The 139,482-nt window shown below is 34.0% G+C and overlaps 15 protein-coding genes and 3 long non-coding RNA genes across 23 annotated transcripts; 12 read left to right on the forward strand and 6 right to left on the reverse strand.

The window, feature by feature from the left end:
• The first annotated feature begins 4,516 nt into the window (after positions 1 to 4,516).
• On the forward strand, positions 4,517 to 6,849 carry LOC117924094. The gene is made up of 3 exons (XM_034842653.1): positions 4,517 to 4,659; positions 4,825 to 4,968; positions 6,455 to 6,849. The coding sequence occupies exons 1-3, from the start codon at positions 4,542 to 4,544 to the stop codon at positions 6,571 to 6,573; spliced, it is 381 nt and encodes a 126-aa protein (XP_034698544.1). The 5' UTR covers positions 4,517 to 4,541; the 3' UTR covers positions 6,574 to 6,849.
• Positions 6,850 to 12,417: 5,568 nt separating this feature from the next.
• On the forward strand, positions 12,418 to 13,049 carry LOC117923172. Its single transcript, XR_004652601.1, has 2 exons — positions 12,418 to 12,584; positions 12,678 to 13,049. It is a non-coding gene; the product is annotated as an uncharacterized LOC117923172 (long non-coding RNA).
• A 1,587-nt stretch (positions 13,050 to 14,636) lies between these two features.
• On the forward strand, positions 14,637 to 15,490 carry LOC117924853. The gene is made up of 2 exons (XR_004652860.1): positions 14,637 to 15,062; positions 15,182 to 15,490. It is a non-coding gene; the product is annotated as an uncharacterized LOC117924853 (long non-coding RNA).
• A 2,597-nt stretch (positions 15,491 to 18,087) lies between these two features.
• Positions 18,088 to 19,303, forward strand: LOC117912029. Of its 2 annotated transcripts, none has more exons than XM_034826454.1 (3): positions 18,088 to 18,229; positions 18,424 to 18,564; positions 18,848 to 19,303. In XM_034826454.1, the coding sequence occupies exons 1-3, from the start codon at positions 18,127 to 18,129 to the stop codon at positions 18,958 to 18,960; spliced, it is 357 nt and encodes a 118-aa protein (XP_034682345.1). In that variant the 5' UTR covers positions 18,088 to 18,126; the 3' UTR covers positions 18,961 to 19,303. The 2 variants fall into 2 exon arrangements, with proteins under 2 accessions (XP_034682345.1, XP_034682352.1); XM_034826461.1 differs by having other exon boundaries at positions 18,427 to 18,564.
• A 5,606-nt stretch (positions 19,304 to 24,909) lies between these two features.
• LOC117912043 lies at positions 24,910 to 26,351 on the forward strand. Of its 2 annotated transcripts, none has more exons than XM_034826473.1 (3): positions 24,910 to 25,095; positions 25,269 to 25,402; positions 26,010 to 26,351. In XM_034826473.1, exons 1-3 carry the CDS (start codon positions 24,993 to 24,995, stop codon positions 26,082 to 26,084), a joined length of 312 nt encoding a protein of 103 aa, XP_034682364.1. In that variant the 5' UTR covers positions 24,910 to 24,992; the 3' UTR covers positions 26,085 to 26,351. The 2 variants fall into 2 exon arrangements, with proteins under 2 accessions (XP_034682364.1, XP_034682373.1); XM_034826482.1 differs by having other exon boundaries at positions 24,911 to 25,095; positions 25,272 to 25,402.
• Positions 26,352 to 28,823: 2,472 nt separating this feature from the next.
• Positions 28,824 to 29,882, forward strand: LOC117923510. Of its 2 annotated transcripts, none has more exons than XM_034841837.1 (3): positions 28,824 to 28,967; positions 29,081 to 29,227; positions 29,490 to 29,882. In XM_034841837.1, exons 1-3 carry the CDS (start codon positions 28,859 to 28,861, stop codon positions 29,630 to 29,632), a joined length of 399 nt encoding a protein of 132 aa, XP_034697728.1. In that variant the 5' UTR covers positions 28,824 to 28,858; the 3' UTR covers positions 29,633 to 29,882. The 2 variants fall into 2 exon arrangements, with proteins under 2 accessions (XP_034697728.1, XP_034697737.1); XM_034841846.1 differs by having other exon boundaries at positions 29,081 to 29,209.
• Positions 29,883 to 34,557: 4,675 nt separating this feature from the next.
• Positions 34,558 to 35,843, forward strand: LOC117923650. The gene is made up of 3 exons (XM_034842053.1): positions 34,558 to 34,767; positions 34,946 to 35,080; positions 35,522 to 35,843. Exons 1-3 carry the CDS (start codon positions 34,671 to 34,673, stop codon positions 35,599 to 35,601), a joined length of 312 nt encoding a protein of 103 aa, XP_034697944.1. The 5' UTR covers positions 34,558 to 34,670; the 3' UTR covers positions 35,602 to 35,843.
• A 1,561-nt stretch (positions 35,844 to 37,404) lies between these two features.
• On the forward strand, positions 37,405 to 38,497 carry LOC117923642. Its single transcript, XM_034842040.1, has 3 exons — positions 37,405 to 37,611; positions 37,791 to 37,910; positions 38,310 to 38,497. Exons 1-3 carry the CDS (start codon positions 37,506 to 37,508, stop codon positions 38,402 to 38,404), a joined length of 321 nt encoding a protein of 106 aa, XP_034697931.1. The 5' UTR covers positions 37,405 to 37,505; the 3' UTR covers positions 38,405 to 38,497.
• A 4,340-nt stretch (positions 38,498 to 42,837) lies between these two features.
• LOC117921655 lies at positions 42,838 to 43,497 on the reverse strand. Its single transcript, XR_004652403.1, has 2 exons — positions 43,281 to 43,497; positions 42,838 to 43,034 (listed from the first exon to the last, which is right to left on the reverse strand). It is a non-coding gene; the product is annotated as an uncharacterized LOC117921655 (long non-coding RNA).
• A 4,184-nt stretch (positions 43,498 to 47,681) lies between these two features.
• LOC117915829 (ABC transporter G family member 21) lies at positions 47,682 to 51,637 on the reverse strand. Its single transcript, XM_034831577.1, has 5 exons — positions 51,253 to 51,637; positions 50,337 to 51,135; positions 48,979 to 49,173; positions 48,679 to 48,857; positions 47,682 to 48,559 (listed from the first exon to the last, which is right to left on the reverse strand). The coding sequence occupies exons 1-5, from the start codon at positions 51,457 to 51,459 to the stop codon at positions 47,909 to 47,911; spliced, it is 2,031 nt and encodes a 676-aa protein (XP_034687468.1). The 5' UTR covers positions 51,460 to 51,637; the 3' UTR covers positions 47,682 to 47,908.
• A 12,092-nt stretch (positions 51,638 to 63,729) lies between these two features.
• LOC117914506 (phosphoenolpyruvate carboxylase 4) lies at positions 63,730 to 74,548 on the reverse strand. Its single transcript, XM_034829859.1, has 20 exons — positions 74,295 to 74,548; positions 73,648 to 73,811; positions 72,891 to 73,005; positions 72,457 to 72,534; positions 72,285 to 72,353; positions 72,116 to 72,194; positions 71,959 to 72,035; positions 71,765 to 71,860; positions 70,935 to 71,076; positions 70,014 to 70,145; positions 69,041 to 69,114; positions 68,628 to 68,909; positions 67,653 to 67,778; positions 67,465 to 67,566; positions 67,245 to 67,391; positions 66,480 to 66,578; positions 66,168 to 66,256; positions 65,587 to 65,713; positions 65,316 to 65,522; positions 63,730 to 64,796 (listed from the first exon to the last, which is right to left on the reverse strand). Exons 1-20 carry the CDS (start codon positions 74,448 to 74,450, stop codon positions 63,972 to 63,974), a joined length of 3,186 nt encoding a protein of 1,061 aa, XP_034685750.1. The 5' UTR covers positions 74,451 to 74,548; the 3' UTR covers positions 63,730 to 63,971.
• A 5,732-nt stretch (positions 74,549 to 80,280) lies between these two features.
• LOC117923272 (nudix hydrolase 1) lies at positions 80,281 to 81,095 on the forward strand. Its single transcript, XM_034841500.1, has 2 exons — positions 80,281 to 80,416; positions 80,489 to 81,095. Exons 1-2 carry the CDS (start codon positions 80,281 to 80,283, stop codon positions 80,779 to 80,781), a joined length of 429 nt encoding a protein of 142 aa, XP_034697391.1. The 3' UTR covers positions 80,782 to 81,095.
• A 1,295-nt stretch (positions 81,096 to 82,390) lies between these two features.
• Positions 82,391 to 90,983, forward strand: LOC117919145. The gene is made up of 9 exons (XM_034836244.1): positions 82,391 to 82,409; positions 83,099 to 83,506; positions 83,736 to 83,817; positions 85,458 to 85,533; positions 85,659 to 85,745; positions 86,626 to 86,762; positions 89,220 to 89,469; positions 89,608 to 89,671; positions 89,950 to 90,983. The coding sequence occupies exons 2-9, from the start codon at positions 83,200 to 83,202 to the stop codon at positions 90,681 to 90,683; spliced, it is 1,737 nt and encodes a 578-aa protein (XP_034692135.1). The 5' UTR covers positions 82,391 to 82,409; positions 83,099 to 83,199; the 3' UTR covers positions 90,684 to 90,983.
• Positions 90,984 to 91,299: 316 nt separating this feature from the next.
• LOC117919155 (protein MIZU-KUSSEI 1) lies at positions 91,300 to 93,223 on the forward strand. Its single transcript, XM_034836258.1, has one exon. The coding sequence runs from the start codon at positions 92,152 to 92,154 to the stop codon at positions 92,938 to 92,940; it is 789 nt and encodes a 262-aa protein (XP_034692149.1). The 5' UTR covers positions 91,300 to 92,151; the 3' UTR covers positions 92,941 to 93,223.
• An 11,649-nt stretch (positions 93,224 to 104,872) lies between these two features.
• Positions 104,873 to 107,877, reverse strand: LOC117911595 (piriformospora indica-insensitive protein 2-like). Its single transcript, XM_034826003.1, has 2 exons — positions 107,182 to 107,877; positions 104,873 to 106,349 (listed from the first exon to the last, which is right to left on the reverse strand). Exons 1-2 carry the CDS (start codon positions 107,401 to 107,403, stop codon positions 105,120 to 105,122), a joined length of 1,452 nt encoding a protein of 483 aa, XP_034681894.1. The 5' UTR covers positions 107,404 to 107,877; the 3' UTR covers positions 104,873 to 105,119.
• Positions 107,878 to 110,523: 2,646 nt separating this feature from the next.
• LOC117913128 (protein CROWDED NUCLEI 2-like) lies at positions 110,524 to 120,801 on the reverse strand. 3 transcript variants are annotated; one of them, XM_034828064.1, is made up of 8 exons: positions 120,240 to 120,798; positions 119,061 to 119,270; positions 117,902 to 118,155; positions 117,502 to 117,772; positions 117,330 to 117,413; positions 112,339 to 114,461; positions 111,139 to 111,364; positions 110,524 to 111,018 (listed from the first exon to the last, which is right to left on the reverse strand). In XM_034828064.1, the coding sequence occupies exons 1-8, from the start codon at positions 120,543 to 120,545 to the stop codon at positions 110,794 to 110,796; spliced, it is 3,699 nt and encodes a 1,232-aa protein (XP_034683955.1). In that variant the 5' UTR covers positions 120,546 to 120,798; the 3' UTR covers positions 110,524 to 110,793. The 3 variants fall into 3 exon arrangements, with proteins under 3 accessions (XP_034683955.1, XP_034683964.1, XP_034683971.1); XM_034828073.1 differs by lacking the exon at positions 110,524 to 111,018 and having other exon boundaries at positions 111,237 to 111,359; positions 120,240 to 120,799; XM_034828080.1 differs by lacking the exons at positions 110,524 to 111,018; positions 111,139 to 111,364 and having other exon boundaries at positions 114,376 to 114,461; positions 117,306 to 117,413; positions 120,240 to 120,801.
• Positions 120,802 to 123,786: 2,985 nt separating this feature from the next.
• On the forward strand, positions 123,787 to 132,385 carry LOC117915550 (protein decapping 5). The gene is made up of 8 exons (XM_034831130.1): positions 123,787 to 124,094; positions 125,597 to 125,697; positions 126,760 to 126,831; positions 126,922 to 127,983; positions 130,158 to 130,217; positions 131,472 to 131,672; positions 131,775 to 131,885; positions 131,969 to 132,385. Exons 1-8 carry the CDS (start codon positions 123,950 to 123,952, stop codon positions 132,113 to 132,115), a joined length of 1,899 nt encoding a protein of 632 aa, XP_034687021.1. The 5' UTR covers positions 123,787 to 123,949; the 3' UTR covers positions 132,116 to 132,385.
• Positions 132,386 to 132,917: 532 nt separating this feature from the next.
• On the reverse strand, positions 132,918 to 134,687 carry LOC117915557 (clavaminate synthase-like protein At3g21360). The gene is made up of 3 exons (XM_034831142.1): positions 134,178 to 134,687; positions 133,500 to 133,753; positions 132,918 to 133,412 (listed from the first exon to the last, which is right to left on the reverse strand). The coding sequence occupies exons 1-3, from the start codon at positions 134,544 to 134,546 to the stop codon at positions 133,067 to 133,069; spliced, it is 969 nt and encodes a 322-aa protein (XP_034687033.1). The 5' UTR covers positions 134,547 to 134,687; the 3' UTR covers positions 132,918 to 133,066.
• Between the last annotated feature and the right edge of the window lie 4,795 nt (positions 134,688 to 139,482).

Raw genomic sequence — 139,482 nt, forward strand, 5'->3', positions numbered from 1 at the left:
TAAAACAAAAAAAAAATGATGCCACAAGAAAATTAAAAAATAAATAAATAATTGAGTGCAAAGTTCCAAATATTCATTTTTACTTCATTAGTAAACCATCCCACGGTGAGAGCAACACACACCATGTTCCTTAGTCACACCACTATTAACTAAAATAGTAACCAAGTACAAACTGATGATCGATCCAACTTTTGAAACTAATCAATAAGCATTGCAGCATTTCATCTTATATTTTAATTTTTATCTCTTGATCTAGTCAAAATATTCATTTTTTTAATTTTATTTTGTGGATCTAATTATTTTTTGTATAATTTTTTCCAAGTTTTCTACAGTTTTGGAATTATTAAAAAAAAAAAAAAAAAACCCTAAGTGGATATCTCGGCCCAAACAGACATGGCCTAACAGGGCCTCGTGCCTATGCTGGATCAGGTGTTCGGGCTGCTAGGCACGATTTGACATAGCCCAGTTTTAAAATTAGCCAGGCGTAGCCCGACCCGTGGCTAGTTTGGACCTTTGACATCTGTGCCATGCCGGCCCAGCTTGATCCACTCTCCACCTGTAGTTGTAAATATATTTTGAATATTAAGATGGAAAAACGTATATTTGGATGCTTCCTTTTTTTTTTTTTTTTAATCTTTATTGTTTAATGAATTAATTTGATTTTAAATTAAATTATTGAATTAAAATTTATTATTTGATTTTATTTTTTAAGTAATAAATTTATTTGATAAAATTAACTTTAAATCATTAAATTGATATATCCATTCTTCTTAATTTTAACTAATAATCATTCTCATTGATTTTAACTTATATTTATTTTCATTAATTTATAAAATATCTATATGTAAAATATCATAGATACATAAGATAATTATAAAATATTTATTATAAAAAAAAATGAGTAATAAATATAAAATTATAGTTCTAAAATATATTATCTATGAGCAAATGAGTAAAAAGGAATTTAAAATTAAAATTAAAATAATTATTTTGATTTAATATTTAAAATAAATTCAAATTATAATATTAATATATTTTATCAAACATATTAATTCAATTACTTAAATTAAATTATTAATTATATTAAGTTATTAAATTGATTTATGAAACACCTCTTATTTAAAACGTTTTTCTTTATATATATATATACTGAAGCTCGAGGAATGACTTATTGATTTATTTATTTACAGAAATATTTACTTATTTTTAGATAATCATTGCTTGAAAAAAAGACAAGGGTCCCTATTTCCCTTTGAAAAATTTGGGTGTTGTTCTTGCTTCTTGGCATTTAAAAACATGATCATGGTTTATGATTCAGTTGTGTTATGGCAGAGAATGAGAGCGGAAATGGTAGAAGCAAAATGGGGGTAAGGGGCAGCCACTCCAACCCGGCCCACCCAGCCACTGGCCAGTCATCTCCCTCAAGAGGCAACCCCCACCACTACATCTCCTAGGGCTTTTCTTCCGCGTTGCCATCACTAATTTCTCCTAAGCCTGTTAAAATAGACCGTTTGGCACATGTTTGATGTGTTATAATTTATATATTAGGATATTTAATTAGAAGGGATCAAATAATTCTTAAATCCACAAACTACTCTCACTTTTAAAAACCAGCAAAAATGATTTTTAAGAATGAGAATTATTTTTCTTAGAGTGGAAATTACGATGGAAAATATATTTCAAACTCATTGTTTGATATTTTAAAAATAAAATATACATTTGACATTTAAAAATAAAAAAAAGATCTTTAATGTTGATCATCTTTAAACTTAGTTCACGCTGAATATTAATTTATTTATTATTCTATCTATACATTTGCTTTAAGATTTTAAATTTTTGACTCAAATTTTTTTATCACAAAATGATTAATTTATGAAGAAAAAGAAATTGGAGAAAAATGTAAGAAATAGAATATAAATTAGAGGAAGAGTTAGTTTCATGATTATATCACATCTCCCTAATAGAATTATTAAACTTTGAAGGGATATGGATAAAATCGGGTTAAGTTACTTAAACTCTAAATTTTATCTTATCTTATTATCAATAAAATAAGAGAAAACATGAATATGATTTCTATAAAAGAAATTAGTATGAGAAGATGAAGAAGAATTAAATAGACTAATAACTAGTTTGGAATGAAATAAAGATTAATTTAAAAATGTTTTAGTGTCTTGATGAGAAGGTTTTTGGATATAGGATATCGGTTGAAGAGTGTTTGTGATGAAAGTGAATATGTAGCACTATGATAAAAATTATTTTGATGGCATTCATGTTGATGTTGCAATTGAAGAGCATATTAATATTTGACCAAAACTTATAAAAAAAAAAAATTTTTTTTGTAACTTTCGAAAAATAACAAAAATCTTTGATATAATTAACTTATTAATATCTTAACCTTACTCAATAATCCATCAATCATCTATATTATTTGATCTTAAAATTTATAATCAGTAAATTCTCAATCCATCATGATTATATTAATTTAGTTCATTTAATTTATCAATTATATCTCAATTAAATCAATTTTTTTTTAAAAAAAATTAAATTCCCTAAATAATAATTTAAATTCTCATGTTTAATAAATTTGAATAGCTTTTACCTAAATTAAATATTATTAGTGATATGATACCTACCACCATCAAATGGTAAGGTCATTCTGTTATAATTATAATATTTGGGATGGTTCAAGGAAATATCAATCATTTCAATTGTTATAAAACTATTTATTATATCCTTTAGTGGATTTCACCTAACTCTTTTATGTGTGCTATAAGCATTTTAGAATTTTAGAGTTGATTTCAATATCTTAACCTTACCTAATCATCCATGAATAATCTATATTATTTGATCGTATATAATCATTAAATTCTCAATCCTTTGTAATTATATTAATTTAGTTCATTTACTTTGTCAATTATATCTCAATTAAATAATTTTTTTTAAATAAAATCCCTAAATAATAATTTAAATTCTTATGTTTAATAAATTTGAATCGCTTTTACCTAAATTGAATATTATCAATGATATGATACCTACAAACATCAAAAGGGTCATCTATTATAATTAGAAATATTTGGTTAAAAGAGATGAAATAATCCTAAATTATAAATCTAACTTTTCCCAAGATTGTTTTTTTGAAGTAATATATTTTTTTACATAAATGTCTTTTATCATTTCATGTATTTACATGTAGGTTTTTAAACAAATAGTTATTTTTACCAGAAAATAATAAGGGCATTCTGTTAAAATAAGATATAAAAAAATGACTGAGGGTTAAATTTCAAAAATTAGGTTTCCACCTGCCCTATTAATCAAATAACCCTTATAATTATAATATTTAGGATGGTAGAAGGAAATATCAATCATTTCAATTGTTATAAAACTATTTCTTATATCCTTTAGTAGATTTCCACCTAACTCTTTTACGAGTACTATAAACATATTAGAATTTTAGAGTTGATTTTATTTACACGCATAGTATAAATACATTAAATCATTAACATTAATTTCAAATTTTGTTAGATAGCGCTTTATAGATGTATTTTATATATAAAATTTATTATTTAGAAAATTGTTAAATGCATTTACCTAAAATTTTTCTAAAAAATAAATTTTATGAATTGAGTAAATTTTATAAAAGTGCTAATTAATAGAATTTGAGGATTAAACGTATTAATCAATGTTTTGAGAACCAGACTGATCATTGAACTAGAAAAATTATCGATTCATGATTCACTAATTGGACTGATAATCGAATCGTATTCAAATCGATGATATCACAACTATATAATTTATAAATTATTAAAATTTAAAATAATTATAAAAATAAAAATAATAATTTATATATCATTTAAATTTTATTTTTAAATCATAAACTTATTTTAAAATCATAAATTTATTTAAAATTATAATGTTTTCATTCATTTAAATTATAATCATAAGTTTTAATAAAAGAAGGGCGGCCAAAGGGGGGCGCGGAGAAGCCACCGGCCCACCAGCTCTGTGGGTGTGCTTTGGTTCTACTACTTGTAGTGTGGATCATGATCTCTCGTGTCTCCACACAAATGGGTCCTGCATCCAATATGCTATGTGCTGAGCTAGAGAAAAGGCAAGAAAAGGACATTGTTGTACGCAGTAATGTTGTTATAAACAAAATGTACATAGAATAATCGTTACATAAGAGAATTTAGAAACAAAATGTTGTTATACATGTATTCTCTGGTGAATGAAAGTATGCATCCAGTCAAAACTTGCTCTATAGCAAGTCTTTTTGCATCATTGGGCACGCTTGTTTGACTAGTTTTATTGATTGTGTGTGGAGAGTGGAGTACACCACTGACACCACTTGACGCGGTGAGATTAAAACACGCCAAAAATTTTGGTGCGCGGACCATAGCACTCAGTATCGCAACTGCCCAGAAAATTCATACATTGTGAGAAGGAAAACTCAGAATTTCATGTATATAGACACACAAAGGGAACCAATTAATCAAGCTTAAATGCAAACAACTCCCTCCACGCTCTTGCTCTGAAAAATAATAATGTCTGAGAAGACGTGTCTGCTTCTTTCCATCCTCTTGATCTCAGTCGTCTTTTTCTTCACATTACCAACTGCTGGAACTGGAAGAGTACTGCAGGCCGATGCACCTGCGCAAGAGGGTATGTACTATTTATACTCCAGTATCATGATTTGTAAGATTCAGAATCTCTTTACATGTGTGTATATGGGGAAACTACCCACCCAGAGGTTAGCCTGCTGGTCCTGAAATGGCTTAAAGCATTTTTTATATGATCATGAATTATGATTCAGTTGCGTTATGGCAGATAATTATGAGAGTACTCAGAGTGGGAATGGTCGAAGCAAAATAGGAGTAAGGGGCAGCAAGTCCAACCCAACAAAGTCAGCCACTGGCCAGTCATCTCCCTCTCAGGCATCCCCCACCCGCAGATCTCATAGGATTTTTCGGAGTAAGTTGCCATCACTAATTTCTCCCGAGCCAGTGAGCACATGTTTGATGTGTTTTTTATGAGTTATATATTCGGAAAAATGATCCTCATTTTTTAAACGGTAAAATAACCTTTTGTTTTTAGCAAAAATACCCTCCTCGTGTTTTTATTCCTATCTTAGATCAAAATATATTTTTTGAAAAAAAATCATGAAGGATATGTTTAAGGGAAGTTGTGTTTGGGGAGCCCCATTTGAAGGTTATATGGGAATGAAACCATAGAAAGTGGAATATGGGCTTTGTCCATTAATGATCAGAATATTTTTTTTTTATGCACTAAATACTGTTTCAAAAAGTTATTCCAAAATTGCCCTTTTGTTTAGCTTACCGAAACAGTATATAGTACAAAAAAAAAATAATAGTTTGGTCATTAAAGGACAAAGCCCATATTCCTGTTTCTTTGGGTTTAATTTGCATATTAGCTTCAAATGGGTCACTGTAAATATAAATTTTCCATATGTTTATCTATAATTTTAAAAGAATGGAGATTGAGTTGTTTTGGTTTTTTTTTTTTTTTTTTTGTTTTTCAAGATGAGAAGTATTTTAATCTTTTCAACTATATATTCGTTGGGTAGACATTGGAGTGGAAATTATTAGGATGAAAAAGGTATTTCAAACTCAGGGTTGATATTTTAAAATATAAAAATATATTTGGCATTAAAAAAAATATGAAACATATCAATGTTGAACATCTTCATGCTTTAGGGTTATTTGCTTTTTTAATGTCTTAAAAATAAATTGCTCTTAGTTTTAATAAAAATGTTAAAAAATTTTACTTTTTTCATTAAAATATCTTAATTGTCTTAAAAAAAAATGATAATTTAAGAATCAAGTCTTAAAACAACTTAAATAAAAAAATTATTTTGATACTTATGTATTAAAATAACAAAAACAAAAGCAAATGCTATCAGTCTCATTGTTATGTAGTAACATTTGTACATCAATTAATTACTAAACCAATAGCACCATAATTAGTGTTATGGTTGTGAAGAATTGTAAATAAAATATAAAAATTCTAAATTAAAAAAAAAAAAAAAAAAACAACAACAAAGAGATTTGAACTCCCATTGGATCTCTTATGCAGTGGCATAAATAAGCTCATTAATTAGGAGGGAAGATGAAGAGATTGCAAATGATAAAGAAAGCCTTCCCAGCAGTCTGTGTGTGTGTTTTTTTTCCTTTTTTAAACTCACATTTTTTCATGAAAAACACCACTAAATCTTTCGGGTTTAGTAGTTAATTTTTGTACAGATTTTATATTTGTATTAACTTTAATCTACATCCGGCTGTAGTTCATAATAAAGCAATACTGAAGATCGTTTATTTTCCTTAGAAAGGGATGGCATTTGGCACATTCCAAAATCTATGATTGTTTTATTATAAAAATAGTATTTGTTATTATTTTAAAATTTATCATCATCTGATAAGCTGGGTTTCTTATATTCAAGGAATGGATCCTTCGCCCTGTTCGCATATTCCCGGCCAGTCAGGTAGTTGTGATACTTCACCTGGTCATCTCGCATCAACTGGGGAGGAGCCACCTAGCAGACTGCCACAAACTCCATGAATTTGCTTCGATTGCAGTTATAATTTATAAATTTATATTATGGTCATCTCCCTTCTCTAATCTCTCATCTCTCCACCCAAGTGGGGTTCCTTGTCGAATGTGCCATATGCTGAGAGAAAGGGCTAGAAGAGGACACCATTGTCCGCTGTGATGTTGATAATAATCAACATATGTGACACAATTTGGAAACAAAATGTTGTGGTATGAATATCTTAGCGTTGTTTGTATCGTACGTTGTTTCCTAAAAAGAAAAAAGAAAAAAAAGAAATTGGAATACTTTTCTTAGAGTGTGCTTCATTTAGAATTTTGCTTCCATTACCTAGAATTTTGCTTCATTTATTAACTTGGAAAGGGGTCATTAAAGGATTCCGCTTTTATAATGAGTTACAGTCTGCCTTTTTAAAGTTACTTTTCTTCACTTCAGAATTAATTCTTTAAGAGGAAAATTACATTAACCCCATTCCATCATTCATCTTCACTCAAGCTTCGCCTTTTGGACATATAAATAAGCAATTTGGAACTTTCTCTTTTGCATTTTTGAATTCATTTCAAACTTTTATTTACTAATTTTTTAAGTCCAAGACAATTTGGTGTTGTAGCAAACTTTCAATTCTAATCCTTGATGTGTGTATACTTAATAAATTTGAACCATTGAATCATAATTGAATAAAAAGAGACTTAGGTTTAAAAAATAGCATCAAGGTAAAAAAAAAAAAATGTTTATTGTATAAGAAAATGCAATATATTTTGGTCATATATTTACTTTTAATTGAACTTTTTAGGCTTATTTTGAAGAGCATGACATATATTATAAGTTTAAGTTTTTAGGAAAGTTGATGGCACAATGAATCACATATTGTTTTTATAATGTATTTGAACATATTGCATGTTGGAATAGATTTCAAATTGTTATTTAATGTGATAAACCACAAAAATAATTTTAATTATATTTAAAACAAACCGTATGTACATTAAATATTAGAAAGTATGTTTTGAAAATAAGTTTGTAGCATAAAAGAAGAGTTTTCTTTAAATCCCATCTTCTCCCTTTGGATTTTTTAAAAAAATTAAAGAGGCATGTCAAATTATAAAATTGCTCCTTTTTTTTTCATCAATTTACACTAATTCAAAATCCTTACTCTAATCTCATTGTCTTATCTTTTGAAAGGTTACTTAGTTCCTGTTCTAATTTATTTCCTTTTTTTTTCACTTCAAATAAGAAAAGGAAAAAAAAAAAAAAAAGGCTATATTTGATTTCCAAAAAAATTGAAGGAAAATGTGAAAGAAAGAAAATAAAAAGGAAAAGTTGATGGAAAGAAAAAATAAATAAAATAAAAAATAAGTTTAAATTTAATAAATTGTTTTTATACCATTTTTTTCAAACTCATTTTATTTATTTATTTTTATTATACGAAGATTACATAATTTAAAAATATATAAATTTCACTAGTGAAGTGAAGTGAAGTGTACACCTCATGAATTTTGGAAACTTCTTTGTTAGTTCCCATACTCTTATTTTCAGTGCTGTGCCTAGAAACACAAATGATATAGGCTCTCACTATAAATGGGGGCCGAGGTCTTCTCATGAGCATTGGCAACTAAATAAGAAAACCCCAAGAGGCAAGAGATGGGTGCAGGTGGCAAGACTTTCCTCATCCTCTGCATTCTCTTTTTCATTTCTTCGAGAGGCCTTGGTGGTGTCTAATGCCCTAAAACCTTCACAAACACAACATGTTGTTCAGCGTATAATTGGTGAGACTGAGCCCTTTACATTTATTTTTTTATACACAAAAACAATCAATAATTTAGAAGAATTAGCATATAGTGTGTCACAATTTATCTGATAACCTTGGCTTCTTTTTGTTGATGAAGGGTCAAGAGAGCGTGGATACAAATGGCCAAGAGACTGTGGGGGTACATGCCCAAGTGATCCAGTTCATGCCCCCAGACCACGTTGCAGACCTGGTAAAGTCGGCTGTGGAAGGCTTCCAGCTCCGTGAATTTGGTAGATCTCTTATTCTTCTGGTGTTTTTGGCATCTATGAAAGTAATAAAGCAATAAATTGGGTCATCCTCTCTACATGTGAATTCCCACAAGTGGGCTCTTGGATGCATGTGTAGCATGTAGATGAACGAAAAGAAAAGGTGCAGTACAGTCTCGTTGTAATGGTGTTGTATATCTAACGTAATGGTATGCGAGAAGAGTTGTCGGGAATAGAAGGGCGAGCGTATATGGTGCAGTACGATCCTCTCTTATATATACATCAATCCTAGTAGTTCATGATGGCCGTGAAACCATCTTCTCCTTCCGGTAGACAACTTCATTCTCCAAAATTCTGAGTTTCAAGTACAAGTCATGCTTATGATTTTCAACAACCACTTCCTTTTCTATACTCAAAGATTTCTGATCGCTTCATCCATATATTACCTTTAGGAATCATTAATCTATGGAGTACAAACAAGTTTATTGTGATGAAATGGGTTTATAAAATGAACTATAAGTAGTATGGTTTGATGGATTGATGTAAAGCAAATTAGTCACCAAGCATCATAAATAGAAGCCAAGAGTATTAACTACTTGGAATTTTCCCATTAGACGAGATCCCTCCTCTCTCAGGTAATAATCCACTAGGAGATTAAAAAAACTTCAATAGTTGAAAAGAGTTCAAGAAAAGAATCTTCAATAGTTTAAAGCTAACCCAATAATAAACTTGACTTTTTTAAAAGTAATGTTAATGGGAATTTCTTGTAAATTATTTTATTTAAAATGAAAATTATAGTAATCTCATTCTGTCATTAACTTACTGTCATGATCAGTAACCATGACTTTCCTCATGAGCATTCTTAACTAATTAAGAGAACACCAAGAGATGGTTCGTTGCAAGGCTTTCCTCATCTTCTGCATTCTCTTACTCATTCATTTTGAGGCCTTGGTGGTGTCTGATACTCTAAAACCTTCACAAACACTACGTATTGTTCAGCATCTTTTTTAACCAGGACCTTTGCTATCTTTTTTTGGTTGGTTTGTTTGTTTTTAGTTTGAAGTGAGAGAAGATCGGACGACCAGGAACAAGAAAAAAATGAAATGGGAAAGGGAAAGTTTAGGGTTATTTTAATGGGTGCAGGAATAAAAAATATTATATAAAAAATGTAGAAAGACAGATGTCAATTATGATATTAAAATAAGGAGGTGTGACCGTGTGAAAAGAAAATGGTTGGGAATCTAGGGATGAGATGGAGTCCACGTTGTAAAAATGTCGCGCTAGCGAAGTGAAGTGTACTGTACACCTCATGAATTTTGTCAACTGCTTTGTTAGTTCCCTTACTTTTATTTGCAGCGCTGTGCCTTGAAACATATCTGATAGGATCTCACAATAAATGGGGGCCGAGGTCTTCTCATGAGCATCGGCAACTAATTAAGAAAACACCAAGAGATGGGTGCAGTTGGCAAGGCTTTCCTCATCGTCTGCATTCTCTTATTCGTTCCTTCTGAGGCCCTGGTGGTGTCCAATGCTCTGAAACCTTTCACAAACACAGCATAGAACTGGTAAGACCGAGCCTTTTTCCATATTTTATTTCTATAGATAAAAACAATCAATATTTTAGAAGGATTAATCAGCATATTGTTTTTCATAATTTATCTGATACTTTTCTTCTTTGTTGAGAATGGTCAAGAAACTGTGGGAGAACTTGCCCGAGTGGTCCAGTTCATGCCCCCATAGCACGTTGCAGCCCTGCAGATAAATATCATGGCTGCAGAAGGCCTCCAGCTCCGTGAATTTGGTCTCTTATTCTTATGGTGTTCTTGGCAGCCATGAAAGTAGTAAAGCAATAAATTGGGTCATCGTCTCTATATGTGAATTCTCACAAGTGGACTCTTGGATGCATATGTGAATCTGTATATAAGCGAAAATGAAAAGGTACAGTGTCTCGTTCTAATGGTGTTGTATATATATGTAACGTAATGGTGTCTGAGAAGAATTAATCAACATGTTGTTTCAGTGTGGATTAATTTGCCTCTGTAATTAATGATAATAAATTCATATATATCCTAGAAATTTTGAGGTATTATCAGCTCATACGTAGATTCAGCACCACACTACCACTCAGCCATGCATTTGGCATAGAATATCGAATTCCAAATGAAAGTACCAAGTGTCATCAGCTTCAGTACCTTTACTCTATTGTGGAAATTGCTACCTAATTTTACCATCTTTCATCATATTTCTGTTATCAAATTATTTTCTTTTTTATTTTAATTACATCTTTCATCAAATTCATTAATTCTTTTCACCAACTACCCAGTTGTTAACATCTACCGGATGGCTTCCAAGTTCTTGGATCACGTCCAATTTTTAATACCTCAAGGCTCAGAATTGAAAAAGAAAAAGAGTAGAGTTTTCATTACTTAGAATTTTGCTCCATTTATTCATTTGGAAAGGGTTTATTAATACCATGTTTGTCCAAATGGATGGAAAATGTTGGAAAAAGAAAATTGAAGAAAAATAAAAAAATAGATCTAAAACCAATAAATTATTTTTATATATTACTTCAAACTTTTTTTATTTATTTAGTTCTTCTACATAATGATTAAATAATTTAAAAACATACATCTTCCTTAATAATTTTAATTATATTTAACTTTATTTTGCATTTTCATAATAAAATCAAATATTAGAAAATTATAGTCATTTAACATCTTTTTCTTTCCCAACTATTTTCTAGAACCAAACATATCCTAAAAAGTTCTATTTTAATCTTATTTCCTCATTCATCTTGAGTCAAGCTTCACCTTCTAAACATAAATAAGTCATTTATAACTTTTCATTTTGTAGTTTTGAATTCATTTGAAACTTTTATATATCAATTTTTTAAGTAAACTACAATTTGATGTCATATAATTGGAATCCTTGATGCATATATAATTACTAAATTTGAACTATGGAACGATAATTGAGTAAAATGAGACTTAAGTTTTAAAAGTAGTGTCAAGGGAAAAAAAAAAAATTATTGTATGAAACATGTAATACATTTTACTTGGATAATTACTTTTAATTGAATGACATCTTTAGTAATTATAAGCCATATAAATAGTTTTTCTTTTTTTTTTCTTTTTTTTTTTAAAGTATTACATTAAATATTAAAAATTACTTTTTAAAATAAGTTTGTATCATAAAAGAAGATTTTTCTTTAAAACCCATCTTTTTCACTTTAAATACTATTATTTTTCTAGTTTTTTAAGATTAAAGGGATATGTTAAATTATAAAATTTCTCATTTGTTTCGCGAATTCATGCATACTTGAAAATCCTAACTCTAATCTTATCATCTTCTCTTTTGAAAGCTTCCCTTGTTCCATTTCTATTTATCTCATCTTTTCTTGCACTTTAATTTAGAAAAAAGAAAAAGAAAAAAACATAAATAAAAAAACAGGAGTAACCATGACCTTTCCTATCTTTTGTCTGTTCCTTTCTTTGCATTTTTTTAGTCTGAAGGGAGGAGAAGATGGGATGATGAAGAACAAGAAAAATATGAAGATAGGAAAGGGAAAGTTTAGGGTTTTTTCAATGGGTGTAGGGATAAAGAATATAAAAACAAAAAGTGGAAAGACAGATGTCAATTCTGATTTTAAAGTAACAAATATTAATATAATGAGGTGTGAGAAGAAAAAAAGGTTGGGAGTGTCGGGATGAAATGGAATCCACGTAGTAAAAATGACGCACTAGTCAAGTAAAGTGTACACCTCACGAATTTTGGAAACTGCCTTGTTACTTCCCTTACTTTAATTTGCAGTGCTGTGCTTTGAAACACAAATCATAGGATCTCAATATAAATGGGGGCCGAGGTCTTCCCATGAGTATTGGTAACCAATTAAGAAAACAGCAAGAGATGGGTGCAGGCGGCAAGGCTTTCCTCATCCTCTGCATTCTCTTATCCATTCCTTCTGAGGCCTTGGTGGTGTCTGATACTCTAAAACCTCCACAAACACTACATATTGTTCGGCATATAATTGGTAAGACTGAGCCCTTTTACATTTTTTTTTTATATTCATAAAACCAACCAGTATTTTAGAAAGGAGATAACTTTGGCTTCTTTGCTGATGAAGAGTCAAGACGCTGTGGGGCTGTGTGCCCAAGTAATCCAGTCCATGCTCCCAAAGGAAGTTGCAGACCTGCGGGTAAACACGGCTGCGGAAGGCCTCCGGCTCCGTGAATTTGGACTGTTATTCTTATAGTGTTTTTGGCAGCTATGAGGGTAATAAAGCAATAAATTGGGGCATCTCTCTACATGTGAATTCTCACAACTGGGCTCTTGGATGCGCATGTGTAATATGTAGATGAGCGAAAAAGAAAAGGTGCAGTTTCTCGTTGTAATGGTGTATGAGAAGAATTAATGATTGTGTTGCTTCAGTATGGATTACTTTGCCTCTGTAGTTAATGATAATAAATTCATAATCAATACTATCCTCTTATATATACATTGATCCTTCCTGGAAATTTTGGGGTATTATCAGCTCATATTTAGATGCAGCACCACACTACCAACCACCCATTTGGCATAGAATATCGAATTCCAAAGGAAATATTGTCAATTGGTAACCTAGAAAATGAAAGAAAATATTGGGTTCTAAGTCTTAAACTACTTATAATTGCTAAAAGTATGTGAGAATGAAATTCCTATGATGGTGCTATCCAAAGGGATTTGACTGTATATTTTCAACCTATAATGGTTGAACCTTAAGCTGTTATTGAAAAGATACTAATCAAAGCTCAATCATCTTCAATGGAACAGATTTTAGCTTGATTGATGGAGACATTGTATGGATAAAAGAAAAATACTATAGGGGGGAATGTCGACCTTTCTTTTTTATTTTTTTTTTAAATTAAAAGAATATGTAAAATTTTTAATATCTCATTTTTTTCTTGATTCACACCTAATAATCCAAACTCTAATCTCAGTATCTTCCTTTTTCAATATTTGCCTTCTTCCCTCCTTGTATTTACTATCTTTTTTCTCCCTTCAGTTTTTCTTTTTTTAAAAAAATAATTAAAAATTAAAAATTAAAATGTTTTATCTTTTTTTTTTCTTTTTTTTTTGTGGCTAATTTGAAACAAATATAAAAATATCGGTAATCACGGATATCAGTACTTCGATTTTACGGATATATCGGAGATATATCAGCGGATATTTTGGAAAAAAATATCAATAAACTTAAAATTAATCAAAATTTATAAAAATATAAGAAAAACTTCATAAAAATGTAATTAAAAGTATATTGATATTTTTAAGTTGTTTTATTAAATAATTTTATATATGTATAATATGATTTATCATATTTGATAATAATATCGTATGCATCGATAAAAATATGAATGTTATAAGTGTATATTTATTATTAAATTACATCTAATATTATGATATTTGATTGTAATACGTCTAATTTTAAAATATATATTAATATTAAAATTATGATCCATTTAATTCAATTGTATTAAACAATATAAAATAAATTATGATATATGTATAATTTTTTAATATTTAATTAATTATTAATGATATTAAAAACATTATGAAGAAAATTATATAATTTTTATATTTTTGGTAATCAATTAAAAGAAAATTTTGCATTTAATTATAAAATAATTATAATTGATTTGCTCTTTAAAATATTCTTTTAATATTTTCTTTATATAATGAGTTTAACTATATATATGTTTAATGCATATTATATAACAAAGGTGAGTTTGCCCGGATGGTAAGTGGGTTGATCTCATTTGATCGCCGATATATTGCGAGATATCGTCAATTTTTTTGGATTTCTCCTGAAATATCGTCGGATCAATATTTCTCCATGAAATATCGTATCGACCCCTCTCGATACACGATATATCGTTGACATATCGCAATATTTTCCTCCTCGAAAGGAGAACAGGAGAAGACGGGATGACGAGGAACAAGAAAAAAAAATGAAATGGAAAAAGGGAAGTTTGGGGTTTTTTAATGGGCATGCAGGAATATAAAAAAATTAAAAAAATAAAAAAGAAAAGAAATAAAGGAAAAAGACAAATGTCTTAAAATAATGAGGTGTGAAAAGAAAAAGGTAGGGATGAAAAGGAATCCACATTAGAAAACTGATCCACTAGTGAAGTGCAGTGAAGTGCACACCTTGTGAATTTTGGAAACTGCTTTTTTAGTTCTCAAATCAAATAATAGGAAGCAGCAAGGTGGCTGCCAATGTATGGTTCCCATGCTTTTATTTGCAGTGCTGTGCCTTGAAACACAAATGATGGGATCTCACCATAAATGGGGGCTGAGGTCTTCTCATGAGCATTGGCAACTAATTAAGAAAACACCAAGAGGCAAGAGATGGGTGCAGGTGGCAAGACTTACATCATCCTCTGCATTCTCTTCTTCATTTCTTCTGAGGCCTTGGTGGTGTCTAATGCCCTAAAACCTTCACAAACACAACATGTTGTTCAGCATGTAATTGGTAAGACTGAGCGCTTTACATTTTTTCTTTGTACACAAAAACAATCGATATTTTAGAAGAATTAGCATATAGTGTGTCACAATTTATCTGATAACCTTGACTTCTTTCTGTTGATGAAGGGTCAAGAACGTGTGGGAGAACATGCCCTAGTGATCCGGTTCATGCCCCTAGAACAGGTTGCAGACCTGGTAAACCTGGCTGCGGAAGGCCTCCAGCTCCATGAATTTGGTCTGTTATTCTTATGGTATTTTTGGCAGCTATGGAAGTAATAAAGCAATAAATTGGGTCATCCTCTCTATATGTGAATTCTCACAATTAAGTGGACTCTTGGATGCATGTATTCGTATACTACAGCAGCCAAAAAAACAAAGTGCAGTGTCTTGTTGTAATGGTATGTATATATGAGAATTAATCCAAGTTTCGTTTCAGTGTGGGTTTGCTTTGCCTCCATAATTGATTAATTAACGATAATGAAATATTCATAATGAGTAGTGTCCTCTCGTGTGTGTACACATGGATGTATTATTGGGTTTTAAGCTTTTCAAACCCATCATCTTAGTTCTAATATCAATTCTTGAATTGGGTGTCGACTATTTTTATTTGAAACCTAATTTGATGTCCAATAAAAATATGTTAAGTCTTTTATGATATTTGACATAATTAATTGTTACTGAAATAACTCATTTCACCCAAACGACTATCACACCCATTTGACATGGAATATTAACGTATTTTATAAAATAAAAAAGAATAAAATTTACAATAATTTCAACTATTATTATTTCATGAAATTACTATTTAATTGTATCATCTTTAATTAAATTATGTTTCTCACCTATTAATGTGATAGTCTAATGTTGAATTTGTTACTACTATTTATATTTATTGTATTATACACCAATTGTTACCAATACATACTTTAACAATATATTTAAGTAAAAAAACATATATTGATCAAGACTATGAAGTTGTAATATTTCTATAGATTATTTCATAGATTATGTTACCAATTCATGTAAATTTATTTGTGTATGTTTTAAGCTAAAATAAAACGTCCATTGTCCCTCAATTGATATGTCATGTGAACATGGAGCAAGTGTGCCTCAATTACTATTTCATGTTAAGACGGAGTAAGGAGTGAGTGATGATCATGGCAATCAATGATAAAGGAATGAATAATTGGGGAAATTTTGAAAGAAAAATAAATAAATAAATAAAATTAAATTAAAAGGAAGTTGGGAAAGAAGGTAAATTAAATTTAGGGGTTTTGGGTAAGTGTGTATAAAGGAGATGAACACGAATAATTATACAATTTGACAAATCCACTTTGATTTTAATATAAAAAATATAAAAATAATGAAATGCAAAAGGAAAAAGGTGGAGATGAAGTGGAAACCAGTAAAGTGTGCACAACTCATGAAAAATTATATATCTAGTATCGATTAAAGGAAACTACCTGGTTGTTTCTCATTCAAATGTTAGGGAGCCAAAGTATGGCTCCAATACTTTGACTTGACCCAAATGATATTACCCTAAAAATGAGGGCTGGGGTGATCTTCTTAAGAGCACAGGTAACTAGGTTAGAAAACTCGAGATGGGCGGTGGCAAGGCTTCCCTATTTCTTTGCATTCTATTAATATTCGCTCTTGGCTCTAGTTTGGTTTTTTGGACTCAAAAAACCACACACTATTTATAGATCGAGTATAAAGGCTGAGTACGTAAGCTTAGCTAATTTGGTGGTTGAAATGACTTGGGTACATTCTTTATTATATGAGGTACAAGTAAATCCACAGAGAACGCCATTAATTTGGTGTGATAATTAATTTGAGTACCATATTGTTAGCTGCAAATCCAATATTACAAGCTAAGATTAAATATATAGGACTAGACTTATACTATGTCAAAGAGAAAGTAATGAAGAAAGAGAATGAAGTCAAAAATGTTCTTTCATCGGATCAACTAATTGATGTTTTCATCAAGACAGTTTCAAACATTCAATTTAATTCAATAAGATTCAAGCTCGGAATAGAAAATTTTCCAACTTTGAGTTTGAGATGGAATGTTAAAACACAAGATTAGTTGATTGAAAATTTCAATTTAATCATAATTAGCTTAGCCAGGTATATAATTTATATTAGTTAAACTTGTTAGAGTGGATTACAAGTTTGTTAGAAATTTTCTGTATACTAGATTATATAGATTTTAGATTAAAATTTAATTAATAAAATTCTAGAATCCTCCCCTAAACTTTCACGAAGGTTACCTAGAAAATTCTCTTCAAAGTTAGAATTTCATCAACCCATTAGACTATCCACTCAAGTCGCTGCAATTCTTTTGTCGTTGTTAATATTTTATATTATAATATTCTTTTGTCGCTGCAATTCTTGCACGTACATTTGGATTTTTCCCCTATATACTTTTTTATTTACTATGATGAATGATGGTTAGCTGTGGTTATTTTGATTTTAGAAATAATTTAAGAAAAATTTTAAAAACAATAATAATATAAAATTTAAATTTTTTATTTGATAAGCTAACCACGACAATTCCTGGAAACACTGTTAAGAAATGTGCTACAATGTGATTATTTAAATGAAGGATGAATCAAAGAAAAATGATTTATTTTCTGGTCATTTAATTGAAGTCATTAAAAGATATTTTTATTAATCATGTGTTTATTTGCCATGGACCAACACTTTTATTGTCTGACCAGCTTTTATAGAGGTTTGCTATCCAGGCACTCTTCTTTTGATTATTCTTTTGTTAATGGAAAGGAAAGTTTAATTGACCTGGAGTCGAGCTTTGTCTTTTTGAATCTGCGCGTGGACTGGACACCACTTTGCATGTGAGAACACACCAAAAGTTTGCAGAAAAAGAGATAAAAAGAAGTGTGATCGCATTCTATGCGGACCTCAGCACCCATCATCGCAACTGCTAGGAACATACAGGCTGTGAAAAGGAAGAATTCTCAGTCTATATATTGACACAAAGAAGTGAACCAATTAGGCAATTAACGTAACTTAAATACAAAGGGCCCGCTCTTGCTCTCTCCACCAACAAGAATATGGAAAAGTTGTATTCTGTGTTTCTTTGCGTCCTCTTGATCTCACTCCTGTTCTTCCCATTAACATCTGCAGGAAGGGTACTACTTGATAAACCTCAAAAGGGTATTTTTTACTTAAACCCCACAATGTACATACATACATACATACATATATATATATAGATCATTATATGTGATTAGGAATCCCTTATGTACATATAAATTACTCAGCAGTGGACCTGCTGGTTTTGAAAGGCTTGAAGCAATTTTGATATGATTATGAATTATGATTCAGTTGTGTTGATTCGAATGTTACAGCAGATGATGAGAGTGGAAAGCATAGCAATGGTGGGAACAAAATTGGAGTAGAGGGCAGTCATTCGAGCCCAGCGCACTCTGCCACAGGCTATTCGTCTCCCTTCCACGCAACCCCCTCCAGTGCCAATAAGCCTCTGACTGGTAATTCATTATCCCTTACCAATTTACAATTATATACCACTTCTTTGTTCCATATATATCCTAACCATGGATCACTTTCTATAGACATTGGGGTTTGGGAGCTCTAATTTCTAGATTATCTTTATATTAGTTGATGTTGCCAACTCAGTTAACTCTATAATCATGTATCCAAAGTTGAAAATAATTTTGTACATTTATCGTCGATTTTTGTTGGAATTTTGATTTCCTTGATTATCAGTGTTGAGATCTCCCAGTAAAATTTCAGTATTACTTCTTTTTACAGCTACGTCAGGTATTCCGAATAGAGTAGCATGTGGTCAAGGTGACCCGAACAGTGTTTGTGGACAACAGTCTAGGCTCAATCGTTCATGCTCCCAATTTAAACGAATCTGCTAAGAAAGCTGATTAAGTTGAAGCAAAGTGAACAATCAAGGAAAAAGAAAATAATAATGAAAGTTATTGATACTTACGGATGTAACTTTGTTTACAATGTGGAAGGCCTTACCAGAAACTGGTTTTGTGCCTCATGGTGTATGCAATTTGTATGTTGAATTGACTTGCAGGACTGTTGTGCTTCATTTTTTCTTCTCTCCTTGTTTGGACAATTCTTGCTATTTGCATTGCCTCGCATGGAGATGATAATAGCACTAGTTGTAATTTGGATGATCTACTTACTGTTGGAGGCTCCTCGGCCATACCCACTTTTAGTACATGTAGTTTTGGATGGTTCTTATTTTTAGCCTTTAATTTGGTGTTGGAATTCTATATTTTAAAATTTTTTATTTTAAAATTTTTTTTCACATTTTAATTAAAAATATTTATGTTCCCTGGTTGGATGGTGGAAAAGCTATTTTGTCGAATTCCCTAATGCCTTGAGAATAGTAGGGCGTTGGAAACTTATTTCAACCCCATGTTTGGAACAAAAGGCTTTAAAATTATCATTATTGAATTGAAGCATGTAGTCCGAAATTATATCTTTTTGAAGTACAAATGATAACATCAAATTTTTGCAAACTTTCTGTCCTCTTATTCTAGCAAACGCATTTGCTTCGATACATTTAGTGAAGTAGTCGATGACAACTAGCAAAATCTAGTGTTATTGGCCTACAATTTCGATTATGTGTTACAACTGTGGGGTTTTTCCTCATGTGGAAGGCATAAATTAAGAGCCCAAAATTTAAGGTCTCTTAAGCCTTTATATAAAAGGGTAAGAAAAAAAATATCTCTTCTTCTTCTTCTTCCAATTTTTTTGCAACCACCGGAAGTAGAAAAAAAAAGAGTAGAAGGAGAAAAGAGAGAGAATGGGAGAACTACCATTTTTTAAGTTAGAGAGAAAAACTCAGTTTTTCTTCACTGTCTAGATTTCATCAAAGGTCCGATTCCACTTCGTCTGTAGGCCGATCAACCTAAAATTTGGAGGAGAGGTTCGTGACTCATTGATCTTCAATCTGAACGGTGGAAATCGGATTTGGAGTTCCTTACGATCGTATTTTAGTCCAAGAATAGAGTCTCTATTTTGGTGAGTTTTCTATCCGAACAGTTTTGATCATGAGCTCCTATCAAGGTTAGTCTGTGGTTCGATTGAGCTGATTTTTGGTGAGTACATTCAGAACTCATTGATCTTCATTCTAAACAGTGGAGATTGGATTTAGAGTTCAGAATAGTTATATTTTAGTTCGAGAACAATGGCTATGTTTGGTGAGATTTCTCCATTGTCTTATGCAAAATTGTTGAAATTGTCAAGATTAATTTGCCTTGAAATATGGTTGATGTATGTCTCTAGTTTTATCTAGAGAGAATTGTGTAACTCATTGATTATATTAGTGGAGTTTTTAAGTAGTCTAAGGGTCCCATGGTTTTTACTTCTGACGTTGGATAAGGTTTTCCACGTTAAAAATTGTTGGTGTTCATATACTTGTTAATTGGGTGAATTCTTGTTGCTCTATTTAATTGATTCCTATTAGGTTCTCACAAGAGGGGATAAAACCTGATTGTGTATTGTTTGTATTTATCCCATCAGCAAAAATGGTGAAGGACTCATTAAAGATTATGTCTCTCTTGTTGGTTGATGGATGGTTGGGGTGAAATGCTACCCTACGACACATTTTCTAGCAAAACTCGTCATCTATTTGCATATAAAGCCAATAATAACCCTACTTAAATACCTTGTAAGCCAATCTTCTCCCTTGTAATGATATTGTTGGAAAGTGTCCCTCATTCCTAAGTAGTATAGTTTTTTTTTTTTGTAAATAATATTGTTAATATACAATATTTTTCAAGTTGATATATTATTATAATATTATATTTTCATATGAAATAAGGAAAGTTAATAGAAATATTTTTATAAATATTTTAGATTAAGAAATAAAAATGAACGACCATATGAAATAGATAGAGACACCCGATGGAGTGAGGGGCTCATGATTCGAGTATAGATACAAAGAGTGGGAAAATATGGGATGTTTTGAAAATCAATAATTATATCTAGTTTTATCTTTTATAATATTCTTTATAATATAATGGAATGATTCTCTTTTATTTGTAAATGTAGGCATGTCTAGACAAAACTACTTAAAATTAATAAACCTTTGTGTGTATATTTTATCTTTATGTTTTTTAACTAACATTATTTACATTAAAACTTTCATTGACCCAGTAAATTGCTATTAAAGCCTAGGTTGAAGATTTATAAATGAACCAAAAAGAATATAGCATATAAGATATAATTTGATCCAGATTGTTGGAAAGTGTCTCAAATTCCTAATTAGTGTAAAAAAATTTTTTTGTAAAGAATATTGTATTGAATAATTTCTAAATTGATATATTATTATAATATTAGATTTCCTAATAAGATAAGAAAAGTTATTAGGAATATGGGTATAAATATTTTATGTCATGGGAGAAAAAGTGATAAGATGAAGATGAGTTTATAAAAGACTATATAAGGTAAATAGAGATATGAGAAAGAATGAGAAACACTTGCTAAAGTGAGGGGTTCATGGTTCAAGGTGAAGAAATAAGAAGCAGAGAAATATGAGATATTTCGAAAACCTAATAGTTGTATCTAATCCTGTCATTTATAATATTCTTCATAAGAGAGTGAAATGATTCTCTTATGGATGTAGGTATGTTTGTCAAACCACATTAAAACCCCATCTACCTTTGTGTGAAGGTTTTACTTTGTGTTCTAAAACAATTTTATAACAACTTTATTTGCATTAAAGTTTCCATTGACACAACGGATACTCACAAATTCATTCACTAAGTTCAATCAACAAGTTATGAGCTTCCTAGAGAGAGATGCATTTCAAATACCTAAAATGAAAGTTGGTATAAATTTTAGATTGAATATCTTGCTATCACAAATCTTAATTTTTGTGGTTTTTTAAATTTTTGTTATTATTTTTTTTATTAATAAATGGGTGCCTGCAAATCTTACTTATCTATGTCGATAATTTATTACTCTATTCCAACGACCTTCACATAGCTAGGTTGATCAAGAAAATCCACATACAATTGTACATGTTGAAATTAAGTTAAATTAAGAAAGGTGGTTGGGCTAGGGCATCAACATTTGAACTTTCAGTCCTAGGGCATTGAGAAACTGTAATGTTCTAGAATTTAGACGTCAACTCTTTCACTTTCCATTGGTACCGAATCATCCTGTGATGTTTCACTCCATACTGGCCTTAATGCGTACTGTACCTTATAGAGGAGCTATATATGAATTTGCAAGTTGGCTACTTTTACCCATCTAGCCATCTCAATCCAGGCAATTAGAGCTTCTTATCCAGCTTCACTGTTAGAGGTTGGGAATGTTTTTAGGTAAAATAAGGACATTACGTGATTCTTAAAGTACGTACTAACTGACCAAAAAAAATTAAAAAATAAAAATAAAAATAGATGACAAAGAAAAATTGTCTTTTTTTGTGACCTATCAAAATGAGTTTTCTTTTGTTTCCCACTCTTGTTTATTTGCAGTGGTAAACACGGATATGGCCTGCCTTTATAAATATGTTATATTACTTAATACACCCTTATTTTGAATATTGTTGTGTTCTTGTCTTAGAAATGGAAGACCTTAGTCAAACTTTGTCTTTTTGAATCTCTAGGTGTGGACACTTTACCCTGTGAGAACACAACAAAATTTCCAGGGAAAATAATAATAATAATTAAAAAAATAAAAAGAGATAAAGAAAGTTTGATGGCAATTTACGAGGAACCTAACACTCAGCTGCTTCGCAAGTGCCAAGGAGGCCTGAGAATTGTGTATATATACACTCCAAAGAAGTGAAATAATTAATGCATTTATACCTTACATGCAAGAGCTCTCTTTAAAATCTTCTCTCTCTGGTAATAAATTAATAATGATAGAAAAGGCTTCTTCTGTGTTTCTTCTTTGCGTCCTCCTGATTTCAGTCCTTTTCGTCCCATTAACAACTGCATTATTTAATAATGATAATTAATGATATGTATCAAGTCCCAAAATCTCCTTTCAAAATCAGTTCTTTCATCCTTCCTAAATTAATTAAATCACCCTTTTTTTAACTCTCTACAAGCAATTTTGTGAGTATAAAGAAAAGAACAAATTAAAATAAAAAACCAATTGATTTTGGTTCACTTAAACATATCATTTTTATTTGTATAAAAGATGAAATATTACAAGAGAGCATTAATTTATTAAATGTTTAAAAAACTATAAAAGTTATTTTGAACTAATATTTTAAAATTATTTTGTGTCTATCTTTTGGCTCGCTTTTATTTATTCTTGATTTTTTAAATGAGAAACCATGGATTGTGCTCCAACTTAACTTGGTTTTATATTTAGAAAATCAAAACTATTCCTAATTGCTCCATTTGGTACCCCACATCCTAAAGCATTATCTCCATGTATTCCTAAGTCGCTCAAAATTTAATTTTGCTTGAGTTTGCACATAGTGGTTGATCACATTTTCTCAAAGTCATTGAGGTGTTCACGAAGAAACATAAACCCTATGTAAAACTCATGGGAGAGGTATCATCAAGGTTTGGATAAATATGTGTTCTTAATATTTTATAATTAGTGAATATACTTTTCAATTGATTGACCTATAGTTTTTATAGCCTCTATTGGTGATTTTCCGCATGCATCACATGTTCGGTGTGAGATTAATTGTTTCTTATATTTTCATTGAATATATTTAATCACAAAACAAATAAAGACTAAAAAATTGATTTTGGTCTATAAAAGGACTATGTTTTCACCCCTCCTCTAGGTGGTTTCATGAAGTAAGACCTAAACTTTCAAATGTTACTTGCAAAAACATTGTCAACAAAAATGTTTCTATCTCATAATATAATTATTTAAAATGTATTGAAGCAATCGAATAAGAAGTATAAGATGTTACATCCAGAACATGACTGCAAAATATAGATGTTTGACCAAAATAATTATCTTAGGAGAAGGTAGTATTCGCTTCAAATCAATCTTTGAGCTTATTTTCATATTAATTAGTAGATTTAATCTATAACCAACTAATCCCATGATTTTACAACTACTAGGGTTTAGTATAAGTGGTTTTCACGTGCATATATACAACTATTAGGATTTTATTCATACTCCTCACTCTAACATTCTATTTCTTTTGTTATTGCAATTCTCGCATACTTGGATTTCTTTTCGTATATACTTTTTTATTTCTTGTGATGAATGATAGTTAGAGTGGTTATTTTGATTTTAGAAATAACTTAAATAAAATTTTAAAACAAATAATATAAATTTTAAATTTTTTCTTTGATAAATAAAACTCATCCATTGTTACGGGATACTTAGTCACATTTTCTGTCACAAGTGTTAATTTGGAATAAAAATGACACCAATCATAAGCTAACCACAACAATTCCTAGAAACGTACACTATTAAGAAATGTGCTACAATGTGATTATTTTTAAATGAAGGATGAATTAAAGAAAATGATTTTTTTTTCCTGATTATATGACTAAAGTCGCTAAGAAAGATTTTTTAAATCATGTTTATTTGCCATGGACGAACATTTTATTATTTGACCAAGCTTTATAAAAGTTGTTCATCCAGGCAACCTTCTTTTGATTATTCTTTTGATGTAAAGGAGAGTTTGATTGACCTTGGGTCAAGCTTTGCCTTTTTGAAAGCTTGGTTGATTGATTTTATCAACCCTGTCTGCGTGTGGACTGGACACCATTTTGCATGTGAGAACACACCGAAAGTTTGCAGAAAAAGAGATAAAGAAGTTTGTTTGCATTCTCTGAGGGCCACAGCACCCATCATCGCAACTGCTAGGAAAGTTTATATATGCTGTGACAAGGAAGACTGAGAATTCTATATATTGATACAAAGAAGTGAACCAATTAGGCAATTAAGGTAACTTAAATACAAAGAGCCCTCTCTTGCTCTCTCCACCAACAATAATATGGCAAAGGTATATTCTGTGTTTCTTTGCGTCCTCTTGATCTCAGTCCTGTTCTTCCCATTAACATCAGCTGGAAGAGTACTACTTGATAAACCTCAAAAGGGTATGTTTTACTTTTACTTAAACCCCAATATATATCATTATTTGTAATTAGGAATCTCTTGTATACATATATATTACTCAGCCAGTGGTGGACCTGCTGGTTTTGAAAGGGCTTGAAGCAATTTTGATATGATTATGAATTATGATTCAGTTGTGTTGATTCGAGTGTTACAGCAGATGATGTGAGTGGAAAGCATAGCAATGGTGGGAACAAAATTGGAGTAGAGGGCAGTTATTCGAGCCCAGACCACTCTGCCAGAGGCCATGCGTCTCCCTTCCACGCAACCCCGTCGATTTTGTTAATCCTAGTAATTCATTATCCCTTACCAATTTCCAGTTTTCCGCGCAAGTCTTTCTTATGATTGTCAATTATATATGAATTAATTGGTTAAAATGTTGAAATAACCCTCATATGCTTGAATAATAACATATTTTTAACACAAATACTCTTTGCTATTTCAAATATTTACATATAGCTTTAAATAAAAGGTTATTTTTTCAAGAAAAAAGTGAGGACAATTTTATCCAAATGAGATAAAAAAAAATGAAAGATTAAATTTTTAAATCTAGGTTTTTAATGACCCTATACCACTAGGAGGTATACTATCTTTTCCCTTTTGAATATTTGTTATCATAAATTAGGAGGGTTCTCAGTTTCTGTATATGCCCAATTTCGTATACCTCAACACCCTCAAGATACAAGCGTGTATCCCTTGGGATTTTATGGGAGTTTTAAAATTTTTGGATTATTTCACAAATTGATGTTACCAATTCAGTTTTATCCTTCGTTATATATCTTAAGTTAAAATATCAATTTTTATATTTATCATTCATTTTTGAAAAACAAATTAACTTCCTAGATTATGAGTGTTGACAACCGCTCGCTCGGTTTAATTTCGTTACTTTTTCTAACAGCTGTCACAGGTCCAAAAGGCACGGCGTATAATGACAATTTGCGGTGCGAAGGTCTCAATTGCGAGAGACCCGTAAAATGCGACCCAACCAAATTTCGCGGATGCCGATAAATCTTCAGTACACCCTGAAAGAAGATTTATACTTATGCTTGTAACTTTGTTTAGAAATTGGAAGGCATTATCAGAAACTGGTATTATGCCTCGTGGTATATTTGGCTTGATGGTCTGGTTTGTGTTTTTGTTTTTCTTTTCTCTATTTTTTTGGACAATTGTTGCTATTTTTGCATTGCTTGTTATGGATATGGTAATAACAACTGTGATTTGATTTGGATAATCTACATACCATTTAAGGCTCCACAAAAGTTACTTTTAGGATAACATGGAGTCCACATAGTTTTTCCTTCCCAATGCAGAAGAGCATTTAGATATCCCTTATCCGTCTCATAAGATAATTAGTTTGTGCCAAAAGCTTTTTCATTTATGGTCCGAAAAAATATATAAATTGTTCTTAAAGGTCTGCTCCTCTCCAATTGGTAATGAGAATTGAAGATATCTTTTCTTCTTTCGTTAATAACATGTGTCAAGTCCCAAAATCTACTTTTCAAATCAATTCTTTCCTCTTTCCTAAATTAATTAAATTACTTATTTTTTAAATCTAAAAAATATAAAAATTATTTTGAACTATTTTTTTATAAGTAAACTTAAAAATGCCTTTTTTTTTCCTAAAATTTATTTATTTATTATTCATCAATGATTTAGTAAAGCTTCTTCTCAATAAAAAAAAAATGATAGATAGAATAGTAAATTTAAATGATTAACTAATTATTCTTTAAAAAATAATTGATATAAAATTGAAATTTTTAGCTTACTTTTTAAAATAAAATTCAAACTTGAAAGAACCATAATTATCTTAGAATTTCTTCACTTTATTATGAAAATAGGATTTGTTTTTATCTTGAAATTCAATTTTTTATTCCTCAAATTGAAATGCATAATTAAGATTATTATTAAAATTCTAGCTATGTCAATCTAAAGTATTTATCATAGAGGTGGGAGACCGGAAGGGAACGGAGTGATGGGCCCTTTTTATAATTTTAAATTTAAAAGACAAATGATAATTGTATGTAATAATATAACAAGTATATTAAAAAAAATAATTACATTTACAATAAAAAGGGTACGGATATACAATAGGTCTCAGAGACTTCAACAGTTGTAATATGACTTTTGGTCAAATTTGTGAAAAAAAATTAAATACTAGATTTTTCCTAAAAGAGATGTGATTTTTTCAACAAGAATTGAAAGTGTGTTTGCAATGGGCATAGGATTATGGATAATTTATGGTCAATAATCTTATTCCTAGCACTTTTTGATATGTGTTAATATTAAGAAATTGAGAAGTCTACTAAGAAGTATAAAATGTTACATAGGTCATAAACATGAAAAGTATAAGTATTAACCGATATAAGCCCCTTTGTAGCTTAATATGTATATATATAGAGAGAGAAAGTCTTGTGTGTGTCTCTGGGATCTTTTTGGTTTATTATCAATTTTTTAAATAAGACCATGAACCGATCTAACTTGATTTTATATTTAAAAACCTGAAATTGTTAAAAATAAATTAAACATTTAATCAGCCCGGGCCGATTTAGTTCCGACTTTATCAATTCAATTGGCTTTTTGCACACCCATGATCTAAAGTGTGACGAGCAAGGATGAAAGTTTTGGTAAATTTCCCAAAAAAATTGGATGGCTTGGAAAGGGAAAATGTGAGTGAAACCTGACAGAGGAAAATCAAAGAAAATTGATTGGAAAAAAAAAAAACCTTCAAAATGTTCAATTAATCAAGAAAAAAAATTGCTAATATGGGGCGCTCTATTTTTTTTATTTTTTTATCATAATTATCACTTTAATTATTTTTAAAAAAAATCAAAGTTATTGGCAAACAACTAAAATATTAAAATAATAAAAATAAAGATTTAATATTTTATAAAATATTAGTTTTCAATGATTTAATTTGTAATTAAAAATGTTTTAAAGAAATTGTTTTCATTAAATGAATATAATTGAATTAACAGGAATTTAAGATAATTTGAATAGAAAGTTAGGTAAATATAAATTGATTAACATGAATTTGCATAATATGTTTTTAAATAATGCAATTCAATAATTAAATTTTCATCCACATACTTTTAAATTTTATATTTCTTATCAAAGCATATTATTTTATTATACTACATCACAAATTTCACCGTACATATATTTTTTTCTTAAAATGAATAATTTTAATATATGTATTACTGTTTATTTTATTTTATTTTTAAAGTTTTTCTTAATATTTATATAAGTTATAATCAATTTTCACATCATTATTTTTGTTTTTGGATTTTCTTTTAATATTTCTGTAAAATAAAGCAACTGATATTTTCATATTTTCCAACATTTTGATGGGCAGTGATGAGAGATTTTTATATATAATTAGTTTATACATACAAATCTGGAAACCCTGCTTTTGATTATTCTAGGCTGGAAAGCCAAGTTTGATTGACCTTTGGTCAAGCTTTGTCTGTTTGAATATTCTTCAAACAGGTTTGGCTTGCTTTACTGCTTTTATCAACCGTGTCGGCGTGTGAGAACACACCATAAGTCTGCAGAAAAAGACATAAAGAAGTGTCATTACATTTTATGCGGGGCCACACAGCACTCAGCATCGCAACTGCCAAGAAAACTCATGTGCAGTAAAAAGGAAGGCTGAGGAATTTTATAAATATACACGCAGAGATAAGCGCACCAATGACTCTTAACTTAATGCGAAGAGCTCTCTCTGCTCGCTTATCCCTCTCATCAATAATGATGATTGAAAAGGTTTATTCTGTGTTTCTTTGCTTCTTCTTGATCTCAGTCCTTTTCTTCCCATTAGCAGCAGCTGGAAGAGTACTACTAGGTACCCCTCAAAAGGGTATGTTTTACTCATACTCTCAATATCATTATTTGTGATTAGAAGTTTCTTTCATATACTGGTTTTGAATATATGATTATGATTCATTTGTGTCGATTCATGTGTTATGGCAGGGGATGAGGGTGGAGACCATAGCAATGGGAGGAGTAAAATTCACGTAAAGCCCAGTCACTCGGGGCAAGCCGGCTCCGCCCTTGGCCACTCATCTCCCTCCCACGCAACCCCCTCCGGGGTACATACTGGTGCGCATGCAGTTACTGGTCAGTCATTATTATCCCTTGAAACGATCTTAAAATCCAATGTCTTCGATGGCAGACCAACCCAATATTTGTTAATATCAACTAGGAGTCTACTCAGTTTTTGATAACCAGGACTCCTCGGTATATTGGACTTTGGTAGTTTTGATAGTTCTAGGATGTTCTATAGATGACTCTATCTGCAAATATTTTATAAGAATCGACTTTTATATTTATTGCTATTTTAACTTAAATATCTCTGTTTCATCTGTTATACATAAAACAGCCACAGCCAACACGGCCAACAGGGCTGCACAGGTCGCACCATGTGGTAGCAGTGCTGGGCAACCGTTCGGAGCTAATTGTGTAAAACAGCGTCAGCCGGAACGTTCATGCGGCGAAACTAATCGCGACTGCATAAGAAGCTGACGAAGTGGAAGCATAGTGGACAATTTACAAAAGAGAAAATAATAATTATTTTGTAGTATATGAGGTGATGAATGACCATCACATTGAATTTGATTAAATAAAGTAGTGAATTAAAGATGAATTACAGCCTTCCATTTACTCATCTCAAACAGGAGGATTAAATGAATTAAGGCATTTGTAAAGCATATGATATGCTTATAATACAAATCCAAGTGAAAAAGAAAAAAAAGCTACAGTTATTTCTTCGATAGTCTCTCGATTGTCCTTTATACATTATATTTCATTTTATTTTATTTCTTGTACACATTTGTTTCTAGTTTTATAACACATCATTGGTACTGAGCTGCTCCAAAGGTAATTTTTAGAACCTTAATTCAAGGTTGTTAATATAAAATAAATTTTTCATATTTCTATAAATATTCTTTTTGATGATTTAAATTATATTATATACAATCAGAGATTATAAGGAAATTATTTTACTTTGCCAAAGGCAAAAGTTATGCATAGATTCCATTTAATATCATCATGCTAAGATACTATATACAAATTATTGTATAGTAAGATGTTATGTTTGATTTTTGAAAAGTACTAAGAAAATATAAATAATTGCTAAGAAAAATAGTTTTTTTTTATGTTTAGCTCCATCATAAAAATATTTTTTAAAAAATTAAATATAATTAAAATTAATAGAAATTTATATATTTTTAACTTATTTAATTTTTATAAAATGGAGGAAAATAAGTAGAATGAATTTAAAAAATATATATAAAATGACTTTAAACCTATATTTTATTTTTCTTCGTTTTTTTCTTTTCTTCTATTTTTTTTCTTTGTATTTTCTTTTAAATTTTTTGGGAACCAAACAATAGCCTATATGCCCAAATCGACACTACTAAGTGGTCTAAGAAAGCACAAGATAATATTTCTTTTCTTTTGTGATTAGGAGAGACATGATCAAAAATAATAATTATAAAGAATACAAGAGTAAAAGTTATAATTGGCTTTAAAAAAAAAACCTTTTTTTTTTTTTTACAAAATTTAATTCAAATAGCAATTAAGTCGAGCTTTTCAAAAAATATTTTTAGTTTCTAAAAAAAGTCAATTAATAATTTTTAAGGTAATAAGAATAAAAATATTAAGAAAAATTGATTATCTAATAAAAAAAAGTACAAAGAATGATCATAGAAATAAAATTATACTAGTTTCTCAAATATATTTGAAATAGTTTAAGCAATGTTCTAATATTTATAAATTAAATAATAATCCATGTATCGTTTATAAATTTGTTGTTATGTTTTAAATTTGAATTTGAAGCATTTTTTAAAGAGCATAAATGCTTTCTCATTGTTTTTCTTTTTATATTATAAGATTGAAAAATAAATTAATTAATATATGTATTTTATTTTCTTTATTTTTTATTTTAGAAAATGGAAATTGAAATTAAAAACTAAAAATATTTAATAATTTAAACTTATTTTGAAAGTTTATAGATCTTAATTATGGAAAACTTAGAAGGTAAATATGTGTTCAATTATTTAACTTTTTTCTTTGAAAAACCACTCATAAAATCTCACAAAGATTTCATGGATGTAACTACAAAATTAGAGACCATAAAACTATAATTCACTAAATATAAAGAAGAAATACATAGATTTACATGATAGTTACTATTCTCTAAGACTTATACCCCAGAATTTACACTTAATTTTACATTTACGACATATTATCACCATGTTCTTTAGTGGACTTCTCAATGCTTTAAAAACATGGGAATCTTTCTCATGAAGTTAGAACCCTTTGAGCATTTAGGATTCGCCGTAAAGAATAATGACTTAAAATTTAACTTATTAGATTTAAAATCAATTTAAAAATCATATTTTATCAAAAACCATTCACAAACTTAATAAGAATTTTAAAAATATTTCATATTTTAAATTCAAAGAGATTTTGAAATATTTTTCTTTTAAAATTCTTAATTTAAATTCTTTTCTAAATTCCTTAAAGATTCGAAAAAATTATTCTTTTTATATTTTCAATTTTAAAATTTTCCCAAATTAATTTTATTATTTAGAAAGATTTTTCTTTTTAAATTCTCAATTTAAAATTCATTTCCAAATTATTTTTTATCATTTGAAAATATATTTCTTTTTCAATTCTCAATTTAAAATTCTTTCCAAATTAATTTTATTTCTAATTTCCATAAGCGTGCCTTTAGTATCATTATTAGCAAATAACTTAACCATTCTTACCTATTTAATTTCAAGTTGACTTTGCAACAACCTTAAATCTCAAAAGAGTGTAAATACACAAAGTTATGAACCAAGATTGAAGGACCAAAATTATCAACTTAATCTAAATAACACTAACATATCGAAATAAAAAATAAATAAATGAACATCATTGGGAAATAAGCTCATGATAAGACACCATTATTTAAGAAAGACATGATATGTTGAGAAAAATGTTTTTGTGAGCATTTAAAATAAGGATAATTGTGTTTTGAACATGGTTTTAAAAACCGGACCGGCCGGTCCGACCGATGAACTATCCGGTTCGGTCCGTTCAATGAACCGTTTTGTTATCAAACCGGCATTGAACCGTTCAAACCGACGGTTCAACCGTCGAACCGGACGACCCGTCCGGTTTTTTGCAAACCGGTCATAACTTAAAAACAGGTTTTTGCTTATTATGAAAAAGACCATTCCAGGCCCAAAGCTTACAAACTCAACCTATTAAACCATCTCTGGTCCCAGCCACTAGGCCTAGTCCAATGATATGATAAAACATTATTATTTGGGCCATGTCTACAAGCCTAATTTGCAGCATTTTTTATTTTAAAATAACACTTGCATTTGGGCCATGCTTCCAGGCCCAGCTTGCTGGCTTGTTTGGCTTAATGGCAAGTTGGAAGGTATTTATAGAGCACATGGAGCACATAAAATTCTTGTGCTTCCGATGTGGGATTGGGAATGAGACTATTAGAGGAAAACATTGCCTCTAGAGGGTTGGACGCATGGAACTTTGATTTTATTTCAAAATTTTATCATATAAAATCTTAAAAAAAATGTAAATATTTAAATTCCTGTTTATTTTTATAATAATTATAAAAAAAATAATATAAATTAGTTAATAGAATAATTTAAAAACAATAAAATACAAAGACAAAAAAATAAAATTAAATATTTTAAATTTTTTCATCTTAAATATATCTTCTTTTTTAAATATTACATATTTCTATTTAATAAAATTTAAAATATTAAACTTTATCATTTAATTTAATATACCAAATATAAAAATCAAACATTATTAAAATTTGTAATTTTATATATTTTTAATTTTTATAATTATTTTTAATTTTAATAATATATAAATTATATATTTATAACGTCACCGGTTCGATAACGGTTCGACCGTCGGTCCGACCAGTGAACCGTGAACCGGTAACTTTTCCGGTTCGATCACCGGTCCGGTTCTGAAAACATTGGTTTTGGACCCAACTGGGCCCAAAAATTAAGATTTGACACATAAAAGTTGCATAATTAATGGAAAGAATATAAAATGTAAAAAGATCAATATACCCTTCAAAACCATTTTGAGTATTTTCTATCACCATATTGGACAAACTTTTTTATCTTAATTTTTTTTTAATAATTATTATGAAATTTTATTATTTTTAGAAAACTAATTTTAAAATATATATATATATTCTAAAAATATATCATTTAAAAAAAATAATTTTGACATATTTTTAGTTATTTTTTACATACATAATTTTATATATATATATTTTCTAAGATGTTTGATTTTTAAATAATAATAATAATAATTTATTTTTATTTTTTTTGGAAATTTGTGTATTTTTTTCCAAATCACTAAATTAAATTAAATTTTATTGAGGTTTATAAAATGAATAAATTTTGAATTAATATTTTTCTATTTTTTTTTCATAGTCAATAAAAGTCATTTTTTGAAAGATAAAAAATCAACATCCTTCTTCTTAATTTTCACACTCCCTCTACGTCTTGGACTTAAATAGTTAACTTATATGGACCAAAACTTAATTTTTGGGTTCAACTATGTCCAAAACATAATTTAAATTGGAAACGATAAATAAAGAACATCATTCAAATAAGAACTTTTGTTAGTCATTTCTATTTGCTCCACTTTTTTATGGATTAAGATTTTAATTATCACATGACCATTTTTGAAACATTATTTTTTGAATGGAAAGGAAACTTGATAGAGACCCAATTGACTTGGCCGGGTCAATTGCAAGCTTTTGTCTTGTAGATAGGGATTTGTCCCAATCTAGGAAATGGAGTATGAAGCTTCTCCTTTTCCCATCTCTTATGCAATTTAAATTTAAATTCAACAGCCAATATTTTCATTCAAAGAAAATAAGCACATGGTCTGACCCCAAATTTGGGCAAGAGTCAGCGGTCCTACAAACTAAGAATAACATTACTCAATGAGATTCTAATAAATATCTTTCCCATCCCTTTTGTTTTTCTTGATTAAGCTTGATTTAAGCTTTCTTCTTTTTGCATATTTGGGTAGAGTTTGAATGAAAATTAACATCCCACTTGGATATTTATTTTATTTATCTACTTGTTATTATTATTATATTATTATTTGACGTTAATTTTCATTCAAACTCTAGACTTTGAACATGTTTTGCTGGAGAAGTCATACTGCATTTAATTTAGGGGAAGACTCAGAATTCTACGCAGAAAGAGAAAGGGAAGCTTAAAGAGAGAGAAGAGAAGGGATTAACTTACGTAGCTTCCAATCAAGAAGCTAACTCTCTGGTGCTTTATATTATTATAATGAAAAAAATGGCCCTTTATTTTTCTTCATTAACCTTGAGTCAAGCTTTCTCCTTTTGAATCTTTGAACTTGCTTGCTCAAGTAGTCACATCGCATTTTAGAGGAAGACTGAGAATTATATATATTTATAGAGAGAAAGGCGCAGGTATTAACGTACGTAGTTAGCTTACAATCAAGAAGCTAGATCTCCGGTGCTGTCTCCAACAATAATATGATGGAAAAGGCTTATTCCCTCTTTCTTTGCGTTCTCTTGATTTTAGTCCTCTTCTTGCCATCCACAGCAGCTGGAAGAGCACTGCTTCAAACGGGTATGTATAACTCAATACTCCAAAACCATGATTTGTGATTAAAATTTCTTGTACTTGCTAACAGCCTCAGAAGCCAGCACTGTTTATGAGGTACTTACCCAATACCCATCCAGTGATGGACCTGCTGGTTTTGGAATATTGGTAAAGAATTTTTTATATGATTCATGTGTTATGGCAGAGGGTGAGGGTGGATACCACGGCGGAAATGGTGCGAGTAGAATTGGCATACACGGCCATCCCTCCAGCCCTGCCCCCTCCAGAACTGGAGTTTCATCTCCTTCGGGACCCACCCCCGTCGGGAAAGGTGTTACTGGTGAGTAATTCATCATTCCAATTTTCCAGTTTTGTTACCAATTCAGTTAACTCTATCAGCCAATATGTCAAGTCAAAAACCAATATTTATATTTATTGTTATATTAACTCAATTAACTCTAACCAGCGCGACATGTATTAGAAAATTCATTACAATAGATTTTTTTTCTATTTTCAAATTCTTGTAATTAATTGTAACTTTTTATTTTTGTTGTAATTCTTTAATTCTAGGACTGTTTCCTATTTTTGTATTTTGGGTTAATTCTAAAATTGTTTCCTATTTTTGTTGTAATCCTCTAATTCTATGATTGTTTCCTATTTTTGTGTTTTGAGTAGATTATTTCTTATTTTTATGTTTTAGGTTTTGTGTATATATATTCATTCTTAATCAATAAAAAATTCAAATCATTATTTTTTAATATTCTTCTCTCTGCTTCAACAGAATGCACTAAAAATCGGTACGCTGCATGTACGCCCAGCGAACCCAAATCGTGCGGCCCATATCAACGTAACTGCCGCTGAAGCTTATGAAGTTGAAGTAAAGTGGAAAATCCAGAACAAGGAAAACAATAGTGATAATTATTCATACTTACGCTCGTGACGTAGTTCACAAAGTAGAATGCCCACCTTACCAAGAAACTGGTTTCTTGGTGTGTGGAAATTGTATGTTTAATTGGCTAGCTGGTTCTTGTGTCATCTCTCTCTCTCTTCCCTGGGAATTACGGCTATATGGAGGCCATAATAATAATAATAGTTGTGCACCACTTTTGAGACTCCTTCAGACAATTACTATTAGACAATGTTATTCATATTTTTATTTACAAAATCAATATTGTAATAATAATTTTTTTTTAAATAAATAAATCAAACAAAAAACAAAAATTTTGGAGAGCAAAAAATGGGAATTCCATAATAAATCACCTGTTTTCTGAAGTTCATTTAGCAAAAAATAAAATCTTTAGAAAAAAGAAAGGTCAAAGTAAGTGGCATGGTTGGGGACCAATCTTGAGTCTCCGACTCTTATTCTAAAACAGGTCACAATTTCGAGTAGACTCTTTAACCCAAGAAATGGTTGGTGTGGGCAACTGGAAGTTTCTTTTATTTTTGAATAAAATTGAAAATGGGAAAGGACGTCCTCCTCTGAACTGGTAAAAGGAAAATATTTCTGCTAATCATCTTGATTTGCTTCACTTGTCTATGGACATATGTTTCATATTTTTATTATGATATGGTGTGTTTAATTCATATATTTTTCTTTGATTGGAAAGAAATAGTGATCGATATGGACCCAATTGACCCCGCATCAAGCCGTGGAACAGGTCCATTGCTTCACTGCCTACCGTGTGGACTGGACGACGTATCAACATCTTACATGATAAGAACACATTATGAATATGTACAAATTAAGCAAGGAACGACCAATTAATTGTAACTTGCACTTTGATAAGTTTTAAAACCCATGATGATAATTAATGAGAAAAAAAAATATTTAGTAAAGATTAGTAAACATGATGAAGGATTGGCCTCTTTTTGTGTTACTCATTTCATCTTTATGGTGCAAACAAAGTCAGAAATAAATGGGAGGGTATATGGTTGGTACTGTCTTGAGTTTGTTGACATTTTTTCCTAAAATAGGCCATAATTTGGGATTTTGATAAAAATATCTTTTTTTTTTTAAATTATTAAAATATGATAATTTTAAAAACCTATTTCAAAATCTATAACACTATTTAAGACATTAGTTCAAAGTAGGTTTTTGAAGAATATTGAATTGTTGAAGTTGTTCTTTAAAAAAGTAATTTTTAAATTTTATTGGACCCCTGCAAATGCCATATATTTGAAAATATTTCTTGAATTATGCTTTTTTTTTTAAATTATTGTCTTTTGTTTTCAAAATCCCATGACAATCTGGGGTAGAGCTAGACGATTGTAACATCATGAAGATCGTAGGCATTTAAAAGATGATAATCATTTGTGAATAAAATTGGAAGTGTTAATCATTATGAAGTGCTTCACTTCACATTTTCATGATACGGTGTGTTTTATAAATATTCTTCTTGCTGGGAAAGGATAGCAACATGTACCCAATTGATCTTGGGTCTATGTCTTGGAACTGGTCTGCTTTATTGGAGAGGGTGGCGTGGACTGAACAACTTGTCACCGTTATACATAGTAAGCATCATGTGAAAAAGTGATGACCAATATTATAAAGAAAAAATGGCCCTTTATTTTTCTTCGTTAACCTTAAGTCAAGCTTTCTCCTTTTGAATCTTTGAACTTGCTTGCTCAAGTAGTCACATTGCATTTTAGAGGAAGACTGCGAATTATAGATATATATATAGAGAGAGAGAGAGGCGCAGGTATTAACGTACGTAGTTAGCTTACAATCAAGAAGCTAGGTCTCCGGTGCTGTCTCCAACAATAATATGATGGAAAAGGCTTATTCCCTCTTTCTCTGCGTTCTCTTCATTTCAGTCCTCTTTTTGCCATCCACAGCAGCTGGAAGAGCACTGCTTCAGACAGCTCAAACGGGTATGTATAACTCAATACTCCAAAACCATGATTTGTGATTAAAATTTCTTGTACTTGCTAACAGCCTCAGAAGCCAGCTGTGTTTATGAGGTACTTACCCAATACCCATCCAGTGGTGGACCTGCTGGTTTTGGAATATTGGTAAAGCATTTTTTTATATGATTCATGTGTTATGGCAGAGGGTGAGGGTGGAAACCACGGCGGAAATGATGGGAGTAAAATGGGAGTAACAGGCAGTCGCTCCAAACCTGCCCCCTCCAAAACTGGAGTTTCATCTCCCTCCAAACCGACCCCCGGCGGTAATTCATCATCCCAATTTTCCAGCTTTGTTGCCAATTCAGTTTAACTCTATCAGCAAATATATGTCAAGTCAAAAACCAATATTTATATTTATTATTATATTAACTCAAATACCTCTGACCAGCAAAAGTTGTGGTATGTATAAAAGAATTCATTACAATTGATTTTTTTTCTATTTTTAAATTCTTACAATTAGTTATAATTTTTTTTTTATTGTAATTCCCTAATTTTAGGATTGTTTTCTATTTTTATGTTTTGGACTAATTTAGAATTGTTTCCTATTTTTATTATAATCTCTTAATTTTAGGATCGTTTCTATTTTTATGTTTTGAATAGATTATTTTTTATTTTTTTATAAAAGTCATTGTTTCTCAATAATTTTCTCTCTATTTCAACAGCATGCGTTCAAAGTTCGCACCGTGCATGTGCAATATCCAAATTCAATGCAGCCAGACGCAGACATTGCAGCAATTATAAACGTAGCTGCAAGTGAAGCTTACGAAGTTGAAGTAAAGTGGAAAATTCAGAACAAGGAAAACAATAGTGATAATTATTCATACTTACACTCGTAGTTCACAAAGTAGAATGCCCGCCTTACCAAGAAACTGGTTTCTTGGTGTGTGGAAATTGTATGTTTAATTGGCTAGCTGCTTCTTGTGTTATCTCTCTCTCTTTCTTGGGAATTACGGTTATACGGAGGCCATAATAAGAATAATAGTTGTATTTTGAATTGTGCACCACTTTTGAGACTCCTTCGGACAATTACCATTAGACAGTGTTATATATATATTTAATTTACAAAAAATTAATACTGCACTAATAATTTTAAAAAAAATTAAACAAAAATTTTGGAGAGAGAGAGCAAAAAATGAGAATTCCTTAATATATCACCTGTTTTCTCAAGTTTATTTAGCAAATTAAAAACAAAATTATGCATGTAAGTTATGATTAAATTACAATGAAGTGGTGGAGAGAGGGGAAAGGATGAGTATCATGAATCATGATTTAGTAAAACCCCCAGTCTTCTAATATTCATTTAGCAAAAAATGATCATTTTTGTCTCAAAAACAAAAGATTCGAGGCCCAAAAACGGTGGGCGCGTATGGTCGGGAGTTGGGACCACCTTGACTCCTGACTGCTACTCTGAGCCAGCCCACAATTTGGGCAAAATGGGTCGTAATAGCGATGGACAAATTAATTAAACTGTCTCCTCTTCCATGCATTTAAAAATATGAAAAATCATTTAAAAAATTTTGACATCATACATAACTGCAGAGTATATCTTTAGAAAAATAAATAAAACGAAGAAATTATTTTCCATATTTTAATTTCAAACAAAATTGTTCCTGAAATTAATTAAAACCTGTTTCTCAAAAACAGTTTTGAAAGAAATATTTTTGAAAATATTTCCAAAAAGTACCTTAGATTTACTTCATTTTCTAATGTATTGGCATTTTTATGGTCTGGGATGTCTTACGGGTATATCATCTTTGGTTGGAAATTAAGGCTGGTGATATTGACCCAATTGACCTCGTGTCAAGTCTTGGAACAGGTTTGCTCCACTGCATAGCGTGTGGACCGGAAAACTTTATTTCTTAATTAAAAAATTATAATGAATATATTAAATAAGATAAAAGAGATATCTTGCTATTACAATTTTTTTTTATTTTATAAGATTCGAACGTTGACTTCCTTATATTGCAGTTCAAATAATTGTTACATTTTTCAAAAGTTTTATTTTTTAGTTTTTTAAAATCTTTTTTTAAAAGAAAATTTTTAAAAATTTCTATCTTTGAATACTTTTTAAAGAAATATGCAAGTTAGTGTTCATAATTGTATAAAGTTTATTTTGAAATCTTTAATTTTGTTTTTCAAATTTTTACTCATTCATTGATAAAAAGTATGGGAAATAATCGTCATTTGAAATTAGTATAAAAATGAAAATAATATTAAATTTGATTAAAAGTTTATTATTTAATTTAATTCATAGAAGAGACAAGAAAAGTCTTTTTAAAAATAGTGATAAAACGAAGAGCGAAGATTTTGAGTCATTATTATTAGGGGAGCAAAATGCTTTCCTGATAGGTTTTGAGATAAGTGTGAAGGTGTATCATATTTCTAGACATAGAAACTTATCCTCATGTCTTAAAATAGGGGTGTATTTTGCCACTAATAATTTATTTTCACCACAAATATTAATCATCTTTAAAAGATGGTTTTAGTGATAAAAAAAAATTTATTCATTGATAAAATTAATTAATTACGAACTTGTTGCAACAACAACATGGAATTTTTTTCATGGCAAATATGTAGTATATTTATTGTACTATTTTATGCTTATATCATAACGAAGGACTTCTCTAAATTCATGTGAATCTTGTTTTTTAATTATAAAAATAAAGTTTTTTAAACTTTTTCAAAGTTTTGCAAAAGGATTTAAAATGAAAAAAAGACTTTATCATTACTTTATAAAAAGTAATCATAAGAGAGAATTTAAAAATTATGATGTTAAAACCTTTTGCAATGCGCATGTGGTATGGAAACTTGCGAGAAAATTCCCGAATCACCTAGTAAAAGTCTTGGAAAAGATTGGAGAGGTGTGGTGTATTGTTTTTCCATTTTTAAACCCAAAAAGGTAAAACCAAACCACACGTAATTTTTTTTAAGCACCCTCCTTTAATTTTCATTAACCTTGAACATGCGTCTTGAAGAGATCACATTGCTCTATATATGGCTAACAAATTACAATCAAGAAGCTAGATCTGTGGTTCTTTCTCCTACAAGAATATGATGGAAAAGGCTTATTCTCTCTTTCTCTGCGTTCTCTTGATTTCAGTCCTCTTCTTGCCATCAACAGCAGCTGAAAGAGCACTGCCTCAGACAGCTCAAACGGGTATGTATTACTCTTACTCCAGAACCATGATTTGTGATTAAAATCTCTTGTACTTGCTAAGAGCCTCAGAAGCTAGCAGTGGTGTTTATGAGGTACTTACCAAATACCCATCCGGTGGTGGACCTGCTGGTTTTGGAATGGTAAAGCATTTTTGATATAATATTTCATGTGTTATGGCAGAGGACGAGGGTGGACACCATGGCAAAAATGATGGGAATAAAATTGGAATAATAGGCAGCCACTTAAACACTGCCCCCTCCAGAACTGGCGTATCATATCCTTCGGAACCCCATCCCCATCCGAAAACGTGTAGATTATAGTGAGTAACTCATTATCTCAAACTTCCTGTTTTGTGTGCAACCTATCCTTATATTAAACACTAACTCATTATCGTATCTCAAAGATGAATTTTGGTTTGTACCAGTGTTGGGAAACCTTGTGAGGAAATGGAAACCATCCCTGGGAAGCACCTTGAAATCCAGTGTCGTCCAATATCTGTTTCCATCAACTACAAGTCTTCTCAGTTTAATCCTCGATATTTCTAGATTATTTCGTAGATTTATGTCACCCACTCAGTTACCTCTTATCTGAAAATATTTCAAGTCAAAAATCAATTTTTTTTAAATTATTTCAATTCAAATATCTCTGTTTGATCTACCACAGATGCCATGCCATGCCACAGTTACCAGGAATGCAAAGAAAACTGAAGAAGTTGAAGCAAAATGAAGAATCCAGAAAAGGGACTCTCTGTGTATAAACGCTTATCACTTATGTTTGTAGGTTGTAATTTTGTTTACAAAGTGGAAGTAAATGTTCACACAAAAAAAAAAAAGAAAAAAAAAAACCTATAAAAACACCATGTTTCCTGTAACACATATTTTCCTCTCTTTTTTTTAATAATAAAAAACTGTTTTAAAAAAACATTTTTTGATTTATTTATATGAAAATTTAATAATTTTCTTTAAAAAATAAAAAAATGTATATTATTATATAAGATAATATGTGTTATAAATATTATAAAAATATAAATCAAGTTTGGGTTAGGCTCAATTTGTTTGAACCGTGACTTGAGCCCAATTCAAATTAAACTTGGGTTGAAAAAACCTAACTTTCAACTCAAGTTCAATTCAAGTATTAAAAATGATAGTTCAAGTCTATCCAAGTATCGAGTTAGACTCAGGTTGAGTCAGGTCAACCCATCCAAATTGTATCTTCAAGTGGGTAGTTTTTACCTAAATTTAGGAAATCTAATATTAAAATGGTTGGCGGAGGAAGAAAGGTGACATTTGAGCTACTAAAAGGAAATTTATTATTCTTGAAAATAATTAACTATGGTTGTGTGAACAAGCTCTAGTACTCCATCATCCACAAGTGATTGCAATAATTTAAAAATAAAAAAAATTCCATACTCAAAAAGTACTCCAAATTTTAACACAATTCTAACAATCATACTAAGACTAATGGATGAAAAAAATCATTTACTATATAATAAAGAATTTTCAAAAAATAAAAAATATATTAACTATCAAACCCTAAAACATATAAAGTTTTTCTATTTTGTATTTACAATTTAAATCATGAGTCTTTACTCCATGGAATATCCCTTACTCCACTGAACATTCTATTTTTCTTCATATTTTACATAAAACACAGTAGCTTGTATACAAAAAGAATAAAACTACTTTATCCTTAAAAATTCTTATTTAAGGTTGTAAAAATGCTTAAATATTTATTTTTTAAAACAATTCTTAAAAATTATTATCTTTTTAAAATAAATATCTAATAGTTGTTATATTTTGTATATAATTATTACTATTAAAAAAAAAAAAAAGTGAATCCAAATGATACTTAAATGTACAGCTTGCTAAATCAATGAACTTTTAGGAGTGTACAGGATAAAGACCATTAAATGGAAGGTCTTAATCCATTAAAGTACTTAAAATTTTAGAATTCTGTACTCTAAGCCACGGCTCTGCATGAACAATTAAACTAAACATTAACAATCAATCGAAACCATGCATGCAAGCACAAACTTGTTGACAAATATTTATGTTTTATTTCATTAGGCCAACCCTAGTAATTAGTAAGCGCAGTGTTACATTGACAACACCTAAAAAAGCATCCAACCACAAACTAATATTTCATGGCTTCATATAGTTGAGCCCCTCACACCACCCTTATATGCCTTCACCAACTGTCAGTGCTTCGCTGCTGATTTCCCACCTTTTGCCTATATAATCATACATTACAATGATAGTGATTAGACCATTTATTTCAACCCTCAGTATTAATTTATTTTCCTACTTATCTGGGACATTGAGATCATAACCCATATCAATTTGAAAAATTCCATACCTATGTATCGATTTTGCTATATGTACAGAAAGGATAATCCTTTTAAGATGTGAATCAATAGTATAAGATCAAATTTAGTTAAAAACCTAGAGCATGCCATATGTTGGTACGACATATTTACCTTCTTTTTGGGCTCCTGAGACTTCTGGGCGGGCTTCTTTGGACCTGACTTGGAGGTTGGAGCTTTGGCTGGGCCATCACCAGCCTTGGCAGGCTCCTTCTTCACGGGGCCAAAGAGTTGACTGCCAGCAGGTTTCTCAGCCTTCAACGATGCCATTCTCCCCAAGAAGTTAGAGAAATGCTAGCTTATCTCACTTGCTGGACTCAACTGTAATCTCCTCCCAGACGTAGCACCATATATATAGCTGAGTTCCAAGACTGTGGAGAGGAATTTGCATCACAATTATGTTTAAAAGATTTGAAGGGAATGGTGCCATTTAATCTCAAGGGAATAGGAATAACTCCCTGCCACAAGCACAAGCACCAGCACCAGCACCAGCACTTTGTATCAGATGCTCTACTTACCCATATTCTTCACTCATCTTATTGGCCAATCTTGAAGCATAGCATATTTCAATCTCTATGACCATTTTCCTTCATTATTCGATCGGTTTTATCCCAATTGGATGATTTTATGACGTGGGAAATTTTCCTTTTCACCATTTTCTTTACTGCTAAAAATTTGAAAAATATATGAACAAAAATTAGCATATGACCACATACAAAAACACCCTTTTGAAATTATTGTAAGTATCTTTCACTAATTTATGATCCTCGCTTTCAGAATCTATATCTATCTAGCTTTGATAAATTCCTTTTTCTTGTTGAAGGCTGTAAAATCAACTTTTAAAAACAACCAACTGGCAGGGATCTAAATGGAGATGCTTGCAGGTCCATTATGGTTGGGCCAGTGGGAAGCATCAAACGAATTTTTCAGTCTCTTGATCTTTCTTCCCTTGGTATTATTATTAATTATCTGTATATGATGCAAGAACGTATTCCCATTATCACACAATTCTTCAATATGATTTTAACCTTTTTTTTTTTTTTTTAAGCCCTTTAGGAATAACTTTTTGCTTTGATTTTATTCATAAGGTGAAGAACAAGCTAAAATCTTATATTTTTTAACGACGATATTCGTAATGAGATAGAGGATGGTAAAATATAAAATAGATTTGCGTAGAGATTAAAATAAAGTTTTTAACTAAAGCAAAAAAAGTCTGTTCAATAACATTTTTTAAGATAATTTTTAATTATTTTTATGAATTTTTTTTTTTAAGAATTCAATTATAAAAAAATAATTTCTTGATTTATTTATCATGAAAATATTGTACACTTACGTATAATGTAAAAAATTTTAAATATTCTTCATATTTTTAATTATTGATCAAAATATTATATAAAATTCTCCAAAAAATATTGTTTTGTATTAAAATTTATAAATGTTTAACCTATAAAATTGCTTTTAAAAACAATTTTCAAACAAACTCTAATAGTTGCTATCTTCTAAATTCCTTTTTAAATTATAATTTCTTTTAGCAAAATTATTAAAATATGTGGAAAACTTTTATGGAAAAAAAGTCACTTCTCTAAAGTGACTCCAAATATGACCTAAGTGCTTTTCTCCTTCACAAAGGCTGCTTGGCTGGTGCAACAAAAGAGGCCATAATGGACCAAATGAGCATGAGAACAATAATGGATCAAACATGTCTTTAGCAGCTCTTATGGGCCTGCATAACCTGGCACAATTGAAATCGCACCCTTTCGGCCCAACTCTACTTGGATTGAGAAGTCAATTATTTAAGGCTTATTTGGTAATGATTTTGAAAAGTATTTCTATCTAGACTTGAAAACAACTTTTTTTATATAGAAAAATTCTTCTTAAAATTACTATCAAATAGATTCTCAGTTGTATTAAAAAGAATCACTGGGAAAAGCACACATTCGTGTAAATAAAGTGGAAGTTAAGAGGCCCTTGAAAGAAGTTAAAAAGGTTTCTTATCCCCTCAGGTTTTATATATATATAAATTAGGGTTCTATTTGGTAATTATTTAAATATATATATATATATATATATATATATATATATATATATATATATATATATATCTATTTTCTAAAATAAAAAATAATTTTTTAATCTTAAAAATAAAAAATAGAGTGCTTTCAAATAACGTATTTTAGTTGTTTTCACTTATTTTATAAAAACTATTTAAAAAATAATTAAAAATAAAACACTACATATAATAAAATTTATTTTAAAAACAAGAAAATAGATTAAAAACATTTTACATTCTCAAATAGACTTTTGTTTTCAAAAAACAGTTTTCAAAAATTATTTTTTAAAACTATTTTTAAAAACAATTTGTAAATAGAACCTAAATATTTAATAAATTTAAAATATGTATTTTTAAATTTTAGAGAATTTCTTGAAATGATTTTTAGATAATCATTAGTTCATAATTTTTGCAAAATTTACCCTTTTTTTATTATAATACATTATAGAAAACACAAGGGATTATCTTTAAAAGCATTTCTAATAAAAGTGAAGCTAATAAAAACACCATGGTAAAAGGATTTTAACCAAAAACACTCTCAAACAGGCTCAAAGGAATGAGATCTAGCCATTCAATTTTACTTCTTGTCTTTCTTCCAATATTTTCTCAGTGCCCAAACAATTTTGTCAAAGCCAAAGGATTAAAACGATCAAAACAAACATATTTGCTAGCAAATATGTCGTTACTTGAAGGATGGTTTTTGTGAGATTGATCCCATATTCAATATTCCCATAATTTTTCTTGTCATCAACGTCCAATTGGCAATTAGGAGGAGATCATTAAGGTCCATGGCTTGCAAGTTGCAATTAATTTGATGTCCAAAAGAAATTCTCCCTCAACCATCTTACAGACTTTCCCTCAAACCAAACAACAATTGTAAATGACAAGCTCAACTTTAATATAAGATTTTTATTTCATTAGAACAAGCCAGAAAAGAGATACATAGACATAGGTGCCAAGCCTGTGCTTTCTACTATTTAATAGAAGTAACTACCACGGATCTAACAGCATAATGGACTTTAGTAAATCACACTAGTGCTGCCATTTTTAGTTCTTGACTGGTGCAGGCTTGCTAGCCGGTGCCTGTCACAAAAACAATGAGGAAAATATCAATTGAGCTTCATAATGTGAAGCAATACAATGTAAGAGCTATATATATATATATATATATATATATACTAGTACCTTCTTGGGCTCCCGGGGTTTGTGCTCGGCCTTCTTGGGGCCAGGCTTGGAGGCCGGGGTGGGAGGGTTGGGGGGGTTGCCACTAGGCTTGGCAGGCTCCTTCTTGACCTGCCCAGCGGGTTGGGTAGTGAGAGGTTTCTGAGCCTTGAGTGATGCCATTCTTCACACTGTCCTCTTCACAAAGAGAAAATTGAAATTAAGCTACGTTCCTGGCCTCGAGTGTTTAGCTCCTAACAAAGACATCCATTTATAGTTGAGTTTGGAAAACTCAACATGGAATTAGAATCACTGAACAAGGAAAAAGTATTGCAGAGATGATGGCATATGGCATGTGGGAATGAAATAATTGAAATGGTGGCCTCTTGAAAGATGCTGTATCAGATGCTGTGGCCAGGCATATTATCTTGTGGATATTATTGAAGCCCTCAGGCCTATTCTAAAGCATGCACGCATGGATGATGTTGAGACACGACTGGTGAAAAGTATAGGCACTTTGGGCTTAAATTTGATGCTATATATGGAGATTTTTTAGGGCCTTCTGTGAATACCCTCTTGTGTTTTCCCTGTATAATCTGAATAATCTAATATTCCAATTCCAACCTTCTTCATTTATGGGGCAAATTAAAAACACCATTTCACTGAGTTTTATCCGGGTAAGGGTGAATTTTGAGGGAGCTCGTCAATACAACAAACTGTAGGGCAACCCAGAAGAGTGCCCATTTTTTATTGCTTATTTCTCCATCTTGGTTAAATTTTTACATGAACTAAGGGCAGATCCCATGGAAGGTGTCCCTTGAACTTGAAGTGGAGAATTGTGTGTTTAGTAAGTAAGAGTGAGACTTAGTTCTTATGAGTGAGTTTTTTATTGATCATGTGCTCATTTTACTTGTACAACCAAACACAATAATAAATGAAAACAGAATGAATTTCATATTCCCATGCCCCATTCTAACATTCAAACATGCCCTATAATTGAAGTGTCCAATTGCATAAAATAATGCAGAAGGGTTGGTGGGAGATAGATTCAATCCATCAAACTTTAGGACTCTCCCATCGTCACTGATTTGAAACAAATAGATACATTAATGAACTTGATGTAAGTATAGCAATAACCTGGCCCGGATGAGGTTGATCTTGTTAAGGAATCATCCAGAATGCAAGAATCCCTTTTAATTAATTGTTGGATATTCCTACTTCCATAAAAAAAACAGGGGCTAGGAACACCTTGAGTTTTCTTTCTCTGTCATAGTTCAGTTTCTTGTTTATGATAGACAGGAAAATTTCTTTGGGAATAATTGATAGATTGATCAAGTTGAAAATTCAATGTTACTGAATGACATAATTTCAGACGATTAGAATCCAATTTCATTAATCTGAATTGGCTAACAAGGTACTAAAATCACACTTCTGGTCATCAATTCATGACTACTTGATCACATTAGAGAACATCTTGATAAGTTTCTTTAGCTTCAGTAAACTTCAGTCACCAGTCTGGGATTGTTAACTGTCAGTGAGGTTGCCCCATCCTCAATGCCGCATAAGCCAAAGCCCTATATCCCACAAACATTACAGTCAAGGCAGCCACATCCCAAGCCCAATGATCAATACCCAGATACTTTATAGCAGGAAATTCCCACACCTTGCAATGCATCCTCAACCCACACTCATAAACCTCATTTTCTGCGTACTGCACTCCCACTAGAAGCTTATAACAGTAGTGACTAAAGGAAATGTACTTCAACCAAGCAATGAAAGGTGGGATGTGCTGAATGTAGTATCCTCCTGCTAAAAGAAACACAAGCATGGTCACAGAAGCTAAGGCCGTGCCCTGTTTCACGTCCATTATAATGGCACCAAGGGCTAGTCCTAGCCCTTGAGAGACTAGCACATTGTATAGGATGACCAAGAGGGTTAGCACAAATGTAAGCAGGGAAGGCTTGAGACCACCCATCCAATATGCGATGGTTACGAAGATAGTTGGGAGCACAAGTTCCATAGGCAAGTCACCAGCCATTCTAGCAAAGTAATATGAGGAGAGACGGTACATGCCCGATGAGCGTTCTCTTATTAGCATTGGCCGCTCCTGAGGGAATGTGAATATGGCATTGAATAGAGGAAAGAAGCCCCAGAATATGGAGAAGAAAAAGAGAAGTCCCACCTGTCCATAGTCCATCACCACCACCACAAGAAGAGGAATATTAGAGACTAACTGAGATATTCATCCTTATCTGAAGGTTAAAAACTGCTATTATGAAAGATGGGGCAGGGTCACAATACCTGATCTTGTATGTGGGAAGTATCAGAATGCCACCACAAAAGCCCTGAAAGAATTGAAACAGACATGACTTGAAAAATTCTCAAACCAGAGTAAGATTCATGTTTCCTCTCTTGCAAGCCCCTTCTTAGCAACACCTTGAATTGCTCCCACCAGCTGGAGGTCCATTGATTCTCACAACCTGCAACGCCCTTACTGATCAATACAAACTTCTATGAATCCGCTCAATGCATTCTTGGACAGCCCATGAACTTGGTAACATTCAATGGGACGCAGAAAGAGAGAGAAGAAATTTCAGTTACCTCTAGATGACAATGGTCCTGATGCAGACCCATCTGAACCATGAGAATTACGATGGATCTCAGCCTTCATGCTATGATATAGGTTCTTCTTGTAAGATGATATCAGGGCCTGTTTGATGGAATTTTGATCATCATGATTGTCTGGTCTACCATGAAACTCCTGTTGATCATCCTTTCTCACATCAGGGGCTACACCTGCAATTTTGAGTATGAGGATGACGTTTGTTCAATAAGCGAAGGCCCACCACTAAAAATCAATCCAACTCCTACAATTACTTTTTCTAGCCAAGAACAGCTGAATTGAAAATTTTGAGACATGCATATAAATGATTTAGCAGAAACTCATTGGATTTGCACGGATTAAACAGTTCTGAGATCTCCAGGATCCAACTAATAATTAAGTGGGCAAGGACCCAAGAAAGTAAAGTGAAACAGTCCAAAAAAATGTTCACTGTGACACTACAGTTATTAATATTGACAAAAAATACAAAAGATTTACTTGAAATCATTGGCCTCATCCAATCTGATCACCTTTTTTTACCATATCTGGCAGAATCATCCAAAGTTCAATGTATGAATTGATAGGCAAAAGAATTGGAATTGTTTTTAGAGAAATGGAAGTAGTTCAGGATTCTCCACTTTTCTTTTCTTTTTTCTTTTATTTTTTTCTTTTTCTTTTGGGTACTATTTCAAGCACATATGGAAGGTTCACCCTCTGCAGCACACGTTTCCTATAAGATCAAAGAAGCTTCAAGTGACTTGCCATTCAAAAAAGATAACTCTTAAATGAATAAAGGGTAAAAAGTTTTTCCAACCACTTAAAAGCCACCAGATTTGTGGGAACAGTGAATCATGTCAAATCAATTTGACAACAAAGGAAAAGGTTAGTGATATAGTTGAAGTCATTAGATACATTGTTGGTATTTCTGCATTATTTCCTTAAGTGATAACAGTATTAAATAAAAGTAAATCCTTAGATATCAAAAAAACTAAGAAAATTTTTCTTTTCAAATATATATTAAGAGTTACAAATGTAACTAAAAGGATTAGGTATTAAACCGACAAGCCCATGTGCAATAACCATAGTGTTTAAGACTAGATCTTCCTATTAGCCCATATGTCTAATCTTATCCCTAGACTTGACTTGACTTAGAAGTACCATTTTTTATGATAGACAGCCATGGAAATCAGAAAATGGTTAGCCACTCAATTGTTTATCGAAATAAAAGGAGAACAATGCATTCCAGCGGCATTGATCAATAAAAACCATACATTTTTCACTTTGCTTCTTCAGAACAATTTATACCAATCTATGATGAAAAATCAAAGAGTAAAGATTAGCAGAAAGAATTACTCACCATTAGCGAGATCAAGTAGAAAATCAGCAGGGTTCAATAAGCTAAATCCAGGCAGGTAACCAATTGTGCCGAAGTACTCCAGAACATTAGCAGCATTTCCACTGTAAATAGGACACCCTTCTGAGAGCACCACCAGTTTATCAAACATCCTATACAGCCTGCTTGAAGGCTGATGAATGGTCGTAATCACCGTCCGCCCGCCTTGTGCCAGTCCCCGAAGAGTGGCCACTATGCGCTGAGCGGTGGTTGAGTCGAGCCCTGAAGTGGGCTCGTCCAGCAACAATAGGCTGGGGTTCACTAGCATCTCCTGCCCAATACTCACCCTTTTGCGCTCACCACCCGATATCCCCCGGAGGAGAGGACCCCCTACGACACTGTTCCTGCATCTTGTTAAGCCAAGCTCCACGATGATCAGCTCAGCTTGTTCGATTTTTTCCTCTCTAGTGAGCTTTTTCGGGAGCCTTAACAAGGCCGCATATGTTAAGGTCTCGAGGACGGTCAGGTGAGGGTAGAGTACATCATCTTGTGTGACAAACCCCGTCTTCCGCTTCATGGAGCTTGAAAATGGCTGCCCGTTATAGGTTATGTTACCTGAGACTTTCCCCGGTAATCGGCCAGCCAGAGCCGTGAGGAGAGTGGTTTTTCCACTGCCTGATGGACCCAACATTGCCAGCAGTTCACCTGGTCGAGCTATTCCGCTCACCCCATTGAGCACAGTGCGACTTTGCTTGGGCTCAGGTGACCCAAAGCAGCTGCCTTCGGTGCTTCTCAACTTGATAACATAAACCACATCCTCAAACTGTGACACAAGTACATAATATACATAGATATTAATCGCATGGTTAAAATTGATGAAAATTATATTCTAATACATGTATAGTTGTCTGATCATATAATTGCATGCTGGAATTAATACCTTGAGTGTCACAGGACGTAATGATTCACGTAGAATCGAAAATTGAGGTCTGGTTGTTTGCTGTCCGTCAGGTGTTTGATCCTCCAAACACGGGCTCACATTACTCGCTGGCTCTGCAGCATGAATTGTGACATTCTCGATCCGGTTCGCCCCCAGAACATTAGCTGGATCACCGGTGATCCTGGTCTCCTGCTCAGGTGGCATCATTTGAAGAACTTAATCCAACAAGAGAGAAGCAATAAAGGAACAGGGAGATGAAGATGGAGAAGAGAGGAGAAAAGATATTAGCAAGGAAGGAGAAGCATTAATAGCAGGAAAAATAGAGAAGATTTGAGGGTCACATGCAGAGAGAGGCAATATGAGCTTTAAAGTGAAGAAGGCACGAGAAGCAGACTTGGGTGTGAGTCATGATATAGGGGTTGGGTCTGGGCCTCCTGGGGGTCTAAGGGAGATGTATGGATGTGCTACAATGTCTCTTTCTACCTCTCGTGTACGCGTGTTTTGGACATCACTTACGGTCCTTCCTGTATTTTCGGACCCACTTAGTGGATGCTGCTTAGTATTTCCAGGACATTGCTCCATTATCTTAACCATTTCATCTATATGTACACCATCTTCAAAATTAATTAAGCTTCAAACAATATTAAATACTAAAAGTTCAATTTTAGTACATTATTAACAGAATCAATGGATATTTATCTTTCTGCTTTTGTTAGTGCTAACATAGATATATAATTTGATTTGACGAGAATTGAAGGCAATTATATAAGCAGAATTCAGAGAATTCATGTTCAATGGTGCGCATATTGCCAACCTGCAAAAATCTCTATTGAAATATATTATATACACAACTGGGCATCCTCATGCTGGACCCAATAGTACTTACTATAATTGGCTTTGCTATATTCCTAACAAATGTATTTTATGGTTATAAGTTTGGAAAGAAAATATACACTAGTTCAAGGTGCCATGTTCTTCCAGAGACAAAGTAATTCAAAAGAATACGAATAATTTCTAGTTGGAATTGATATATATATATATTTTTACTCATTCCCAATCTCAGATCTGGCAGATAGCATATGGGCAGTAATTTGATTGTATAAATTCATCAATTTATTATATCTCCGATGAGGAATATTCACTTCTACATGTGGGTATGGTAATCCATGAATCACCCTAATCTCTCATTAAAATATATGCATTAGCCTTGTTTTTTAAGAGATTTTTTGTTACACGAGTCTCTGATTCTTGAGTGCAGCCGTGCAGACCATCCAAGAGGAGTGCTACTGGGGCCAGATTTGACAAGAGGAGAACACGCACAAAGAACAATGTCATATGTGCTTGATAGGCCCAAAATACAGTACTGCGCATCCTAGATTTAAAAATTTTAGAGAGAAATGTTTTGGTATAAGAGGAGATGATCATATGGGCAACAATAATGAAATGAAGTGAAGGTTATTATCATCATTGTCATCCACTTAGTTGTGGACTGAAATAAAACTCCAACCAACCCCATATATTTTCTCCCATCCTCTCTTTATTTCTTGAAGAGGAGGAAGAGTATCTGCTTTTTTGGGGCCTAAGGGAAAAGTGAAGTGCTGGTTCTTCATGCCTTTTCTATGTGTCAAGCGCCCATTCAAAGCGAAGAGATAGTGGCTGAGATTGTGTTTTGTTTCCTATAAAGGGCTTGGGTGGAGGTGGTGTCACCATCATTGAAAGGTCGCGAGATGCTTTTGTGTGGAATCAACAGACAGCTGTTGCCCGGGTGCTGTAATTATATACATATATTAATTCCTCTAACCCAATGCGTGTTAGCCAAAACTATTTTATTGGATCATATTTAATGGGCTTGGAAATTATGGAATACACGGAGACGAATCATTCTTAATAGCTTGCTGCATCTTCTTGCTCAATTTATATTCTATTTTGATATTTTCTACTATATCTTTCTCCCAAACCAAACAAATCTGTACGTAGCTTCAAATGGAGAAAAACTATGGGTTTTATAAATTGTTTCATCTGCATTATCAAGCATTAAATACTAGCTCGAATGCCTTGAAATAAATCTACATATTGAGATGAAGACAGCAGCAGCATGATGTTGAGCTGAGGAATCGAATCATGGGTTGGTCAGGTGATGGGTTCTCTAGGTGAAATGTGTGTAGCCTTTAGCATTTGATTACGATATATAAACCAGCCAACACTTTCATGAAAGATGTCATCAATAAATCGCATTATCCCCTAATTCCCTCAACTTTCCTTAATGAATTTGTGTTCATTTCTTACACGAACTCTTACGATTCACTGTACCCAATGGATAGATTCTCAGCTTTATATTCTCCAAGTGTCTATCCTTTGTTTGAAGGTAAGTTCAAAGACATTTCCTTTTTTTCCACCTCGCCATCACTCAAAGGTATGTAAGCTTTTTCACGTTGCTTCTGACCTCGTGATGGTGCCTTTTTTTTTTTTTAATAACATTCTTTTTTTCTTTTTGAAAAAATTAATACATCTTTATCATACGCAAGCTTAATGTGATTGGCTCAACAGGATCCGTTTTCCAACTTTAAATGAGATTTCTTTTCAAATTAATTGATGAGATGTTTCCATCGAGCTTATGTCATCATAATTATTTACCCAGAAAACGAAATTAAAGATCATGTTTACTATAAGCTTAAAGATTGTTAGGCCCCAGAACAGCAGTGCTACCACTGCTTTTTGTTTCATATCTATATGTTTAATTTTCATTATTTTATGTAGCAATAATTAATGACCCGCAAAATAATTAATGGTTACTTGGCTAAAAATATTAAACTTTCATTGAATTCAAACCAAGGAGTGGAACCCCATGATCATTTTGTAAAGCAAAAGTTTCTTTCTCTGTGCATAAGCAAGATTTTTTTATATATATATATAAACCGAAGAATATTAAACTACTGTTTTGCAAACCATATGATATTCTAGTCTATCACAACAAGTGATGAGAAAACCATTGAAAGAAAAGTGTAGGTATAAACATGTACGGATCAACTTTAATCTTTGGAACACCACTAAGAAGAGATTGGTCCATGCCCATTTCTTTCAATTGTGATTTGGTACCCCATGGCCATTTATCATTGTTAGGATATGCATGATTCTTCCCAAATAAAACATGGAAATTTAAAATGGTATTAAAAAGGTTTCTGCATGGCTAAAAATTATGTGGAAAGGGACCAATTGAACCATGTGATAAAAGTTTCTATATTAGCACCTAAATATTTAAAGTTGGCATGTGAAATTCAAGCATCTGCTCTTATCCTAATGGATATGTATTTCGACATGACAAACATATGATCTGTTAACCATTTTCTATGTCACCTGCTAAGGAATAAAGAGCCAACCCAATGTTCGCAATATATGGTCAGTGATGGGTTCTTTTTTGGGTGAAGGAGAAGTTTAAAGAGGAGAGAGTTAGAATCAAGGTTAAGGAAACGTACACGAAACCATATGTGGAACATGGAAGGAAACATGTGGGGAATGACCGAGAAAATGTTTTGAATTTCTGGGAAAATGCCTTTGCATTGGCCTGCCAGCCACTAGCATTCAGTCCCAATCCCATTTGTTCCGCTCTTGTCCTCGTCATTACCATCTTTTAATGATGTTTCCCAATGTTCCCTTGATGTTCCTTGCTACTTTCTTCTTTCTACCCTTTCTTTAAAATCAATTTTAGTGGCCATTTGGATTCAAACATCCTTTTTTGGTTATGGTGTTTCAATCCACCATTTTGATTAGGACTTGAAAACACTAGCATAAATTCCCGAATAAATTAACAATCTGAGAAATGCGTAGCCGACATGCCAATTTATAAAAGATCGTTGACAATTCATTTGATTATGTGTAAGCACAAACATTAACGTACGTAAAATGACATGGCTTTCTTAGAATTCTAAATGGTCATAAAACCTTGATTAAAAATTAATTTGAGACACGCCATTAGTCAAAGCTAGTCTTAAAAAAAGGTTAGAGAAAAGTCCCTAGAGTGAGACCCTCTGAGAAGATAAGAAAAGTGGCACACACCAAAGTTTGAAGGTACACATAAAATTAAAGGGCTGGGCAGGATGGTCGACCAATGCCCTTGGCATCTTATGCTCCATGGCCTCCACTGAACTCCCTAGCAAAGAGGGAGCACTCTACATGCCCAAAAACTAGTTAATCTTTGTTGTACTAAAGTGAAGCATCCACTCATCTCGTGTTATCGGATATGCGATTCACCATATCTTAGTGCATTTTAGCTTCATATATTCCATTTCTCCCTGCACCAACAAGTTAGATGGTCATGCATGACTTTCCTTTTTATCTCATCATAGTTACCATAATTAAATAAAGCGACCTCTCATACTGAAACCTCGACACGTGCAGCCGACCCCCACTCATGACTAGAACTCTGTGGCAGCCATTTCAACACCCTCCACGACCCACAATGTGACTAGTAGAATGCCTAGTCCGAAAGCAATGAGGAGGCGTAGAACATGATCAATTATTCATGGTTGTGTGTTGATGCATGATTCGTTATCGTCTGTAGAGAATTATGTGCATTGTAAGGCTGTTGCATGCAGCCAGCTCAAGTCTTATGTTAACATTGAAAAAGACTACTTATGATGACTTAGATTTGGTCGAGAGTCTACTTGAATAATTAAGATTTTCACCAAGTGTTAGGCTGTTGGAGAGTTTGGTATAGTGCAGCATGCTTTCATACCCTCATTATCCCCAAAGAAATTTTCCAGCCATCCAAATTTTCAACACCCACCAAAAGGGAGTCGTAAAAATTGAAAATGGATGGCACACAACATCCAATCTTCAATTGAACTATCTTTTAGTGTGGTCCATTCCGGGACCGGTTACACTCGGCACCACTAAATGTTCATATAGGACATTGCTTGAAAATCCCATCATCTTTCTTGTGACGTTTATATTACATGAATTAATGAATTACAGTGTTCTGATTCAAAGTTTTGAAAGAAATCACTAGCCTAGGTGATAACTTTGATTTTATATAGGTTGACATATGATGGAGACTCGAAGGTGATCCATTTCCACTTACTTTAAAAGCATAGAGAAGTTGTCGAAGAAATTTTCTAAGTCGTTGCAGAAATTTGGCTAACTTACAACCCCTTCATTTACTTTATTATGTATATTAAAAAGGGTCATCCTCAAAGTAAGTAATACGTGTTATATAGTTAAGAAAAATTTGTTTCATGGTCATTATAATCTCTTGGGACAATAATTATGAACTGTAGCTTTGAAAATGGAAAGCATTTTCTTAACTCTATTCACAGAGATGCCCTTCATCATCTTGGCTTTATGCTGCCTTTTGTCAACAACTGCGGTGTTCTGCACCTGTGCTCTAAAAAAAATTGACACAAGCCCCCACAGGAGGATCTCACACTGACCACACGTACCGTTCCAGAGGATTTTAATTATACACCGGTGAATGGAGATGTGGCCAATGGAGGATCTTGAATCAAAAGGGACGTCCATCTTTTGACCTTTTGGGTCCCTTGCTTTGACGGTCTGATATGGTTGCAGTCATTTTCATGCCTTGCACGTGATCACTCCTACCCCCCTAGGCCCAGGCCCCCTTTTCCTTTACCCATGACCATATCCTTCCCTTGTAATATATGGCGCACCTAAGAGGCACCTTATCAAAATCTCAATATTTTTACTCCTCGAATGTTAATTTTAACATTTGCATTCAATGTATGAAGCTAGTAAAACATATTTGAAGTACTTCCCATTTGACATTAATTGCCACCGACCAGAGCTAAAAGGCCTTTAATACTTGAACATACATAGACATCTATCTGGACGAATAATTATTGGGATAAGAGGGGCTATTGCATTACCCATTTGGAACGCAACAGAGGAAGGTGCCATAAAAAGGGACATGGTATCCGGAATCTTGATTGAAGATGAAACTTTGTTTCAAGGGAGGGAGCTACATGACTGGCATCACTTCTACAACTTGCATTGTAATTAAGATCTAACATGGCCTGTCCCTTGTATATAGATCTCATAAGATCCCCCCTCCATTCCTCAATCCTCGTCACACGCGCGTTATCATTTGGCAACACTTCAATCAAATTTTCCATCAAACTTGGCCTGCATTTGGCCTTTTTTACTTGCTAGGGAGGAGTGTTGCCGTGGCCTCAAGGAGAGAAGTTACATTAATGCTAGCTGCCCGAGGACAAAAGTCAATGTTTTTATGCGTCGGCTAAGCAATAATTTGCAGATCATTGTTCAAATATAGTTGTCAAGAGTCCACATTGTGGAAAGAAATATCTCAATTCGTTGATATGGAATGTGGCTGTGGTTCACTGAAACTCCAAGCTGCTTGGTCCCATCAACCATGTCATGTCTATTTCTATTTCTGTGGACGCATTCTGCATTCATCCATACCTGAGTACTGTGGAATTATACTTTGCTGAACTAGAACTTGAGAAATATATAGGTTGGCACGTAGGCTAGGTTGGATTAATGCAATCGGTCCGGAAACCGTACTCTTCATCACCCAAAAAACAAGCCCTGCCATTGAGGACATGCACTATTGAGAGTCGAAAAAGAGAAAAATGGAAGGGCATCTGGGGTTACGAATTATATCAGTGTGGTACAATTGGCCAACAAGATGACCCCTGTGATTTTTAGCTGAAGCACATCAATGGGCCCAGTTCCACTTCCACTCTCCATTGAGTACTTGGTCAGGTACTACGAGTCCGATTATTTTTAGAAAACCCCAATGCCTGATCTTTATACTAGAAATGTTTTACAGAAAGAAGAAAAAGTAGTACTGTTTGTTTCCACGGATCTATTGGACGTGAATTACCGGAAACGGTAGGCTGGATTCTCTGGTTTTTTTTCCATTTTGGAAATTATGTAGATATTAAAGAACCAATTCCTCAAAAACTATACTACTTATTTTAAGAAAATCTGCATATCTGCATGTTTGGTAGCATCAAAGCGACATGGAACCTTAGCTTTAATAACAGATTTAAACAAGTTAGGCCGGATAGCACTGCCCAAAAATATGTGAGGTTCAATCATGCCTTTGCACCTGAAAATGAAATACTACAAGATATTAATGGAAGTCAGAATCCAAAGAAAGAAGAAAAGAAAAGAAATGAAGTGACTTCCCACTCAAAAGAAAGGAAAAATAACCTACCAGGTAGTCCCGTACACGCTGTGAATGAGAAGGCAGGCACAATGAACATAGCTCTAGAGTTTGGATTGAGATTCAAAAAAAATAAGCTGGACACCACTAGGAAGGAAAGGAAGAGATGGAGGAAGGCCCAACTATAGCCTGCTTGCAGACACCTTGATTGAACCTCACTCCCATATCTGCAGGTATGGTATCTCCTTTAAAGAACATATGGCATCTTGTATTTAAAAGATAAAGGGAAAAATGCAGGACACAAGGTTGCAGATTTAGGACATCGGATTCCATTTTTGGTGGGAGTAAAAGAATATCCCTCTTTCCAAATCAAACGATAATTTGACTGAGATACTGATCAATGCAGTGATTAGGGTAAGTCTATGCTGTCTTTTGAGCTGACAAACTAAGATTAACTTTAATTTGTAGCTACATAATTTACATTAGATGGGAACACTAGAGGTGCCTTCTTCCATGGTGCAGCCAAAGTTATGGGCGGCAATAATTCGGGTTTGGGTTTCAGTTATGTTGCTTAGACACGACACCCACCTAATTTTATGGATTAGCTAGGTTGGTGGATTTGGTGTTAGGTCTATTAGTGATTCTGTATTAATTGTAAACACGATGTTTTAAGCTTATTTATTCTTTTATACTCCCACTCAAACTTGTCAGAAAATAATTAAAATCTTTTCTGAGTTTGCCTTCAACTAATTAATGCTAGTTTTTTGCTGATTGATGATGTTTGCATGTTTCTGACCAATGCTTCCTTCCCATATTTGCATGTATACTTGCTGCATTTGCTATTCAGTTGCGATGATCACTTGTGGATGGATGAGAATATGTGAAAGCAAATCAACCTGTGGAATCTTAAGGTTCAAATATAAACCCCAATGGATCTTTAAGATTAGAGCTGTTTAGACCATGTCAAAGGTTAAAAAGAAAGGATACTGTACATTATGAATTGGGCCTCCACATGCCACCTGTTAGGCCTGTGAGTGGGACCTTGTACTGGCACAAATGGCCCAAGTTAAGACAAGGTGGCTTTGAGGATGATGGATGCATAGCTAGAGATCTGCAACATTGACAGCACTTGGCCCATGAGGCCATAGGTGTGCACCAATGGAGCCTCATGTCAGCAAGTTGGCTCGGGAATGAGGCCACAGTCATGCAACAACGTGTCCCCATACCCATACATGAGTAGCGACATGGCACGGCCGAGGTAGGCTATAATAACCAATGGCTTGATTTTGAAAAAGGATTTGAAGTGGTTGGGCTCACAAAAATAATTTATGGAATTTTAGAAAATTCCATTATGCCTCATCAAGCATTCTTGATACCTCCTTTTACTAGAATCAAAATGGCTAAAATGCTCTTTTTGGAGGATGTTCGGAGGACCATGCAGACGGCGATGGCTTGGTCCGCTTCCTAAGGCCTCAAGACCCACCCAAGGGTACCCGCACGGTTTGGGCATTGAACGCTAACCCTCAACACATGCAAGGAGTGGCAAGCCTTTATAAGGGATGCCCTATGGGTCCAAAGCCCTAGGTAACAACATGGAGGGCCATATATAGGTGAAATGCCATGGTAAGCCTTCGTAACTCATGAAGGCTAGCATCTCTTTCATAGCTACCAAGACATGGGCATGAACATGTTGGTGCATTAGAGTGAAGCTGAGGCAAAGAAAATACTAGTGGAGAGCATTGGCCTGATTGGCTTCCTAAGGCCTCAAGACACCCAGGCGCACCCCTAAAGCATGGGCATGACTCGGTTGGCTTGGTACAAAAGCGTTATGCCTTATGCAACAGAGATGAATGTCGTAGGTACAAGGACATGGGATGGTGCATCTTGGCACGAGACTATAGCAAAATTGGGTTATAGAAGCATCAGTGTGGGTAACAAAGGCATGTGGGTGCATGGCATCCTGCCCCTTAACACATGTAAAGCATGGAAAGCCTTTGTAAGGGCGGCTGTGGCGGGCACCAAGCCATAGGCAACATCATGTTAAGCCATGGGTGCAATGTCATGGTAAGACTGGCATGACTCATAGGCACAAAGACATGGGCATAGACATGTTGGTGCATCAGAGTAAGGCTGAGACAAAGCCATGACGTGGGCATGGGCTCAAGTAAGGCATGAATTGAGGCAAGTTGTGGATCAAGGCAATCATGGGGTTGAGGCAAGACATGACCACGGGCTGAGGTATTGTAAGGCCTTTGGGCAAGGACAAAATATTGGGCATGTGCTGATATGCAACAGCGTTGGGCTACACATCTCACCTGGGTTGGTACCAGACAACGGGCTATTTGGTATGCATATGTAAGGAAGATGTCACTTTTATTAGTGTCAAAATTGATTATTTTGAAGAAAAAAAAAATTAATTCAATAGAAAATGCTCAAAGGTGACGGTTCTACAAGTGTAATTATTAACATCAATCAAAGATAGTGTTTCATAAAAGCGTCATTGAAAGCATTAATAAAAAACAACGCTTTTAAAAATATAATTGTCGCTCAAAACCTACAATCATAGGTTAGAAGATGATGTTTTAGCAAAACATCATCTTTTATCTTTCTCGACACACAAATCGAAGGCTAAAAGATGATGTTTCCAATTAACAAACTTGTCATTTTTATTTATTCTAATAATTATATTTTAATTATTAGAATATACATTTTTTATTTAAACCGAAGGCAACTTGTCTGCCTCTTCTATGGACTCATATGACATGTATCACAATTTAATTTGAGGAAGTTATTATCACGTGTCAATTTTACTTTATCATATAAATCTTGCATTACATGCTTTATGAATTATGATGCATGACAATTTGCAATTGATTACAACTTAAATTAATTGTGAATATTTAGTTTTAATATTATCTATAATTATCTTAATTTGAGTATATCTACATCTATTTTATAATAATAAATATGAAAACAATGTAAATTAAATAATGTAATAAGTTTTAAAATTAAAAATAATATGATATATAACTTTTGATATGTAAATAAAATTAAATAATAAAATTTTTCTTTCATTTTAAACATATCTTCACATAAATATTATATATGTTTTATTTGATAAAATTAAAAATATAAACATATTTATATTTATCCTTATTATTATTATTTAATTTGTTAATATCAAATATAAAAAAATTAATATCCAAATTTAAAAATATTTATCCATAAGCTTAATTTTTTATAATTATTTTAATTTAAAAAAAATAAAAATTATATATTTATAAAACTATACCCACATATGCAACTAGTCAGGGATTGAAAAATGGGGAAATATTCTATAGTCAACGAAACGATAATCGCCACGATCCAGCGAAATATCGGTGAAGCACCGATAAATCGGAGAAAAATCGCACGGAGAAGCCGGAGGAGGAGCCCAAAAAATCGCCGAAAATATCGCCGAGTATTTTTACCGATTTTTCGGCAAATTTCCCGATATTTCCTACCAGTCCAGCCCGCGCACAGCTGTCCAATTTTTTTAAAAAAAAAAAACATAAAATGCTATTTGGTAATCTGATCATGATTTGCAGGCAAAGGTTGTGTTTTTCAGGCTGGCTCAAAAATCGTGGATTTAGGGTTCGTGAAATTTAAATCCAATGGCACAACCGCAAAGAGACCCCTAAAACAGACCCAGAAAACACAGGGAGCAAAGGAAAAGCAATTTTTTTGGTTTTCTTTGGGGGTTTTGAATGGATTTTCTCGGAAATCAAACAAGGATGAATTTTCCCTGAAATCGAATGGGGGATGGATTTTCTTGGGAATCAAACGGGGGTTGCAAAAATAATAATAATAACATGATTAGATTAGTACCTGCGAGGATTGAGAGTAGCAGAGGAAAATAGGGCTTTTTTGGGGCGTTGGAGGACAACTTCAGAAAAGGGTTCTTGATGCCCGAGAGAGAAGTGGGCCCTTTTGATTTTTAGATTTAGTAAAATAAAAATAAATAAATAAATAATATGAGAACAATTTTCCACTCTCTATATAAATAATTATTAATTATCAACCTTTATTTTGATTATTAAATAAATTAATATTAATAAAAAAAGTTGTTACCACGTATTTTTAATAAAATTTAAAAAATTAAATCTATATTTTATATAAATTAATTTAATTTTTTATTTAAAATATAATAAAATATATTTTAATAAAAATATTTTAAAATTTTTTTAATAAATACCGTCTTCAACAAGATGAACTCCCTTCATCTAACAATATAATGAAACCACGATCTCTTTCTTACTATAAGGACTATTGCAATCTCATATGTATTATATTCATGTATAAATTATTTTTATTCAATAAAATCAAATATTTCTTAACTTAATCTAACTTTATACACTTTCAAAATTCATATATATTATTTTTAAAATTTAAATATCAAATCTACCGATATATCTCGATTTTTTCTTCTTAATTATATATATGTCAATTACACTTACAAGATAACTTTAAAATGTGTATTCTTACTTATTTTATCATTTTTTTGAAGATTTTTCAAGCACTCCTATTAATTTTAAATAATTTTCACTCCACCGATATTTCTCCTATATTTTCAATATATCCGTAAAATCGAATTACCGATATATTCATAAAAATAAATATCCTTGCAACTAGTAAACCCTAACCCAGTAGCTTTTCTATTCAATGACTTGTGAAAACATTAGCACCAATGTGAATCAGCCATGGGTGGAAGACTTGAAGTACGGAAGTACCCCAACTTCCTCAACTAAATTGTTTGAATTCAAATGGAGAGTCAGATGTGAGGGAGTGTGCATCTAGCAATGTATATTTAAGCCTCTATGATAAAAAGGAATGCTCTCTACAAGTAGTGTAATTCTTTATAATTTTTTTAAAAAAATAGTACCACTAAAAATAATTTATATTGAAAATGTGAACACATGATTGTCTTTTAAAAAGACAGTTTAATATAAAATAAAAAAATTAATGACCAAAATGTCATATTTTTGTATTCACTTTTTAATAATATTTTTTAAAATAAATAATATTCGGAAAAAAAAAAATTTCCAACCAAGAGGAGTTTTGTGGATGTTACACCACCCAAGTTGATCAACCAACCCAAGGTTGTTGCACAACATCTTGCTTCTACCCCTCTAGACAACACCCTGGCAGGATGGAAAATCTTTAAAATTCGCCATCTCATACGGTTGATTAATTTGTTCTTTTAGACAACAGCCTGGGACCAGCAGTGCATGCATATGAGTTGGCAATTCATTTCTTACAGGGACAACAATACCTCCTGCAGTTTTAGCCCAGCAACATATATGTCAACAACCTCCTCCTATAAGATAATAGAGAATTCATGTCCGCTTCAGATAATGCGACACTTTTCAATCCTGATGAGCAAGTTCCACTTCGGTTGTGCTATATGTTTATGTTTTTTAACAAAACCTAATGACTGATATGGATACAGTAGACAAACTCTTAACATGATTGCTGTTTTGGAAACAAAGAGAAAGACTTTCAGCTGACAGTGAGCCTCGTTGGAGCGCAGCAGTTTCACTCAACCTGTGTTCCTCATCCCAGCAGCAATCCCATTTATTGTGATAAGCAAGGCATCTCTGAGTTTATTGTTATCATCGTCACGTCTCAACCTCCTCAGTATCTCAACCTGCAACATGTTCATTGGATTGAGAAAAGGAAGCCGGCTCTCAATCAGTCTCCTCAAGCTTCGATTATTCTGAGAGAGTTTATCATGCCCAGTAACCACCAAGACATACTTCCCTGTTGTCAAGAGCTCCCTCCTTAGGTCAGCACCAAGCTCTTGCCTACTTGGTGACACAAGAACTTCATCATAATGCTTGGCTATGGTAATATCCGCTTTCCCTAAGACCATCTCTATAAGGTCAATGGTAGATTGGAAGAAAGGCCATTCTTTATACATTGCGATTAGGTCTTCTTTATGCCCCTTCTCACAAACACCCTTTAAACCTGACCCAACTCCAAGCCAGGCAGGAAGGACAAATCTGGTTTGAGTCCATGCAAATACCCATGGAATTGCACGAAGATGTCCAATTCCTGTTGAGTTTTTTCTTCTTGTGGGTCGGCTTCCTATGTTAAGGAAACCAAGCTCAGCCTGTGGTGTAGCTTCATGGAAGTAGGCTAGGAATTCTGGGTTTTCATAAACTGTACTCCTATAACATTGGCCACTGATTTTCGAGATCTCCTCCATTAGATTCCGCCATTTTTCCTCCCTAGGTGGAAGTGGAGGCCGCATGGTTGCAAGCAGCACAGCAGTCGTGTATATTTCTAGTTGCCGCACAGCCGTGTGTGGTAACCCAAACTTAGCTTGAACCATCTCTCCTTGCTCAGTTGACCGGAGAGTACCCTGCCAATTCAAAACAAAAAACCCAATGCGATTTAGGAGGGAGTGCTATCCCTTCTGAGAATATAACCTTCTGCTCTTAACCATTGAAAGCAAGGTTGTAAACTCCAATGTGGATTATAACTTGGGTCAATTTGGATATCAAATGAACTCAAGGAATTAAAGGAAATTTATGAAGTTCAAAAGAGAAACAACAATTCAAGCCGTGCTTATAGTTTTCTACTACAAGTTCCTTTCAAAATTCAGCCACATTGGTTAGGGTTCTCATAAAAGCTTATTAAATTTCCCAAGTTTTCAAAACTGCAGTTAGATGTTTCCTCAAATGTTGTACCCCACACAAGTTCCAGACCAAAGATCATTGGTTAGTTAAGGAACTAGCATATCCTTTTCCTAGTTTTAGAATGGAGTAGGAAGTGTAGTAACAAAGCAAAATGGAGAAGGAAAACTTAAAATTGTTGATTGAAAAAATGGAAAATAAAGATTAGTTATTTTTTGAGGTGCTGAACTTAATTGATAACTCACCATTACAGAACCAGGTGGTTGGGATTGAATGGCAAGATATGTGGGGCCACCACCACGACCTATACTCCCTCCACGCCCATGGAAGAGAGTAACTTTAATCCCATACTCATTGCATGCAGCTACAACATCCTCTTGTGCTTTGTAAAGTTCCCAAGCAGCAGTGAAGCGCCCAGCATCTTTACCAGAGTCAGAGTATCCAACCATCACCTGTTCACAATAACCATAATAAGCTCATGGAAAAGTGATCCTAATGCTTTTTGTTGATAAATACCTCCTGGTGCCCATTATGGTTCTTTATAATATGCTCCCGGTACCAATCTATTGATAACAATTTCCTGATCACTGCCCCAGCTCCCCTCAAGTCCTTCACAGTTTCAAATAGAGGAACCACCCGTAGCCTATTCCAAGATATATGAAAATTTAGTAAGAATTATATCTTGTTTGTGCAACAATGTAAACCCCAGTAAGGCTGAAAATGCTAAATTCTTTAATCCCACATATTATGCTATGAATACATAGAATATTTTTCTTAATTTTCATTTTTCCTAAGTGTTTGTTTGCTTTTTCCCCAGGAGTAGTACTCTAAGCTAGTCCTATTATCCATCTTTTAATCTGTTACTGCAGGAAAGTTCAGTGTATAAACTCACAATCCTACTCAATATGACAGTAACATCAAGAAGAGAATCATTTTCTTTAGGGAGATGGATTCCCAATCAACTACTTTTATTTCTCTGTTTTGTTCAGATTCCCTTAACCATAGAACAAGTCCAAAAGCACAAATTTGACTTGTTAAAATCTATCGAGAGGGATTTCTAAGATTGCCTATCAATGGAGTGATGGTAGTGATCTTACGTTCCACCAGAACATGGTCTGCCCAGCTCCCCACTAACAGCAAGTCGGGCATCTTTTTGCAGAAGCTCCACAGCAAGGACATCGCTTGCCTGCAAGGCCAACGGTATGGTTATATTTGTGTTATGTTTGTGTATCAATAACGCCTCAGAGAATTCAGAAATGAAAATATGAATCAGTAATCCCTCTGAGAACAAAGAATCAAAAGAGACTCAAGTACTGCTCCTCATTATGTAGCTTTAATACCAAATGCCGAACTTTTGTTGGTAATAATCATAAATTTTGTGCAGAAAATTTAGGAATAACTAATCATACATTGGAGGCCATAGAAATCACATATGCTCCAAATGAATCACTCCCTATCTCAGCAGCAACTCGGAAGGTATCCAACACTTCTTTAACATCAGCAACAACCTGAAAAGACCCAATAAAGCAAAAATATGAAGCCAGAAAAGAAGGGTGGGGGGGACAAATACATGATATGGTAGGGACCATTCAAACACCTTAATAAACTTCAAAATTTGCTCACACATGTGATACTGGATCACCTACACAGTACTAAGTTTATCCAAGAAGTTCCTCGATAACATTCTATACCTGTGGCACTACCAATTTCAAGACATCTGAAAATATAAAAATAATTTTTTTTTTTAAATGTACATCTAAAAATCCCAAGGGAAAACCCAATTTACCGTTAACACATGGAAGAACAAGGAAGGGAGCCAAAGTATCAGAATATAAAAATAAGACACCTTATTGAGAATTTTTATAGTGTCTGTTTTCTCAAGGTAAGCTACAAAAGCGTTTTACAACAATGATAAAATGTTTTAAGGAGCCCAATAAAAAGGATTTCATACTACCATCATTTGGAAATGATGATAAACCACATCCTATGTTTTCACGTCTCAGAAAAACTATAGATGAAATATAAGCCGCTCAATAGTGGTGACTTAACTTCAGATTTTTTAAATCCCTATGACATTGCAATAATCAGGAAAACAGTTAGAAAACCAACATTTCAACTGTTTACACATTTTAAATATTATTTTAGATTGGGATCATCATATCAAATCACCATACTTCTATAGTTGGAGGAACCAGAGGCCTCTTCCCTTTCAGCTCTCTTGTCAGAAAATCCAGTTTTCTTTCTTCATCCCACTCACTATATATACCCATATCCAGGAAACTTGTAATTGCATCTAGTGTTTCAGCATGCCTAGCAGATTCCTGTCCATTGCACAAATGAAGTTAAACAAATAACCTATAAACATTGCAGCTTATAACCCAAAACAAAACATACCTGGCGCAAGTCAAGCTTCATTAATACCATTCTAAAGGTAGCAACTCTTCGGATGAGATCAGCAAGCCGACCATCAGCTAGGACACCAGATCCACATGATTGCTGCAAACATTGATAATTTTACATCAATGATATATACCAATATAAAAACCTTAACACAAGAAAATGAAGCTAGTTGACTTAAACACCATAGATTCATGGCACAGCAGTAGTGGTTCCAAGAGTTCGTCTGCTGTTTCATAGTAATCCCCAGGATCATGTTCGCAAGGAAGATCCTCAAGAAGAAGCTCCAACCGTCTTTGTGTTTTCATAAGCTGAATTGATGTGACATACACAAACATTTACTCTTTCATCATCATTAAGGTAACATAAAAGGTTAGAATGCTTCAGCCTTTGTAAATAAGAAAAACAACAACCATGCAATAGCAATCAAGAGAATCAAAATGGCATACTCACTCCTCAAAAGCATTACCATTGTACAGTTGCAAACTATGTCAAAAAGATGCTTCAACAACTTATCACCCATTTGAATAATTTCAGATTTTTAGATTGGCTGTATTTATTTAAATCCTGCTCTGTAGTCATATCACTGTTTTGTTTTGTAGGGGAAAAAATAATATTTTTTCATGCATTTGTTTTGGCATCAAAATAAAAGCACTGAAAAAGAATAGTGAGAAGGGTGGCCAAGCACCCTTTCTTATCTTCAATACTGTTTCCTGACCTAAAAGTTATGTATCATTTTCTGTCTTAATTTTTAATGTTTTTTGTCCGAACAAAACCCAAGACCAAGAGAAGATGCAAAACCAAGAATTAAAATAATGTCAACCAACTATAGAGCTTGAACCACCAGAGTGGTTGGATTCTTCTACCAGGAGATTCTATCCCTGTTTCCTTTCATTTTACTGTGCATTCCTAAAATATGTGTCCCAAAATATTTCCTCTCAAAAGCGCATCAAAAGTCATCATTCAGAAAAACAGACTGAGACCATGAAAATGTCAAATTAGAACCAGGCATATCATGGGCAAATTGCTTCTCCTATGCCAGTCACAGGCAATTTTATTCTCTATCAAGACCAAAAGCACATAAGTTTTCAATACCAGCTTCACCATGTAACTAATGACCACATATTGATTATTGGCGTTCCTAAATAGGAAAGGATTACCTTGTCTTTTACATTTCCAAGAACAATCCTATAAGGAGCAATTCCAGGACGTTGAGGTAGGCTTGGCTCCAGAAGCTTCTGGAAGCTGGACCTTCCCAACTGAGATTCTGAAAATAGTTTCCTCTGAGAAAGGAGTTGACCAGAGCTGAAAGAAACAGTTCGGGGTGTCGCAGCTGACTGAGAATTGCTAGAATTAGCTACAGTTCCATTTCCATATGTTTTGCCAAAGTCCTTATTGGAATCCTGGAATGAAGTATCTGAACTTGAAGCAGCCTTACCATCCTAGAAATTTAAAAATAAAAAAGAACTCCATAAATATTTGCTAGAGAGGATGCAGAGGTAGTAGAAGGAAGAACCATAGAAGGTAAACAAATGCCACATAAAAATATAAGCTTTCCTAGAATTTGTTTCACCTGACGATTCAATGGCATGTAATCAGTTCCAGGAAATTCTAATTTGGGATACTTAGATTCCCCATCCTTGCATTCTACATGGAGGAAAAAAAAATGAACTATCAACTGTATTCATATGGATTAGCAATTACATGAAATGCAAGATCAAACAAAGAATTAGTGAAAGCACAGTTATGAAATGCAGGCAAGAAACAATCACTTTGCCAAAACATATGCCAAAAGGAAACTGTTGAGAATGGACAAAAATAACAGTTAATTTGCACTGTAGACCTGAACCCAATGATCCTTAAAAAGAAAGGATATACTCCAGTTTGGGCTTAAGGTTTAGCGTTGATCAGGACCAAAAGAAATTCCATAGTTTGAAAGCATGCACTTATATCATTGTAAAGAAATAGTTGAAATCTTGAAACAAAGAAAATAGAAATTGGAATATAGCCTTGAAACTTCAGAAATTTTGTCAAACATTCACCAAAAGTTATCACTGGTGGAGGGCTATTAAGCAGCAATAGAAGTTCAACAACAACGTGGCTATGATGTGGCAAGTCCAATCATTCACCAAAAACATCAGAAGTGTGTTTACCATCAATTTTATCACAAGAAAACTAAAATAAATTTTTTGAACTTGTAGGAATCAATGGAACAATTAAAGGGAGAGCAGAATGTGTATTTAAATACTATGGATAATGAATATAACAGAAATAGAATTTCTTTTAGTCAAACTTTGGCAAACTCCTCATATTCAATAATGAAACATAAAATCCAACATTCATCCAAAAAGCAACATATGTTCAAAAAAAAAGTATTACACAGTCGCACTAAGGTGCACTTGCACTTGCACTTACACTTGCCACTAAGTCAACCTGGTGTGTTCCCCAAGGAACAAACAAAACTCTTTCAGATGAATAGAACATCGTAAGCAACAAGAGATCTCAAAAAGTTTTTAAACAGAAAAGTGCCAAAACCATTTTCTGACCTGTGCAAGAGGGTAGGTCAGCTCCTGCAGGAAGTTGTCTTGGAAGGGTAGGACCTAGCTGACTGTAAGGTTTCAGTTGGCTCCTGTTCAGTGGTTGGTTCCGACTCTCATTCCGATCAACTGATGAAGTTTCTGGAGAAAAATTTTGACCACTATCAAACCATAGAAGCAGCTCAAAAGTATTCTAGTTGGAGCCTCATATAATTCAAAGAGAGATCCTCTGTTCATATTTGTAGTAGAAAAATCAATATAAACATACAGGAGTTGTGGACTTTTAGTGTAAAAACGCATATCCTCAAACAGAAAATTTAATGTAAAAAGATATTTAGCCTCACAACTTATGATTATCACTCATTGAATTTTAAATGCATTTTTCGGGGTGACAATCCCGTATCTGGATTTTCAATCTTGAAATCAAACATGGTTAGATCATAAACTAAGAAACTAATCTCTTAAGCACATAAGTCTACATAATATCAAATATTCTAGGTTCCAAATGACTCTGGGCTCCTCTGGACGGTTTTTCATTTTTTCTTTTTTTTTATTTTGCTAATTGAAGAACCTTCCATGGTCAAGCCCTTAGGACTCTCCATGGGGACCCAAACCTCGGGGTGTTGACCACCCCACAACAACCAACACCTAGTAAATTCAAGGTATCATCAGTGGCAAGATTCGAATCTAAGACCATATGTCACTTACTAGGACCACACTTGCCAGTGTTCGCCCTAACCAACTAAGCCACCCTGGCAGGTGACGGTTCCTCCTATGCTTGTGAACAAGCCAATTGTCAACAACAGGTCTGACGAGAGGGGACATCTATAAAAATAAAAGCAGGACAAACAGAAATAACAATTACAATATCCAAAAGTATTCCTCAATGCACCAAATTTCAGTAGAAACTTTGACAAGCCAAAGCCAAACCTTTTTCTAAAATTTCATGTGCCAATCTGGACAAGCTATCACTGCAACGGTTCATGGAAAGTTCAAATCTGAGGCTATCAACTTCCCGGATGTAGAGATCAATAGCCATCCACCTAGATAAAAGAGATACGTCTCGGGTGACCTGAAACAACAGACAACTATCTGCTATAACAACTACTATGAGAAAATAAAACCAGTCCTAATTGGTTTTATAATGAGCTAAAAGTTGCAGTAAACAAACCAGCTTCTCTCATTTACGAACTAAGTAATTTCTTTTCCTCATGTACAAATCAAAAAAGGAAGCAATGGGAATGTTTGGTCTCTTGAAGAAATATAGCATTGAAGAAAGATTTTGCATAATATGGAAACAAAACACATCACATCAAACTTCGACTATAATTGTTCTCTATATTTTGAGATTAAGCTTAACAATATCCATGATCTAGATGGAAAAATAATCCATCAATCCTGAGGAAAAAAGAAATGAAACTAGAAAAGAGAATCCAGTAGAAAATTTTCTTTCCATCCCCCTGTTTTAAGACAAAACTACACACACCCACACCAAAATGCAAGCAGGAGGGTACTATCAAAACACAATTCAGCACACCCATGCATCACATGTGTCATTTGAAATGACAAAACAACTCTCAACAAGGTGAACTTTGTTTCATCATTTAGATCTTCTACCTCAACAAAGTCACATAATTTCACCATTATCAGATTGTTTACTTTTATAAGCTAAATTAAATTAATAACCATCTAAAGAGGGAGATTTAACCATATACAAGGAGCAGACAATTCACCAAAGGCATCAATGTCAGAAGCCTCACCTCTGCAGTTACATTTGGATTTCCATCTCTATCACCTCCCATCCAAGATCCAAATTTTATTGGTGTGCAAGTCAATGGAAGTGACTTCCCAGTGTGCTGAAGGGACAAAATACAGAGCAAATTGTATGATAATGAAAACCATGAAACAAAGTATATGATCCATCAAATCTAGCGGCTAAAGATTGAAGACAAACCTTCTTTAGAGCATTGCTAACACGGCGTAAATAATGAGGTACAGCTCTCCAAAGAGACTGCTCCACAATGTTCAATCCTGGGAGAATAGAGTAAACATCTTTTACCAAGAATCAAAGCATAAAATTTTAAAGATATATAAAGCTCTGAGTCATTTACCAGCCCTAGCTTCATCAACAACAGTAGGTTTCTGGCGCCTAAGCTCATCTGTCTGCCATATGGAAGTTATCTCTCTCACCTACAAAAACCAGAACAAACTGTTATACATCAGTGGAAGATATTAATTGTATGAAATGGTTTTCCTGCATTATTATTAAGCGACAATTACCAGATCTTCAATCAGCATTTCCCGGTCCTCATGACCAAGATTAGGTCGGTCATTATAGTCTAAAAGATGCTGCAAGACAAAGTTCAGAAACAAGGACAAAACAGTAAACACAATTAACAAATTACATATTTATGTATTAGTAAAAATCAATTAGCATCATTAACAAACATACGGCAATTCTGATGTGTTTGTATTGTAAAGTACGTCTGTTAATCTGTGTGGGATGTGCAGTAAGAACAATCTCAACCTCCTGCAGCAACAAAAAGCAAGTAATAAAAACCAATTCTACAGGATTTCACAGCTCATAAAACATGAATATACTAAAATTTGAAACACTATTAAGCTCCAATTTATTGCATAAATAAAAAGGAAATTTATATATTTTTTTATTTAAAAAAAAAAACAAAATTGTGAAACTTAAATTCTATCTTGCCTGGAAAAAACCACAAGAAGATTGAGACAAATAATTCGCTCAGTAGGTGCAAGCTTTTCACTTGCAGTAAAAACAGAGTAAGTTTCTGTAACTCTTTTCTTTTGCTCACTTTTCTTGACAATCAAACAAGGAGTACCAGAAAATTGAAAGTGAAAGAGAAAACTATACAACACCTGCTTGCAAACAGTATTATAAAGCTCCTCAGGAGAAACTCCACCCTGCAACAGCTGATTAAAAATGTCATCACAAGATTTTGACATATGTGCCACATTTCGTGCCTTACGTAATCTGCATCAAGAAAATCAGAAAAAATGGAGTTTTCTTTAGTGATATGAGATCTGATTGTAGCAAGAATCAAAGATTGCGGATAGTTCTTTTTTTTCCGAGTATCTTTTTCTTTTTCTTTTTCTACCAATATTCCTGATCACTAATCAGGGCACCTCCATCATCAAGATAAAAGAGTGAAATCTTCCTTCCAGAAAATTACGCAAGGCAAATAAAAAATTAGAGACAAATTCAAAAATGCAGTTTTGTTTAACAAAACCAAACAAACAAGCATAAAAATTATAAAAAATTAATTTGATCTTTTCCAAGAACAATTTTCTTTTCCAAAACCTTACAATCAAACATAATAAATAGCACAGCATGGAAGACAGCACCTGAAGATTTTTCTGAAAATTGCAGTTCCTCATGCATTCATTTTCCAATTTGTTTTTTAAAGAAAACCCAAACAATTGAAAACCACTCATTGCCACATGTTGCTGCATTATTCATTCACAAACTTCCTGAAATTTCTGGAAACTACTGAGAATGAATGTCAGCAACCTAAACCAAACACGCCTGAATTGTCAATACAGCAACAATGAATCCATTTCAGCTCATCAGAACAACTTGCGGCACCTAAGGCGAATGATGGTGAAGCTGAATTACCTATGGTGAGTTTCGGCGATACCCATCAGATTAAGATAATGGCTGAATGCTCGAGCGAGAGTTAACGCTTCCTCCAAATTCATTTCGGATATCTCCGATATGAGCTGCTTCTCAAGCAGCTCAGCAGTGTCCTCGATCCCTGACGCCCTCATATTGCATGCACTCTGAAAGTACAAACCACCCAGAAACAACCATCATAAAAAAGCACCTTTTTCTCTTTTTGGATGCTCAGAAAATGAAGAGAAAGAACAAAAAACAAAATTGTGAAGCACGACGATCGAGTACATAAAACCAAAAAGAAACAGAGCTCCACCCAACTAAGCTTCACTACACAACCTTTTAGCTGACTTAAGTAGAATTTTCACTTTTTGGAAACCACAAAACGAAAAAACACAGACCCCAGATCTCCTTTTCTCCTTTCCTTCCATTTTCCTCTGTTTTCCCAGCAACCAAACAAAGAGCCAGAAAAACCAGAATTCGAAAGAAAAGACAGAAACCCAGAAAAGAAATAAGAAAAAAAAAAGTAATGAATCCAAGGAATCTCCAACAAAACAACTAAATGAAGACGATCCAGAGCATGAACTGGAACTTCAGAGAAGAGGTGTAAAAGCAGGGAGAAAACAAAGAAACGGGTATGGCAGAGAGACCTGAGCAAGGATCCGATTCCTTTCAAATTTTTCCATGAAATTGCTTCCCACTTCCCTCTGCAACACCTCGTTGAGAAGACTACCCAGCAACCTACAATCGTCATCAAAGCTCTGAAAAGAGATTTCCTCTGCAATATCATCTGTGGTGTCCGTCATTGTTGAAGCAACACAACACTCCAAAAACCACAAATAGAGAGACTAGAGAGAGAAACGGAGAAGAAAGAGGGAGAAAAAAAAAGAAAAAAGAAACAGAGCTAGAGAGAGAGAGAGAGAGAGAGAGAGAGAGAGAGGTGGCGATGGAGAAGTGTGGGAAGGGAGCTAGCCTCAACTACGAGTTTTCTGTTCGTTCCTGTTTGGATGTGGGGCCGAGCTTCACCGTACAATCCACCGCGGATATTCCGCCATGTGGCTATCACAGCGATATCATTGGTAAGCTCTGGGTCCTTCAACTTTCTGTCGTCTCCCACCACCACCTGATTCAATACCTCCATGGACTTCTAGACATTATTACACCCATACAAGGCATTATACCCATGGATTCTCCTTACAGAAATCATATCTTCTCTTTTACTTCAATGCTGTAAGTTCCATATCAGTCTCTTATTTAAAAAATACAGCAATTCCCTCCTCCAATCTCATAGGTGTTTTTCACGATGATTCTAGAGAGCGTTTTCAAAATTTTTTAATACTCGATAGTATTTCCAATTTTTTTAAATATTTAAAAAATAAAAAATTTTAAATATTAAAAAAAATTAAAAATATTTTTTAAATTCACCCACTAACAAATTCTGATTTAATTATAATATTTTAGGTATATAATGTGATGTAAGGACATTATACATCCTAAGTTGCTTTCTTTTATCCTTTTTTTATTTTATTTATTTATATTATGATTGGTTCATAGGTAATAGTTTTCCTTTTCTATCCAAAAATCAATTATACATAATAAAAATAATCTCACTTATTTATATTTGGATTTAAATTCCATTTCTTTTATATACAAGTCTTATTTATTTATATTGTAATTTTTTTATATTTTAAATATTAATGCAAATTTTATTCCACGTATTAATTGTTGAAATAAAAAAACTCAATATCATCTCTACTCAATGTCTTAAAATTTTTCAAAGAAGATTTCAAAATTTTAAGTGAAGCACATTGTCTCCTTGATATCATCAAAACATAAATTGTATTGTACAATTTCGCTTCTTTGAAAAGGATTGCATTGGTCTCCTTTCACAAGTGATAAGCACTTCAATTTTCATCACTTTTGATAAGGAACACGTTGGTATGGAGAACACCTCTCATTTCTATGGAACACTTACAACCATCCCCTCGAGCCATCTGGCTCATAATCTAATAATATAAGGTCAAGTAACTTTGTTCATCTAACTTAAAGGTAATATACAGACATACAATCAATCGAACATTGAATACGTCGTTTGATACGCTTGAAAGTATTAATTGTAATGTACATTAAGTGACTTTATTGACATAGTTATTACAAAACCAAAATACTAGTCTTAGGCTCATAAAGGCATGATAACGGTTATGAGCTGATAATCATTGACATTAACAATGGTAATACACATTCGAACATTATCAAATACACTAAAAAATACGTTATAGTTGGATAAGAATAAATTGTTACCCTCAGCTACAATGAAAAGTATGCTGCCATTTTTTCCAAAATTCATGCATGCAAGTCTAATCGTCGTCTAAACTTTGGAAGCTAGTTGGACTCTCCTTGTTGGTCGTGCACCAACAATTTCTATACTTTCTAATAAATCTCAAAGATGATAAAAACCAATAATGGACTAGTTAAATTCTTTTACATTGGTTGAAAACTTAAAAGTTATAATTTCATTTGTAACATTGGCCACTAGAAATCAAATAAGAAGGTGGATCGACTCAAAACAGTATATTCTCATTTCATATTATATTTTGTGGACCGATGTTGTTGTATCCTAATAACATCTTCCTCTATACTTTTTAATAAATTTAAAGATAATGAAAATAAATAACGGGTGAGTTGACTTCTTTACATTGGCTAAAAACTTAAAAATCATAATTTTATTAATAACGTGGGCGAATAAATCAAAAGATAAGTTGAATTGGATTAAGATAATATATTTACCCACGACATCACATTTCATGATATCAAGCTTATAAGTGATTTTGTAACACTACAATAATCTCTCTTAATATAACATTCCCCCGGTTTAAACCTATGATCCTTAATTAGGGCATCAATAAAGTCAACATATATCCAAAGGGGGCTAATGTTAATAAAACATAAAAAAAACATTTGCATTTTTGTATCTTGTGACTAATTTTGTGATTAAATCACTATATCAATTTTCGTATTAGATTTTAATTTTCGTATAAACTTTTTATAATATACGATGTCACACCAAAAGGAGTCATTATTATTACACCCATCATATTAAAACACACAAAACCAAGGAGGATAAAAGAATGTTAATGTTGATGTAACTTGGCCAATTATTAAATAGGGAAGTGCATGCAAGTGTAAGTGGTGGGGCATGGTCCGATTAGATTCACCATGTAAGGACACACTGGTCCCTATCGACATTCGCCCAACGCCCACTCAGCTTTTTGGCCATTGAAAGCTATGATGTATTGGCTTTGATCGGACATCAGATGATATAATACAAATGCGTTATTCGAACTGGTCCCGGAAAGAGGGAGACTCCATGTGTTTATTTTCTGACCTGGTATGGGTCTGTTTGCCTAGTCAGCTATTCAACGTCCTGAACCCAAATCCCTATTCTTAATAATGCTGCTTCAATCATAGGTTCCTTGAACAAATGTCAAACAGTGTATGGTCGTGGCGGTTGATCTTTTCAATGTGTAATCATTTTTTTTTGTCAAAAATTTAAATAGATCTAAACTTGATTTACATGAGTTGCTTTTGATTAATATCTGATTGTTATTAAGTATTAAGTTTATCTGTTTTTATTAATCTCTTAAAAATATTAAATTTATTTATTTTATATATTAAAAATATTAATAAAACAAATTATTATATTTCTTCTAATTTCAATTTGTAAATTAATAATGTGAAAAAAATTAATAATTAACATATTTCCAGATATAAAATGTCCAAATTATTACATATTAAAAAATCTGTAATAATAATTACACATTTAACTTGTTAGTCCAAGAGTTCTCCTAATCAAATTTTGATGATAATAAATCATGGTTAAGTGATCTAATTGGTTTAAATTGTAAAGAATCTCAGGTATAAATTTAGAAATTCATAAAATGACCAAATGGATACAAGATCGAGACATTTGGAAGACTTTTAATCATAAGAAATAAATGTAAAATGAATGCATGAGTGCACTTAGGCTTTACATATCTTTTTATGCATATTTAGAAAACTCGATTTATTATTTAAAGTTACAATTTCATTAAAACTCAAGTTTTATCAATTGTACCTTAGGCAAAATGTTTCAAAATTGGCATATTAATTTACCTAAAAACCTTACCTAAGTGTTAAAAATGAAAATAACTGAAAAAGATAGGTTTTCGGGGCCAAAAGACTAAACCGATTGAGACACAGGCCAATCGGCTCAACCGATCGACCGGTTGCCCTTGTTCGGTCGAGGTCTGGTCGAGGAGTGTAAAAAACACTATCTCTCATCCAATAGCCTTCTCTTCCCGTCGACCTTTGGTCGAGACAACGATAACCTACCAAAGCATTAAATATTCCAACGGCTAGTGAACCGATCGACTCCCAGGCCGACCGGTTGAGGCTATTTTTTGGATTTCTCGGCTCTTGAGGTTATAAACCTATAAATCAAGAGTTCCACTTTATTTATGATATAGAGAACACTTGCATTCAATTGTCTACCCACTTGTTATTGTCTTAAAAGTTCTCATTTTCTTCTTGGTGCATTAAATCTATACTTGCATATCCTTCAGTGCACCTTTGTGTTTTATCATAACTTAGATTTGTATTTGAGTTATCATTGAGTTAGGTTGAGGGATTTATTCTTGTAAAAAGCGAGTGTTAAAGTCTTAAAGTGAGTTGAATCTTGAAGAGATTGTGTAAGAGTCTATTGGAACCAGAATCCAATTGTAAAGGAGATTGAAAGCTTGATTGAAGTTTCAAGTAAGTGGAACCCTCACTCAATTAGAAGATCGAGGAGAGTGGATATAGACAAAGAAGTGTCGAACTACTATAAAATCTGAGTTTGTTTTTTCTAAACTCTATATCTTTATTTTTACTTCTATTGTGCTTGAATTTGTTGTGTTGAAAAATATTTTGAAAAACCCAATTCACCCCCCTCTTAGGTGTTTTTATCATTTAAGTATAACCTTTATTTTCTCAACCTGGTTGAAGTTTTGATAACTAGACAATAATTATGATTTTTAATTATATGCTTGGTTACTAAGAAGATATTAAAAAAATTAAAATTAATTATTGTTTTTAGTTAATATAATTTTGAATTTATTATTGAGATTAATTTTTAAATGGGAAGTAGTATTAAATATAAACTTTTTTAAAAAAAAAAAAATTTTATTATTTTAATATCTTTTATTTTCATTTTTTGAGTAAGGTATCTACAAAACTTTAAAGAATTTAAATTTCATTGATAATTAAATGAAATATGGAGCAAAAATAGTAGATGCATATAGTAGAAATTCGATTTCGGTTTCGGAATTTTGTAAATTTATTAGATTAATTTATAGTCTAAATTAAATGATTTTACATCTAAATTTTCTTGAGAACTAAGATAAAATAGAAAAGAAAAAAATAACCAAAACATATTAAAAAAAAATGATTTTGTTTTAAAAATTCTTTACTATAATTGTTGTCAAATATATTCCAATTATATGAGGAAAAAAAAACGCTACAATACCAAATTGATTCCTATCGAGGAGTATGATTAATAATTTTGTATGATGTCTACATTATAGTTCTTATTATTTTGTATTCATGTTCATCCCATTGATTTGTACCTTAATTTCATTCTTTTATATCTTTATCTTATTTATTTTTACTTTATACAATGATTTGAATTTACCATATATATGCAACGGTGACCATCGAAAGTTTGATAACTAACGATTTTTTACATCAATGATTTTTTTTAAACAAATACAAATGGGTATTCAACTTTGAGTTCAAATACGATGAAATAAAGAATTTGATGGTTGTTTTTATTTTTAAAAATAATATTTTAAAATAATTTTATTTTTATATTATTAAACACAAATGGAATAATGTTTCCCCCGTATATCAAAATATAAAGTTCAACCTACACAAACTACCCATTGAAAAAAATATTATGTCAGGTCGGAGAAAAATTACATGTTTGATAAGTAGATTTTTAAGTGTTGATGTATTCGATGGATATAAGGATCACATTAATATATCGGAATATCTTGTTCAAGCTACCTTATGTCTTTAAAAATTAATTAAAAAAATTTTAAAATTAGAGATAACAAAATTTGTTTGATACCTTAAATTTGTAAACGGTTTTAAAACCATTTTTTGATATTTAAATAATTTGTAGAACTATTTTGTCCTCAAAATCGGCCCATTTAAATATACCAAATATTTAAAATAATAATAAAAATAACTAAATTTAATAAAATAGTTTTTAATTGTGTACAAAATTTCAATATAATTTAATTTATTGAAAGGGATAGATATAATAAAAAATGCACTAAATGTACATGCTTTTGTATATATGAACTTACAAAAATAATATGATAATAATAATAAAATAATCATCACCTCAATATCAATAATAATATAATATAATATAATGGAAAGGGTGAAGTGTAGCATTGAAAACTTGGGGGCAAGGAAATCATGAAAACGACGTCGTTTTTAATTCAACACTTGGACCAATGCAGCCTCGGTCATACAGATACTAAAACCTTGGAATGTCTCCTTGTGTATATAAATTATAAATCGAAGCGAGGGCAAGAAGAATAGTGACACAAAATGGAGAATGGAGCGCCGGTGCCAAGAGTTGCCGTAGTGGTGTTTCTGTTGAAGGGGAACGCCGCGTTGTTGGGGCGGCGCCTCTCCTCCAACGGCTACTCCACCTTCGCCCTCCCCGGAGGCCACCTCGAGTTTGGTCAGCCCCTCTCTCAGTCCTTCGTTTATAATATTATTAGCTGATTTTGACCTCGAGATAGTCCCATTTCAGGGGAGAGTTTTGAGGAATGTGCTGCCAGGGAGGTGAAGGAGGAAACTGGTTTAGACATTGACAGGATAGAGTTCCTAACTGTTACCAACAACGTCTTCCCGGCGAACCAATCCCATTATGTCACCATCTTTATGCGCGCAGTCTCGGCCGATCCTCATCAACTGCCCCAAAATCTTGAGCCTCACAAGTGTTCTGGTTGGGATTGGTATGAATGGAACAACCTCCCAGAGCCACTCTTCGGACCATTGGAGAAGATGGTACAAGGGGGTTTTAGTCCCTTCCCAACTTCTTAATAAAGATGCAGAGAGAGTGATTAATTCCTGGGTTTTGCTCCATTTCTTGCTCCTTTCTCTTTGATGGGTTAGTTTAAGATTAGTCAAATTTTGTAATTGGCTGCTGAAATTGCCAATGATATAGACTCTGGGGATTTAATGAGTCTTGAGATTCATGCTTCTCTCTCAAGCTGGATGAAGGGCTGTTTATATAAAGTTTGTTTTAGATTTTTCTTTTTCTTAGCATATGAACAATTTATGAAGCTCTTCCTATGGAGGGTATGTTTGCTTCTACGTTCATAAAGTTTAATACAAATTGCCAACATGACAGAACCTTTACGTATTTGTTTGGGTAGAGTATAAATGAGTTTGAATCGTGGACATGCATAACTTATTTAATAAATAGATGATTTTTTAGTTAATCTACATGTCATAAATTTGACTCAAATTGACACATCTAATAATCTAGTTATTAACTTAATTATATCGTTAAATTATTTAATTCATTTTTAAATAATTAATTCAATTAAGTCATAAATATGTTTGATTAAAATATTTATCATATAGGCATAGTAAGATATAAGTCAATTTGATTATTAAATAAGAGTATTTAATTATTAAATGAGTTACATGATTTGTTACTTTTTTAATAAAAGTGATATTTAGGTTTATGTGTTTGACCCAATTATTATTCGTGTCAAATTTTGGTTGAGTTATATAATAGAATACCTAATTTTTAACACGACACAAATACGATTCACTAATATGAATTGTCACATATGTATCAAATTCTTTTAATTGCCCCTTTGACACATTGTATGCTATATTTCTAAGTCGGGTTTTTTTTTTAAAATAGATTATGTAATATCATAATTAGGAAGGTATTTTTGTTCATAAATCCCTTAAGGACTTTGATTAATTTTATAAATTTCATGGACTTTGTCTAATTATACAAGGTCTTAAAGCACAATTCTCCTCTCTTCCTCTCTCTCTCTCTCTTTTTTTTCTAAATCATAGCAATCATAAAGAGATGAAATATTTAAATTGTTAAGAAATAAAAAAGGGGAATGATACTATGGGTATAAATAAACATAGAAATTAAAATATTTACTTTATTATAAAATATATTAAAAATGGAAATAATACTATAATTGTAATTTTGCAAAAATGGACAAAAAGAATCTCTAAAAGCATAACAACATTAATTTATACATAACACAAATTTTGCAACAATTACAGATTGCACCATTATTGCACTCCAGACAGGCGAGGGTCTTTCGGGAAAGCGAAGAGACGAGAAATTGATCTAATTGGACTGTGATTTCACTACTCTACTTCTCAGTGCGCGTTATCATATTTCCGTGATTCCATCTTCCACACGGTCTTCTCGATCTAGGGCAGACCGTCATCTCCGTACAGTCCCCTACGGTGGACTCCCATGTAACTTGGCCCACCCAATTCCTCCTCCTCCTCTGCTGTTCGGCTTCTCTTTCCATCCAGAAGTCATTCCAGTGAGGTTGGCGGGCGATTTCTCACTTCAAAATTCACAACGCTTTTCCGCTCCAAGGTACGATCCAGCCACTTCTCAAAACTCGTTCGAACTTTTCTTCTTCCTTCTCTGGGTTGAGCGCAATTGGATTGTTTGAATGGTAGGGTTAACTCGTGGTTTCACTTATCGACTTGAAGTTTCGTCCCTTCTAGAAACCCTAGCTTACGTTTTGCTTTGATTTTTTCTCGTTTTTGTTTCTTCTTTTCGTGATTGAATTGCTTGAATGAATAGTTTTTAATTACTCAATGGGAATCTTGTTCGTTTCTCTCTTGGAAACAAATGAATGATTAAGGAGTTGTTTGGTTTAGCATTTTGGCAGTGCTTTTCTTGCTTTGGAAACCAAAAGTTTGCTTTGGAAGCAAGAAAAGTAATTCCAGAATGCTAATGAAGCAGCATGTGGTTAGAGTGATATGTTTGTAATTATTGTAGATGCATTGTAGGGGTTTTGTTTCACAGAGGTGTTCATGAGGTCATCTTTTGCTGCCTTGTGTACAAAGAAATGGTAATTATTATGTTTAATATTGAGCCCAACCTAGTAGCTTTAATGTTTTGAATGGAAACTAAAATATTCTATGAATTTTTATTATGAATATCTTTTTGACTCATCAGATGTTTTTCATTGGAGTGAATTTTGATCTGCCAGCAGACATGTTTCTCTAAAGAAACAGGAAAAATAAAAGAAAAAAAGAAAAAAAAACAAGGTTTGGGTACTGTTGGTTTTTTTATCACCTTCATTGAACTTGATACCTACTTGGTTGTGTACTCCACTGACGGTGGTTGATTATGCAGAGTGCTTTCAGAGGGTGGTAAAAATTGTGATACAAATTTTTTATATTTGTAAAAGCACAGGTCCTGTTGAAACAGGGCTTTCTTGGTTTGAGTACCAAATTATGGGCAACAAGGATTTTATTGAACTCCATGCATTGAACGATGAAGTTAAGGATGGCGTCTTCAATAAGGAGAATGTGAAACAGGCTAAGGGTGAAATCAGAAATTTAGATAAGCAGCACACCCAAAGAAAATACCCTGAGGAAGATTTAGTTGATAAACCGCCGCCTTTGCAGGGGAATGTTGAATTGGTAGAAACTGTTACCATTGCTGAGAAGATGACTGGGATTGAATCCATTGTGCATGGTGGCAATAATGATGTGATTCTCCAAAAGGAAGTTTTTAGCAGCCATAAGATAGATGGTAGCTGTATCCTTTTTTTACCATAGATATTCTCAGCTTTTCCTTATCCATTTTCAGTGCTATTATCAATAAAATTTTGAAATGTTGGTGTAGAATCGGCCCTGGATTAGAACCTAAGTTGTCTGCAATATAATCACCATAGAAGTAAATGTGGAGTCCATGTTATATCATGGTGTCAGCAATGACCATGTTATCTATTTCTGATTTCGTGTTTTCCATAATTTGGATATGCTAGCTGTAACAGGTGTTAAGAGATCCCGGATGACATGTGATGATCAGCAACCATTTGTGCATGTGATATATAATTCCTTATCAAGGTGGGGATGTAATGAATAACATTTTGCTTTTCAGCAGTTCAACCTGTACTTTATTTTGAATTGTTTGCAAAGAGAGTCGGTCATTGGCAAATAGATGTTTCATGTGTATTGAAAAGGAGGAGACCATAGATCATCTGCTTCTCCACTGCTCAAAAACAAGGGTCTTATGGGAGTTGCTTTTTTCTTTGTTTGGGGTGTCTTGGTGCTGCCGTGTTCAGTTAGAGAGACTCTGCTTAGTTGGCAGACTTCTTCTGTTGGCAAGAAACACAGGCAAGTGTGGAGAGCGGCTCCCCTGCATATTTTTTGGACGGTTTGGAAGGCGAGAAATCGATTAGCTTTCAAGGATGATGAAATATCAATACAGAGATTGAAATATTCCTTTTTATGCTCACTTTGGTCTGAGGCAAAGCTGTTTATAATAGAATGCCCTCAAACTTTGGTGAATTTTATAGATTGGTTGGGATCATTGTAAGGTTTTTGGGCCTTTTGGTTGTTGGGTCTCTTATTTGTCTTTGGCCTCTTTTGGTGGTGGGTGTATAGGTTTGTATACTTTGCATAGGTTGTATTCCCTGAGTCGCTCCTTTGACGTCTCTTTATAAATGAATTTTCTTTACTTATCAAAAAAAAAAAAAAGAGAGTCAGGATCTGTTTGGTGGGAATGCATTAAAATAGATAATTTATCCTTAACAAAAAGTTTGATTTAGCTAGTCAAGTCGGGAATGGGCTTTTGGTGAATTATGTTCTATTTATGTTGGATTGATAAATTTTTCTTGAAGGATTATTTTTTGACTGAAATTATGTGCATGGGTCATGAAACATGTCACAATCAATTAAAACCTCTAGAAAGCCCATGCCTAAGTCTAAGTCTCTTAACTCTTGATAAAGACACCACCATTGTTTGAACCACCATTTCATACTGTTGCTGCCACCGCCACCACTATCACATACTCCATCACTACCTTTATCACCAGGTCCCCCACTTCCTCCATATACTCCATCACTGTTGCCAGTCTGACCACTGCCATCACCACGGCCACACCACTGTTGTTGCCACCATCAACACCACCACCACTGCCAACATATTCACTATAATATTGCCTCTCCAACACAACTGCTGCTACGTCAATCACTGCAAGTACCTTTGTTGCCACCATGGTTCCATTGTGATTACCACCTCAAAGACCACCTGCAGTGTTGTTGCCACCTCCAATGCCCCTACATGGCTACAACTATATCCATCAGAATAAAGGCCTCACCAGGTCCCCAAAATGGTTGCCATTGTCAATTGTTCTGCCTCCATTGCTACTAATTCTTTAGGAATTTATCTCAAATGTCTTGAAGGTTATCAGTTATTTCATTAGTTTTCTCTTGATTGTATTTTGACTGAATGTCATTCTGAGAACATGTGACCTTATTAAGTGAACAAATTTTGTTGTGCATATACACAATGCTCCTTTCATAAATCATAGATAATCAGATGATGAATTTGGCAGGTTGAATTATGATAGTTCATCCCGATATGTTTTAATTTGCAGTATCAGTTGGGCCCCCTTGTTTTATGCATCTTTTCTAATATAATTTTACTTTCCTTTCAAAAAAATCTTTTCCATATGCAACCTCAATATCATTTTCAATTTCAGAAAAAGCAAAAGGAAGCTTGAGGAGCTTTTACATCATTGGTCAGAATGGCATGCTCAGCAATGTTCTTCATCCAAAGTACTCCCTGTTCTTTTTAAGAATTTGACATTTGTGCTTTTACATTTTTATTTGCTGCTTTTGTTCAAGTTCCTTCTTTATTATCAACAGTATAAGTAATGATACTGCCATTTTCTGGATATCAGGATTCTGATGAAGTTTTGGAGTCGGGTGATGAAACTTATTTTCCAGCATTACATGTTGGTCTTGGTCCTGAGAAAACCTCTATGGTGGTAGGTTGACATCTGTGTTATACTGTTATGCGTTCACGTCAATTTTTTTCTGAGGAAGCATTGTTTGTTGGATTTGAGCTTGGCTTTAAATTTTTCTGGAACTTGAATTGAAGTTTTATTTAGGATTATGAGAGTAAGACACATCATTCTTAATTTCACCTGACAAGATGTGGTATTAATTGTTTGGCGTGTAGAGCCTTGAGAAAATATATGATACCTGGACTCTCTGACTTGACCTAGTATGCCATTTTTACATGACATAGGTGTAGGTATGGGATCCTTATTGGGTATTCTTATTTGCTTTGGATATAGCTATTTGATTTTCATTAATTTCTTTTTCTACTTTCAGTTTTTTTAAGCAAATAGTTGCATTGAAGAAAGAGGAAGGAGGAATATTTTAATCAAGGATATCTTTTCTTTTGATTAAATTTTAATTGTGTCCAAGTGGCTCTAACTATTATCGAGCAAGTTCCTTTATCCTATTTTATGTAAGAAGGATCGGACACTTAAGCATTTACCCATATCCAGGACACACATCTGAACCCATGCAACATAGGAGACAATAGGTGTTTGGTAGTGCTTGCATACAGCTTAATTATTTTCTCATTTGCACTTGTCCCTAATCTGTAAGGGTTTCTATTTAATATTAACCTAGATTTTTCAAATTTAGAATTTTCTTTTATTTGAATTGAGTTCTCTTTTCTCATTTATACTGGAATCTGCAATAGATTTTGAATTTATAGGTCCATAAAAAGGAGGGTATGATTAGCTGCTTTTTGTCATTTAGGGAATTTACATGAATTATCATGAAGACAATATGTATATTTTTGCGATTTTCTAATTTTCTAATCTTTCCTTTTCTCTGCTCTTTTCATGCAAGTCTTTCTGGATGGATAATCAAGTGAAAGAAAAGAAAAACGAGGGGTTCATCTCATTGAATGACAATGCTGTTCCTCTATATGATCGAGAATATGCATTGGGTCTAACTTCAATGGATGATTTGAATAACCTGGAAAGGTAATGGATGTACATTTAATATGTGTATTGCTGCTTCTTCAGATATATATGCAAATGAAAGATTAAAAAAAAGAATAAAAAATTAAAACATATATATATATATATATATATATATATATATATATATAGGTGTTTGACATGGTTACCTCTAGAATTTTATCCTGCAACATTTCCGTGTGCTGCAATATCACTGTTGGTTTTAAGATTGTTGTGAGTGACACAGAAAAGTTTGACAGTTTTATTGCATAAACTTTGGCATGCTTGGGTGATATCATCTTCTGAGGTTGAAAAAATCTTAATGCTCATTACCATCAGATCCCTAGCTCCCCTGGTCCTACTGTGTTTCTAAATATTCGATCCCCTTATTTTAGCTCTGCCTGGGATAGGGTTGTGACTTGTTCACATTACATGGATGCTTCAGATTTTGTGGAGTACCTTTTCAGGCATGACGAGTGAGCATGGAATGAGATGTGTGTTAAAAGTGCCCATGCCCATGTTCAGAGATGTTACCCAGCAGGCATGCACGACAACAAGATGAGAAAGAATCTTAGTTTATGGGGAATCCCCTAGAATACTTTCTCATGCTATTCCTGCATGATGTGAATTTTGAACAAATGAGTGAAATTCCCTTATAACCAATATCATATTTCATAGGCATTTCATTCTCCTGAGGAAAAGAAGAAAAAGTGACAATTTCAACAATTTAGCCTTGTCATACTGTTCCTAGATTTAGAAAAATTTTCCATCTAGACATGACTGAAAATTTGAATTTTTGGGACCACCAGGTAGTGAGAAACCCACTGGATTATACAGTTTTGATATCTCCTTGAAATAAAGCATTTTCTTTGAGCTTCTCTCTTGGCTGTTGGGTATAAAAAGTGTTCATTTAAATTTATGAAGATTATAAGATTCTATATTGATAATAGAATATTTGAATAAGAAATTTTTAAATACATTATTAGAGGAAAACTACCTAAACGTGTCCTCCACAGAATTCTCTAGTCTTGAAAGGGAGGGATTGCTATTCTCCACTTCCTGCTTGGCTGAGGATTCTATTTTGGCTTTTTAATATGGTGCTAAAATGACGATTCTCTATATTCCAATGAAGGACTTCCTTATATCAGGGATCCTTGGACATGCAGGGTTATTTATTTATTTTATTTTTTATTTTTTTCTGATAGGCAAACAAGATAATATATTATAAACATTAAAAGAACAACCCATGAGAGAGTACACAGGATTTGAACATACAAGGTGGTTGGTACCTATCATTGGGAGTATTTGAGTTTTGTATCAAGAGCTAGCCTTGATTGGCCTATTATACTACAATCTTGGACATGTGTAATCCTTGCACATTGTACTACTATGATGCCTTGTGCAATCCTGATTGTGATGTCTTTATCTCCTGCTATATTTTTTAGTGGGCTGCTTATGATTGTGTCATGTAGGTTGTTGACTTACTGGATTGGTTCTTGTTATGTGAACACTAAAGAGAATAGGGAGGCTTAACTTAAGATGGTCGAGTTTCCCTTGTTGATGATTGACTCGGGAGAGTGAAGTGGACAGGTTTAGGCATCTCTTAGCCATCAGTTTCCACTATATTCTCATTTTTACTTCTCTAGTTTTCCTATAATATATTTTATTGTTGTCAAAAATATTTTAGAATCTTTAGATTTTAAAGTCTTCATATATTTAACTTGTAATTAACCTCCATTGTAGTTTCATCAACTAAAACTGTATCATCACCAAACAACATGCCCTATAGGATGTCTTGCTGAATATTCCCAACAATCTTGTCCATTACCAAAGGGCATCCACATCTCTTTAATGGAGGATATCTTTATATAAAAGTCATATGGTTGGCAACTAAAGGTAGTGCCTCATCATGTTTTGAGAGGGAAATCCGAAAGCTGGAGTGTTCGGTCAACTACAATAGCTCTCCATCCACTGTCAGGGGAAAGGGGAGGGGTAGGAGTCGGGCTCTGGAAGTTTTGGTGTCCAGAAGGGGTTTCTCTGTTGGGATTGAGTGGGTGGTTTTTCTCTAGCATCCCAGCTCCATGGGCTGGTTGTTGTGAGGGTGGTGGGTTTTTGGTTCTTCTTTCTCTTCTTCTGCTTGCCTTTTGGCCTCAATTGTATACTTGATGTGTATTTTGTTGCTCCTTTTTGCAAGCGCCTTTAATATTTCCTGCTTATTTACGTATCGAAAAAACTAAAGGTAGTGCCTCTCTATGGAAGTAGAATAGTATAGAGAGCAGCAAGAGTGAAAACTTGTTTGAATGAGCATAATTGCTGAGTGCATCTTTTCTTGTTCTGTTGTCTATAGATTTGATGAACAACTTTCATGTGGTGTTCCACAATTGTGTTATGGTTCTTTTCTCCATATGTAAACCTTGTTTTCCTTTTACTGAGCAAACTGTATCTATAAAGTACATTCTCATTCTTCTGTTTTTGTTATAGAGGCTTGGAAACACTTGATGCTTCTCGCTGTTTCAACTGTGGTTCCTATAACCATTCACTGAAGGAATGCCCTAAGCCTCGAGATAATGTTGCTGTCAATAATGCTCGGAAGCAGCACCAATCCAAGAGAAACCAACCTGTTGGTCCTCGTATTGCAACTCGCTATTACCAAAATTCTCCTGGGGGGAAATATGATGGACTAAAACCAGGTGTTCTTGGTCCTGAAACAAGGAAAATATTGAATCTTGGGGTAATATGGCTTACTGATTTCAAGTAGAAACTTTGACCTAATGAAATTGCAGGTCTTGTACTGTTTTTGACCTAATGAAATTGCTGTTCCTTTTTCTTCTGGAATCAAACTATTAAGACTCTTTCCTATGTTGTTCAGGAGTTTGATCCACCTCCATGGCTTAATAGGATGCGTGAGATAGGATACCCACCAGGATATCTAGGTAACTAGTTATATCTCACATTAAATTCATCAATGCTTAAATGACACATGGCATTTTGCGTATAACCATTTCCTTACACTGCAGTTTGGATTCTCATATTATCATTTGCTGATACGTTATTTTCTTTTGATGTATTGCCGTTCTGTTCATTGAGTTTCTTATTTCTGATTTTTGTCATACCTTCCACCTCCGAAAGAACCACAAGAGGCAATTTTTATTATATTATATTCTTTTAATGTTTCCTTGCCATTTTAATTGATATCTTGGTATTTAATCAGATGCTGTAGATGAAGACCAGTCTTCAGGGATTATAATATATGCAGATGAGGAAACCAGGGAAGAAGAGGATAAGGAAAATTTAAAATTAAACACTTCAATACTGCAGAAGACAATGTCTGTTGATTTCCCTGGAATAAATGCACCAATCCCAGAGAATGCAGATGAGAGACGCTGGACAACTTCTCAGCTTCCAGTAAGTTTTGATTCTCTGAGGAACCGGGCGAACCTTAGATCAAACTGTTCCTCAGAATCTATCTCCAACGGCCTCCCCCATAATCAGAGGGGGCCCAGGGACTACAGAGATGGTGGCTTCCCTGGTTACAGCCCCACCATGTTTGATCACTCACGTGGCTACAGTGGTTTCAGTCTCAGTCGGCCAAGTGAATACTTCAGTCTAAGAGGTGATAACCCGAATGGCTACAGTGGTTGCAATCCCAAATATGCAAGTGATCCTTTCAGTCCAAGAGGTGATAACTTGGGCTTCTACAATCCTTTCAGCCCTAATATCACAGGGGACGCCTTCAGTCCAAGAGGTGACCTGTTGATGAGAGGCCCAAGTTTGGGAAGGTCTATGTCCGATAGAGGGAGGAGTTCGTTGTTTCTTGAAGGTTCTAGCCATACTACAGACACTCTCTTACCATATGCATCCTCAGGCCTGCTCCAGTCTCCTCATGATTATGGTTCATTCAGATTTGAGGCTCCAGCTTATGAGGGGCACTGGCGTCCCTACTGACCAATAATCGAAACTGCTGTCTTTATAATGGCAAGCGAATGAATTCCCCACCAGATTATAGGACCAGCTGCATAAAGGATGTTGAACTGTTATCCTCAATTCTTACTTAACATTAGGGATCTTGGTTTCTTGAATAAGTTTTGAATATTCTTCTCTTATACATGATCTGGGACAAAGTTGTTTGTTTATTCAGTTGTATGCTGATGACATGTTGGTTGGTTGTCTGGCATGTATATCTAATGTTCCTTCCATATATTAAGTTTAAAAATCTGTGGCGTTCGCCCAATCTTTGGTTTCTGCTTCAGTTGTTGGGTTTAGATCTTGGTTTGTTGATCTGTGAATTTGGTTGTCCTATGAAGAGGAAAAAAAATTAAAGAAAAAGTCTAGAATAGTGGTTTTCTAACTGGTTCCATGCAGATGTAGGTTAAAGGGCAAATCATGGGGCATGAAAATTCAACCAAGTTTGACTTTGGGGGTGGGCTGCAGCACATGTGGTGCATATGGAGGCCAGGTCAGTGATTCAAAAAATGAGTATTTTACATAGGGATCATCTACAGAGCCTAAAATTTCAATATCTGCCACATTGCTTTGCAGGAATGGGTTTATTGGCTCGATGGTTACAGGCATGAACTGTAAGCCATAAAACCCAAGTACTTTATGGACATATGAATTCCACACAAACCCAATGAATAAAAGATGGTTCTGTTAGCTTTTTAATCATTCGTATCACATAATGGCCATTTTGTATAGCATCCCGGAAACTGAGAAAAGCAGTGCCAGTGGACATTAGCTGCGAACTATCAGACTAATAATCATGCAGTCGGCACAAAAAGGGTGGTAATGCATAGGGCTTGATACAAAACACAAGGGAGGCTAATGGTGGCTCATCGATGTATGTGCAGCAGTGGTGGGTGTTGGCGCCTGGTGGTGGGGTAACACATAGATTGGGATAGCATGAAAAGGACTAAAGAAGAGGTGATGAGGCTTGGAGCCTTGGTTGGTACGGTTGGTGCGTCTTTACCTGCCCCTTAAAAACTGTTTCCAACGCAAGTCAGAGTAGTCAGTCAAGGGTTCCTTTCTCTCCCCGCATTCTCAGCTCAGCTCCCCTCCCCCACAAGTCCACACCACACCATTGTCTCCTCCTCAGACTCCACTGTTTCTCTATTTTTTCCATTTCGCGACACTTATCTTGTCAATGCCAATCTCTCTCTCTCTCTATCTGCTACTCTTGTCTCTTATTTCCTGTTGCCAATTAGGTGGGGCTGCTCAACGTCCTTGTGTCAGGATTCTCATGCCACACAGTCGTTCACTCACACAACCCTGACAAAAAGGCCTAGAAGCAAAGGATAAATCCCCACCCACATCTCCCCACAAATTACAAGGATCCATAATCATCATCTAATTTCTCCCTTCTCTCTCCCTCTCCCTCCCCCTCCATACTCTCCTTTTCCCAGGTTGGTTTTCGCAAATGAAGACAATCTTGGCCAAGACACCTCATGACTCTTCCTTCTCTTTCTCCAGGAGATATTTCCACTGGAAAAAAAAGATTGAAGACGATGATGACGACAACGATGAAGAAGTCTTAACCTTTAGTTCCTCCTCACATGCCTGTGATGATGAGGATAAGGAGAAGGAAGCGGACTTTATTAGCACCTCGCTGTCGTTGGCAGCTCCCAGGAAGAAAGCTGCTCTTTCTTCTAAGCTCCGCTCGGCTCTCGCTCTTACCCTTTTCGGTAAGAGGCGTTCACACCTATCCTCTGGACTTGGCACCCGAGTTATAGGCACCCTCTTTGGCTATCGTCGTGGACATGTTCACTTCGCGTTTCAGGAGGATCCCAAGTCGCATCCTGCCTTCCTGATGGAACTCGCGACCTCAACAAGCGTTTTGGTTCGAGAAATGGCGTCTGGGTTGGTCAGAATTGCGCTGGAGTGTGATAAGAAGGTGGAGATGAAGAAAGGCACAAGATTGCTGGAGGAGCCTCTCTGGAGGACGTACTGCAACGGCAAGAAATGTGGGTATGGCATGAAGAGAGAATGTGGAGCGGAGGAGTGGAAGGTGTTGAAGACGGTAGAGCCAATTTCAATGGGCGCTGGGGTGCTGCCAGGGAATGGAGAAACTGGGTCCGAGGGAGAGCTCATGTACATGAGAGCCAAGTTTGAGAGGGTTGTGGGGTCTAAAGACTCTGAGGCCTTCTACATGATGAACCCTGATGGCACCGGTGGTCCTGAACTTAGTATTTATCTACTTAGAGTTTAAGTTTGAATTTTCATCCACTTTCTTCTTCATTTAAGCTTTGGAATTTCATTTTCAGAGGTTTGGAGGTTTGGTCCTCTTGCATTCAGTGTAACACTAAGTACGGTGCTTTATTAGCTTGTTCTAAGTTGTGGGGTGGGAGAAAATAGCATTAGGGAAGTGGTGGCAAAGAGCCTTTATAGAATGGTGGGTGGTGGGGTGCATCTATAACCATGTATATTACTCTTTCTCTGCAAGTGGAAAACCAGCCCTTGCTAATCAAAACATCTTGTCTTTCATTTTGAAATATTTGTTCTTCCATTTCTCTTAGAAATGCTTGCAATTGAATATAGCATTTTGGTCCATTTACCTTAAATTATAATAGAAAGTATTCAATACAACATCACTGCTATTTTCTCATCTTGCTTTCTTATGTGGGGGGTTTTGGAAATATATTTAAAGATTTCAGTGGACAGAGAGGGGGTTTATAAAGTTGGTACAAGTGGCAATTTGTCACTCAATTCTTGAAGTAGAAGCCTGCCTTAGGCCTCTGGGCAATGATCTATCATAAAAATCAACATGCCTTTAGACAAGCATTATCATAAAAATCATTATGCCAGAGGTTCCTTCTTCTTTTTTTTCTTCTTTTCCCTGAATATATGATACACACGCCCACTGAAAAGCCCCCCACGAGGAGATTCAGGGATGCCTACCCAAACCTTTTATATTATGACTTGATGCCTAGAGTGGTGATTTGAGTGTTAGAAACTTTATTTTCATAATGTTGTCAAATTAGTTTGTTATTATTGGGACTGAATAGAGCAGCTATTTCAATTTATCCTCCACTATTTGTACATGGGTTTCTCTTGTGTGTTTTCAAAACGAGGGAAAAAAAATGGAGGACGAAAGGAAAGAAGAATATAATTCAGAGGTTGTTGGTAACAGCTTGGGCAGGCGGATCCATTGGGATTCGAATTGTGAAGGCTGGTTTGATGGACTCATTATTCCCCAAGAAATTCTGACTGTCTCCTGCCATGTTGCTCCCTAAGTCCCTGTACCATCCATAGCCAGCTCATTTCCTTTCATTTCATTCCCCTCTGCACCCCTGAAAAATTCTTTCTTACAAGGAGGGACTGGGTTTTGAGGACAAACGACCCGTCAGCAATAGTTAATATTGTACCATGGTAATGCTCTCCAATAATTGACTTGAACAGGGTTTTAATCATTTTTATCACTTTGGAAAAATTAATATGTAATGATGCAAAACACCAAATGGGTATGTGATGTCAAATGATGCAAGTTCAAATGTGTTGCATTCTTCTATATGTCATTTTCTGCCTAGGCCCTTTCTTTGTGAAGTGGTGTAGGCAATACAGCACTAACTACAATGAAACAAGACTGCACTTTTCCCATGAGAAAGAAACAAGTTTGAATGACTCAAATTCCAACACAACCATCCCTTTGGTTTTCGTGTGTTCTTAACAAAGATAACATATATAAATGTGTGCAGCTACACTAGCAAGCTAATAGATTTGGTGTTTACCATCTACACCTTTTGACTCTTTTTGTTAAATTAATTTGTTTCCAAAAAAGATTAGAGATTAATAGTTGATGGGCTTGGGAAGAGCTGGCCCAAGGAGAGAGCCTGGGTGGGTTGAGCATGAGCCCATAAAAGATGCAACTTGTTGAGTTTGTGTCCATTCCAAAAGGGTGACAGCCGGCTAAGTCTAATTCCCCATACATGGAGAGCAAACCCTAGTTTAATCAAACCTTGCCACAAGACTAGGTCCCAGCCTCTACAAGGCATTGCCAGACCACTCAACAGGTCTAACCCATCTTATCAAAATGCCCACTTCTCCTTGTTGGATGAAAGGCCCAGAAAGCAAATCCAAAGCCCAAATTAAAGAGGGGCCCATAACAAAAGCCCAGAAAAACTTCTTGCTGAAATCCATATTTTAACCAAGAATGGCATACAAAACCACAAAATTGGACTGAGTCTAAAACTAGCTGTGGTTTCTGGATTGGGGGGGTGGTTTTGCAGCCTCCAAGGTTTTGATGATCATCTTCTGTATTGCCATGGCTGGGATAGTGAAAGTTGCACACAAATCAAAGGCCTTGTAGCATTTACCCAAAGCATTATACTAATTAGGGGATCCATATTGTGTTTTAATAAGAAAAGAGCTTTGCTTTTTCTCTAATTTTTAGGCACTTCATCTTAAGATGTGTGAGATGTGGGCGTTGGTAGATTGTTTTTTTTTTACTACTAGTAGTATTTGATTAAGCTTACCTAAGCTGTATATAATATTTGTGGGAAACCCAATGTCCCCACTCTTAACTAAAAGGTATGTTTGCTTCATATTTCAAACTATAATTTCTTAATGCCATGAAAGTCACATAAAAATATGTGATAAAAAAAACTAGTGGATGCACCGATGAAGTGAAAGTGATTAATCAAAAACAACACAATTCTTTACACAACCTTAGGCCCTACTAATTTGCCTCTATATTTCATAAAATTGGCACCGGTCTAACCTATTTTGAGAAGCCCACCAATCATTTGTCAACTCTAGCTACCTGCTAATGGGTTTGCACCTAACTCATTTTGGAATTGAACTTTGCGTATGGTTACCATCAAAACCCATCCCCAAACAACCCCTAGGACTAGGTCGGTCGCTAATCCAAAATCAATACGTGGTAACTGTGTATGATTTGGGAAAGAGATTTCAATGCAAGCGTACAAAAACAGGGAAAGTTGTGTCATTCAAGTTTTAATGCAAAGTTGGGTCTTATAGTGGTTGTATGCTTGGTGGGCTCATCGAGATTTGAGAGAAACAAACCCCCACGTGAGGGAGATTTGCAGAGACAAATCCCAATGATCATTACAACATCCGAAGAATTTTGGATCCACCTAGGCAAGACAATTTTACTTGCCCAGAAAGAAAGAGAAAAAGAGGGGAAAATGACTTTCAATATTAGCAATTGTTCCCGGGATTCATGCTCTAGAGATTTGAGTTTCCCTTGAAAACTGCAAACTGTACTCCAAACTCAGGTCATGGCACCACTCAACAGCGAAAAGAATTGGGGAAGATGTAGGTAAAAATTAATCCTGCCCATGTGGTTCATATGCCCTGAAATTTTGGGAATGCCGTGAACACTTTGGTGGGGTTGGGATGGTGGTGGGTTCCATGCTTGCAAAGCGCGTTTCAATTGGATGGGCCTGGGGCATATCTGGCAGCTCACATCCAGTTAATTATGTTGAAATTTGACATGCCGTACCGGTATTTATTGTGGGTTTGCTTCATATTTTAGGTAGGTTGAAATATTTAATAAATCTGAGATGGCGGTCAATGGGACAACATCTCCATCTCAGAGACCTAAGAAAGTTACATATGGAATTCGAGTGTAGACCTTTGCATGTGATATTTTAACATTTTTTATGACTCATTTGAAAGACTTTTGCAGGCGTGAATGTAGAATGTCATGTTTTGAATTCTATTTTTCTCTGAAATATGGAACTAATATTTCAATATTGATTAAAAAAATAAAAAAATAAAAAATAGGGACCCAGACCCATTTGCCATTTGGGTATCAGAAATGCATATGTGGGCTTTGAATATTTGGGAATAAATATTCTATGGTTCCAGTTCCACACCATAATGATAGTCTCGAAGAGTTAGCCGGCCTAGCCACCCAAACCCAAGCCTGACCCACGAGGGTGTTGAATATGCACCTGCTGAATTAATTATAAGACTTTTTGGGTGTGGAATAATGTAAGAAAACCAAATGCTGGCTTTATCCACATCAGCCCAAGTAAAAAACTGAGAGAGGAGAGATCAGAGATGAAGCCAATTTCAAAATCAGAAACCCAATTTGGACATAGAATGGAAATGCTCAATTAAGAGAAAGAACTTGAAAAAGTATACACTTTTCTGATAATCTATTGTATAATGGTATGTTGATCTAATATTGAACAAATCAATTTTCTATACAGTGTAATCTAGAATCACAAATCCAGGAAAAAAAAAAGGGAAAAAAAGCAATCATTCCAATGCTATAGATCCACTCAACAAAATCCCTAGAAAACAAAAGGAGAAGGATAGCAACCATATGTATAGGAAAGAAACACGAGAGAGAGCCTCTACTGATCAATTATTTGGTGTGGAGTCCACAAATGAGTTGTGCCTCTTAGATGGACCTGAAGGAGGAATAGGGACTCCTTTGGGGAAAAAGTTGAACATCTGGCCTCCCTGTTGAAAACTCGTCTTGAACTTATGCTCCTGGGGATTCATATGCGCCCGCTCGTTTGATTCTTCTTGCTCCGCCATCATCATTCTCCCTGGTCGAGTTGCAGTGCAAGAGCCTATAACAAGGAAGAAGATAAAGACGAGGCAGATGGGTTTGCATGAAAGGTGCATGGAAGGAGATTTTGAAGAAGAAGAAGAAGAAGGAGAAGAAGTAGCAGCAGCAGCCATTTGGAGAGAATTGTCTTTGGATTAGGGTTTTAGAGAGGAGAGGAGAGGAGAGGAGAGGCTATTGTGTTTTCCTTTTTAGTTTTTTACAGATGAGTGGTTTTTATACTGCATGGGGATGGAAAAATGCGTGGCAATTGGTATGTAAATGTTAGGAAGGAGGGGAGGAGGAGTGAACTGCACGCCAAGGGGCTATTGAATTTTGATTTTCCATGTCAACGCTTTGGAAAATTAAAACCCAATGAAGGGAATTTGAGTGCCGCCTTCCACCATCCTCCAATTTTAGTTTCATTTTTTTCTTGGGTCCATTGGAAAAACTGCAGCATGTTCCTTCCACCAACTTTTATCTTTTTTTTAAAAATGTACAAATGGCAAAAATTGAAACCCCATTTGGGAAAATCATATTTACTTGTAATTTAATGTTGGTATGGTTATGAATAATCGTGAAAATTAACACAAGGATGCGGTATAGTTGATGGAACTTGATTAAGATTAACAACCAGAAAGAAGGCAATAATTTTCAGACAAGAAAATGACTTTTTTGTTTCTATGTCCATTCTTCGTGTAAAATAGTACACTGCACCAATATAATGATCATAAAAATGAGTGAATCAGTGAAAAAGGGTAAATAGATAAATCAATAATCCCAACTTTCACGTTTTGAATGCTGTTTGGCACTTGGGAAAATTGCAGAAAATCATAAAGGTGTGAGATCCTATACATAATGTACGTGGCCAAAGCAGCCAAGTAGCCATGATTTTTCTTCTTTTCTTTTTTTCCCCAAAAACTTGTAGATCATGGCATCAATAATTTCTCAACAATGTATTACTATTAAGGGGATCTTTTGCGTGTGAAGGTCCCCCAAGAAAACAAGCTTTCTGGGTCCACTACTACTTATCCCTTGTCCAATATTCAACTTTGACATCTGGATATACCTTATTTATATTTGAAATCCTAAGTATTATCACTCACTTCTTGTTTTTTTATTACCCTAATTCAAATGGGTCTTCTCTAAATTCATCAAAATCTACCACATGTCTACAAAATCTAAACAAATTAAATTTGGTCTCATAAATGTCCGTCTCCTCACTGCTGTACAACTTTATTGACCAAAACCCAAGTGTTAAATTAAATCTTTTGAAAGATTAGAAAGGGCAAAGATAAAGCAAATGGATGGTGTCTACTTGATGACTTTGAACTGTGGTTACGTGTTGATTATGTGTCATGATCTAGGCGGTGGAGGCTGTACGTCCAAAGTCAATAAGATGGAGTTGATCTCAACCGTACACTCAATATAACATTGAACAAAGAACGGGAGAAAGGTTGACAATGATTGATAATATAATACTCGTACAATCGGTCCAACGCTCTTAGGGCAACTAAACGTGAGCAGAAGACAAAGGCGGTGATTAAGGGTTGTTGAGGACGAAAATGGAGACGCTATTTCGTTTATAGAGAATTTGAGAGTCAAAGTCTGTGGTTTGGGCGTGGAAAACACTGTTTGATATTGCATGTGGTGTGCCATCTTTCCACAAATGGACTCAGGCACCGCCGTGAACTGTGGACCGTGTGGCTTCCGCCTCGTCCAAGTGGCTGGCTCAGGAGTCAAGGCTTTTTGGATGAGAATTTGGTATGTTTTGGGCCCATTTTGAAGTCATGTTGATGGTTTTCTTCATAACTTTTAGGCCTTTACGTTTGGGAGAGGTCTACTATGACCATCATTTTTGGGGGATCAATTCAGTGCTACAATTGGGTGAAAGAACTTTTAATGAAATCATCCATAAAGATAAGTCAATAAGGTTCTAAATTGTGTGGAAGAACATAAAAAATAATGCTTTATAATCCTGAAATTGTTATTCATTTTCTTATAAATTCTATGAGAAAAAGAATGTATTAACTATCAATGTGGTACTTGTTTAAGGGGACTTTAGGAAAACTATCTTTTTCTCATCATGCTTTCAATTCAATAGTAGAGCTAATAATGTAACACGGACGACTTCTTCTAAGTTTTTTTTTAAAGAAAATCCCAATTTTCCTTTGACAAAGTGGTGTATGGTTAGGTTGAGCCGAAAGTAATTACCAATATTGTCAAAATTAATGTGAAAGGTGAGAGACTATTTGCATATCTCATTAAAAAAATACATCTAATCATAATGTGTCACATATAAAATTCAGTCATATTGTCACTTATATCTTATTACTTTAAACTTTAATATTATTGGTCGGTACCTTGATCTTGTGCATTGATACCTTTGTTTTACCGTCTATATTTCATCATATATTTTCAACGGTTAGTATTACAAGTTTGATACTTAACAAATCAATATCACAAAGTAAAAGATTATAAAATGGTCATAGTCATAAGCAATTTTCTTTTCACATACTGGGGTAGGGTAAACTTCTAGCATTTAAGACGAATGGGCCTACCAATCACCAAACTTGGGCTCTCACCTAATCAGATAGTTGCCTCCTCGTATGCATACATTAGCCACCATTAATATACCAATAATAAAATTTGCATGTCATTTTCAAAAGTGTAACATTTTCAAAAGGTGCATGAACCCCATTTGAATAGCTTGTAGATAACTTAAACTGAAATGAAATTAGGTAACTGACCTTTTCAAAACTCTGCACAAGCTTTTCTGCAAGCCTCAAGTCACATAGCTTCAAGGAAAGCAACTCATAAAAGCAAGTGCTAAAGTCTAGTGTTCTTGTATTTGCCCATTGGTGAGTATGGCTCTGGCTCATCCACACTTTGGGGACTAAAGTTGAGTTTGATCGTTTTTAAATTTTTATTTTAATTAAAGTTAAATTCAAAATTATATTTTTTAAGAGGTAATAAATTTTATCACTTCAATTAAACCCATAAAAAGAGTGGCATTTGTAGAGGGGCCTAGGACTTTATGCGGTCTCTTTCTCTTTCATAATGTAAAGTTGAGTGTGAAAAAAACCCTTTATAAATATCAAAGGAGTTTACTATTGAGTTTTTTTCTTGACTTTTAAAATGTGATTGTTAAATTTTCATTTAAATGTTTAATTAGAATTTTAAAAAATTGTAAAAATATATTTGCATTAATCAAAACTCATCATGCATCTACATGAAGTGTGAAACTTTTTAGGATAAAAATACCCATAAACAAAAAAGGTAAAATGCTCTTAAAAATTAGGATTAATTTCATTCACTTCTCCTAAAGTTTTGATTAAATACATTTAGTCCTTATAGGTTTAAAATTTCATCATGCGTCTTCCTTGTTTTGAGTTGGAGGAAAAATAAGTGAAAATAAGAAATTAAAAGGATAAGTAGGTATTTAATAAAATTTCAAATTTATGAGGGCTAGATATATTTAGTTGAAATCTTATGAGAGGTAAATGAAATTAACCATAAAAATAAATATACACCCACTTTCCTCTTTGTTTATCTACCTTTGTTACTTCTCTTTTAATCTTTCTATAACTCTAATAAAATCTTTAAAGAAATAAAAAAAAATTAAATTAAGCTCTCCGTAATCTAAATCAACATATATACCACCATAATCTAAATCAACATAAGCATTTAAGAATTTATTTTACAACATTTCAATATATTTATAAACTACACTTACTGCATATGTAATTTCAAATTTAGTACAAACAATTAAATACTATAGACAACCAATAGCGTTATAGTGAGGGCTTTAATATAAGCTTCACTTTGTTCTTAGTACTAGAACATAATTGTGATGACAATATAAAGCATGTAGCAAGACGGGTAGTCACTTGTTTGGACTCATTCATGTTAACTTTACAATAATTTATCAACATACTTCTTTTGAAATATCCATTTTTTTATATATATTTTTGTATCTCTTTATATTTTAATGCTGAGTATTTTATTTACGGTCCCAAGATCTTTCAAATCAAACTCATCACTCCATGTATGCTTCAAAATTTTAATTTTCTAACTTACTATGAACAACAATCAACAAATAAGAAGTCCATCATTAAGTATTATAAAATAAACATCATAATCATATTCATATTGCATATATCCACGAGGCACCATGAATATGTTGAGACGTATTTAACACCGATGAGGAACTTACTTCAAATTATATAAAGACCTTTTCAATCTACATACAAGGCCTCTTTTCGGGGTTCCATAAAATCTTTAGGTTATTATATATAAAATTTCTCCTCCAAATTTCCAACTTCATGTCTAACATAGCAAACAAAGCATGAAGAATTTAAATTGAATTATGTTTCACAATAAAAGAAAAAAATCATTTTAATTAATTTCTTCTTTCTCCAAAAATACTTATGTTATCAATTGAATTTTAATTTTTTTTTTATAGACCCATTTGCACCTTATTGATTCATTAACGTAATTTTCCTTTTTCTTAGGTTTTATTTATTTGTAATGATTTCATCTCCTCTGGCAAAACACTAAGACATTAGTCTCTATCATCTCTTTTGAATATATCTTGAAAACAATAGGAACCTTATCTTCTAGTAAATGATGCAAAAGAAATCATGTTTTCAAAACCATACCTTAACAAGACATTATATGGATGTCTTTCTCCATCTTTGGTGATGCAATAAGAATCATTGGATTGGGTTTGGATGAATGCCTTTACACTTATTAACTTTTGTTTTAAACTTTACCAATTCTTTCTTTCTCAAATTCCATCTCAACAATTTATTTTTGTAGTTGAGTATTTTCATTAACAGTTTCATTTGTTCCTAATATTTTTTCAACATATATTTCTCATCAAATACTAGACCTCTACTCACCATTTTTTTTCTTAATTATTGGATCCCAAAATCTTTAATTCCTTTTTCAAGCCTAAGGAACATGCATTTTTTTCTTTTTCAATTTTGGATCATAGGAATATAAGTAAAAAAAAAAAACAAAATATTTTAAGAACTGACAAATCAATTTGTTTACTTGACCATTCTCTTTTGTTTTAAAAAAAGAAAAAAAAAATCTTGAAATTAATTGTAGAACATGAAGATCAATTACCCATATAACAAGTGTTGTATTGATAACTTCAACCTATAAATTCTTAAGTAACCTACCATTCAATTTTATACACTTGACATATTCCAAGAGTATTCTATTCATCTTTTCAGCCACTTCATTCTATTATGGAGTTCCTCTACACATAGATATAAGTAATATGTGAATTTTTATAATACCTCGTGAACCCCTTTGTTTTTGTAATCAAGTTCATTATATGATATGAAATATCTTTTTTTTTTTTTTGCTCATTTGTTGTTCAACTTCATTTTTCGATTCTCTAAATATCACAAACATGTACCTCTTATTTATATTTTATAAAAGAGACCTATAATTTTCTTGAATAGCCATTAACAAAACAAATAAATGATCAATTATTAAGTGTCGGTTATGATGGAATTCTAGAAATAATGACATGATGTAACATAATAAGTTATTATTAATAAATTCATTTATTATGATTTCCGGTTCCCATTTATATCCTTGATTACATTATTCATTATCTAAGCATTCACGTTTTTATCACTTACATTATTCATTACTTAGGTATATTAGGAGTTGTATACCTAAAAACCAATAATAATTATCTTGTGTAAGCCTCATCTCCTCCAAGTGCAATTGTTATTCATTAATTAAAGCATTGGATCCTAGTCATTTTCTTCTTTGTGCATTCATTGGTTACAGCTAGATATTACTCTCTTTCTAAACCTTTCCATATGTATCTTTATGAAAGAGTTTTAAAGTATCAAAAGAAAACTTGTTACATTGTAAATATCCATTGCAATCATGAAATCCAAGTATACAAGAATATCAAAAGCTTCTGCAAAGACACTTCTTGGCTTAGTGGATACATCTCCAAGCTCAAAAGAAAGTCAAAAGGAGTGGAAGTAAGTGGTTGTCAAACCACTATAAATTGTAATATGCATTTTCTCCTCCCTTTCTCTTTTACTAACTTTCTATTCAATTATTGCAATTCATTTTAATTAAGCTTCAAAATTGTCAAATAATCTAATACTATATACAAATTTTAAAACTAACCACCACACAATTTATACCTCCCCCTCTTTTTTTTTAGCATGTAACTAAGTTGATTATTTAAACTTTACACCATTAACATAAAAATTTCGGTTTCTGCTTCAAACATTATCCTTAATTACAGTAGTTATTAAGAGTTCGTTTGACAGTGATTTTAAAAAACGTTTCTAATATTTTTAATACTTAAAAAATTTTACCATTCAAGTGTTAAAAATATAAAAAATAATTTCTAAAATTACTACTAAACGCACTTTAAGTCAAGTGATTGAAAGTAAATTCGTATTTTCAATCATACATAAGTCATATGCAAATCTTTGTTGTAACTTTATCCTTAAGGTTCACATTATTTATGGGCTCATAAAAAAGCTATCAATGTATCACACTGGAAACTTCTCACTCATCTTTTCAAATATCTAGCTCAATATTTTATTATTATTTTTTACATGAATTATTTATACAATTTAGCACGTTAAAGAATTGCATTAAAATTTAGATGTTTATTTTCTTACATCTTATCATCTTTAAAGGGTGCCGTGTGGGAGCAAAATCTTGCTCCCCATCTTGATGTACATGTCAAGAGCAGGACAATAATTTCAACTTTCAAGCCCAATAATTGATTAATTGGCTAGATACGTGAAGTAGTATACAAATCAAAGTGACTTTCTACAAAGAAAAATAAGGGAAAAAATAAATAAAGAAATGTTTGGCTTTAAATGAGAGGCATTTATGTCTTCTAACCCCAACAGTCCCAACTAGTGCACACTGGGTCCATTGGACAGAAATGGAAATGAAGATCAAACTCTTAAAACTTTAAGTAAGTTGAAGCATGCTATTAAAAGCTGAGTTTGGGATCAGAACAATTGCTTTTAAAAAGGAAGCCCACACTTAGATCCAACTCTGAAATAATTCTCAATCTAATCATTTTATACATTTGGATGGGTAGATAAAAATTTGGTTCTCTTTATTGAAGATAAAGATCAGTCTAACTGCTGCATTCTTTTTATTTTTTTCTAAGACCTGCAATGGCCCAAAAGCTCAAAGGCAGAAGCCCCTTTGGATGGAGATGAAGAGATAGATGAGGAGACAGCAGAGAGTCCAAAGGGGGTGAAGAACATTCAATTTCATCTTCAGAGCCCTTTAATGGTTGTTCATAAGGGCAAGCCAGAAACCGACCCAGAACACAGGGATCTACCTCAGATTTTCTGACAAAGTTTCTACATTCGTTCCTTTTTAACAATGGGAAGGGGACCCACTCATCATCATCTTTAAACATAAGGCCCGTATTAATAATTAATTTAATACTGTCCTCAACCTATGGCCTATGAGCCTACAATCAACCCACTCAGTACTGGCTATGGGCACAGTGCAGACCCCATTAGTCTGCTCCCCCCAAACCCCACACTTCGCTTTCAATCTATTAAACCCTGAACTGCCATGCCTTGAAAAAGCAACTGTATATAAAAATAATATCACCACACATCCTTACTTCATTGTGAGTTTACCAGAAGATAAAATGGGAAATGGTAGAATTGCAGAAGACTAGGATTAAGTTTAATATTTACACGAGCATAAACTCAAAAGGAAATGGGAATGAACAACCACATAAGGTTCTTTCATTTTCGGTCACAAGGGAAACTAAAAGGATGTTTATGTTATTGTTACATCAAAAAAGGGTTATCCTGCAGGCTAGTAGTAAACAAATCCTATGAGAAAAAATTCCAGAGTAGAATCATGGTTGATATCTCAGCCAGAAAAACCCACCAAAGCCCATCAATAGAATGGCTTGAGAATCCCAAAGAGGCCATGAAATGGAAATTCTGATCCGCATTCCCATTCTCATTACCCAACTTGGTCCTTGTATCAGGTTCAAGATATGTGACCTCCTGGTCGCATGGCTTTACTCCAAAAGGAACATGACTTGATGACATTAACTCAACTGGATAACAAAGATTTGGGTTGTTCCAGGCCCCAAATCGCCTCTCCATTTTCCCATAAAACCATCCAGAGAATTTAAGCTCCCCTGTCAGATTGTTTCCATTTAGGTAGAGCGCGGTAACACTAGGCAGAGCTGCAAGCTTTGGTGATGGATTGCCCGTGAGATTGTTGTCATTAAGACCTAGAAACCTCAGACCCTTCAATTCTGCCAGTGACTCTGGAACCTCTCCTGTCAAACCCGTGTTGGAGAGATCCAAAATGACCAAGTTCTGTAGATTTTGCCATTCTAAGCTCAAGAGGTCTCCCCCTATTGGGTTGTTGGATAGGGCCATATCTTCTAAGGAAGCCATCTCTTGAAGTGACTGCGTCAACCCACCTGAAAATTTGTTGTTTCTGAGGTCCAACAGAGTTAAATTCTTCATATTTCCAAGTTCACTAGGCAGCTCCCCCTCCAATTGGTTGTTACTCAAATCAAGCTTCAAGAGTGAACTCAAACCTCCAAAACTCGTGGGTAAAGGCCCAGAAAGAGAATTCCTGCTTAAATCTAAGATCAAAAGTTCACCCAATCCACCAAAATTATCAGGGATATGACCTGTAAACCGGTTTCCAGCAATGACTAGCCGCCTCAAGATGACTAAGTTCCCAATACTTGTTGGTAAATTTCCACTTAATCCATTTTCTAATAGCACTAGAGATTGGAGCTTCCTAAGGTCTCCAAAACCAGTAGGGACTTGCCCAACAAGACCCGGATTGGACCTGAACTCTAGTGATTCTAAGCTGCCAGCAAGTTTATACCAAATATTTGCAGGAATGGTCACAGGATGTTTCCGGGGTGAGATGAAGCAATTCAAGAAGGACAGGGTTTTCAGGCGCTTAAGCTCGAACAAATGCAGTTTAAATTCCACATTATGGGCACAATCAAGAGAGTTGTCTTGAACAGGTCCAATGTTTAAGGCAGTGACATACCAGAAACCATCATAGAGATCACAAGAGACTCCCTGCAGAAGAAGATTGAAAAGATACAATTTGGATGTTAGCATGATACTAAACCAAATTGTAATGGTAAAATCTCAAGACTTTCAGAGATTAAGCAATAATCTTCTCTGCAGGTGTATTTAAATCGATAATGTACTATTCCTGGAGAACAGTGATCAGACCTTGGGGAAAAGTTGTGGATGAATTTATTGGTTGACCGTCAGATATATATAAAAATACTGATTGAGCGTTTGCATATTTATGACAAACAACTGAAGAAGCAGAAAGCAAATGATTGTAGGTTATGATTAAATTGGTTATAGGAAATTTCCTATCTCCCAACTTCATATAATTACTTACAATTCATCACCAATCCTAGAATAACAATCATGAAAAATGGTCCATACACTTCAAAACAAACAGAGAGAGAAACAAACAAACAAAGGTTCTCCAAGCGCTTGCATGTTGATTTACAGTGGGTTTTGAAGCTATTTCTTGAGAAGTATTGGCTTGTGTTACATAAAATGCTATCTCCGATAACAAGTCTACTCTCCCCGCAACCCATTTTAAAACATTTTAAAAAACGGGAAAAAAAAAAAAAAAAAGCCCAGAAGAGAACAAGAAAATTTTGGAGGAATCTAAACGTCAATGGATTATTATCTTTGTCTGTCTCGATTAAAGAATTGTTAATATTAACTAATTATTTTATACCATTCCTTTGAATTTAACAAAAAATGGTGCAGGTAACAAAAACACATCTGTAATTTTCATTGGACTAAGAGAAAACCTCAAAGCCTTGTATCAAGTACAAAGAAAAAGGGTATCGTTAGGAAGCCATTCATAGGGTAATCATACCTGTATAGGAGTCCACCCGCACGGGTCTGGGTAGAGATCTGAGCCATTCCACCACGTACCCACGAACCCCTGAATAGTAGAGTACAGCGCTTCTTGCTCTGTTTTCTCCATAGGAGCCACCATAGGAGCCATTTCTGTGTCTCCATCACCATCACAATACACTCCCAAACAGAGGATGAAGAGAACTAAAGTGGTGTGAAAAATGGCGGTGAAAGGCTTCATGGATAATCTCAGGGGGGAAAAAGAAAAGAAAGGAAGATTAGAACAAACTTGAGGCAGAGCAGAAACAGGGGATGCCAGAGTGAAGAGCCTTGGCTTGAATCCAGTAGAGCACTCTTGTCATTAATTCACAAGGGTCTTCGACTTTCTCATTCATGAACAAGAATCGAAGGTTTTGGGCTCATGGGGTAGTTCAGATGAGAGTGAAAAAATACAGACCCAGGAGACCAAAGGAACGGAGGACACAACCCCACCAATGCAGATGCAAAAATCATGAGAAAAATCAACGTGGGTCCCCCTAGAAACCACTGGTTTTCGAGGAAAATCGTATACCGTTTAGAGAGAAAGCTCCAAAGATGTTGAAACAATGAGGGAGGAGAAGCAAAGTTCGAAAGCAAAGCATTTTCTTGCTAATGTTTATAGAAAAACAAAGTATAGAGCAGAGCAACACAAGATTGAAGCACAGTTCTCAATGCTAAAAGTAATAATAGTAATGACAATAATAAGAGCAGTAGTAAGTGAAGGGCATAGGGTTGGGCCATGAAAGTGAAAGGAAGCTGAAGCTTGTGCGGCTCTGCAATGCTGTCCTGTGATTCTCCTATTAGACATTGATGACAATAATTACTACAATTCATTGCTACATTACATGCATTGAAAATTTTTCCAAAAATGGTTAAAGGGCTTGGTTGCTGGGGCCTTAATGGTTTAAGATGGTGGTTCAAGTGTCAAATTAGTTAGCTTAGGTTAGGTTCTGGGGTGGGGTTAGGGTTTGAGTTAGGGTTTAGGGTCTGAGGGGACCATTTCCCATGCATGTAAGTGCATGCAAGACAAAGTTGAGTTTTTTTTACCCCTTCATTTCTTCCCTCTCTTTGAGCTGTTGGGTTTCCAACAGTTCTCTGGAAGAGGATAGGGAATGAAGAAAGGACAAAAGCTGCTATTAGGGCTGAGGGAAGCCTTGGAAAGTGGGCACATTGGTCGACTGCAATGGGTCACAAAAATTTGGCCTGTGAGGGAACTCTCAACTAAGCCGAAACAAAACCATATTCCATCTGACTGACTGGGCTGGCACATCCTCTTTGGATGCTCCACTTTCTCTAATTTCATATATTTAATTACCCAATACTCAAGCAAAAAAGCCCATGGATTCTCAACCAGGCCAAACATAATGCTTGCTTTTTGGGTGGTGAGTGGTGAGAGCTGACCAGAGGAAGTCAAAGTAAAGTGGGATTTGGGGTGGCATATCACCAACCAAATTGGTTCAAAAACTAGAAGTCTAGTGTCAACTTAAGTCTATAGCTTGCCTAATGTAGATCAATCAAGTGGTCCTGGACAGTGGGCCAGAGCCCATCTAAATCATCACTCTGTTTGGTACATGGGTTTGTAAGGTGGCTTTACGGCTCGCAATCAAAGGCTATAAACACAAATGTCAGTACTGCTTAAAGACCCACTGGTACGAACTCAATACGACCTAGACCCATAACCCATCTAAGCCCATACTTTGTTCTACGGCTAAAAGTAAAGCAGCAAATGGCTTTGGAGACTTTGGAGTTTGGACCACCCTATCTCAGTTAATACTGAGATGGGATAGCCACCACCCCCCACCTTTACATCTTTGCCTTGGCAGGCCTAATATGCCGAGTAGTCACTTTCCATCGACCTTTCTAATTGTTGCAGAGAGGGAAGACAGAAAGAGAGACGGGAGATTTTGTGGTTTTTTAAGTAGCACATGAACCAGAGCCAGTTCATCTCCACTTACATTGATTGGTTCAATTGCACCACTTCACCCATCAAGATTGAACAAAGTGCCTCAGTTTTGGTTTGGCCTTTAAACCAAAGGATTGAATAAATGGGTATTTGATAAAATTTAATATTTAAGTTATGATATTAAATTATTTTTCACATTAACTTGAAGCAGAAATCAAATATCAATGGGGGTGGAATGCTTCCTATTGAGTTCTATAATATCTCTCTTAAATTCGAAAATAGGTAACTGAAATTATGTTTGTTATGACAAACCAACATGATATGAAATCAAATGTTGTGAAAAGTTTGATTCATCCTCATTAGACATCATATGATTTTCAAATAAGATGATTAAAACCCGAGCCAAAACCTCCCATACCTGTTAAACTTCTTGTCCTTCATACAACTAATGTCGCAGGGTAGTTTTGTTTGCGGGTCTTCTAACTGTTTCAAAATGCAAATTATAGTTACCACCTGACTTTGTTGCATCAAGCCTACTTTCAAATCATTTCAATAAATCAGATATGATTCCCCTAATGAGATGCTTGAGTCAAAGGCAGCTTTCAAAGAGATAGAACCCGTTGAAAAATAGCAAAAAAAAAAAAAAGATAGATTCAATTCCTACACGGCAGGACTATGTTTCAGTTTCACCTAGTGAAAAGAAGTTTGATCTGACATGCAAGATTGGGGCAACAGAGTAATAACATTCCAGCTGAGATTTTTGAATTTTGGGTCAAAGTAGCTTTTGATCGAAACAAAAAATCAACTTCAGCCCTGTGTTGAACTTGAAACAATCGTTCAAATTAGCCTTCTTCTTTTTTTAAAAAAAAAACAAATTAAAAATGCATTTCTTCCTTCTCTTCCACCCGCACACCCATCACCATGGACTCATCCATCGCTAGCGACGTTGCTGTCGGCCACTCCGTTCCCCTTCTTCAGTCGACTTCAATCCTTTCTCCCTTCGCATGTCCTTGCTGATGATGCCCATGGTTGCCCCCACCCAGACCCACACCTCCATCTTCAATTTTTTTTTTTTCCTTTTTTAATCAACTTTTAAAAAAATAATTAAAAATAATAATAATAAAATATGCTGATGGGATAGAAAGAGGCATTTTGAACCAAAGATTCAAAAGGTGACCAAAATCCACATTTGTTTGGTTAAAAGAGGTTATTTTTAACCAAACACCAGATTTTTGGTGAAAAGTGCTTTTGTCATTTCAGAAATGATATTAAGAATCTTATTGTAGAATAGAGTATAAACAGCTCATTTTCTTTGCTCGTCATTCTAGAGAATTTTTTGAGTCCCTATTTTCTTAACATCCAAACTTTCAGAGATAAAATGAAACAGGAGAAAGTGAGATCACAGACCAGAAAAGTCTGTAAGAGAGAAAACAAAAGGTGAGATTCAGTACCAACAATTTAGAGGCAAATCTGAGTTCTAAAGCTACATCGTCGATTACAATACAGTATCAACTAGGGCCTGATGTAACTAGAAGCAAAGATCAGTCCTGACATCCTAAACAAGGAACCCCAAAGAGATTTTCCCCTCAACAGAAGCTAGAATTCCTGAGTTATGCTACTACACAAAATGTCCAATACAATAGAGGAAAGAATCAGAACCTCCCAAAATCACTCAAAACAATGCATTGATTATGTTGTGAAAAAGTTCCAGAGCTTCTTTCCTATTGAAGCTTTACCCGGATGCTCGGATTCATCCTCATCGCTATTGTCATCCTCCTCATGTGACATGCTCCCATTTTCATCTTCATACCCTGGAGTATCACCTGGATTACCTGGTATCTCCTGCCTCAACTCCATATTTTCTGCCAACCTGGCTGAATCATTGTTGCCACCAACAATGTCTACTGTTTTAAACTGCATTCCAACAAAATAAAAAAGAAACCAACACAATTAAACATTAATTTAGAATCTTTGCTGTGAGTGTCATCCAATAACTATTACTACTGCATAAAGAGACAGGAGGGTGGGATTTACCCTAACAACCCGATCTGGTGAGTATTCACGAATTTCAACACTTTTTAATGTTGTAACATGAACTAATGGTGTTGTTTTGGGATTGTCACTATCTGCTAATGATGGTGAAGAAGCAGCTTTAGGATTTGCCTTTGTTTGCAGTGTATTATCGTCACCACCATCACCTCCTTTTTCATCTCTCTTTGGCAGGTTAGCTGAGGCTTGTGCTGTCGCAACTGTTCCTGCACTGATCATTTGTTTAGATACACTTTTAGAATGATGACTCTTAATTTGGGGGTTAAGTCTCCAACACAATTAAACATAAATCAAGTTCTATGATGCTTCAAGCCTGGCCAAATATAAAAAAAAAAATATCATCTCTAGTAAGATATTTTTAATTCTTCAATCTAATTAATTTAAATATTTTCCAGTTTTCGAACTAAACAAACCAATTATTCACATCCTATACCCCTGGATAATATCTATCCTATTATTAACCTGAAAAATACTTGAAACATATCCAATTATCCAAATTTTAGGCCAAGATGCCACTGCCACTATCCAGTTCAAAAATACAAATACAACCTCCTTGCAACACCTTTTTAAATAAACATGGAGTGATTTTGGGCCTGTTTGTAATAACACTTTCAAAAACAGTACTAAAAAAGAAGTTTTTGAGAAACAGTTCATATTCTCCATCTTTTCAATAATTACTCAGAAAACTCTACAAAAAACAACCAAAAACACCTCAAAATTGTTCTAGAAAACAACCCATTTTCTGACAAACTGTTTTCTGTCAAAAAATTGTCAACCATGTTTTCTAAGTCAGAAAACAGAAAACTGTTAAAACAAGTGTCATTATTAGGCTTATATGGACAAAGGACTTCTGAACACTTTTTTTCAGGGGTGTATTTATTTTTTTCTAATTGTGAACTTGGGACTGACTTGTTATGACTTCTAAATTGCCCTGGTAATGGGTGCACAGAATATTATGATCACACATTAATTAAAGCACTGATGAATTCAAGCACCCAGGAGTTTGACAACATGTCAGCAAGGAGAATTGCCCATGAATATTTTTAAAAATTGAGCTGCAAAGCCAATTTCCAACATGGCTTCAAACTAGGTTTATTCTCTTCCAACCAATCATCACAAACCACTAACCGTACTGACCATTCTGTGTGTAAAGGTTTCATACTGATACAAAAAGAAGGAACTTACGTCTTATGCCGCCTGAGATTATATCGTTTTTCTCCTGGAGTTTGCACAACTGGAGCAACAGTTTGCCGCCTCTTTCCGCGCCCACCTGCTGTGACACTATCAGAACGTCCTTCACTGTCAGCAGCATCCTGCTCACTCTCTGTAATTCTAGAGGATGGTGCACGCTGCCGCTTTCTTGTAATGGTGCTAGCAGCCTTCTCAGCATGACTGGTTTCTCGCTCACCTTCCTCATTGGTATAGGTAGAATCATTAGGTCGCTCATCACCATTCAGTTCTGGTATTTCAGGGGTTTCACCTAGAAAAGCTTTAGCATCTTCAACCACATTCTTCACTGATCGTGTTCTATGAACTCCAGTCCTCCGTTTCCTCCCAGGTTTCCGTCGACCACTCTTCAGCTCTGATTGCTGGGAATCTTCTGGACCTTCTTGTTCTTTGCTGCCCATGTTGCTCACACCATCAACAGATTGAGCATGCCCACCATCTACTTCTCTCATGACACTATCAGAGTGAAGCTGTTGAACATCAAAGGAATCATTTGCAATCCCAAAGGATGGTTCCAGTTCATCTTCAGCAATACTTTGCCCAACTATACTTGGCCCCTCAGCTTTTTCTAAATTGACCTGCAAGTCTAAGAGAGGTGACTCCTCCCTTAGAACTTGAACACCAACATGCTCACTCTTCTTACTCGGGGACAAGTTAAAAATCTTTGTGGCACATTTACGGAGGAAAGACATGCGCCCACCAGAACCTGAAGACACCAAATCAATTTCACCTGTAGATATCTTCACATTTGTTCCATCAGAAGCAGCCATATTGCCCTGAGGGCTGTTCAGAAACTCATCAGCCAGGTTTGGAAGAGGAAAGGCCTCCACCTCCATTTCAGGTAATTGGAGGTCATTTAGTACAAATTCCCTTGTGATTTCTCCACAGTTCTTGCAAGTCTTGTGCTTGTCAACAAATGTAAGGAAACGATCTCTTTCTTTGATAAATTGCTCTCTCTGATCTTTGAGCTTCCTGCTAAGAATACCAAGCTCATCAATGTCTTTACGCATTTCAAGTTGGTGTCCTTCCAGCTGCCTTTTGTTTAACAAAACTTCCTGCTTTTCCTTTTCTATTCTACGCCTTTCTGTTTTCATTTCTTCAATTTCCCGTCGACCAACTTCCTTCAAGTGATTAATATTGTTAAGTTCTCTCTCCCTTTCCTCTTCAAATGCTCTCTCCCTTTCTTGCAAGCGTTTCTGTATTTCATCCTGCCTATTCTGCATTTCAATCTCAAGATCCCTTTTTCTCAACTCAAAGTCCCGAAGCATTTGGGAATGATCATTTTGAGCCTTTTCAGATAAAGTTACCTGCTCATGCTTCATTATGGCTGCAAATGATTCTTTTTCTATCCTGACAGCTTCCAACTCCCTCTGAATATGTTCCTCCATTGCAAGTTTCTCCTTTTTTAGCCTTTCTTCTTCAGAGAGCTGCAGTTTTTCTAATTTTTCTTTCTCGTCACCAATTTCCCTCATCTCTTTAGTAATCACAGCTCTTTTCTCATCCAAGGCTTCCCAGTCTTTCTCAAACATAATCCTTTCCTGCTTCAGATCTTCACGTTCCTTCTGAAGCATCTCTTCCTGATGTCTGCATTTGTCTATCTCTTGTTTCAATTCCAATTGCAACCGATGATGTTCTGACCTCTCTTCTTCAGTTACTTTGAGTCTTTCAGTCTCTTCATGAATCTGCAGTTCTTGTTCAGTAATATCAGCCCTTATCTTCTCAAGCTCATCTTTGAGAAGATGCAGACTCTCTTTATCAGCCACCATTTGCTTCTTTTCCCCCTCTACCCTTTTCTCCTCAGCTTTGAGGGACTTCTCTTTCTCCTTCAATGTTTTCAACTTTGCTTCAAGCTCCTTCTCCTTCTCCTTGACTCTCTCCAATCTCTTTTCTAAAGCTTGCTCTCGTTTTCCTAGCTTTTCCTCCCTATGGAGGACTTCAACTTCCTTCTGCTCCACTTCATGTACCTTGCTTCTCAATTCTTCATCAACAGAGTTTCTCTTTTGTTCCATTTCCAACTCAAACTCCTGCTTCTTTGTATCAAGGATAGCCCTGTGCTCATCCAGGAGCTTCTGAATCTCCACCTGTAAGAGATCCCAGCAATAAAAATGTGAGACTAAAATAATTCTAAGACTTTTAAACCAACCACACGATTGCCCTCCAATCAAAGACCTTCTGAACAAACAAAAAAATCAGTACAAGATCTCCATCCAAAACAGGTCCCTAGCAACTATGAAATCAACAAAAAGAAAAAAAATTCAACACCATCAATAAAACATCAGAAAGACCATTCTCAACAAACACCTTCTTTGAGCATCCTTTCCTCTGCATCTCGTGAACCATATCGTACATTTGACTACAAAATGTACCATACATGCAAAAGCATTTAACACTTGAAAGAATAGAATTTATGATAATTTTCATAAAAATTAAAAGGTCAGAGACATAACCTAAAGCACCTCTAACAATAAAAATTTTAGCTTGGAGTTCTATGAGTTAAAACATAACAGATCACTGCACTGATTCAGACATGTAGGCAGGGTCATGACCCTTTACTTCAAGCCATCCAAGAGAAACCAAGTAACTCTGTACAACAACATACATCCATCAAGTTCTAACTTTCAACTCCAACATATAAATGTGTATGATTTCACCATCAATCAAAGTCTCTCTATGCCTTCCACTCATATATTATTATTATTATTATTATTATTTTATTAGTAAATGAGATTTGTATTAAAGGCCAAAAAGGGCGCACCAAAGCACACACGATGCACACAACGACAACCAAAAAGCACCAAAAAAAGGAAGAGGAAACAAAAAACTACTCCCTCCCTCAAACCAACCCCAACCAATCAATGAAATCTACCATGGACATCAATTTTTCACCTATAAACAGTTTGGTCCAAGATAACAAATTACACAAAAACAAGTATTTCAACCTTTGAATTGAGAACTCCACATTCTCAAAAGATCTTCTATTTCTCTCTTTCCAAATAGTCCAGAAGAGGCATAAAGGAGCTGCCCTCCAAACCTTTTTCCACTTTCTTCCAACAAAAGTGTCATGTCAGCCTAGCATAGTCTCTCTAACTGTGGACTGCATCACCCAAAAAACTCTAAAGGGAGAGAATAAAAGCTCCCACAACACCCTTGTCTTGTCACAATGCAAAAGGATGTGGTCAATTGACTCCTCATGAGATAGACAAAGGAAACAACGGTTGGCCAAAGACCAGTGTTGTCAAAAGCAAAAGGCGATATCAAGGCAATAAGACTCCTTTTAGCCTAAGACGAAAGGCGAAAAACAAGGCAATAAAAAATATACATATATTTACCTATTCAATATTCAACCAATATAAGTGTTGTCTTCAACCATCAACACTAGTAATAATTATTGAAAGTGTTAAATATTATACCTCATATTATAAAAAAACATCATATTGTTTAAAGATATCCACCTATTTAAATGTATATTCTAATTTTTCAAACATCTAAAAAGCAAAATAAAAAGTAAAATAAAAAACAAAATAAGAGAGTGAACATTCTAGAGAAGCTTTAGGCAATCATCATCATAGTCATTATTGAAATTAAAATTATCATTACTTTCATCAAGACTAGATTGATAACCCTCTATCTTATTATCTCTATGATAATATAATATTTTATCTTATACTTTGTTTAATCCAATGTTAGATTGAATGAAATTATAATCTAAGTATGTTTAATTTTAATTCATGATCAAAGGCAACCCACCTCTATGCCTTATGCCTTACCCAAGGCAATTGCCTAAGCGTTGCCTAGGCATTGCCTCTTTGAAGTTGTCTTGCCCAGGTCTTCAAAAGGCGACTTTTATCTACCCTACATGGCCTAATGGCCTAGGCGACCCAAGTGATCACCTTTGATAACACTACCAAAGACCACTCCCTCCTTTGAAGCTGGTCAAGAGTCAAAGTTTTTCCTCAAGTCGTCTCCCATGCAAAAAAGCTCACCTTAGGAGGAACCCACGCATTCCACACAACACTAGAAGGGAATTGCACTACCCTTCTTGTCTCTAGGCTAGCATAAAGTGATTTAACAGAAAAAGTCCCACTCTTCGTATCAACCCAACACACTTTATCCTCTTTACCCTCTTCAACCACTTTATCTTGAAGTCTTGCCAAAAAGTGTTCCACAATACCAATCTCCCAATCATTTAAGGGTCTCAGGAAGTTAAGATTCCAGCCACCCCCCTCATTAGAATGTTGCCACAACTCCACCACCCAAGCGTCTTTAGAGTTAGAAAGGGCAAATAAAGAAGAAAAATAAACACTTAACGACTCATCCCCACACCACTTATCTTTCAAAACTTTATCCTTTTCCCATTGCCCATCGAAAAGGACAATTTACAACTAACTAAATCCCACAACTTTCTTATGGTCTTCCATAACCCAACACCGTAGCCTCCTCTAGGTTCCTTAGAGCACCAACCCCCTTCAACTCATATATTATTAGTAAGAATGATTCCTTATCACATGAAAAAAGTATACATATTAACATTAATTTGAAGCATTACAAAAAGAGAAATTCTACTTTACAAAAGCGAAACCAACAAAATCAAGACCATTAAAGAAATGGAAAAAGAAAACCCTTTGGGACTGCACCAGATCAGAAATGGGCTTTAAAATTATAACGAATTTCTTTACTTTCCAGTATGGCCTTGTTCTAAAAATAATATCCCCAAAAACATTGAGCCATGCATATGATCCATATCTTATTGTGTATCATGCCAATCATTGAAGAAATAGTTACATGAGAGATTACACCATATGTGGATTATTTTTCTTAACAGCTAAACACTATAAACATATCATGCTGCATAATAGTAATAACTGTGCAAATGAGACATAAAAGCACAAATCCATCCATAGAAAACATCTCAAAGTACAACTTACAGAAAATCAGGAGATGGAACTCACTCTTTCTCTAGCGCTAAGTTTTTCTTGTAACACCATTAATTCCTTCTCTTTCACTTCAAGAATGCCTCTCATAGATTCAGCTTGCTGCAACCAAAATAGAAGTAAGAGAAGATCTCTTATAAAATAACTGCTGAATTAAATTAAAAATATTGCAGTTAGATGAGAAACTCACTTTCTCCTTCACAGTTAACTCTGCTAATCTATTATTTATATCATCTTCCTTGACTTTTACATTTAAGCTGTCTAAATCAATCTTCTTCTGTGCCTCTTCAAGATTCCTCTCTTTCAGCTTAAGAGTCCTGTCAATTTCATTTGCCTTTTCCTCTCTCTGGTTGATGATTCTCCGACCCTCACATAGCCTCTCTTCCCCTTCCTGTAGTTTCCTCTCCCACTCCCTTAAATCTTCTTTTTGTTTGTGGAAAGTTGCTTCATGTGCTTCTCGCCTGAAAGATATGGAGCAAATGCATTTTTAAATTGTCAAAAACTGTCCATATTAAGTCACAAACTCAAGGAGAATGTAACATCATCGAGTTAATGACATGGACATAAAAGAAATATAGAAGAAAGCATACTCTGCATTTAAGGATAGACGCTCCCTTCGAAGAACACTTTCACGAGCCTCAACCTCTTGCAATTTCCTCTCCAACTCTGAACTCTTCCTACTAGCCTCCGCAAGCTTGGCATCAGCAGCAAGCAACTTTTCTTCCACCTCCAAAGATCTCTTTTCAATTTTGGCTACCAAAGCGTTAGCATCAGACAACTTTGTCTCAGATGAAAGCTTGATTTGTGAATGCTCTGCATGCATTTCACCTAAAGCCTTCTCAAGCTGCATCGAGGAAGTACACAATCACAAACCCTCCCAACCCTTTATCACTTTAGCCAGGCCTAAAGGACCAGCCTATCATCAAATCTTTTAGAATATGTTCAACAGAAATGGAAGGTCAGTTCATGAATTTCTCATACAAAGGCATGCTCATGGACTAGGAATAATATCTGGTATTTATTTCAGTGGGTTTCAGTATGTTCAGACTTCATTGTTGGACCCTCCCAAGATAAAACGATAGTATATATTTATAAGTACATAAAAAGTCTAAAAAATGCAGCAAAGGTGAGAGAAAAAAAGAGCTCACAAACTAAACTTTCTTACCCCTCCCAAGATAAGACACTAGTATCAATAAGCTAAAGTAAAAGTCCAAAGATACACTAGCCCAAAAACTATATATATTTACTAAAAAACTTTTCGTCTGCACAGATGAACTCTCCACAGCCGCAAAAAAACTCCTACCAAAGAACTCTTATGCCAACCCAGCAAATAACTCCATTATTAGAGTTGGTGGATGTAAAGGATAGTAATGAAGATTGAATGTTGTATTAAGACAAGGCTCCACACATTTTTTTGTCGAAGGTTAAAAAAAAATATATATTAGATGTGCAAACTAATATCTGGACATTTTAGTCATTTTAGTGATTCGGTCATCTTTGTCTTCTAGTGTTTCAGTTGTATTTTGTTGATTCAATTGTATTTGGGTCCTAGTTTCTTCTTGAAGGACCAATCATCCATTAAGTGTGATGATTAATCAATGCATTCTGTTGCTTCTTATTAAAAAAGAACAAGAAAAAGAAAAATAACCAAATACATATCCTAAATATTCATAATAATTATACATACGTATGCATATATACAACAAAAGTCTTGAAGAAAATTGGTCAAATTGGCAAGTAGTAACATACCTCAGCCACACACTGCCTCTCAACGCCTAAAGCTTTCCTCAAATTCTCCTCTCGCTTCTCAACTTCAGATATCGCAATGAAATGTGCTGACTTCTCACGCTTGAGGATCTCCTGTGCTTCTGCTAATGCTTGGCCGAGTTCTTCAAACTTAGAAGTCCATTCCTTCTTCTCCATTAAGAGAAGTCCCATGCTATACTGGTAATCAAAAAGCTGAAAAGGAAACCAGAACATTTAATTAGATAACAAGAGAGTATTACCAAAGTAAATATGAAGGGAGAAAAGGAAGTTAAATCCACACTATCAGGGATTCAGATTACAGAAAATCAAATCTATAAGAGAATAATCCAAGGCCCATCAGCTCACTAATCACCATGCTCCACCAAACTTTCAAGTATCTATTCTTTTGAGTCAGTAAAAGGAGTTTTTTTAATCTTCTTAGTTCCCAAGCAAGTAGTAAAGTTATGCATGAAGAGCTTTCCACGATCTATATTGCTTTTGAGTTTCCTAAGCTCTTCACCGCATTCATTCCTATGGATGAAAGAAGCTGAATTTCAGATCAAGTTTCTCCAAGTTAATTTTTATCATATTTTGCCTAAACATCATAACTGAACCGAATGCAGTCTCTGAGCCTCTGACTACCATGATTTTGACAATTTTACAGAATGAGTTTGGTCACCAAATTTTTAACCATTTTTACTTGGAATTGGTTCGATTCTAATTTAAAAGTCTGCCTCTTGTTTTCCTGGAGTCCTGGAGTTTTGGTAGTTTTAAAACCTTGGTCAAAAGTAATTACAAACACCATGATTAGACTCTCCTTCCTGCAGCCCTTTCATGTTTAATCCTAAAACCCCAAATCTTCATCATTACACCCCCCCAAAAATAAAAAATAAAAATAAAATACAGCAAATGAGACAATCATAAAATATGAAAATTCCAAATAATGATTCCAACTGGTTCTTCATCTCTCTAATTGCAGAGGCAGATTCGAAATATATAACGACATTACCAGCAAAAACCTAAATAAATGTGTTCAAATATATATTTCTCGACTCAAAATTCTACTTACACAATTCACAAGCTCTCTTGTTGCCAAAAAAGAATAATTGGTTCAAAAAGCACTAAAATTTGAAAAACGAAGCAAAAACAATAATTCTCAAATGTAACAGTACTTCCTCTCACCTCGTTTTGGAGTTTTGAAACCTTCTCCACGAGCGCTTCTCTGTCCTTCCTCTCCATCGCCGCCTCGTCCAACAACCCCGCCTCCCTTAACCGCCTCCAATCTTCCATGTCACCGCCATCAATCCCTGTTAACATCGCCTTTCCACTCAAAGAACCCAACGGAGGCGGTGGCCCATCCACAAAGGCCACAGATTTCCCCTTTCCGCCGTTTACAGGATTCGAAACCGTCCCACCACCGCTCTTCTGAGCCTCGCTTCTTGGCGTGAGCGATAAACCAGTCCACGCCTTCCTCTGAGGCGTAAACATCAGAAATAGGAATTCAAATCCCTCAAATTTCTAGATCTTAAGACGAAATGTTATCGAAGAAACCCTATAAACCTATAAACCCTAGTTCCCGTTGCTCCGTACAACTCAGACTTAACGGAGGATCTTGACGGCTACGGAGTTCCAATACTCCGGCTAGTCGGATAAAGAAAACCGAAACGCACCGAAACTTTATGCCGAAAAAAATAGAAAGGACCGAAACTTTCCGAGTTCCTCTCTTTGAACGCAGCCATTCTCGTTCTCTCTATTATTTCTTGGTTCGACGCGAATAGTGCTTCTTGAAATTACGATGTTGCCCTCACTTTTGGTCGTCTTTTCAGTGCGCGTGATGGTAGTAACGTCATTTCATGATTAGGTGCCTTGCTTCGGAGCGTGCACGTTGGATGTCGAGAAGATCCAATTTAAATGACCAAATTACCCTCGCGAGCCGTTGAGAAAAAGGTGGGGTAGAGGCAGTAAATTACTAAATTTGATGACTTGAGGGTTCTGAAGTCAATGCATGGTCGAGACTTGGAATATGCCAGATGGATGTGTTTATGCCGCTTGAGGAGAAATTGAAGAAGGAAATAAATTTATAAAAATAATTAAGGAAATATTCAAATTTATTTGTGGAATCTATTTATACAATTTTTATTTGAGAGGTTATTATTTAGGTTGTTGTGTACAAAATAATGAAGGAGAAATGTATTTTTCTTTTCCTATAATTATTTTTTATAAATTATTTTAAAATTAATTAAGGTTTTGTTTTAATGTATTTACCGATTTTTATTTTTAAAAAACAAAAAATAATTATAATTACAATATTAAAATTTAAATTTAAATTAATATTTCAAATTTTAAAAATAATTTTTAATGACATACTTTTTCTTATAAATTATTTTTAACCACCCATTTTTATAAAGGAATTATTACATTTTATATAAAATTACTAGTATTTTAAATTTTAAAAAACATAAAAATAAAAAATGCATCCAAATGACTACTAAGTTATTTTGAATATCTATTTAATTAATTATTATAAATTAGTATAATTTAAATAATAATTATTTAGAGTAGTATTTTACTATTTTTTCTATTTTTTTAAGTCACACATTATAAATGATTTTTAAAAACTTTTAAAAATTTTATCAAACACCTTTTTAAAAAAATAAATAAACATTTTTCATATTAAAAGTGTTTCTGCCAAACAAATTCATAATTGACCACGATCTTCCAAGTTAATAGAATATCAATCTATTACTCTATATAATTTTAAATACTAAATCATTATAATAAACTTAAGTCATAAATAATTTTAGATTTTTCCTTATTGTAATAAATGTTAGAAATTAACATTTTAGTTTTAAAAATTATTTAAAAATTTAAATTGGATTTAAGGTTTTTTATTTTTTTGGTCTTTTATTATATTTATACTTATAATTATTTGATTAAAGGGGTTGAAATAATCCCCAATTTATAAATTTAACACTCCACCTTTTTTAACCTAAAAACACTAAATTTTAGTAAAAGTATTTTTACTTAAACAAAAAATAGTATTTTATTTTAAAATTTATATGTAAATAATTAAAATATGCAAAGATAAATATTTATATAAAAAATTAATTAATTTTCAAGTCCAACTATGGAGAGATTAAATTTAAAATTTGGAATAATTACATTCCTTTTTCAATTAATTCTTACGGGTACATGTAATAATACATTATGTATGTCGATTTATTTACATTTTGAATATTTATTTAACATTTTTATATATATATTTGAATGATATATGAAATTGTGTGATTAAAAATATTCTTAAAATTAAAATCAAAACTTCTAATTAGAATGCGTTTGAAAATGATTTTAAAATACATTTATAACATTTATAACACTTAAATGATAAAAATTTTCAAGTGTTATAAATATTAAAAATATTTTATAGAATCACAAAAAAAATGACTCTTAGTGATAATTGAATAAACAATTTTTAATTTTTTAAAGGACCAATAAATAGATGAAGATACACATTGACCTAAAAATATAAATATCATATGATTTTCCATCAAATGAGACTATATCATATTGAATAACCAATTATCTATAATATTAAATAAGGATGGTTTATTTAATTTTGATTTATTAAAAATATAAAAAATAATGGCATATGTGTCATTTTTTTTTTGTTGAAAATGCTTATAATTTTATTTATAAGCTTATGTATCATTTGTATTTAATTACAATACAAGTGATTAAGAAAAACTCATTAAAAAAATTATTTAGAAAAATTTTATATTTTCCATAAATGGAATTAATTTATTTATTGAAAGGTGGTCAAGTGCTAACATTGGAAGGTGCTCAAGCACCCTAACATATTTATTTTTGAAATTAAAAAAAAAAAAAACCTTAGGTTGCTTCTTGTTTGGATTTTTTTTTTTTTTTGAGTTTTTGTTTTTACAAAAAGAAAGGGTTTTGTTTTCTATGGTTTCTTTCTTCGAAAAAGTGTTTGATTCAAAAAAAAAAAAAATGGCAAAATGTTGTATGATTTTTTGTTTTTAGTAATGTAAAAAATATCTAAAATTTTTTTATAACAATCATGTCATACATATATTTTGATGATTTTACATTAAGATATGATTTATGTGTATTCCATGGATCATAAATTTATTTTTCTCATTAATTTATTTTATTTTCTTTAATTTTTTTATACTACTTATTTTGAAAACAAAATGTTCGGTTTTGAAAAAAGTATAAAGAAAAATGTCAAAAAAAAAAACTGAATAAAAAAAAAGAGAAAGAAAATAAAAAATAAAAAATAAATTTAAAATCAATAAATTATTTTAATAATTTTAATCATATCCAACCTACTTTCATATTTTCCATAATAAAATTAAATATAAAAAATCATTTTACTTTGACATTTTTTCCTTTTTAATTGCTCGTTCATAAATAGGGCATTTAAGGTAATAAAAAGGAAACTCTAACTAGACTAGACATTAGGTCGGGCCAAGCCCATCCAAGTCACAGGCCTCGTCAAAACCACCGGCCCAAGCAAAATCCTCGAGGGAGACTCTGAGGGCACACTGGACTAAACCACTCTCACGTTTTTACAGAAAAAGACCATAACGTCCAAACACCACATACGTTTCGCGCTCTAATTGGATGCAATAGTAGATAAACCCAGAAAAATAAATTACCCAATCAGAGACCGTAGATCTCTCTACTCCCCTAAACGCGAGCACCGAATCATACCCAATCTAACCCTAACATCATTGCACCTCCTTCAAGGCAGTCAACAAAAATCCGAATCCAAACACACCGTCTGTCTCTCTCGCTCGCTCTCCCCCTTCTGCTATTCTCTTTCTCTCTCTAAAACCCTTGGCTTATCTCTCTTCGCATGCTCTGCTTCCATGGCGGTGGAAGCTTCGAGATCGAGCTCGTCGGCCGATTCCTACATCGGGAGCTTGATTAGTTTGACATCCAAAAGCGAGATCAGGTACGAGGGCGTTCTCTACAACATCAACACCGAGGAGTCCAGCATCGGATTGCGAAACGGTATTTTCGTTATTTCTTGCGGGGTTTCGTAATTTTCGTTTTATTTTCTTTGATTTCGGTGTTTTTTCGCTGCGTTTTCTCTCCACTTTTCCCAATTGGTGAATTAGGTGGGGGAAAACAAAGGGTTTTGTAATTATTGTTGCGCTTGTCTTGATTTTAAGGGTTTGGTTGTCCTTGAAGCCTCTTACAGATTTAAGTATTCTTTTGTTGTTAGGTATTGGGGTTTTAGGGGAATTTATATCATAAGTTGACATTGAGTTGTATTGATGCGTCTATTGCATGATAGAGGACTCACAGGAATAGCTTTAACGTTTGCATTTGGGTTGGCCAAAACTGCCACTGACTCATCGGCATTTAGTTTTTGCTGAATAGCCGGAGATGTGCAACCAGGGAAAGTTTTGGGGGGTGGGGGGTAGGGGAACATATCTTGCTGATATGCACCGTATTTTCAAGGAGTGACAGAATTATCTTCGAGATTCTGAAATTCGAAATTTAGTGATAAGAGATGTTGTCATTAAGTCTCTGTGCTTGTGGATCCCTCTCTACTATTTCACTATGGTCGATTTCATCGTTTTCAAATCCTATGGCTTTTGCTTGTCTGCAATTCTCATTAGTTAATAATTATCTATTATTATATTTTCACTCTCTTATTAAAATTTCACTATGGAACCAGACTGCTAGTGACTCATGTTGAATGATGGGCTTGTGGATCCCTCTTTACTATTTCAATATGGTCAATTTCATCGTTGTTAAATCCTATGGCTTTTGCTTGTCTGCAATTCTCATTATTTAATAATTATCTATTATTATATTTTCACTTTCTTATTAAAATTTCACTATGGAACCAGACTGCTAGTGACTCATGTTGAATGATGGGCTTTCTCTAAGAAAGGTGAAATTGGAGGATGAGGTGGTCGGGTGATTTTGATGTGTGTGGGTTGAGCTTTATCTTTTTCTCAAGTAATAATCATGTGGGGAATAGTTTGATATGGTTGATAACCATTTTGTTTAAAACTATATTTTCTATGTACATTGTATGCTGTTGGAAAGCCAATACATTATGTATTATGAGAAGAAAAGTTTGGGATTTATGGTTCTGGTTTTTTAAACATCATAGGAAAGTTTTTTTAGGGATTTTTTGAAATGTGCCCAAATGTAATTGTGAAATTGCTCTTAGTAGAAGTGAAATGCAAATTGGGGTGTATGATTGTGCCTGTGCTAGGGCGTGGGTGAAAAATTGTGAAAGAACATTCACAGAGAAGTGGTTGCATATGTTTAACTCAGTGATTCTTTGAAGCTTATTATGCACAGTCGTCAATTATAATAATTTTTTTTGTTTCATTTACCTATCAAAAAAAAAGAAAAAATCATTTTTTTGTTTAAGGTTTCTTTAATCTCATGTATTATTTCATGTTTATACTTACTGTTTTGTCAAGTAATTGTCAACCTAGTGTAAAAAAAAATGGTTCCTTTTTTCTAATCTATCTCCTGTGACATGGCAGTAAGGTCATTTGGTACAGAAGGACGAAAGAAGGATGGTCCCCAAGTCCCTCCAAGTGACAAAGTTTATGAGTACATCCTATTTCGTGGAAGTGACATCAAGGTATATATATGTGAATAATTTGAATGTCTCCTCTCAATGCCTATTTTGACCTGGATGATTGAATAATCTCAAGTCGTGAATTACCATAGTTGAAACTTTGTTTTAGTGGTTGAGCATGGATAGTTTGAGACTATATGTTTAATGAGATGAAAGGACTGATGATATGTGATGGTTAAACTGAGATTTTTCTGGTCAAAATGAAAACATTATAACTTTTTAGTTCTAGCATATCCTTTTACCTTTTAGTCGTACCTGGGATATTGAAGTTTGAAACTACCTTTAGGTTGTGTGGGTTTCTAGATATTCTCCTTCATTGTGAGGGGCTGGCTTGCTTTGGACTCTTCGCCTGTATGTTTTTGGCATACATTGAGTACCTTCACTTTGGCAAGGTGGCTTTGTGGAGGAAAAGATATCAGAGCGTTTTGGGATATTACAATATTTCCCACGCTTTGATCTATCTGTAAGTAGTAGCATTGGCATTTTTTTAGGGTTGAGTTGTTGATCCTAAAATTAAGGTATTCCTACCTTCATTCTCTTCTCACTTTTACTCTCTTGATTTCTAATAGGATGGTTTCTATGCATTTTCTGGTTTTATTGATAGATTGTGGTTGTTTTGGGGCTCTATTATGGTCTTCTTTTTCTTACTTTATCTTGCTTCCTGGGCTTTTCCCTGTATACATTTTCTGTACTAGGTTTGCCCTGTTATGACAAATTTCTAAAAACTTTGTTTCACCTATTTAAAAAAATGGTCTTTACATTTGAGTGATGCCCTAATATTATGAGTTGTAAAGTCAATTTGGAATAGGAAGGAGACAAAAATTATAGACAAACTTCCAGAAGTTAACAAGTGAGGAAAACTTAAGAGTCATGGTCTTTTTATAATGATAGTGCATTCATTTATGACCGTTTGTAATTGACCTCTGTTTTGAACTATAGTGAACCTTGCAGGCTTGGTATTCAATAAGAGTGTATTTGTATTTCTTTTCTATTTATTTATGTTATCACATTAATGTAATTTGTTAAACACTGAAGATTTCTTTCTTTTTTTGATCATCTTTGCAGGATTTGCAGGTTAAGTCTTCACCTCCTGTTCAGGCTACACCACCTATAAACAATGACCCTGCTATTATTCAGGTGGATAAAAGGATGACCCACCCTTTTTATATATGTGATGCATCAAATCAAGTAAACTTGATTCTGAATTAACCTTAATTTCTTATGCAGTCTCACTATCCTCGCCCAGCTACCACATCTGCAAGCTTGCCATCTACTGTTAGTGGGCCTTTGCCAGATCTTAGTTCCCACAATGCACAGTTGGGACTTCCTGGGTCAACTTTTCAAGGTGGTCTGCCTTTATATCAACCTGGAGGGAATTTAGGATCCTGGGGCCCTGCACCGCCTCCCCCTACCGCAAATGGCAGTGGCCTTACCATGCCTATGTATTGGCAAGGATACTATGGTCCCCCAAATGGGCTTCCTCATTTACACCAACAATCTTTGCTTCGGCCCCCACCTGTTCTGTCAATGCCTCCAATGCAATATCCTGGTTTCAATGCCTCTTTACAGCCAGGAGCTCCAAATTTGCCTGGTTCGAATCTACCGGAATATTCTTCTCCTTTGCTTCCAACCAGTAGTGGTTCCCTTAATTTAACCTCTACTTCTTTATCACCATCTACTCTGCCTTCAAATCTGCCTTCAAGTATGCCTTCAATTCTGCCTTCAAGTATGCCTTCAATTCTGCCTTCAAGTATGCCTTCAATTCTACCTTCAAGCATGCCTTCAATTCTGCCCTCAACTCTGCCTTCTGCATTGCCTCCTGTACCATCTGCTGCTTTAGCTTCTGAAACCTTATCCAGTTTGATGCCAAATAAGGTTCCTAATCCTACTCTTCCTTCAGTAACACTAGGTATTAGCTTGCCATTAGTCACTCCTTTGAATACATCCAGTTCGGAGATAAATGCTATTGCACCACCAATTTCTAACAAGCCTAATGCAGTTTCTGGTCCAACATTGCCTTATCAAACCATATCTCAGTCAATTCCCTCTGTTGGGACATCTAGTCCAAATCATCCAGAAATAGCAGCACCTTCACTGGTAACCCCAGGTCAGTTGTTGCAGTCTGGACCAACCACAATTTCTTCATCTCCGTCTTCACAAACAGCTCACAAGGATGTGGAGGTGGTTCAGGTATCATCATCAGCCTCACAAGAATCATCAGTTCCGGTGTCAGCAGAAGCTCAGCCACCGATATTACCTCTACCAGTACCTTCTCGAACTGTTCAAAAGGTGTTTCTCTCATTTAATTGTTCATTTATTCTCCACATTTTATGCCTTTATCTTTGTGTACTGGAATAACTGAGCTGGAACCTAGATGTTGTGGTTTGCAATCATTGTCTCTGCCTAAAGGGAAGGGTGATGAAGGCTGATAAGCATGATTGTCTGCATATATTTGGTCAAGCTTATCTTGTAGCTTTAGGGATTTTCAAATGGAAACTTTTAACTTATTATTGTAATTTTTTAAAAACCATGCATTTGCAATCTTTTAGTGACCCTATAATATGATTTATAATTCAATCCACATAATATGCATTATTTCTTTATTGAATACGCCTTTTGCTATTAGTATTTATACCTAACTTTTGGACATTGCAACACATTAATTTATTAGCTTTACATTGGTATCCTAAAACTTGACGACCTACAAAATCCAACACCTAGACGCACACCCAAGGCCATGGCACTGGTACATTAGCCCATGTAACAAAGGTCCATGCGATGGAAGTTTGAAACAGTGCAGTTCCTTTTAGAGAGGCATTGTACATGAATGGGGCTGTTGGATAAATTCCTATTGATAATTGGGAATTGGTTTAGTGGAGTTATGTGCCTTAAGTTTTGTTTTGTTCTTTTTTTTTGTTAAAGGAGAAAAAGGAAAACACATTGCCTTAAGTTTTATGTTTGACATTGGGCCTCGGAGTGTTAAAGAGTTCATGTTGGATGGGATGTCAGTTGTGTTAAGTAAAGCAAAAACGAAGTTTTAAGCATCATTTCTCCATATCATGTTTTGGAATGTATCATGTAGGGGAGAATTATATGAAATTTTGAGGACGAGTAGAGTTCCATTTTGAAGCTGGACTGTAGTTGTGCTGAGCATGTGCGCATCTTTTCTGCTGATTCAAAATTTAGTTTTAGTTTCTTCTTTGGTTGTTTTCATTATATAATTTATCTTAACATCAGTTTTTCCTCCGTACTAAGCATTTTTTTTGTGGGGTGCTGGCCCAGTGTTGGAGATTTTTTTTCATTTTTCATTTTTTACTTTTGGGTTGGGGGGGTTGATTGTGGTTGTGTGAGTGTGTATTTATGCTAAATGTCATTTGTTATGTATAACTCCTTGGGTGGGGTGGCAGTTGTGTGGGTTGTGTTGGGGTAAGAATTGAGATGGGTTGGGTTGTTTTCAGGGAACTTGTTGTCTCGGATGTTGAATCCCAGAGGTGGTAAGAGCATGACTCCTATTTGTGGAAGTTTGACTATCTTTTGCTCCATCTAACATTTTCACTTTTGATTATTTGGTTAAGCAAGGGATGATGAGTTATTTTCATCCACATTTTGTGTAAGGGAGATTTCAAATTGATGGATCATCTTACTATTTTGTTGCCCTGCTCTGTTCACGATACATGTTATGTCCTGTTTGTCTGTTTTTGGGTCTCACACACTTATCATTTTGGTTGGTTGATCATGTTTTTAGGGGCCTGGTGTGTGAGTTGTACCAATTATTACTGCCTCCTTGTTTGAATAGCATCTACCCTTTATCGTTTTGTGCATTTGGGAGTAATGCTATACTAAAATTTAGTCTTGTTCTGGCCTCTTTAAAAATTTGGTCTTATTCTTGCTTTTTAAGAATAATACATTTGGGAGTAATGTTTTGTTCTGTTATGTTTAATCCTAATCACTGATGATGTGGGCTTGACAGTTAAATCTGCCAGCTATTAGGTTACATAGGCAATGCCTACACTTCCCTGACTGATATCTGCCACTTTTGATGGTTTTTATTACCTTATGCTATCCTTATTTATATTCTCTTGGGGGCATCAATAGGATGTGAGAGGCTTGGACGTGAGAGTTTCTAATGTTGGTTCTTGGGGGAAGTGAATTCATTCCCATCTTTGTGGGTCTAGGCATGCTGCTGAACCACTTTAGTTGTTATTTTCTGATTGCTGGTGACTTCAATTTTCATCAATGCTGATGGTTGTTCAAGGAGTGAACCCTTGGTCATTCAGGTGAAAAAAAATCTGAAACCTAGGTGCAGTGAGATGTGGTCATATAACATGAATCCCAATGAACAATATTTACTTCATGGTAGATGAATGAGTTTTTTTGTGAAATAATTCATATAGATGCTTTATTGAGTTGAATTAGTCCTCTCTAACATGGTCCTTTGTCTTCTTTTTCTTTTTCCCTTTTAGTTGAATGGTGCTCCTTTCCAAGGTCGTCATGGTTACCGGGGACGTGGAAGAGGAACAGGGGTAATTTTCTGTTTACATTTGCATTTAAAGATCAAGAAGGAATTGCTGGATTTCTGCCAACATGATAACTTGTTAACTTAGTCGAAGAGTTCTATATCAAATTATTGAAAGAGGGTTTTCTTTAATGTCAAGCTCTTAACTTGTAGCTCTGGTTTCATTTCGGTTTTCAGTCTAGATATTTTGTTCAAAATGCCAAAAACATTTGGTTGACTTGAACCGAATGAATTTCATAGCATGAAAGATATGAATTTGATTGAAATCCTAAAGCTCAATCTAATTCATTTGAGAAGCCGAGTGGGAAGAGGGGGGTTTGGGGTGGAGGAATTAAGTTATAGGATCCAATAAAGTCATCCAGGGTGATGTATTGCAAATGTTATCTGCATGCTTCACAATTTTTTGTTACTTTAGTTTTTGTTTTTGTTATTATTAAAGATGATTAATATGACAATTGCCCTTTATAGTTACTGTTAAGATAAAAAGATTTTAAGTTGCAACTGTGATAGTGTAACTGCAGGTAGCTACAAACAGAGAGTTAATGTTGGATTATTAAAGAGAGAAAATGCTTTATAATAGTTACTGTCAATGTGGGGATAGAAAGACTCTGAGCTGAAAGCATGATGAGCCATGGAAATAACAAATCAATGTGGATTGGGAACAATCTATTTAGTTTTGAAATGGGCCATGTTCTGCAGCTGTTGTCAGTTGAAAGATCTATTTGAGTTTTAAATCAGTATGAAGAAAAAAAAAAGTTACGGAAGATGTTCTTTGGGTTTTTTTTTTTTTTTTTTTTTGAGATAGGCAAAATATAATAATATATAATTAAGGTCCCTAACAAAAAATGGGGCGCCACCATGCATACACATTGTGTAAGGTGTTATACCACGTAATTTGCTTAAGCAAGCTTAAATTCTGTCGCAGGCTTTTCTTTTGAGTAATTATGGAAGCTTTTCAATCTAGTGATGTATCAGATTAAGTCTGTCTGGATGATTCTAGTTATTTTAGGAGATTGGTAGCTTTCAATAACCTTTTCAGGATATGTCTAATCAGTATGTCCCATTCTAGTAGGGCAATCTTTTTATGGCTTAAAATATTTCCTGATGTCACTGTTGGATGGTTGAAGAAATTCTGAGTTAGTCTTCATACTTATCTTGAATCTATTATTGGTTTGATTTTATGGGGAGAATATTTGCAATGAGTTTCTCCAAAATTAATTGGAAATTTGACGGCATGGAATATTTAACATTTGCCTTGCAGGGCTCACGTCCAGTGACAAAATTCACTGAGGATTTTGATTTCATGGCAATGAATGAGAAATTCAAGAAGGATGAAGTATGGGGTCATCTTGGTAAAGGTAATAAATCTCAGTCAAGGGACAAAGAAGTTGATGGAAAAGTCAGCGATGAAGATGATTACGAAGATGAAGATGATGCTGAATTACCAAAGTTTGAGGTCAAGGTGGGGTTGCTACCACGCATCACTTGGACGCTAAATTTGAATTTCAATAAATAGGGAAGCTTGTTATCTATCTCTTTCTTACTTGGCCTTGTTGTTCTACAGCCCATCTATAATAAGGATGACTTCTTTGATTCCCTCTCTTGTAATGCCCTTGACCATGATTCACATAATGGAAGGACTAGGTTCTCCGAACAAATGAAGATTGATACCGAGGTAAAATACCCTTTAACTGGCTTCTGTCTCCAAGGTTCATATTTTTTTTTTCCTTGAACGTTTCTCGTTGTTAATGGTTGCAGACTTTCGGTGATTTTCCTAGACATCGGGGTGGTCGAGGTGGGCGTGGGCCCAATCGTGGAGGGCGTGGTCGGGGTCCTTATTATGGAAGGGGTTATGGCTATGTTGGGAGGGGCCGTGGACGGGCTATGCCCAGTCGTGGTCCCTAAGTGGTGCTTGGTATCTCTTAACGTTATACTACTAGGTAAAACCCATAGCCCAATTGCTCAGCAAAGCATCAAACTGATTTAGGACTATGCTTGTAATGTCTGTTTTTTCTTTTTTTTTTTTTTTCTTTTTCCTTTTCCTCTCTGGGTTGTCTAGAAATAAGAGTATGATATGCTTTGTGGTTTTCTGACTTGGTTAATTTGTTGTCTTTGAATAACAATCCTTTCCTGGAGCTAATCAAGAAGCATTTGGTTTTGCGGTTAATGTTAGTATATCAATGAGTGAATTCTTATATACTTTACTGGTGGTTTATTGGGTGATCAAACAATTAAATTATCTTATATGTGATTGCAGCTATTCCAAACCAGTAATCAAATCATTAAAATTATCTGATGGCCTGCTGTAATAAATGTCAGAAGCAGCGCTCTTGGAAATGTTGGGGGTCTGTTGGTTTGATTGCCATGAAACTAGTATCTAAGGGATCATATTGAAAAGATTAGCAATGTTCTTCTACAATTTCTGAATTGCTTACGTATGTTTGTTTATTTTCTTTAGAGGGATAAGTTGATAAAATATAGACGGCCCTCTAAGAAAAACTTAAGAGACGTGTGTTGTAAGAACTTCTTGAGAAGTGAGTGGATCCGATAACAATGCATTAAGATGCTAATTTTGGATTTGCTAGAGTGGTTACGGATTCAATTCAAGAGATTAAAAAACAGTAACCCAAGTGGTTATATAGAAAAAAACAGTTGACATCATATGGAAAGGAGTACATAGAAAAAAACAGTTGACATCATATGGAAAGGAGTACAAAGTGAACCATAATGGTTCATCGTTTTATTTTATAACGCTCAAACTCTGACAAAGGCACCAAGAGTGAACTTATGAGACTTCAGTTTCCACACCAACACCACAAACCCGAAACCCAGATACCGATGCAGCCCTAATTCAAGCTACTTGCATGTTGTTACCAGGACCCTCCTTGGAGGAAGGGAAGGCCTTCTTCCATGAAGCAAAGCCAAATTATCTAGGACGAGAACATCACCCTTCTCCCACTTGAATTGTATGCTCTCTTCTTCAATTATCTCTTCACATCTCTTCACTACATTTGCCGGTATTTCTGTCCCGTCTGCCATCATGGCAGAACTGTGCTCCTTCCCATGCATCCCTACCATGGTGTTGAACCACATCCTCCTCCCCTTTCTTCCATCAAACACCTTGGTTAGGGCTCGAGGACCTAAGACCGTCTTCACCCCACCATTCGGTAGCCATTCCATGTCCATCCCCAGAGCCTTGGCCCTGCAACAATTCTTTCTGTTAGATCCCCCACGTGGTAGTCACAAAAGAGCAAACTCTCAAGCATTCTAGATATATATGTATGCATACCTTTTCTCAGCTTCTGCCCGGTCCGATGTTCCAAATGTATCCTCCCAGCCTCTACCTCTCATGGAAGATACATCATTCTTGCTGAGAGCAGTGAACGTATACTTTAACCCCTTGCCGTCGATATCCTCCACAGCCCCCGGAAACTCCTCCAGCATCCGCTCTGTTACTCGGAAGCTTGGCACAAAGGGTGTTTCACCACCTTTTGGTGGCGGAACCTCACAGAAAAGTATTACTTTTTTTGGGTACTCTTTTATCTGGCCAGCCAAACACGATAAAATATAGTTAATCAAACACCTGCTTACCGCAAATTCATAATTTTTTTATTATTGATTATGTAAGTTCAGGTGACGAGAGTGGTACTTTATATTTGAATTCTCTTCCATCAACCACCCTCGGTATTGCTTGCTTATTGACACGTATTCTAGATAATTTATAGGGAGGTGCTCAACATACAGTGGTTGATGTCCTCAGATTGTTCGACTCGAAAAAATGGAAATCAGGAAATGGAGTGTTTGGTTGGCTAGAAAGAATTGGAAAGAAAAGGGAAAACTCAGTTTCTTCCTAAAGAAAATCACAGATAGAAAAACCTAGTATAGGAAATGGAAAACATCTCTGCAATCTCGACAAATAAGCAACCAAACACCTGCAGGAGAAAGCTGTAAGTTATATCTTACTCACCAAAACCATCTCATGATGGTAGTATATGAATTCCTCGAGAGGTCCCTCGTTGGCAGTCCAAATGCGTTTATACACATGAGTCCTAGGTGCCGGGCCAACATACCGGATGTCATCCCAGCCAAAGGCTTCAACAATCTGGTTGAAGTCCTCCGCGTTCTTCACGTCGTAGCCTCGAAGAAGGACAGCACTGTTCTTGATGATCATCTGCTCAAACCAGTCCTTGTTCTTCTTCAGACTCGACACAAGGGAGTCTAAGTCACTGCTATTGTTGGGGTCCGGAGAGTGTAGCACCAATGGCATGGTTTCACCATCCACTAGTTTCTGGCCCTCACATTTTCCTACCTTGAATTCCTCGCAAGAGAACTCCATTGATGATTTGGTTTGTGGGTTTCAATGCATTTGGGGATGTTTATAAGGAGTTTGGTAATCGGTTTGATCGCTAGTCACCATGAAGAAGACAACACAACTCCTACTTTGTGCAAGACCTGCTTAGAGATTATCTCTCCTTATGTCGTTTTGTGGAGGGCTGCAAAACACATGGGGTTTCCGAATCAACAGCTTTAAGTTCCCTATATATATATAAAATTTTAATGGTTAGATATTTGAAAATGAATTTCAATGAATAATGAAGAATTGGACAAGCTATTGGGTTGGGCCGAGTCAGCCTTGATTGAGTCGGGTTTAGGGCTATTAGCCCAAGGATTATCAACGGGAAGCACTAAAATATTTTGGTAATAACAACATAAAGAATTAAAGACTAATAGGTTTAAAAATGAAACCTATACATAATGTGTGTTTTCATATTGGACCAATCATTGAACTGAAAAAAGTAATCGATTTACTGTTTAATAATCAATGATGGTTGAATAAATTGGTGATATTATAAATATATAATTTATGTATTATTAAAATTAAAAGTAATTTAAAATATATAAATAATTAAAAATTTTAAACACATTTCATCATTTAATTGTCACTAATATTGATAGCTTTAATTATAATAAGGATAACACAAAGATTTATTAAATTGTAAGTTTTTATAATTTTATTAAATATGAAGTTTTTAATTATTAAGGTAAAATAATATTTAATTATTTAAATTTATTTAGATTTCAATAGTTATATATTTTATTATCTTCAAAATTATTAATTTTTTATTTATATTATTTTAGTATTTATTATAGGAAAATTATAAATATTTATATTCATTTTAAATTTGATGTACATGTAATTTTTAAATGATTTCCTTTGCAAAAATGTAAGCATAGCCTAGTGGTTCCGCTTATATTGATCCCATTTCGAAAAAGTAGACTCCAAAAGTAGCCTATAAAGTTGTCATTTATTAGCATGATAGTTTGGCTGTGAACTTAGGCAAGTAATTTGAGCATTAGCAGCAACAATTTTTATTTTTTATTTTTTATTTGGCTTTTTGATTGGTGGGTTATTTTTGCAAATATGAGGTTATTTTGACCCATTTAACCAAATAACCCAAAAAAATAAGGCTAGCTCATGAATTGAATTATATTAACCTTCAGATGATCCCATTGGTTGAAAACAAAAAAGACAACTCATGAATCGGTTAGATTATTGAGTGGATGATTCAAGGCCGATTTAACTCATTTTCGGTCTAATATGGTGAATTGAACCAAATTAGCCTTTAATTAATGGTCCAATCGGTTGAATTGTTCCTGTTCAATTTTCAAAATATTGCCTATGCATGAATTGTGTAGTTTAGAATTATAAAGCTCTTGATTAAGAAGAAGGTGCAAGTCAAGATTAAGATATCAAAATCAAAGCTTGTGATTTTTTTTAGTTATTTGATTTCTTGTAAGGCTAGAAAAGGGTGTGCTAAAATCGAACAAATTCTCTTTTAATTTATCTTTAACATCAAAGATTAAACACTTTTTTCAACAAAAACATTAATTAAAAAATCTATCTAAAAATCGTTTTGAAAATAGTAAAATCACAGGTTTCTAAAACTTAAAAGGTTTTTTAAAACATAACGACTAATTGCCTTGGACCTTTTTATGGAGTAGTTTTTAGATGCTAGAGTGTAGGAGAGTAGGAACGGTCAATTGAGGTGCCCACAAGTGTTCCTTAAAATGAGAATTTTTTCCTTTTTTACATAGACAGTTGTAGACTGGTTGCTTCAACCCTTCAATAGTCACCTATAGTACAATTAATACTTCAATGACTACCTAGTTGTTTGACTAGACCAACCCATTTTTTAACTCTAACTAGTTAGCTTCAAAATCATATAAAAATGACCCATAAATCATATTTATGACTTTTGACCAATTGATTATTGATCATTATTTATTGTGAAAAGTCAAAATCAATTAAAGAGTGCAGTGATTTCAAACTTACAATCTTCCTTTGATTGCATCTTGAAATCCTAGTTGGTTATTCATTTCCTTGTACTCCATTTGTTCAAGTGTTAGGTTTTGTGAAATCATCTTGGAGTGATTAAATCATTCTTGTATTGTCTTAAATTAGTTAGAGAGTGAAAAAAGGGTTATGAGATACTCGTTAAAGCTTTGTGAAGATCCATTAGAATATCAATGTTTAGATTTACTAAGAAGGGCTTGATTGAAGTATTCGAAGTTTAGTGAATTGCTTTCAACCTTAGGTTGAAGTCGGAAGGAGTGGATGTAGATGGGTTGCCAGCTATTATAAACATTGTTTGCAATACCTTTTATCTTTTAGGCCAAGAGTTGGCTATAATATTTTATATAATCATATCCTTGAAAATGAAGAAAAAACAATCAAGGTATCTTTTATTGTACCATATTTTAAAAATTTTAACAACTAAATATTTGTAAATAAATTTCAATGAACAATGAAGAAGTAGACAAGTTACTATGTTGATTCAAGTTGGACAAGTTCATTATCAGAATTTCATGTCCTATAATCTTAAGAATAATAAACCTACATTATTAACACTTTAGTATAGTCTCCCTTTAATATAAAAGAAGTTTAAAAGCTCACTAGCCAAATAGTTGTCCTTAGTTTATTGAAAGACAATAGATTGCAAGCAACCTTTTTAAGCCATTAAGTAATATCTTTTAACTTTGCTAGTTTTAAGTCAGTTAAAAGATTGCTAGTTTTAAGTCAATTGAGTCCAAGGAGGAGCTATTTATCTACTTAGCTATCTTAAAAAGGATGATAAATGCAAATTTAGTAAAAGAAAATGAAGCTTAGAGTCAATGCTAACCCTTTTATCTTTGAGGATGGTGTCTAGATTGCACGTATTTTTATGCACACCTTATTAGTGCACTAGTAAATTAACTAATCTTGTCATCCTTCATAAGATAGATTTATTTGGTTGGTTACTTAAAGTGAGTAATTGAATTTGGATATTTCAAAATAAGATACTTGCCTTGCATATATGTTGAAAGGCAAGTCACGGTAGACTTTTGGTCGAGCCTTCATGAAATGAGCCATAGCCAAATATCGCTTTTAGTAATATTAAAAACACTCATTCGAACCTTGGAATTGGTGATAGCTATTTGTGGATAGATTATCAAAATACATAGAGTCAATGCTAACCCTTTTATCTTTGAGGATGGTGTCTAGATTGCACGTATTTTTATGCACACCTTATTAGTGCACTAGTAAATTAACTAATCTTGTCATCCTTCATAAGATAGATTTATTTGGTTGGTTACTTAAAGTGAGTAATTGAATTTGGATATTTCAAAATAAGATACTTGCCTTGCATATATGTTGAAAGGCAAGTCACGGTAGACTTTTGGTCGAGCCTTCATGAAATGAGCCATAGCCAAATATCGCTTTTAGTAATATTAAAAACACTCATTCGAACCTTGGAATTGGTGATAGCTATTTGTGGATAGATTATCAAAATACATAGAGTCAATGCTAACCCTTTTATCTTTGAGGATGGTGTCTAGATTGCACGTATTTTTATGCACACCTTATTAGTGCACTAGTAAATTAACTAATCTTGTCATCCTTCATAAGATAGATTTATTTGGTTGGTTACTTAAAGTGAGTAATTGAATTTGGATATTTCAAAATAAGATACTTGCCTTGCATATATGTTGAAAGGCAAGTCACGGTAGACTTTTGGTCGAGCCTTCATGAAATGAGCCATAGCCAAATATCGCTTTTAGTAATATTAAAAACACTCATTCGAACCTTGGAATTGGTGATAGCTATTTGTGGATAGATTATCAAAATACAAGTAGGCAAGACTAATACAATTTTGAAGTTCCTCCACTAAGAAGACATAAAACAATTGCTGAAGTTGGTGTCACTAACCTTAAATAATGAAGCAACTTATGAAACCCTTATTGTCAAAATCTTTCTAGTTGAAAATATAGGCTTACATGTAGTAGATGTTAATTCCTAGCTTGTAGACAATCAAATTGATACATCTAGGGGCCTAGGTCGAATGTGTAGGGTTTTACTAATGCCGCTTTTAACTAATTTTGGATGATAATGTTGAATGCCATAAAAGGCTTGGTCTACCTTCACTTAACAGGAATTGGTTTTTCAGATAAGATGATCAAAGTTTGCTTTAAGAATCAATACCAAAGCCAACAGTTATAAGTTTGAGTCATGGGACACAAAAATTCCACTTTTAACTTTGATTTCCAAACAATGAGAAGTACAAACATCCTTCTTTAACATGTTGAGGGGAATCACCCTTATTCTATACTCATCCCTATTTGTAAATTTATTCTATATTATGATGACATTTACATCTTAGAATAAGTGGGACCATGATGAGGATTCATTAGTGGAACAAATGAATCCTTGTTGATTTTTTTTTAATTTCAAAATTTTATATTTAGTTTTTAAAAATTTTAAATATAAAATTATTTATAAATCAATATACTTAATATAAATATGTAAATTTTAAAATATTAAATTATACTTACTATATATATAGTCCCTATTCCCTTCACTAATTCAAGTTTTAAAAATTTTCCCACCTTCAATCTCCGTTGTTACTCCTTGCCCATGCCCTTATGTATGCTTTTGTCATCCTTGATTCAAATATTCTAAAGAAGTGTTCAATCATCCTAGAGGGCATTCAAATGTTGCCTTGGAAGGCATTCACATGTTTTCCATTTGTTTGTGTTTTTAAGTCCATTATTCATATTTTAAGTTTGTTCTTTACATTTTAAAGGCGTTGTTTTGTAAATTCACATCTAGAACTCTTTTCAAAAGTGTTCCCCTAGGTTTTGGTATAAGTAGATAATTTTATTGAGTTTTATTACATGCATTAAAACATAGCCATCTCCATGCTTCTAGTTCTCTATTTCTTAAGCTTTTAAGA

The sequence above is a fragment of the Vitis riparia genome, chromosome 1, assembly GCF_004353265.1.
Source record: "Vitis riparia cultivar Riparia Gloire de Montpellier isolate 1030 chromosome 1, EGFV_Vit.rip_1.0, whole genome shotgun sequence".
In the NCBI taxonomy this organism is placed as follows: domain Eukaryota; kingdom Viridiplantae; phylum Streptophyta; class Magnoliopsida; order Vitales; family Vitaceae; genus Vitis; species Vitis riparia.

Bases quoted from the DNA above. Each gene is read 5' to 3' on its own strand.
- LOC117923510 (XM_034841837.1), top strand. From the start codon at position 28,859: ATGATGATTGAAAAGGTTTATTCTGTGTTTCTTTGCTTCTTCTTGATC. The intron at 28,968-29,080 runs GTATGTTTTACT...GTGTTATGGCAG, and splicing joins ACTAGGTACCCCTCAAAAGG to GGGATGAGGGTGGAGACCAT. The intron at 29,228-29,489 runs GTCAGTCATTAT...TACATAAAACAG, and splicing joins TGGTGCGCATGCAGTTACTG to CCACAGCCAACACGGCCAAC.
- LOC117919145 (XM_034836244.1), top strand. From the start codon at position 83,200: ATGGGCAACAAGGATTTTATTGAACTCCATGCATTGAACGATGAAGTT. The intron at 85,746-86,625 runs GTAGGTTGACAT...TTTTCATGCAAG, and splicing joins CTGAGAAAACCTCTATGGTG to TCTTTCTGGATGGATAATCA. The intron at 86,763-89,219 runs GTAATGGATGTA...TTTTTGTTATAG, and splicing joins GATTTGAATAACCTGGAAAG to AGGCTTGGAAACACTTGATG.
- LOC117915557 (XM_034831142.1), bottom strand. From the start codon at position 134,546: ATGGAGTTCTCTTGCGAGGAATTCAAGGTAGGAAAATGTGAGGGCCAG. The intron at 133,754-134,177 runs GTGAGTAAGATA...TTGGCTGGCCAG, and splicing joins ACCATCATGAGATGGTTTTG to ATAAAAGAGTACCCAAAAAA. The intron at 133,413-133,499 runs GTATGCATACAT...GAATTGTTGCAG, and splicing joins CGGGCAGAAGCTGAGAAAAG to GGCCAAGGCTCTGGGGATGG.
- LOC117913128 (XM_034828064.1), bottom strand. From the start codon at position 120,545: ATGTTTACGCCTCAGAGGAAGGCGTGGACTGGTTTATCGCTCACGCCA. The intron at 119,271-120,239 runs GTGAGAGGAAGT...TTTCCTTTTCAG, and splicing joins TTTCAAAACTCCAAAACGAG to CTTTTTGATTACCAGTATAG. The intron at 114,462-117,329 runs GTGAGTTCCATC...GATCTCTTACAG, and splicing joins AACTTAGCGCTAGAGAAAGA to GTGGAGATTCAGAAGCTCCT.
- LOC117915550 (XM_034831130.1), top strand. From the start codon at position 123,950: ATGGCGGTGGAAGCTTCGAGATCGAGCTCGTCGGCCGATTCCTACATC. The intron at 131,673-131,774 runs GTGGGGTTGCTA...GTTGTTCTACAG, and splicing joins TACCAAAGTTTGAGGTCAAG to CCCATCTATAATAAGGATGA. The intron at 131,886-131,968 runs GTAAAATACCCT...TAATGGTTGCAG, and splicing joins AAATGAAGATTGATACCGAG to ACTTTCGGTGATTTTCCTAG.
- LOC117923650 (XM_034842053.1), top strand. From the start codon at position 34,671: ATGATGGAAAAGGCTTATTCCCTCTTTCTTTGCGTTCTCTTGATTTTA. The intron at 34,768-34,945 runs GTATGTATAACT...GTGTTATGGCAG, and splicing joins AAGAGCACTGCTTCAAACGG to AGGGTGAGGGTGGATACCAC. The intron at 35,081-35,521 runs GTGAGTAATTCA...CTGCTTCAACAG, and splicing joins CGTCGGGAAAGGTGTTACTG to AATGCACTAAAAATCGGTAC.
- LOC117923642 (XM_034842040.1), top strand. From the start codon at position 37,506: ATGATGGAAAAGGCTTATTCCCTCTTTCTCTGCGTTCTCTTCATTTCA. The intron at 37,612-37,790 runs GTATGTATAACT...GTGTTATGGCAG, and splicing joins GCTTCAGACAGCTCAAACGG to AGGGTGAGGGTGGAAACCAC. The intron at 37,911-38,309 runs GTAATTCATCAT...CTATTTCAACAG, and splicing joins CTCCAAACCGACCCCCGGCG to CATGCGTTCAAAGTTCGCAC.
- LOC117915829 (XM_034831577.1), bottom strand. From the start codon at position 51,459: ATGATGCCACCTGAGCAGGAGACCAGGATCACCGGTGATCCAGCTAAT. The intron at 49,174-50,336 runs GTGAGTAATTCT...TCAAAATTGCAG, and splicing joins TCTACTTGATCTCGCTAATG to GTGTAGCCCCTGATGTGAGA. The intron at 48,560-48,678 runs GTATTGTGACCC...GACTATGGACAG, and splicing joins CTTCCCACATACAAGATCAG to GTGGGACTTCTCTTTTTCTT.
- LOC117912029 (XM_034826454.1), top strand. From the start codon at position 18,127: ATGGAAAAGTTGTATTCTGTGTTTCTTTGCGTCCTCTTGATCTCACTC. The intron at 18,230-18,423 runs GTATTTTTTACT...CGAATGTTACAG, and splicing joins ACTTGATAAACCTCAAAAGG to CAGATGATGAGAGTGGAAAG. The intron at 18,565-18,847 runs GTAATTCATTAT...TTCTTTTTACAG, and splicing joins TGCCAATAAGCCTCTGACTG to CTACGTCAGGTATTCCGAAT.
- LOC117912043 (XM_034826473.1), top strand. From the start codon at position 24,993: ATGGCAAAGGTATATTCTGTGTTTCTTTGCGTCCTCTTGATCTCAGTC. The intron at 25,096-25,268 runs GTATGTTTTACT...CGAGTGTTACAG, and splicing joins ACTTGATAAACCTCAAAAGG to CAGATGATGTGAGTGGAAAG. The intron at 25,403-26,009 runs GTAATTCATTAT...TTTTTCTAACAG, and splicing joins CGTCGATTTTGTTAATCCTA to CTGTCACAGGTCCAAAAGGC.
- LOC117924094 (XM_034842653.1), top strand. From the start codon at position 4,542: ATGTCTGAGAAGACGTGTCTGCTTCTTTCCATCCTCTTGATCTCAGTC. The intron at 4,660-4,824 runs GTATGTACTATT...GCGTTATGGCAG, and splicing joins CGATGCACCTGCGCAAGAGG to ATAATTATGAGAGTACTCAG. The intron at 4,969-6,454 runs GTAAGTTGCCAT...CTTATATTCAAG, and splicing joins ATCTCATAGGATTTTTCGGA to GAATGGATCCTTCGCCCTGT.
- LOC117914506 (XM_034829859.1), bottom strand. From the start codon at position 74,450: ATGACGGACACCACAGATGATATTGCAGAGGAAATCTCTTTTCAGAGC. The intron at 72,535-72,890 runs GTGTTGTATAGT...TTGTTGCTGCAG, and splicing joins ATAATACTGTTTGCAAGCAG to GAGGTTGAGATTGTTCTTAC. The intron at 70,146-70,934 runs GTTTGGCTTTGG...ATTTTTCTCCAG, and splicing joins ACATGAAATTTTAGAAAAAG to AAACTTCATCAGTTGATCGG.
- LOC117919155 (XM_034836258.1), top strand. From the start codon at position 92,152: ATGAAGACAATCTTGGCCAAGACACCTCATGACTCTTCCTTCTCTTTC.
- LOC117911595 (XM_034826003.1), bottom strand. From the start codon at position 107,403: ATGAAGCCTTTCACCGCCATTTTTCACACCACTTTAGTTCTCTTCATC. The intron at 106,350-107,181 runs GTATGATTACCC...CTTCTTCTGCAG, and splicing joins GCGGGTGGACTCCTATACAG to GGAGTCTCTTGTGATCTCTA.
- LOC117923272 (XM_034841500.1), top strand. From the start codon at position 80,281: ATGGAGAATGGAGCGCCGGTGCCAAGAGTTGCCGTAGTGGTGTTTCTG. The intron at 80,417-80,488 runs GTCAGCCCCTCT...GTCCCATTTCAG, and splicing joins CGGAGGCCACCTCGAGTTTG to GGGAGAGTTTTGAGGAATGT.